The 121,896-nt window shown below is 42.2% G+C and overlaps 1 protein-coding gene across 1 annotated transcript; it reads right to left on the minus strand.

Annotated features, from left to right (window-relative positions):
* Positions 1–37,977: 37,977 nt before the first annotated feature.
* Positions 37,978–121,452, minus strand: AP1S3 (adaptor related protein complex 1 subunit sigma 3). Its single transcript, XM_055290785.2, has 5 exons — positions 121,193–121,452; positions 61,638–61,816; positions 59,846–59,954; positions 49,471–49,608; positions 37,978–42,605 (listed from the first exon to the last, which is right to left on the minus strand). The coding sequence occupies exons 1-5, from the start codon at positions 121,193–121,195 to the stop codon at positions 42,570–42,572; spliced, it is 465 nt and encodes a 154-aa protein (XP_055146760.1). The 5' UTR covers positions 121,196–121,452; the 3' UTR covers positions 37,978–42,569.
* Between the last annotated feature and the right edge of the window lie 444 nt (positions 121,453–121,896).

Here is a 121,896-nt window from a genome sequence, read left to right on the forward strand (position 1 = left end):
GAGATTTCTGAGTTGTTAATCAATGAAGCAATAAGAAATGAACATACCGCTTCGTAGTCAGAACACCCAGGTGCCAAGGAAATGTAAACTCTGCTATTTAAGTTAAAATAAAAATCAAAACATATTTAGAAAAGGGTAAAATTCTTAGGGGAACACAACAAAATGTATCCCCTGCCAAAATTATAATGTAAAGTTCCTCCAAAACCATAATTTAAAAGTTTAGTTTAAAATGCCTTCAAATGCTGGTGGACAAAATTAAAGAAATTATGTACTATTCCAAATCCAGAGAAAAGTATCTAAAAATAAAGTAACTAAAGTTATACTATATTAAGTTTCTTTTAGTAATTTCTAGAAGTAAACAAAAAAATGTATTTTCCCAATTTCTGCGTTTGCCTGCTTGTTATTTTGTGCTAGATGCTCCATCAATGCACCAATGTCAACATATCAGCAATTAAACTCCATATGTTTATCTCGAAACATTTTTCTCTCTGCACTATGCACTCTATAGTATGACCATCTTCTTTGTCTCTGAAGTTCCAAACCTAAAAATTATCTTTGATTCCACCCTCACCCCTCATCAAAGGATTTACCTTGCCCTATTTTTTTCTTCGCAAAGTCTCTGTGAGCTTGCTTTTTCTTTCCCTCACCCATTCGTCCTATCTAATTTAGGCTATAAAATATTTAACTTGGAGCCGCAAGAAGCTTAGATTTAAGGATAAGGAGTACAGAGGTAAAGATTTGTCTGTGCCTTAATAATAAGTGATGCGTATTGAACATTTAAATTACTTCATCTGCCTGTTGCGGTGGCTCACGCCTGTAATCCCAACACTTTGGGAGGCCAAGGCAGGTGGATCACTTTAGGTCGGGAGTTTGAGACCAGCCTGGCCAACTGATGCCATACCTGTCTCTGCTAAAAATACAAAAATTAGCCGGAGGTAGTGGTAGGCACCTGTAACCCCAGCTACTGGGGAGGCTGTGGCAGGAGAATCGCTTGAACCCAGGAAGCAGAGGTTGCAGTGAGCCGAGATTGCACCACTGCACTCCAGCCTGGGCTTCTGACTGAGGCCCTGTCTTAAAATAAATAAATAAATAATCCTTATCATAACTCTGTGAGGTAGATACTATTGGGGATGGGATTTATGGTGTTTTTTAAAATACAGATTTAAGGGGTACAAGTGCAGTTTGGTTACATGGATATATTGCGTGGTCATAAAGTGTGGACTTTTAGCATAAACATTACCTGCCTAGTGTACACTGTACCCATTAGAGAATTTCTTATCCCTCACCCCACCTCCCACTTTTCTGAGTCTCCAATATCTATTTTTCCATTCTCTGTGTTCATGTGTACACACTTTTTAGCTCCCACTTACAAGTGAGAACATACAGTGGGAAGACTAAGGTATACAGAAATTAAGTACCTGTCCTAGGTAACACATATATGTATAATAAACGGGGTCTCGATAAAAACAGTGTCTGAGTCTACAGCTTAAGTCTTAACCAGTTCAATATTGCCTTCCAGAGCCAGGTACTACCTACTTCCAGGCCAGTAGGTAGTTTGATGGCATCACCATGCCTCTATTCCTTGCCAAGGCCTTTTCAAATCGATTAAATTCAATGTTCAAAAACATGGTAGTTACAGAAACGCGTTCCGTGAATCAATACCTAGTCTATTCTGGTATGCTGTCCTTCACCCACAGCTTTAGAGAAAAGATAAAAATGGAATCTACCTAGCTAGTTGGAGATATTTTCTAGTGCAAGGGCAAAAGCTATTTGGAATCCCAGTGGGATCTGCTTCTACTGGGTTGACCCGAATTATTTGTAGTTTCCCTGTCCTCAGTCCTCAAGGCCATTCCTTGCTCGTAGGAAGAGCAGTAAAATGCAAAAACTTAAAAGCTCCTGGAGTTAAAAAAGGAATGGCCCTGCCTCTTAGGAGGGAAGATAAAAGAGCATTTGCTGCTGAGAACACCAGCACCACCAACAGAAAGCTGATCCCCTCTTGATCCTAAAGATGTAGGAAGGGAAGGGTCAGAGAGGAGAGGGGACATGATGGGGCTGCCAAGGCTGCATCTGTGATAGAAAGATTTTGCTTTGCCTTTTGGAATGAAACTATTTAGTATAAAATCTGTCTTCAGATCAGGCGCAGTGGCTCATGGGGAGGCCTAGGCAGGTGGATCACCTGAGGCCAGGAGTTCGAGACCAGCCTGGCCAACATGGCAAAACCCCATCTCTACTAAAAATACAAAAATTAGCCAGGTGTGGTGGCATATGCCTGTAGTCCCAGCTACTCAGGAGGCTGAGGCAGGAGAATCACTTGTATCTGGGAGGCAGAAGTTGTGGTGAGCCAAGATCACACCACCGCACTCCAGTCTGGGTGACAGAGTGAATCCTGTCTCAAAACAAAACAAAACTTGTTTTTACCTCTGCATAAGTTCCAAGGTAGAGCAACACTGATGCCCCCTAAATCTGTTTGCCCTTGCATTATAGATTGGGAAGAGGATCCCAGAGTCAGGGCTGGTACAGCCTGAAGAACAAGCAGGATTTGCTCAACATGGGAGCCCAGGAACCTCTCTTTGCACCGTGGATTCTTCATCTTAGCAACCAGCATCTGTGGGCAACTTCTCAGCCAGAGACATGACTTAAGGAGTTGTACTCTTGTGTGAAATTGGCAGGATCTGAGCTCTTCTGCCTATCAAGATCCATGCTGGCTGGCACAAGCACAGAAATTCCTTTCAAAATTGAACGTGTCAGCCAAATTAATCCCATTAAACTCTAAGTGACCTTCCACTGAGGAAAGCTCATTAAGAAGGATATTGCTGTGTTACTATTCCTACTCTACCATAGAAATTTTCTTAGGGAAATGAAGGTTTTTTTAATGTCATAGAATATCAGAGGTAGAGGTAATCTTAAAGATCATAGTCGGCTGTGGAGCTCAGCCCATCCAATCATTTTATTTCACAAATACTTGGCATTTGTGAAATAAAATTCACATCAGAATATGTGAACAGGCCGGGCGTGATGACTCATGCCTGTAATCCCAGCACTTCAGAAGACCAAGATGGGTGGATCACTTGAGGTCAGGAGTTCAAGACCAGCCTGGCCAACATGGTGAAACCTCGCCTCTACTAAAAATACAAAAATTAGCTGGGCATGGTGTCACGTGCCTGTAATCCCAGCTACTTGGGAGGCTGAGGTAAAAGAATTGCTTGAACCTGGGAGGTGGAGGTTGCAGTGAGCCAAGATCCTGCCACTGTTCTCCAGCCTGAGCAATAGAGCGAGACTCCATCTGAAAAAAAAAGTGAATAAAATGAAATAAAATTCACATCAGAATATGTGAATTACCTAAGGATTTTTCCTTAGTTGAAACATAAAATACATGTACTATACTACATCTGTAATTTGATTTATGAAATGAAATAAAGCAACCAATACATTTTGATGTTTTCTTTTAGCCCCTTAAAATAAATCTCAATATAATCCAGTTTAGTGCCTTGTTTAAGGATAACTTGAAATAGTTCTTCATGTAATTTTCTAATCTATACTAATCCTATGTTGATTCCAGTGTCTCTTCTGGCCTGATTGATCTCTGAAAACATAAAAATAAACCTTATTCTTATTCTTCAGTGTTTTTCTAAGCTGTAACCCATTTTTGACATTTTTCACAGGTTTGAGTCCACTGCCTTCTCCCCTATATCACTATATACATCTTGACTTTTTCTGTGTACAGTCCTTCCTCAGCATGGGAGGGGATTGGTTCCAGGACCCCCAAGGATACTAAAATCCATGGATGCTCAAATACCTTATATAAAAAATGTAGTATTTGCATATAACTTACACACAACCTCCCATACACTTTAAGTCATCTCTAGATTGCTTATAATATGTAATGCAATGTAAGTGCTATGCCTATTGTTGTCATACTATATTTTTCAATTTATATTATCACACTGTAATTTTAATTTATATTATTTTTATTGTTGTATTGTTCTTTTAGTCTTAATATTTTCAGTCCATGATCAGTTGAATCTGCAGATGCCGAATCCACAGATATCCTGAGCCGAATGTGCTAACCTCTAGGTTGAACTTTAACATGGTAGTAAGTTCTTGTACTTCAGATTTGGGGCTTCCAATGTCAATTAGAGTTTAGGAAAAAACAGGCAAAGTCCAACATGAGATTCACTATTACTATTACTAACAACAACAATGGCTAATCTGTAGAGTGTTTACTATGTGTAGGACAACTTCCTAATTGGATTACCTCATTTTATCATATGGCCTGATTTTATCAAGAGGTTGGTGATATTATAATCTCCTGTGGATCAGGAAATAGGCTGAGAGTTAGGTAGTTTGCCCACAGTCACACAACTAGGAATAGTAGAACCAAGCCTTTAGTCCCAGCAGTCTGATATCAGAGCCCTCTCTCAACTACTATGCCATTCTGCCTATAAACTTGTGATAGAGTATAGTAAGAGACTAGGCTGGAAAATAATTTGTGATCAGATTTATTGGGAAGCTTTGAATGTCATGCAAAGAGATGATATAAAGAAGGGCACTTTAAAAGATTATGCATGTAAAATGAAAATAAGAAAAAAGGCCAGGCCTGGTGGCTCATGCCTGTTATCCCAACACCTTGGGAGATCAAGGTGGGTGGATCACCTGAGGTCAGGAGTTCGAGACCAGCCTGGCCAACATGGTGAAACCCTGTCTCTACTAAAAATACAAAAAATTAGCTGGGTATTGTGGTGCACTCCTGTAATCCCAGCTGCTTGGGAAGCTGAGACAGGAGAATTGCTTAAACCCAGGAAGCAGAGTTTGCAGTGAGCCGAGATCGCACCATTACACTCCAGCTTGGGCAACAAGAAGTGAAACTCCATCTCAAAAAAATACAGAAATAATAAAGAAAAATCTTTTAAGTAAAAAAAGAAATGGGGAGACACCTAATCCAGCCTGGGAGGAGGGAAGTCAAGAAAAATTTCACAGATGAGTCGCCCTCTCAGCTGATTTTTGAACAAAAAGTAGCAGTTAGCCAGTGAGGCAGAGGGGTGCTCCAATCAGTGGGAAGTGCATATAGAAAAGAACAGAAATAACACAAAAGGGTGTGGTGTGTTTAGGTACTGCATAAGATTTAATAATCATAGTATGGGGAGATAAATGAATGGTAGAATTAATTGGTGTATGAATGGGTGAATTTCCATGGAAATTGATACTAGAAGAAGATGAAAGTACAGAAATATCTAAAAGTTGTTAGTAATACATTTCCAAACTCCAGCCACAATAATCTAAAACTGATGGCTCCAACTTAACACTGAATGTTAGCCAGGCACGGTGGCTCACACTTGTAATCCCAGCACTTTGGGAGGCTGAGGCAGGCGGATTGCTTGAGCTCAGGAGTTCAAGACCGGCCTGGCCAACATGGTGAAACTCCATCCGTACAAAAATACAAAAATTAGCCAGCCGTGTGGCAGGAGCCTGGAATCCCAGCTACTCAGGAGGCTGAGGCAGGAGAATCACTTGAACCCGGGAGGCAGAAGCTGCAGTGAGCCGAGATCACGCCATTGCACTCCAGCCTAAGCGGCAAGAGCGAAATTCTGTCTCACAAAAAAAAAAGCTAAAAAGCCCTTCTTTTGGGAGATTAAAAAACCATTTAACTGTCACAGACCAGAGGAGACTAAAGATACTTGACAATTAAATGCGATTTGGCACCCTGGATTAGATCCCAGAACGGAAAGACAACATTAATGGGAAAATTAAAGAAATCCAAATAAAGTCTTGAGTATAGTTCACAGTAATGTACCAATGTTGATTCTTAGTTTTGACAGATGTACCATAATAACATAAGATAGTATCCTATAAACAATAGGAGAAACTGGCTGAAGCATATATGAAAACTCTCTGTACTATCACTGCAACTTTTTATAAAAATAAAAATAATTTCAAAATAAATGGAGATATGTTGATCAAAAAGTACAACTTTTAGTTCTAAGATGAATAAAAGTTCTAGAGTACAGTATAACGTGGCAAACATAATTAATAATAAATAATAATAAAACAAACATAGTTCAAATAAATACTTGAAATTTATTAAGGGAGTAGATGTTAAGTGTTCTTACCACACACTCACAAATATTAATAACTACGTGAGGTGATAAATATATTAATTAGCTTGATTGTGGGAATCATTACATAATGTATAGTTATATGAAAATGCCATGTTGTATAACTTAAATATATACAATTTATAATTTGTAAGTCACATCTCAATAAAATTTTTTAAAAATAAAATAAAAACTTTAAACTGAAAAATACTTCTAAACAGCTATTAGTTAAAAAGGAAATTTGCAACTGAAATAATTATGTTTCATTATTATTGATAATGAAAATTGTCATATATTTTATGATAATTTATGACAATGAATTAATGGTAATGAAAATTAATGATAATGAAAATGCTGCATTTCAGAATCTATGGGCTACATTTAAAGCTGTTATCAGAGGAAAATTCATAGCCTCAAATGCTTTATCAATATAAAGGAAAGAATTTGTTTTAAAACTAAATTCCCAACTCATAAAAGCTAAACAATAACAGCAACAACAACAACAAAGTAAACCATAATATAGCACAAGTCAGAAATGTCAACCTTGTGGTTCCAGTGGTGCAGTTGGTTAGCACACAGTACTTATAAAAAACGTCATCCTAAATAACAGAGATTCTCCTGTGATACCCTACCTTGTTTTAACCTGATTGTCTCCCTTAGCTGAGAGAGCTGGACCAGACTCCATTTTAGTTTCTTCACTTGCAGCCCCCCTTACCCTCCTCCCTTAAGGGCATAACTAGTGCAAGCTAACTCCAAGCACATCCAGGAATGCACTTACTGATAAGATATTGAGGCAAGCTGTACCAGCACCTCCTGGGGATGTGCTCAGTAGATGGTACCCAAAGCACCTGCATTATCTCTTTGTGACAGTTTAAGCCCCTGCACCTGGAACTGTTTATTTTTCTGTAACTATCTCTGTAACCATTAATTTTTTTTTTAACTTTTTGCCTGTTCTGCTTCTGTAAAAATTGCTTCAGCTAGGCTTCCCCCTCCTCTTTTAGACCAAGGTATAAAAGAAAATCTAGCCCCTTCTTTGGGGCCGAGAGAATTTTGAGCTCTAGCCGTCTCTCGGTCGCTGGCAATAAAGGACTCCTGAATTAGTCTCAGAGTATGGCATTTCTCTATAACTTGCTCGGTTACAATACTCCAAAGATAAGTTTAGCTGGACACAGTGGCTCATGCCTATAATCCCAGCACTTTGGGAGGCCGAGGTGGGAGGATCAACTGAGCCTGGGAGGTCAAGGCTGCAGTGAGCCACTGCACTCCAGCTTGGGTGACAGATTGAGACCTTGTGTTTATTTTATTTTATTTTATATTTTTTTTAATTTTTAAAAAGGCGTAAGTTTATTTGGGAGTAGGCATTTTAATGTGGAACACTGAGCCTGGGAAGTCAAGGCTGCAGTGAGCCACTGCACTCCAGCTTGGGTGACAGATTGAGACCTTGTGTTTATTTTATTTTATTTTATATTTTTTTTAATTTTTAAAAAGGCGTAAGTTTATTTGGGAGTAGGCATTTTAATGTGGAACACTGTGCCATAGTAAACTATGAACGTATTCACAGAGGTAAAGGAAGAGAAGGTTTTTAAATCAAAAACACTTACATCTGTGTCTCGGAAACAATTATCCTTGGCTACAAGGATCAATAACAAGGGTAGTGTCGGCCCCAGGTTGGACAAGCAGTTGCTGGGAAGATGTTCCCAAAAAATATTTTTTGTGTAAGGTTTCAATGGCCTTTGTGCAAAGTGTGGTTTTTGCGGTCTTTTGTGATAGTCTTCGTATCAGTCATGAGATATGAAGGCCTCCCTTCATGGCCTTTCTTGGCTCCATTTTGTCAGGGTCTGATATAAGTGGCTTCATTTTAATTCTAACTTCTTTCATAAAAATAATAAATATGAAAACAGAAATTAATGAGCGAGACGACAGAAAACAGTGGAGCTAATTAGGAAAACAAAATATTGATTGTTTCAAGTATCAACAAAATAGACAAAGCACTGAAACCACCTTTGCAAAATTATGACTGAGACAGTGAAAGAGATCTAACCTCACCAACTCCATCTTGGTTCTAACTTTTAGGCTGTCCTTGTTCCTTCCTGGATATAGGCTGCACAAACTTTGGGAGGAACTTAGCTTATAGTTTAAAACAAAGACAATAACAGCCCTTTCCCAAAACAACCTCCTTCTTGCCTGGAGACTCGACTGCCTTTGTAGGACTAACAAATTAGCCACAAGATTAGAAATTATGGTTTAGGAGTCATGCAGCTGGAGGTTAGAAGATTCTGACCCCCCTAAACTGCTCCTAAGATCAGTGCTTGAGGTATTTTGCAGACCCTGCACTTGATGGATCAGCTGGCACCACCCAGATTGATTAATTGGCTCATCTGATCTTGAGGCCCTAACACAGGAACTCACTCAGCACAAGTGGACAGCTTCAACTTCCCATGATTTCATCTCTCACCTGACCAATCAGCATTCCCAGCTCACTGGCTTCCCCTGACCCACCAAATTGTCCTTAAAAGCTCTGATCCCCAAATGCTCAGGGAGACTGATTTGAGTAATAATAAAACTCCAGTCTCCCACACAGCCGGCTCTGCGTGAATTACTCTTTCTCTATTGCAATTCCCCTGTCTTGATAAATTGGCTACCTGCAGGCAAGGTGAATCCATTGGGTGGTTACAGCACTAGCTAACCTAACTGAGCGAAGAAAAACCAAGTACAAATACATAAAATTAATGACATAGCAGAAATAACAATTCAAATAGAAAAAAAATTTAATGAGACTACTTTTCAGACCTCTGTACAAATACCTTTGAAAAACTACATGAAATGGAGAATTTTCTAGGAAAATATAGTTACCAAAACTGACTGCTTTAGATACAGAATTCAAAAAGATGCTTTTCTGTAAAAGAAATAAAGTTGTTGAGTTACGTATGTAAATTAAAATGTTAAAGACATAAAAAGAACAAAAGAGGAAACTTTAAAAAAATTTAAAGGATGGAGGCCGGATGTGGTGTCTCACACATGTAATCCCAACACTTTGGGAGGCTGAGGCAAGCGGATCACTTGAGGTCAGGAGTTCAAGACCAGCCTGGCCAACACGGTGAAACCCCATCTCTACTAAAAATACAAAAATTAGCCGAGCACAGGGGAGGGGTCCTGTAATCCCAGCTACTTGGGAGGCTGAGGCACCAGAATTGCTTGAACCTGGGAGGTGGAGGTTGCAGTGAGCTGAGATCACGCCAGTGCACTCCAGCCTGGGTGGTAGAGTGAGACTCAGTCTCAAAATAAAAAAAAAATTGAATGGATGGAGATGTTAAAATATACTTCCCTTTTATTCTAGAGTTCTTTTTTTGTTTCATTTTTATTCTCATTTGTTACTCTCTTCTTCCATGTTCAGCCCTTCAGATAAGCTCATATTTTTCAAGCTGAACATTGGTTCACAATATTTTTCTTTTGCAAACTTTTCTGTATGACTCAATTCATATTAAAAGATCTTGCGGTAACTTTATCAATAATGTAATTTCAGTTTATTCTTCTTACATCTAATCTCAAATGGTAAATACACCTTTCATACACACTTATGAAAAATCTTATCCCTCCTTGAAATATTCATTTGTTAAGGGTAGGAAAAAATCAAATTCCAGACAAGAGATTTGGCTTTACATTCTATTTGAAATAGGTCTCTTCACAATCGGACTTAATAAGTGTCTTATAATTTGTCCTTGAATTCAAACTTCTCATTGATTATTCTAATCTCTCCCATCAGAAGTGTAACTGCCCAAGGGATTCACCTCGCCTGCTGCCTACACAGAGCCGATTTATCAAGACAGGAGAATTGCAAAAGAGAAAGAGTAATTGACGCAGAGCCAGCTGTGCGGGAGACTGGAGGGTTTTTTTTGTTGGTGGTAGTTTGTTTGTTTCGTTTTGTTTTTGTTTTTGTTTTTTTCTTTGGAGTTTTATTATTACTCAAATCAGTCTCCCCAACATTTGGGAAGCAGGGTATTTAAGGACAACTTGATGGGTGGGGGAGCCCAGTGAGCCAGGAGTGCTGATTGGTCAGGTCAGCAATGAAATCATAGAGAGTTAAAGCTGTCCACTTGTGCTGAGTGAGTTCCTGTGTTAGGGCCTCAAGATCAGATGAGCCAGTTAATCAATCTGGGTGGTGCCAGCTGATCCATCAAGCGCAGGCTCTGCAAAGTATCTCAAGCACTGATCTTAGGAGCAGTTTAGTGGGGGTCAGAATCTTGTAGCCTCAAGCTGCATGACTCCTGAATCTTAATTTCTAATCTTGTGGCTAATTTGTTAGTCCTACAAAAGCAGTCTAGTCCCCAGGCAAAAAGGAGGTCTGCTTTGGGAAAGGGCTGTTATCATCTTTGTTTTAAGCTATAAACTATAAACTGAGTCTCTCCCAAAGTTAGTTTAGCCTACATCCGGGAATGAACAAGAACAGCTTGGAGGTTAGAAGCAAGATGGAGTCGATTAAGTTAGATCTCTTTCACTATCTCAGTCATAATTTTGCAAAGGCGGTTTCAGAAGCAGTTCTGCTTTTCATAGACCATAAATTGAGTGGGTAAAACAACGGCTTCTTTTGGTCATTTCCCTACTTTTGCCAAGATATCATCAGTGTGATTTTTTTCTTTTCTATTTTTTACTCTCTGAATTTCATCAGATTTCCAGTTGATTTTCTACAAAGCCCTACTGGAAAACATTGGCATAAATAATCAAAAATTGTAAACCAGTAGTATAGCTCATGATGGATTAAAGTTATTCTTAGCCTGGGCAACATACCAAAACTCCATCTCTACAAAAAATTTAGAAATTAGCAGGGCATGATGGTGCTCATATAGTCCTAGCTAATCAGGAGGCTGAAGCTGAAGGATCCCTTGAGCCAGGAGTTTGAGGCTGCAGTAAGCTGTGATGGTGCCACTGCACTCCAGTTGGGTGATAGACCAAGATTCTGTCTCTAAAAAATTAAATAAAATGAAAAAGTCATTCTCATTTTAATGAGAATAACGCAGTGCTGAATGACTTTTTTCATCAAGTGGTCATTAAAATACTTCTGCTTAATGTTTCTTTTATCTTGAATTTCCTGGCTTTTGTTGTTGTTGAACCAGACTCTGAAGAAATAAAGCCAATGGGACGGGCACCCTGGCTCATGCCTGTAATCCCAGCACTTTGGGAGGCCGAGGCAGGCGGATCATTTGAGGTCAGGAGCTCGAGACCAGCCTGGCCAACATGGTGAAACCCCATCTCTACTAAAAATACAAGAAATTAGCCAGGCATGGTGGCATGCACTTTTAATCCCAGCTACTCGGGAGACTGAAGCAGGAGAATCACTTGAACCCAGGAGGCGGAGGTTGCAGTGAGCAGAGATCCCACCACTACACTCCAGCCTGGGCGACAGAGCAAGTGAGACTGTCCCAAAAAAAAAAAAAAAAAAAAAGAAAGAAAGAGACTAATTAGTCATTCGAATTAATGTAAGGTGTGATATATGCCAGAAAGGCAAGGTAGAAGGCATGAAAAACTAATATTCCAGGGAGATCTGGAACATCCTGCCAGGGTCAACTGAGGCTTCACTAAGGCAAGGCCGTTTCGGTTGGGAGCTGAAGATGGGCAGTTCCTAACCAGGCATGGAGTAGAAGCTAAGGCGTGTTCCAGCAGGGAATGGGTCGTGTGCCCTTTCTGTAGTATCAGGAAGGTTGCTGTAACCAGGAGCCCTAAGAAGTGTTAAGAAGTGTTTCATAATAAACTTCACACAAATGGATTAGTAATTTTTGAAAGGCAAAATAGAAAAATGGGTCACAGCACTTAGCACAGAATCAGTACAAAATACAAACTCTGGCTTCTATTATGATGATTTTCCATTTCCACACACTGGCTCGCATCTCTCTCTGCAGAGCTGCAGTTCTGCCCAGGCATCATTCAAAGAGGTTTCCAAGGACAGCTCGCCTGTTCTCTCAGCCCCTATGCATATTCCCAAAAATGTTCCGTGACATAGCAGAAGTGTTCCTTGAATAAATAAAACTAATTTATTGTTCACTCTACTTTATGTATTTATTTATTTATTTTATTTTTATTTTTTGAGATGGAGTTTTGCTCTTGTCGCCCAGGCTGGAGTGGAACGGTGCGATCTCGGCTCACTGCAACCTCCACCTCCCGGGTTCAAGCGATTCTCCTGCTTCAGCCTCCCGAGTAGCTAGGATTACCGGTACCGGCCACCACACCCACCTAATTTTTGCATTTTTAGTAGAGATGGGGTTTCACCACGTTGGCCAAGCTGGTCTCAAAATCCTGACCTCAGGTGATCCACCCACCTCAGCCTCCCAAAGTGCTGGGATTACAGGCATGAGCCACCACGCCCGGCCTGTTCGCACTATTAATATGTGTTAAGCAGGTACTGTACAGTCATCAACAGTGGCAGCCAACATTTGCTGAGTATGCGCCTTGCGCCAGGGATAACTTGCAGGGAGTGAGCTTTTTACAACAATTTCATGAGGCAGGTCTTTTTAGTGCTATCATTTTACTAATGAGAACAGAGAGGAACAGAGAGGTCAAACAATTATTTTAGGTCAAATACCTAGCAAGTGGCAAAATTGGGCTATGAATCCAAGAAATCTGTTTCCAGAGTGTGAGAGCTTAATCACTGCTCCATAATTGTCTCTTTTAAGAAGGACAAAGCCCTCATTCACATGGAGGTCACAACTTACTTGGAAAGAAGCAAGAGATAGTGGAGATATAATAAACAAGTAAATAAATAAGCTGGATAATTTCAGTATGTGGTTAATTTTACAAAGGAATTAAACAATGACATGATGCAGAAGGACTGAGGGAGGCACAGAGACCACCGCTTCAGAAAGGGTACCCAGAAATGACTTCTCAGGGAAGGGACCTTAGGGCTGAGATCTAAGAGAGAGAAAAGAGACAACTTCAAGAAGAGGTAGAGCCGGGTGCAGTGGCTCACACCTGTAATCCCAGCACTTTGCAAGGCCGAGGTGGGTGGATCACCTGAGGTCAGGAGTTTGAGACCAGCCTAGTCAACATGGTGAAACCTCAGCTTTACTAAAAATACAAAAATTAGCTCAGTGTGGTGGCACACGCCTTAATCACAGCTACTTGGGAGGCTGAGGCAGGAGAATTGCTTAACCCTGGAGGCGGAGGTTGCAGTGAGCTGAGATCGCGCCATTGCATGCCAGCCTGGGTGACAAGAGCAAGACTCCATCTCAAAATAAATAAACAAATAACTTATTTTAGCTTCTTATGGATTTCATAATACTTATCTCTGAAAACATTTTGACTGTAAATTTAGGAATTAGGATGCCAGATCCCACATGTCCTCTAATCTAAAGTTGCATGGTTGGTCTGAAAATAGAGTTAAGCTTAGTTTTGACTACTAGTATTGTTGCACGGACCAGTTGTTATGAAGACCAATAAATCATTGTTTTCTTATGTAAAATACAGATACATAATATTTTATAGGTAATATTTAATAAATTGCCTGAATAATTTTTTAAGAAGAATTTTATATGAACTTTCCTTTGCAGCATGCATACATCATAGGGAAGCAGTTTCATTGTCTGCGGTAAATACCCGGGGTTTGTCCTGCCATGCCAGGAAACTTTAGGACACAGACACACATGAGGAGTTTAGGAGCAGAGGCTTAATAGGCAGAAGAAAGAGAAAGGAGAACAGTTCTCGCTCTAGTGAGAGAGAAGTGCTGCCGAGAGGAAAGACTGGTCGGCAGCAGAGTTCACTGGATTTTATAGGCAGGCTTGAGAAGGCAGTGTCTGATTTACATAGGGCTCACAGATTGGTTCGATCAGGCGTGATGTTTGCATGGCATGCGGAGAAGGCTGGTCACACCCCCCCCATCCTGCCTATCTTATTATGCAAATTGGCTTTCAACTTGGCTGGTGTCATCTTGTCTGCTCCTTACCGTACACGTGGCTGGCAAAGGGAAGGGAAGATGAAGCTGCCATTTTGAACATGCCTAGTCCCAGATAGTTCTTTCCTACTGGGATTCATCCCTGCAAGCTTCCAGCTTGCTTGTCTGTGTCTGCAGCTTGATTTTACAGGCTGTTGTTTGTTAGAAAATGATTTGGGGCTGCTTTTCATTAAAAGGGAAAATCTTACCGAGGTTTCCAGTACCCTCACTATCTGCCTAAGTAATTTCTTCTTAACTCCTATATCAATAGGAGCTAAGAGTAAAATAAGAGAGACTAGAGTGACTGCTGTCCACCCAGTGAGAAAGGAGCATGGTTTATTCTAGGGTATTGGCAGTGGAAATAGAGTGAAGGAAACAGAGAAAGAATTTGCCTTAATACCAAATTGTATCTCACAGGGGATGAAAAGAACAGAGGTTTCAAGGATGACTCCTAGACTTTTCGGCTTAGATAACTGTAAACGGTAGTCCTTCCTAAGGGAGACAAGGGAGGAACATGTTTGAGGTGAAAGTCATGAGTTTGAGTTCAAATGTGAAGTTTGAAATACCTATCAGACCTTCACATAAAAGTGTAAAGCGCAAAGTTATATATGTGAAGAAGGACTAGAGACAGAAATCTAAGAGTCATGGACGTAGATGGCATATAAAGCTGTGGTGATCGCCTAAGAGAGCAAAAAGAGAAGAGGGCTCAGGCCGCAGTTGCTAGACTTTGGCTAATTTGCCATGCCTCTGTGCATCTCAGATTCCCTGTCGGTTCACTGCAGGCAAAGCAATAAGGATACATCCTGTCTCAGGCTGGAAGTATGTAGGACTCATACTCTTCCTTTTGCTTCATTCTTGTTTCCCTGCATTTCTGGCAGGTAAGGAGATATTTTTATTCTTTTCCCTAACAGATTCTCAAAAAAAGATCAAACGATTGCTGAGGGCTTCCTGGAGCAAAAGAGACAATCATTCTTAGCTCACAGTTCAACTTTCCTTCCATTGAATCCCACATGTACCCCTGCAGACAAAGCTTCAGAAAGGGCCTTATTCATTTTCCTTTCACAATGTTCATGATAGTAGGGCCAGCAATGTTACTAACCTCTTTATGTAAACCCAATAAATTTGGTTTGACATTTAAGCACGGAGAAGTAAATAGGCACAAAACCCTATCTACCAGCCACATAATCGTATCTGAAAATTCAGTTTCAACACCAAGATTTAAGAGAACCCAGCAGATCGTTTTGGTCAATGAATCCACAAGTATTTACCGAGTGCCCTTGGGGTGCCTGGTACTGGATGCAGCTGCTTTTGTGAGCAAGCCAGCAGGTTCTCTGCCATGAAAATAGAAATTTAATCACTTGTCCATCCAAGCATTTCCCTTCAGCTTTTCCAGGATGCTTTTTTGTGAATGACTAACAGAATAGCTGCTGCAAAGACAGCCTGCAAATTCCAGCCGGAGGCCCCGGGAGGAAAGATGACTCACCCACGCCTGACGTCAAAGCCTCCCTTTCTTTCAGAGGAGTAGGAAGAGAATGGCAATGGCCTGGGTAGAATGACCTAAATGCCCTCCTGAGTCCTGTGTGGGTCCTGCTTCCTCTTCCCCCACCCGGCAATGATGATTTCAAACCAAAGAAAGTTTAAACTGTCAAACTTGAACTTCACTGTCAAGTTAACTAAAAAACTAGAAACAGAAGCCTTCCTTCCTGTCAAACAATGTCAAATCCTTATTATGAGTTCTTTTTCACTGGAAAATATTGAAAGCGTTTCTTTTTTTTCACAGGGTATTTTATACTGATTTGCATCTTCGTCTGTTTGAGCTGCTATAACGAATACCATAGACTGGGTGGCTTCAACAACAAACATTTATTTCTCATCATTCTGCAGCCTGGCAAGTCCGAGATCAAGTTGCTGACAGATTTCATGTCTGGGGAAAGCCCTCTTTGTGGCTGGCAAGTGGCTGTCTTTTTGTTGTATCCTCACTTGACAGAGAAGGGGTTGGGAAGAAGGAGAACACACTAATCTCTTTTTATAAAAAACACTAATCCCATCCTGGGGGCTCCACCCTCATGATCTCATCTCAACTCAACTACCAGCCAGCGGTCTCACCTCCAAGTACCATCACAGTGGAGGTTAGGGTTTCAATAGATGAATTTGGGGTTGCATTCCATAACAATTTGCTTACAACATCTCAACAGTGGCTGAGCGTGGTGGCTCATGCCTGCAGTCCCAGCACTTTGGGAGGCCGAGGTGGGAGGATTATTTGAGCCCGGGAGTTTGAGACTGGCTTGGGCAACATAGTGACACTGTGCCTCAAAAAAAGAAAGAAAGAAAGACAGAGGAAGGGAGAGAGAGAGAAAGAGAGAGAGAGAGGGAGGGAGGGAAGAGGGGGAGTGGAGGGGAGGGGAGGGAAAATCTCAACAATGACTTTTTCCAGTCTGCCTTTCACATCAGGATTTCCAAGGACTTTCCCAGATTATGCATAAGGCCATTTCACTGTTCACTGTGTTTGTTATTCAAACAGAGCTTCAGGTATGTCAGGGCACCCACGGGGTACCATCCAACAAAGCTCTGACATCCCTGTACAAATAGTCAAATTTCAAATTTGTCCTTGGAAACTTTTTGGGTTATCACATAATTCAGCCCCCAGATATTTGTCCTGGGGTCTCCCACGTAAGCTATTCTCTAATTTAGTAAGCCCCTGAGCAGTGTCATCGAATTCATTCTAAATCTTTCTCTTTTCAAGGAGCCTGGATAGCTAAATCTTTCTCTTTTCAAGGAGCCAGTGAAACCTAAATTGTTTATGACCACCACGAATGGGCTGTTTACCTCTGACGTCCTGATGCAAGTCATATGTCTGGCTACTCCAGCACCTACTAATCACTCAGTTCTTTGAATTTTTATTGCGTAAGTGTCCTTATCCCTCCTTTGGGCATTTTTTGATATATTAACTTTTCATTGCATCGTACAATTTGTTTTGCAGCTGTTGAGGGTGATAGATAAACTTATCACCATCTTAATTTTTGCTTTTGGTTTTTAATTCCGAGTACCCATCGCAATGCCCTACCCTAAAGGTTCACCCAGTAAGAGTTTATTAGGTTGAAATGAACTTACATTTTGGTAACTCTTGGAACTATAGTCTAATGGGATAAATTTAATGGTAGCATTTCACCCAAACTCACACAGGACTGTTCAGTAACAGGAAACCAATTACAAGGTGCCAAATTCGAATGCGAGGACTTGGCCTATGAACTCTTACACCAGCAGAGGGCACTTCCTTCTAGCATGCAAGTTGGCTAAGGAAAGCAAATTAGAATGAGAAGATGCCTGATGACTGCTGGATACGAGTTACACAGAGATATTTTCCAATAAGCTATGGAAAGCAAATGAATGGCCCTTTCCTTCTCTAGAAGGATAAAACTTTGCTCACTTGGAATTGGAGTCCCAGTCCTTTGGGAAATGCCTAGAGTGAGCTGATAAATTCTTATTCTCTGACTCCCTTTCTAAAGTTTATGTAAACCTACATCTTCTGAATTCCACATTTTCATATTATTTCAAATCTCCTTGTCTTTCCCCCTTGTCTTTAGGGGGACATGCCTGTACTGTTATTATTATCACTCTTACTGAGACTCTGCCTGTTTTAATCCTGGGGAAAATTTCAATCAAACGTTTGTCTGATAGCCTTTTAATTCTCTCTAATATTCAACCTGGAGTCTCCCAAATTTGGGTGTACACCAAGAAAGTGAAGGATTTCTAGGAGTTCATGCTAAACAGATTCAAACTCCAGGCATCTACTGGGGGAAAAAAAGGCGGTGTTATAAATAAGTATTGTGGATCAGAAATAGACAGATTGTTCTTGGTTATTATAATACAGAGGATTATGATTTGGGTGCAGAGAATCCCCAGATGAAGCATGGGGTAAGTGTTGGAGACATGATGGCACTTCGATTTTAGTTCTGTGGAACTCCACATGTGATGGTAGTAATAATAATCCCAATTACAAAAAAACTGAGGTACAGAGAAGTTAAATAACTTGAGTAATATCACAGCTTGTGATAAAGCGGAGATTTGAACTAAGTTCAGTCTGGCTCAGAAGTTTCTCTGCATTTCCCGCTGTTATCCTGGGCCCAAGTGTTGCTGCCTCTCAACTCCAGGAACCAGCAAACAGCTATTTCCACGGAATAGCTGTTTGTTTTCAGTAGGTTTTTCATCTCTGTCAACAGTGGTTTTAAAGTAAAATAAGAAAAGTGAAGAGTTATCTGCATGAAATATATCTTCACTTTTCTTGAATGTCTTCTCCTCTTGTGTATTTACTTCCTTATCCCATTCCTGAAATAAATCAAGTCAACTAAACTTTGCATCATAGTGTGTATAAGCTGATCTTCCTACCGCCTTGAATGAACTTTCATTTTCTGGCCCCACCATCTGTCCAACGTACTTCCCACTGTGCTTTCTCTCCTTCTTCTCTTCTCAGAGGTCTGAATGGCAATTCTTTAGGGCCGTCCTCTTAGTCCTGAAACTCCTCAGAGGCAGAGGCCACCCCTGGAAGTTTCCTGCTCCAAGTTTCTAGTTTCCAATAATCCCAACATCTTGCCGTTGTGTCCTAAAAGTGACAACTGCTTTATGCTGTCAATGCCTCTGCGATACATCAGGATTCCCTTTTAGCTATTTAAGTTCTCTATCCTGGGCAGGCATGGTGGCTCATGCCTGTAGTTCCAGCAATTTGGGAGGTGAGACGAGAGGATTGCTTGAGGCTAGGAGTTCAAGACCAGCCTGGTCAACATAGCAAGACCTCATCTTTGCAAAAAAAATTTTTTTTTTCTTTTTGAGACAGCGTCTCCAGCTCAGGCTTGAGCGCAATGGCGTGATCTCTGCTCACTGCAACCTCTGCCTCCTGGGTTCAAGCAATTCTCCTGCCTCAGCCTCCCGAGTAGCTGGGATTACAGGCACCTACCACCACGCCCGGCTAATTTTTGTATTTTTAGTAAAGACAGGGTTTCACCATGTTGGCCAGGCTGGTCTCGAACTCCTCTGACCTCAGGTGATCCACCCACCTCAGCCAAAATTTTTTTTTAATCTTCTATTCTGTTTAGCCAATTCTTTATATTAAATTCTGTTAAAATAACTGATACCTGTTTTTATGACAGGATCCTAACTGATAAAGTAATGGTTATAAGGAATTGGAATTCTCTGCCCTCCTCTGGCTCACATATGTCATCCTAAGGCATCTGAAGTATGCAATATTCCCTGTTCATCTAAATCCAATCAGCACAATGTCATCAATTCTGTGGACTAGTATGCCATTCTTTGGAAGTCAAATAATCAAAATCTCTGCAGATACAATTTGGCAGACAGTAAGAGAGTTGACGTGGCCCTGGGCATACACTAAGAAAGTATGCTCTTTGCTCTGTCAGGAAAAAGCAAACCCCTTCTGGCAGTCTTTGCAAATTGGTGTGGAGGAAATAGCATTTGCTGGGTCAATCACTTCATACCCAGTTACAGGGGCTGCAAGGTTTGTATGAGTAAAGGTAGTGTGTCTAGAACAGATGCTACAACTGGATTCACCATCTGAGTAAGTTTATGAAAATCCACAGGCATTTTCTAACATCTGGCTTTCTTTTGCACAAGCCAAATAGGCAAAATGAATGTGAATATGACGAATGTCACCACCCCTGCATCTTACAAGTCTTCTAAAAGGACCTTGAGGTCCTTTTGGAAAAAGGCTTAGAGGAAGACTTAGAGTATATACTTGTAACTGTGTGATGTGTGTGTGTATTTAAATCAAACAATAATTCTATCTTATGAGCATCTACTATATATGGGGCATTGAGTAAAAAAAGAAAAGATCATGAGACAAGGAAGCTGCCCTCAAGGAGTGATTTTTTGCTGGGAGTGATTGACAAGTAGAAGTAAATGTATACAGATAAATTGCAACACAGTCATCAAGTGGCGTAATAGAGTACAAAATTAAGTGACAAGGAGTATTTTATATAGGAGTGGCACAGGCCGGGCACAGTGGCTTAGGCCTGTAATCCCAGCACTATGGGAGGCTGAGGAGGGCGGATCACTTGAGGTCAGGAGTTCGAGACTAGCCTGACCAACATGGAGAAACCCTGTCTCTACTAAAAATACCAAAAATTAGCTGAGCGTGGTGGCGCATGCCTGTAATCCCATGTAATCCCAGCTACTCGGGAGGCTGAGGCAGGAGAATCTCTTGAACATGGGAGGCAGAGGTTGTGGTGAGCCAAGATTGCACTATTGTACTCCTGCTTGGGCGACAAGAGCAAAACTCTGTCTCAAAAAAAAAAAAAAAAAAAAAAGAGTGGCACAGATTACATCTTAACACCATGAGTTTGGGCCTTTTCCCAAAATTGGACAAAAGCTTTAAACTCCTCAAAGGCAGCCCAGTCTTGCTTTTACTACTTTGTCGTTTGGAATAGGGACTGACTTCAGCACTGACCTCAGATGAGAAGCTCACTGTCTGGTCATCTCATTACTGTCACAGATGCTGTTTCCACTCTTCTAATGAGGCTTCAGTCTCCCATTTAAACAACAAGAAGGAGAAGGAAGAGAGGAAGAGGAAAGAAAAGAAGAAGAAAGAAAATAAAGAGAAGGCTGAAAACAACAACAAAAAAACTCTGCTTTAAATGTGCTCTGCACTGGAAGTCACAAGTGAGCGTGTTTTTTAATCTTAGGTAAAGATATCTTTAATAAAAGGTTCCTTGTTCCTGGTTCACCCAGATAAAAGCAGATCAAAAAAGCCAGTACAAGAGGGACAGGCTGAAATGAAAGCTTGATAGAAAATACGAGATAAATTTTTGGCCATGTCTTCTATAAATTGCCTGGGGCTCTCGACACTATATTTAGCCTCCTGAATTCAAGTCTATGCCCTAAATACAGTAACTAAGAGGAGGAGCCTGATGTAACTGACATACAGGCTGCTGAGTATCTTTCAAGGGTATAATTCACACATCAATACCAGTCATTCCCATTTTTCTGCGTCACTCACTCTCCAGGGACAATTTTAAATCATCTGTGGGTAGACAGTTCAGCCAACTAAAATTTAAAATGTTCATAAAATAGCTCCTGTACAAATAAAACCAGTGCCCATAAGGACATCTTATTCTCCTTTTTGGGCCTCTTTCTCTCTATTTGCTTCCTCCTTTAGCACATAGTAATAGTCATTCATCCCAGAATGGGCTCACCAGATCCTGATTATGTACTCATACCTTCAGAAAACGTTCAGTGGCCATTGCCATGCACCAGACCTTTATGCTAAGCTCTAGGGATACAATGATGATCAACACAGAGCTGCTGATCTCAAGAAAATCATAGTCTAGAGGAGAATACAGATAAATAAGCAGTCAATATTAAACAGCTGAGATAGGAAAGCACCAGAATAGTAGGGAAGCACTTAACCATTAAGTGCTGGTAAGCAGGTGTATTAGTCTGTTCTCACTCTGCTAATTAAGACATATCAAAGACTGGGTAATTTATAAAGGAAAGAGGTTTAATGGACTCACAGTTCCACATGGCTGGGGAGGCCTCACAATCATGGCAGAAGGCAAATGAGGAGCAAAATCACATCCTCAATCAAGTCATGGTGGCAGACAAGAGAGCCTGTGCAGGGGAACTGCCCTTTATAAAACCATCAGATCTCGTGAGACTTATTCACTATCATGAGAACAGCACAGGAAAGACCCGCCCCCATGATTCTATTACCTCCCACCGGGTCCCTCCCATGACATGTGGAGATCAGGGGAGCTACAATGCAAGATGAGACTTGGATGGGGACAGAGCAAAACCATATCAGCAGGAATCAGGGAAGGCCTCCTGAAGATAAAAAGAATTTAATGTCAGCCTTTTATTCAACAAATATTTCCTGAGCACCTACTCTGCATAAGCACTGTTACAGAACTTAAGGAGACAGTAATAAATAAGACAAGATCCCTGCCCTAGGAGAGCTTATTGAAAGAGATTGACAAAAAAGGAACAATAATTATATAATGTAGCTTTAGGTAGTGATAACTGCCAAAAGCAACTAAAGTAAAGCAAAGAAAGTAAAGAAAGATAAAGAACATAAAATAAAATACAGTGCATTTTATTTAAAAGTTTAAAACTAAAAAAATAGAAAATGACGAAACAGGAACAGTCACTTTCAGTGGGAGGCACTCAAGCATAAAATGGAGTCAAATAAGGAAGTCAACCATTGGCTCTTTTTCTTTTAATTTTTAGAAATGGGATCTTGCTATGTTGCCCAGCCTGGTCTCAAACTCCTGGACTCAAGCAATCTACCCACCTCAGCCTCCCAAAGTGCTAGGATTACAGGCATGAACCAGCGAGCCTGGCCAATCGTTAGCTCTTTATTGCCAAATGGTGTCTGTAACAAATCATCCAGAAGCCTCTGTGAGGTACAACAATGAGCTCGTACTGCCCACACGTTTAGGGAGCTTGGCTGGGTGGCTCTGCTGATCTTGGCTGATCTTGGCTGGGCTCACACACAAGTTATTGATGGAAACCATTGAAGCCAGAGTAAAACAGACACAGGGAAGAACAACTTGAGGCTAGAGAGGGTGGCAGGAGCCAGGTTAACATAGGGAATGGTAAAGAATTGGAATGTGAGTTAAGGTGTGATGGGAAGCTTTTGGAGATTTTTGAGAAAGGAAGAGGCATGATGTGATTATTGTTTGAAAAAGATCACCTTTTTAACAACAGGATAGGTCATAGCGAGTTAAGAGTGGAAGTGACGAGCTAAGGGACCTTTATTATTACAAAGGCAAAATTTGGCAATAAATGTTGGTGGCTTAGACTATAGCAGCGAAGGCAGAGGTGATGGAAATAGTATTTTTTGTTTGTTTGTTTGTTTTTGAGATGGAGTCTTGCTCTGTCACTCAGGCAGGAGTGCAATGGCACGATCTTGGCTCACTGCAACCTCTGCTTCCCGGGTTCAAGCAATTCTCCTGTCTCAGTGTCCCAAGTAGCTGGGACTACAGGTGCCCACCACTATGTCTGGATAATTTTTATATTTTTAGTAGAGACAGGGTTTCACCATATTGGTCAGGCTGGTCTTGAACTCCTGACCTCAGGTGATCCACCTGCCTCAGTTTCCCAAAGTGCTGGGATTACAGGCTTGAGCCACTGGGCCCAGCCAGAAATAGTCAGATTTTTTAAAAATATTTTGAAGATACATCCAGCATATCTTAAAGGTGGAGTGCAGGTGGGTCAGTAAGGGACAGGATAATCCAGTCCTAGAAGTGCATTCTGTAGGCTGGACTTGCCAGGCACCCCTACAACAACATATAGTAGATTTCCTTGGTTGCCCCCAGAGAGTTGCCCAGAGAAGTGACATTGCCCTGTTCTGCCACTCTGACAGCTGTCACCAGCAGATTCAATATAAGATGGCCTATTCTTCACCCCTGGCTGCCAGTGGGGCCCAAAAAGATGTGAGCAGGCTCAAGGGTTGGCAATCTCGGGCTTGAATCCAGTCCCTCCCAGCTACCAGCCGTGTGGGCTTTGCAAAGCTTCATCTCACTGAGTCCCTCCTCTTTAAAGTAGGGGTAATAGAATCTACAATACAATAAAGTAGGGGTAATACAATCTACTTCGCAGGTCCGTTGTGAGGACTAAGTTGGAAAACTCTATAGACAAGCACCTACCAGGATGCCTATACTCTCCCACATTGGATATCACCATTAAGTGAATGAACGCAGCCATCTCCAGGAATCAGTAGATCTGTGAGCTGTTTAATAAGTACTTGCTGGAAAAATATTTCTGGCACTCAAATACAATTATGAAATACCAAGTTCAAAGGTCTCTTTACAATAGGAGTTTCCAGAACCTGCAATGGGCTAAAGATGTGCTGTGATTTTCCATGAGAAAGAAGAGAGTATGCAAATTTTCTAAATGTTTCTCAAGTATTTTCATAGGACCTTTATTTTCTTAAATATCTCCTGAGATGACTTGGACATTTCACATCTTGGAAAATAGTGGTATAAAAGCTTTGTGGGTATTTTTTGTTTTTGTTTTGTTTTGTTTTTTTTAGACAGGGTCTCACTCTGTCACCCAGGCTAGTGTGCAGTAGCATGATCTTGGCTCACTGCAATCTCCACCTCCTGGGTTCAAGTGATTCTCCTGCCTCAGCCTCCCAAGTAGCTGGGATTACAGGCGCCCATCACCACACTCAGCTAATTTTTTGTATTTTTAGTAGAGACTGGGTTTCACCATGTTGGCCAGGCTAGTCTTGAACTCTTGACCTCAAGTGATCCGCCTGCCTCAGCCTCCCAAATTGCTGGGATTATAGGCATGAGCCACCGCTCCTAGCCAGTATAAAAGCTTTGTATTTCAAGCCCCAAGTGTTTAGCAGAAAAAGCCATTAGCCCACTTGCCCTCTCTGAAGGGAAGTGCATGTAACAGGATCCAGTCCCCACCTTCAGAGCTGCCAGGAGTGGCAGTTCAGAAAAGTGAAATCTGAAGCCAAATCTAAGAGCTCAAATTTCAGGCAAAAATGCTTGAGCAACATGGAACTGAGAAAAGAAGGCAAGCAGGGAGTCTGGCGTTGGAGACCGGAGAGCAGAGGTGGAAAACCAGAATCCCAAAGGTAGAAACAGGACAACAAAAGAGAAGAGGGAGAATGGAGAGGATGGTTGAATAGAGGCCAATAAAAAAGGAAGGAAGTTCAATCTTAGTTCAAAGCAAATATTGTGACTGTGGGAACGTGGCCCTCTTCCTCCTATCCTTGGTGTGTTCTATCTGGGCTAGGGGCAGGGCCTAAAGAGGCAAGTTCTGATTAGATAATTGAGATGTTCGCATGGACTTGCCAACTGGACAGAAATGGGTTGGTGCCAGGGGTATCTCTTTTGGAGCATCAAACATGTAGAGGCCCCAAGGAGAGGCTAGGGGAGGTAGGATCCAAGCAGAAATGCTCAGCGGAGGCCACTGAAGGACCCCGAAGATGAATAACTTGTTTCTCACTGTTGCCTGAGGTTAGCCCTGCTTGACCCGAAGCTCTAACCTCTTACTGTAGGTCACATGTTCATAGAGGAGCCCTGTGCGGAACCCTCAGTACCTCTAAGGACACCCAGGACTTTGAAGTTCCCGAAAGACACACCCACATCTCTGTCTTGCCCTCCTCCTCATGTTCAAACTTCCATTCCTCCATTTTGAGCATATTCTTGGCCAATCTAAGAACACACAAAAATCAATTTTTAAAAACATCATGAGGCAGGAATTTGGCCTTTATTCAGCTGTTTCTTTGGCAAAGTTCCTCAACACATTTGTCATCAACCAACTCACCACTTTCCTGAACCAGTTTTTTCTGTGACTGCAGAGTGTATGCTTCAGAAGAATGTCTGCTATCACTGCATCAGCTCAATTCCACTCAATCAAGTCCTCATCACTGGATCTGGCTGACATGTGTTGAGCATTCTCTAATTGTCAGGCATTGAACCAAGCTCTGACATGCTTTACTTAATTTATTTAATTCCCACATCCCCACAACAAACTTTAAAGGAAAGGAGGTAATTGTTTTTTCCAGTTTCACTGATGAGAAAACTGTGAAGTTGGGAAAAACCCAAGTTCTCACAGAGAGTAAGTGCCTGAGCTGGGATTCCAACCCAGATCCAAGTGCACAACCTTACACAGGATGTTAAATAAGAAATCTTAGTCCAATTCCAATGCTGAACTGGGAATCTGGAGGTGCGAGTTCCAGTTTCAACTCTACAATTTGCTTTCCAGTGGCAAAGTCACTCACTGGGCCCCTCCTCCCTTAAAACAGAGGCATGGGGTTATGAGATGCATACTGAAAGCCCTTTCAGTAACAGACTAGTCTATATCTGTAGATTATAACAGTCATTGGTCCCTGTGCTCATTTTTCTAAATTTAATGCACCCACCCCAATCTTATCTTGAATTGTAGCTCCCATAATTCCCATGTGTTGTGGGAGGGACCCGGTGGGAGGTGATTGAATCATGGAGGTGGTTTCTCCCATACTGTTCTTGTGGTAGTGAATAAGTCTCATGAGACCTGATGGTTTTATAAGAGGTTTCCCCTTTCACTTGGCTCTCATGCTCTCTTGTCTGCCACCATGTGAGACGTGGCCTTCACCTTCCACCATGATTGTGAGGCCTCCGCAGCCACATGGAACTGTGAGTCCATTAAACCTCTTTTTCTATGTAAATTACCCAGTCTCAGGTATGTCTTTATCAGCAGCATGAAAATGGACAATACACAAAGGTTTAGGATTTTTTTCCTTCTATTCAGTTTTTTGAGGCAGTCTAGGGAATTTCCCCGGATTCTTTTCATTCTGTTTTCATTCCCAGGATCCATCTCCCTTCCCCAAAGCACTCTCATTTTCTTGAGGGTGACTCCTACTCTGACCTGTGGGGTGTGGGGTGGGCACTTGGCAGTAGGGTACTTTTGGGCATCTGCCTCCCTCCACAGACATGGAGGGATGACTTCATCTACCCTGGACAGCCAGGGCTGGGCACGACACCATACCAGAGTCATTCCGATTTACGCTCACTGACCTCAGGACACTAGACACCATGAATGATCTCAGATCAAATCTTGTGGTGCTTTGGGAGCCACAGTTCAGGGGTAGCAGAAGCTACATTACGTGGTATGGCATCTGTGCCAGTTGCAGCTTCCTAGCTACACTGCTTCTGTAGAGTGACTTCAGCTGCCGTCCTGCAGCTGAGCTCTGTAGAGCTGTCCTGGGCGCTGCCCTTTTCCCACTCTGGTTTTCTAGACTCTTGATCAATATGATGTGCTTGCTAGTGTCGTTTCAGTTCTTCTTCCCTCTCCTTTCTCTTTCTCCCTTCCTCTCTCTCTCTCTTTCCTTTTTATATTAGAGCCATTGCTTGCTATCAAGAACCCTGGGTAATACTACTATTTAGGTTTGAGTTTACATGTCAAGTATATCCTGGTGTTTGAGATATTTTTTCCACCAATTCTTCCGAAACTAATCTTTTAAAATTACCTTCAAATTCACTTTATAAATCATACACACAAAGCTGGTCTCATTAAATTGACATGCCTTATTTTTACCTAAAATGTTCTCACCTAAGTCAATCATCCACCATATTCTCCAGGCATCACTTCAAGAAAGCTGCCGACCAGTGATTTGGCCGCCTCACCAGCTGGCAGGCAAGTGAGAAAACACTGCTCTGGTGGTCCTTTCCTAGGGCCAGTTTTGGCTTGAAATTGAGCCCACTAAGGACCTCTCCCATCCCAAAGTTGCTGCTGCTCTATTACAAACTCATTCATTTCTGCCATTAGCATAATTCACCCAAGTCCTTTCTGTACTTAAGGTATTACTAAATAAGGGGTGTATGAACGGACAAATGGATGAAGGAGTGAATAAAAGAACAAATTTTCCATCTTTCCTGGATCTTAAACTCAGACATTTGAACAATGTCAACCATGATCCAGCCCTGGTTTAATTAACTCCTAGTTCTTTGTGTGAGAGGTGTCTGGCCTAAATACAATCTCATCCACTGGAATTATGAAGGGGATCCTTGGAAGCTGTTTCAAGAACTCCATTTTGCTGTGGCACCGTAAATATCTCTAACATGAGGGAAAGAAGTGGGCACATTAATGTAATGGCCAGAAGTATAAGGCCCTCACATGATTTCTAGATTTTTTTATTTTTTTATTTTTTTCCGAGACAGAGTCTTGCTCTGTTGCCCAGGCTGGAGTGCAGTGGCATAATCTCAGCTCACTGCAACCTCTACCTGGGCAGTTAGAACCACCAAATCGGCAAAATTGCCGGTCATACATACTGACCCTTTGCTTACTGTCCCCTTCCCCTGGGAACATGGAGATATGTTTTGAGTCAGAAGAAACAAAGCCTGAAGTGTACTAATTGCAAATATTGGCTGAGAGCTTTTACTCAGCCGTGTCAATTCTGGCTCTCACCACATAATCCCAGGAAATTGAGAAGGCCTGACCTTCTCACAGACCCCACTGCACTCTGCCCCCAAAACACCTTCCCAGACTTGCCCTCCAACTGTCCCCTTCCTGGTACCCATAATAGTTTTTTTTGTTTTTGTTTTTGTTTTTGTTTTTGTTTTTATTGAGATGGAGTTTCACTCTTGTTATTCAGGCTGGAGTGCAATGGTGTGATCTCTGCTCACTGCAACTTCTGCCTCCCGGATTCAACCGATTCTCCTGCCTCAGCCTCCCGAGTAGCTGGGATTACAGGTGCGCACCACCACGCCTGGTTAATTTTTTGTATTTTTAGTAGAGACGGGGTCTCACCATGTTGGCCAGGCTGGCTCCAACTCCTGACCTCAGGTGATCTGCCCACCTTGGCCTCCCAAAGTGCTGGGATAACAGGCGTGAGCCACCGCGCCCAGCCTCCATAATTGTTTTCACATACCACATACCAAACTACTGAACAATAGCATCTGAATTGGGTTGTGTCGGGGGTCCCCAATACCACCCTCAGGCTCAATGATTCCCTAGAAGGACTTACAGGATTCTGAAGCCATTATAGTCACAGTTACAGTTTATTGCAGTGAAAGCATATAAATTAGAATGAGGAAAAGCGAAAAGGCACATGGGGGGAAGTCCAGGAGAAGCAAGGCATAAGCTTCTAGCTTCCCTTCAGTGGTGTCACAGGAGGATGCATTTAATTCTCCCAGCCACAACATGTGGCAACATATGCAAAGTTTTGCCAACCAGGGAAGCTCACCAAGCATCGGTGTCTTTGGTTTTACCTAGACACCAGTTACCTAGGCATGCAGCACCCATGTGACTGACCTCAGCTACCCAGACTCCAGCCCCTTCACCCAGAGCAAAAACAGTGTTTGGCATAAATTACAAAGCTAGGATCAACCTATCTGGTCACACTGGTGCAGCATGGCCCAAGGCTGGGGTATGCAGAACACTCTTATCAGGCAAAACATTCCAGGGGCTCAGACATTATGTCTCAAGAGCCAGCCAGTTCTGGAGGCAGATTTTTAAATGTGCAGAGCTTGAGCAACCTAGACACGCAGAATTAACCGTTTCCAGTACAGATTGTCAGCAAAGAAAAACAAATCTCCTCAAATGGTTCTATCAACAATATAAAAGAAGGCTGGGCATAGTTGCTCACACCTGTAATTCCTGCACTTTGGGAGGCCAAGGCGGGCAGATCACTTGAGGTCAGGAGTTCAAGACCAGCCTGGTCAACATGGTGAAACCCTGTCTCTACCAAAAATATAAAAAATTAGCTGAGTGTGGTGGTGCATACCTGTAGTCTCAGCTACTCGGGAGGCTGAGGCAGGAGAATCACTTGAACCCGGGAGGCAGAGGGTGCAGTGAGCCGAGATCGTGCCACTGTACTCCACGCTCCAGTCTGAGCAACAGAGCAAGACTCCATATCAAAAGGAAAAAAAAAAGAACAATTGAGAGAAGTCAATACTGTATAAGGGCCTTAACTTGGCTCTCAGCCATTTTTTACATTGTTCACTCTAAATTCTTGTTTCACATTTCCATATATAAACAAGAGCACAAAGTACATGAATCAAACATACGGGGAATCTTTACATTTATCAACATGAAATATCATTCTCTTTTACTATTATCTGTTCTTCCTCACTTGCTCATCTGTTCTAAATAGGAAGGGAAGGGAAGGGAAGGGAAGGGAAGGGAAGGGAAGGGAAGGGAAGGGAAGGGAAGGGAAGGGAAGGGAGGAAAGGAGGGAAACTACTTTTCCTGTCCCTTATGAATAATATATTACCTAGGCCTAGTATACAATGTGTTTGGTAGTCAATCATTCTCCTAGGAACTATCACTTTCAGCTACAGTTAAGCTTCTTTAAAGGTATTTTTCCGTTTTTCTTTACAGATATGCCTTCCTAGGCTTTATCTTCACATCACTTGCATTTACACAGATCTCACATGGCATCTAAAGAGAAAGTCAACACAGTTTTGTAGCAAAGGGCAAAAGGAAGACTGAAGAGACAGAGAGAAATCAGCATGCAACTGCTTTCTACTTCATGACTTGGAAATAATAATAAAAAAGTTTTATAATCTTAAAAAGTGATCCCCTATCATAATCTTGCACTAAAATCATAATCTACATGACACATTTAAAAATACAAAAAGTGCACATATTTGGGTAGACTTGAATCATATTTTTGAAAAGCCTATTCCTCCTTGCACAATCACATCAACAAGCCATCAGGTTCTTTTTCATTATGCTGGCAAGGCTTGGCAATGGGCTCCCCACCCAGATGAATAGCTTCAACAAAAATGCTTGGTGTGTCATGCACATAAATGGTATTGAATGAAGGCTGGCTTGGAAATGTGGCAGTTTAACCTCTGCTTCCAAAACTCTTATTTTTATTTCCCAAGAAAGAAAACATATCCTCATGGTGCCACTGCTAAGTGCTCAGTTTTAATTTTGATCATTTATCACAAGAACAGCAGCAACCAAGTAATCACCATGTTCATCAACTTTCAGCAGTTACTGATATCTCACCGTGTGCCAGGCACTGGTATGGGTGGTAGGAACCCAGTAGTAGAACAGAAAAATTCTTGGACAGTAGAGTGTCACCTGTCACCTGAAGTTTTGGAATCCTATCAAGCTTCAGAAGTACAATATTTTAATATTATTTCTGGATTCAAGACAACATAAGAGACAGTACAAACTCTCTTGATCGAAAATAAACTATTTGATGATATACTGTAGAAATGATCATACAACTTGCTGGATTCAAGAACTTCTTATGATTCTTCAAAAATCTTCTAGTTTGGCAGTATTAAAAGAAATATACCTTTTGGCCAGGCACGGTGGCTCATGCCTGTAATCCCAGCACTTTGGGAGGCTGAGGTGGGAGGATCGCTTGAGTTCAGGAGTTCGAGACCAGTCTTGGCGACATGGAAAAAAGCCTTCTTTTTTTTTTTTTTTGAGATGGAGTTTCGCTCTTGTTGCCCAGGCTGGAGTGCAATGGTGAGATCTCTGCTCACTCCAACCTCCATCTCCTGGATTCAAGAGATTCTCCTGCGTCAGCCTCCCAAGTAGCTAGGATTACAGGTGCCTGCCACCATGCCTGGCTAATTTTTTGTATTTTTAGTAAAGATCATGCACCATGTTGGCCAGGCTGCTCTCGAACTCCAGACCTCAGGTGATCCACCCACCTCAGCTTCCCAAATTGCTGGGATTACAGGCGTGAACCACTGTGCCCAGCCAGAAACAAACAAACAAACAAACAAACCCTTCTTTACAAAAAATACAAAAATTAGCTGGACGTGGTGGCATGCGCTTGTGGTCCCAGCTCCAGAGGCAAAGGTGGGAGGATCACTTGAGCCTGGGAGGCAGAGGTTGCAGTGAGCCAAGATCATGCCACTGCACCCCAGCGTTGATGACAAAATGAGACCCTGTCTCAAAAAAAGTTAAAAAGAAAAATACATCTTTTTAAAGGAGAGGTTTTAGATTCTAATCTAGTAGCGATGAGAAATTGTGTCAATGTATGTAAGATATCAATAGACCAATAGGAGACTCAGAAAAGTTATTTCTGTCTCTCCAGTGCACACATACACACACACACACAGCCCTCCCACTCATCCTGGACTTTTTATGTCCGGGAAATTTATATTTAAATATCTGCAATATAACATTAAAAGTGATCAATTAAGTACCTTGTGAGGCATAGATTTAATGCAAAGGGATTTCAGAGAAGGGAGAAAGAATGGAATGAGAGAGGATTCAGGAAGACAGTAGTACGTGAGTTGGGTGTTAAAGAATCTGGATATAGGGAGATGGAGCAAACAACATTTAGGTAAAAGGAATAAACAGAACAAGCAACAGCCAAAAAGAAGAGAATAATACATCAACCTGAAGGAACTGTGAAGGGGGGTGGGTATGTAATTTAAAAGTACAGAAGCACTCAGATCATGGAGGGTCTCAAAAGGCAAACTAAGGGGCTGCACCTGTAACCACAGAAGCAGGGTAAAAATCTAGCATAGGGGCAAATGAAAACGCCCAGGGGGCCAGGCACAGTGGCTCATGCCTGTAATCCCAGCACTTTGGGAGGCTGAGGCAGACTGATCACCTGAGGTCAGGAGTTCAAGACCAGCCTGGCCAACATGGTGAAACCCCATCTCTACTAAAAATACAAAAATTAGCCAGGAGTGGTGACACGTACCTGTAATCCCAGCTACTTGGGAGGCTGAGGGACAAGAAACATTTGAACCCGGGAGGCAGAGGTTGCAGTGAGCCAAGATGATGCCACTGCTCTCCAGCCTGGGCGACAGAGTGAGACTCATGTCTCAAAAAAAAAAGAAAAAAAGAAAAATGAAAATGCCCAGAACTAAGCTAGTACAGAAATCAGAGAAGTGGGCAGGTACAGACAGAGGTGGGGGCTGTGGGAAACAGCAGTGCAAGCCTCCAGCTCCAGCTGATTCTTGCCACACAGAAGTGCAGGGTCAATATTGCCAGCCCTTACAATTTTCCAAGAAAAACAAAAGACTGTTTGTATGTGAAATAACATGATCGATTCAATTTTTTTATACAGTGACAAACAAAATTTGTACGCAGGTGCAGGGTAACCTGTGGGACCCAATTTGTGCCTCTACAAAACTGACATGATACGTGAATGGCAACATCACAATCTTTCTACTTCTACATTTTGATGTCTATTTCTTAGAAGCCTGCTTTCCCAATCATGCTTATTATCCACTCTTTTCCAGAGAGTCGCTTGTGTTATCTCTAAAGGGTGCTTTTTTTGTGCACTTCCTGTAAATAAACTTGATTTCACATATCCTGATCCTCCTGATGGTAGCGCACAGTTTTTTTTTTGTGCACTGGGGCATGTTCAATGGTGTAACAAACCCAGTGCAGTGGCGTAACACAATAGAGGTTGACTTCTGTTGCATATATTAGTCCAGTTTGGCTGTCCTAGTTGGTTGGCTTTCCTGACAGCCTTTTTACAGATTCCTCCCGTCTCATGGCTCTGCCTTCTCTGGGTCCTGGAGTCTTTTTGTTTAGCTGTAAACAAAGAATGGAGGTCTCATATGGGAGAGCTTTATGAGCCAGACCTGCAGTGGGTATGGGTTACTTCAACCCACATTCCACTGGCCATAATTCCACCATGAATAAACCAACCTTCAAGAGAGGCTGCAAATTCAAGACCAGCAAAAAATGTATTCTTCCTCGCTGCTCTCCTTTCCTTCTGAAACATGTGAGAAATCCCTCCTCCAAAATTCAACAATGCAAACTTGTTTTTATTTATTTATTTATTTATTTTGAGACAGAGTCTCACTCTGTCACCCAGGCTGGAGTGCAGTGGCACCATCTTGGCTCACTGCAACCTCCACCTCCCCAGTTCAAGCAATTCTCCTGCCTCAGCCTCCCAAGTGGCTAGGATTACAGGTGTGAGCCACCATGCTCGGCTAATTTTTGTACTTTTTAGTAGAGACGGGGTTTTGCCCCGTTGGCCAGGCTGGTCTCAAACTCCTGACCTCAGGTGATTTCCACCCAACTCAGCCTCCTAAAGTGATGGGATTACAGGCATGAGCCACTGCTCCCAGCCAATACAAACTTGTAATTCCCCTTTTATTCCAGGAGTGGTTCTATCCACTCTTATAATGACATATTTCATTTAAAGAGCACTCAATATTCTGCACTTGTATCATTTAAAAGGGTGAAAAACATGCTTGAATGTCATTAGGATTGTATTTCATACCAGACTCATCAAATATTCTTATGGGGTAACACCTTTGATCAAGACAAAGTTTAATTAAACAAATGACTAGCACTGGCACTTGATCAAAACATAAATGTTACAGCAATGATTATTCTTCCCTCTTCTATATATTGAGTGAATTAGACCACTGTATGATCTCATCTGATTCTAACATTCCATCCATTCCAAAGAGCAAGTCCAAGAGCCTTGTCAGTGGCACAGCCAGGACCAGCATGAAGGTCCTCAACTCCTACTCCACTTTGACTCTCTAAACATAAATATGATACTCAGTAATATGGTTCAGAACATCGCAACCAGTGTATTATGGACCACTTGTTTGCTCTGAGAGACTGATAGTTGAAAATCATGTATAGAGATAAAAAAATCAAATCATTATTTTTATTGATCCAAAAGTTCACAAGAGTTGAAATAATATTTAAGTAGTATTTGGATGGCTGTCTCAGAAAGATTCCTAAATTCAGTAATTATGTATTTTGGCTCAAAATATTTTGAATATAAAAGGCACTGATAGCCAGGCAAGATGGCTCACGCCTGTAATCCCAGAACTTTTTGGGAGGCTGAAGCAAGAGGATCACTTAAGCCCAGAAGTTTGAGACCAGCCTGGGCAACATAGTGAGACCCTTTCTCTACAATAGTTTTTTTTTAAAAATTAGTCAAGTGTGGTGGCACACACCTGTAGCCCCAGCTACTCAGGAGGTTGAGGTGAGACGATTGCTTGAGCCCAGGAGATCCAGGTTGCAGTGCGCTGCTATTGTGCTACTGCACTCCAGCCTGAGTGACAGAGTGAGACCCCCATCCCATTTCAAGAAAAAAAAAAAAAAAAAAAATCACTGGCAGAAAGCAGAGAGGACTTGAATAAAAGTCTCTGCACATGAAGCACTTTCTAAAATTATCAGCTGGTTTAATTTTATTAATACTCCATGATTTATTATTCTTGAGGGTATCTGTATGTAAACGATTTAAATTTTCTTCCAAATTAATTTGCTCTATGCTCTTATATTTTTAATAAATGTTCAACTAATAAAGTATGTACAAACTGTTTTATTATTGCTATTATCATGAGATTAGGTGTTTCAAGTAGAACCAGTAATTGATTTTATTCATTTTTTTCTATTAACGTGCCTTGTTTTATTCATTTATTTATCCATCGTTTTGGTATTGGCTTTGAATATTATAATTAGTCATAGTCTAATGCTTGATAAAATCTCATTAAAAAGTTCATTCCAGAAATAAAAAGATGCTCATTTCTAAAAACAGAAAAACATAATTAAACCAATTCATTATAGAGGACAGATTATCAGAAATATATTTAATCCTACATAAGTAAAGATACTTATATTTTCATACTTTTTTGAAGTTTATTTTATTAAATGATAATTAATATTTCAATGTTTTCAATTTTACTGCATTCATTTTCAAAATTATATTTTTATTGCACTTTAATTTTTCCATTTATTTTGCATACTAAAAAATGCAAATGACCTAAATTATTTTCTGAACTTAATTTCTGACTACAAATGTGTGTAATTCCCTTAGTTCTTTATTCTTTGCATTTCTACAGTCCTAAGTTTTACAGATATTTTCCACCATAATAAAAAAATTTTATTAAAACTAGAGGCTTCCCAAATTCAACAGATCCCTCCACAAAAAAAAAATAGTTTTAAAAAAGTTTAAGTCACTACTGATGCAGTATGAGGACTATCTCACATGTGGAACCAAGTTCTTCATAATTCTTTTTTTTTTTTTTTTTTTTTGATACGGAGTTTTGCTCTTGTTGCCCAGGCTGGAGTGCAATGGCATGATCTCGGCTCACTGCAATCTCTGCCTACCAGGCTCAAGCAATTCTCCTGCCTCAGCCTCCCAAGTAGCTGGGATTACAGGTGCCCACCGCCACATCTGGCTAATTTTTGTATTTTTTTTTTTTTTTTTTAGTACAGACAGGGTTTTACCATGTTGGCCAGGCTGGTCTCGAACTGCTGACCTTGTGATCCACCTGCCTCGGCCTCCCAAAATGCTGGGATTACAGGTGTGAGCCACCGTGCCCGGCCCATAATTTTCCCTTTTCTTCAGCCTAAATGTCTTCTTTTCAAAATGTTATCAAGTAAAGCAATAGTATCAAGTAAATTATACTGGCATCTTTCTACTAAGCAATCATTTTACACACAAGATTAAATAAAAGTTTAAACAAGGGCAAGTATAATAAAAGAAACAAAGTTTCCTAGAAGTTACAGCAGACTGGGTGTAGTGGCTGACGCCTGTAATCCCAACAATTTGGGAGGCTCAAGTAGGGGGATTACTTAAGCCCAGGAGTTCAAGACCAGCCTGGGCAACATAATAAAAACTCATCTCTAATTTTTAATGTTTTAAAAAATGTTGTAACAATATCAAGTATATCTCATAAAGCTGGTTATGAAGTCAGCTAACAATAGCAAAAGCTCATGTAACTCACACAATTGCAGAACTGCTCATTTTACCAATCTGTGTGGAAATTCTCAACATTTTCCAAAGGAAAGAGAAAAAGTGCCACTTTTGAATAATATTATCACTGGATAGAGAACATGCAAAGACACGAAAATAATTCTAATCCAGAATGGTTATGTTGTAAATAGCTCATCTCAGGTTAATTGATCCTTGTTAGTTAGTAACTGTGAAACCCTGAAGAGAAATGCTTAAAACATTATTTATTCTGTAAAGCTGCAAAACAAACTAGTAAGCAAAATAGTAAACGAACACTTTAAATAAGTTAAATATAATGGAAATACTGCATAAGTTATGTGACAGCACAGATGCAAGGAAAAAATGCTGAGATCCAGTTAATGTGTGAGCTTATTCATGAAGAATTTATCGAAAGTTCTTGCATAGGGCTGAATTCCACATTAAATGGTTCTATCAGAAGGTAAGTCTAATAAAGCCTGAGAAGGTCAGGCACGGTGGCTCGTGCCTGTAATCCCAATACTTTGGGAGGCCAAGGTGGGAGGATTGCTTGAGCCCAGGAGTTGGAGATCAGCCTGGGAACTCAGGGAGAACGCCCCTCTCCCCCCGCTTCTCTAAAGAAAGTTTAAAAATTAGCCAGGCATGGCAGTGCATGCCTGTAGTCTCAGCTATTTGGGAGCCTGTGGTGAGAGGATCCCTTAAGCCCGGGAGTTCAAGGTTGAAGTGAGCCATGATCATGCCACTGCTCGCCAGCCTGGTCAACAGAGCCAGACCTTGACCCAAAAAAAAAAAAAAAAAAAAAGGGTGGCCCTAGATGTTACAGACCTTTCTGTTTTTAGCAATATGTGACAAAATAGATTATTTCTGCTTAATACCAAAGTACATGGTCTACTGGTAAACTTTTGTCAAGAGTTTGTCAAGAGTTAAAATAAGAATTGAAAAAAAAAATTAATGGTCTTCCTTTGCAGATTATTGGAGAATATTTATTGGCTTGCTTTAGTCATATTCCCCAGCATCTGAATGAACTTAATCAAAAATTTTCAGGGACCATTGTGAATAAGTACATTATCAGGTAAAATTTACCAATAAAATGTATTGATTTTAACTTAGAAATGTGAAATTAAACACAGTTCACCAATGATGTTTCATAGGTATTATAATATGAATTCTAAAGAAGATGCTGGCTGGGCGCAGTGGCTCATGCCTGTAATCCCAGCATTTTGGGAGGTTGAGGTGGGCAGATCATTTGAGGTCAGGAGTTCAAGACCAGTATGGCCAACATGGTGAAACCCCGGTTCTACTAAAAATACAAAAATTAGCCAGGCATGTGGTGCACACCTGTAATCCCAGCTACTCAGGAGACTGAGACACAAGAATCTCTTGAACCCAGGGGCGGAGGTTGCAGTGAGCTGAGATCGCGCCACTGTACTCCAGCGTGGGCAACAGAGTGAGACTCTGTCTCAAAAAAGATTAGAACAATACATTTGACCAAAGCTTTATCATTATTTTAGGAGGTTTGATATGGAAAAAAACAGTTTGAATCAAAAATCCATTTGCTTTATCACAAGAACTGTCAACTTTACATTTGTTAATGAAAGAAAAGGAGCTGTCACTAGGTTTAAAAAATGATCACATCATTAATTACATGTAAAGAGATCAGATTACCAAAATGTAGGTGAATGATGAGAAAAGTCAGTAGGAGCCAAAGCGATAAATACTCTTCTCCCATTTGCTACCACTTACTTTTGAAGTTGCTTCTTGAAGGGGTGGCCTGCCCCTCCACACCTGTGGGTATTTCTAGTCGCGTGGGACGAGGGACTGAGAAAAGAAATGACACAGAGACAAAGTATAGAGAAACAACAGTGGGCCCAGGGGACCAGCACTCAGCACACCAAGGACCTGCACCGGCACCGGTCTCTGAGTTCCCTCAGTTTTTATTGATTATTATTTTCATTATTTCAGCAAAAAGGAATGTAGTAGGAGAGCAGGGTGATAATAAGGAGAAGGTCAGCAAAAAACATGTGAGCAAAAGAATCTATGTCATAATTAAGTTCAAGGGAAAGTACTGTGACTGGACGTGCACATAGGCCAGATTTATGTTTCTCTCCACCCAAACATCTCAGCGGAGTAAAGAATAACAAGGCAGCATTGCTGCAAACATGTCTCGCCTCCCACCATAGGGCGGTTTTTCTCCTATCTCAGAATTGAACAAATGTACAATCGGGTTTCATACCGAGACATTCAGCTCCCAGGGGCAGGCAGGAGACAGTGGCCTTACTCTATCTCAACTGCAAGAGGCTTTCCTCTTTTGCTAATCCACCTCAGCACAGACCCTTTACGGGTGTCAGGCTGGGGGACGGTCAGGTCTTTCTCATCCCACGAGGCCATATTTCAGACTATCACATGGGGAGAAACCTTGGACAATACCCCACTTTCAAGGGCAGAGGTCCCTGCGGCTTTCCACAGTGCATTGTGCCCCTGGTTTATTGAGACTAGAGAATGGCGATGACTTTTACCAGGTATACTGCTTGTAAACATTTTGTTAACAAGGCACGTCCTGCACAGCCCTAGATCCCTTAAACCTTGATTTTATACAACACATGTTTTTATGAGCTCCAGGTTGGGTCAAAGTGGTTGGGTCAAAGTGGCTGGGGCAAAGCTATAAATTAACAACATCTCAGCAAAGCAATTGTTTAAAGTACAGGTCGTTTTCAAAATGGAGTCTCTTATGTCTTCCCTTTCTACATAGACATAGTAACAGTCTGATCTGTCTTTCTTTTCCCTACACTTCTTGTTGGTAGGTACCAAGAAATTAAAGAGGTCATATTAAAGAGACATCACCAGGAATTATGAGTAGCAATTTCAAACATAAAATCTGACTTAAAAAAAAGTATATTCATGAAAACACACCAAGTTCCTCATTAAAAAATGTTAAAACATTTTATTTTGAAAGTTTTATAGAAATTTAACATTTATTGTCTTTCCTTTCCCTTGGTAGTTTGATGGTAATTACATAATATAAAGAAAACACAGTGACTATTTTAGCCTAGGCCCATGTGAGATGTCCCTAAAATCCTTCAAATTTACCCTTCACCCCACTGCGCCATATAGATATGTTTACTTTCTTTTGTTCTTTTTTTTTTTTTTTTAGACAGAGTCTCACTCTGTTACCCAGGCTGGAGTGCAGTGGCGCGATCTCAGCTCACTGCAACCTCTGCCTCCCGGGTTCAAGCCATTCTCCTGCCTCAGCCTCCTGAGTAGCTGGCACTACAAGCATGCGCTACAACACTTAGCTAATTTTTGAATTTTTCGTAGAGACAGGGTTTCACCTTGTTGGCCAGGCTGGTCTCGAACTCCTGACCTCAGATGATCTGCTGCCTTGACCTCCCAAAGTGCTGAGATTACAGGCGTGAGCCACCTCACCCGGATGAGATATATTTACTTTCTATGTGTGACATTGATATGAAGTCTGAGAAGCCCTGTCCATAGCTAGAGTGTCTAATATGGAATTATCCAGAACATGTGTAGTATATTTGAATGAGGTTCAAGAGATATCTTTATCCAAATATGGTGACAAATTTCAAAAGAACTGGAAAAACTGTGATGGATTTACATGAGGTCCATCTTTACAAAATTGTATTGAAAAAATAAAGAATTCGGCCGGATGCAGTGGCTCATGCCTGTAATCCCAGCACTTCAGAAGGCCAAGGCAGGCAGATCACCTGAGGTTGGGAGTCCAAGACCAGCCTGACCAACATGGAGAAATCCCAACTCTACTAAAAATACAAAATTAGCCAGGTGTAGTGGCGCATGCCTATAATCCCAGCTACTCGGGAGGCTGAGGCAGGAGAATTGTTGGAACCCAGGAGACGGAGGCTGCAGTGACCTGAGATGACATCATTGCACTCTGGCCTGGGTGACAAGAAGCGAGGAAAGAAAGAAAGAAAAGAAGGAAAGAAAGAAAAAGAAGAAAGAAAGAAAGAAAGAAAAAGAAGAAAGAAAGAAAGAAAGAAAAAGAAGAAAGAAAGAAAGAAAGAAAGAAAGAAGAAAGAAAGAAAGAAAGAAAGAAAGAAAGAAAGAAAGAAAGAAAGAAAGAAGAAAGAAAGAAAGAAAGAAAGAAAGAAAGAAAGAAAGAGAAAGAGAGAGAGAAAAAGAGAGAAAGAGAGAGAGAGAAAGAAAGAGGGAAGGAAGGAAGGAGGGAAGGAGGGAAAAATTCTACCACATTAAAAAGTTAAACCACAAAACTGAAGATTAGCTAAAGTAAACACAGTGATCAATCATGCATGACAAACTTCAAGCTGATGCCATAATTGTAATTACATGGTAACTTGAAGAAATATTGGATAGTAAAATGCTAATGATTATTGTATATGCTAATCTGAGTTATTTCCTTTGAATAATGGTTATATTGAGGAATTGGTGAATTTTTCCCTTTGTTCTTCTGCTTGCTTTGCTGTTTTCCCTAAATATATCTTGAGGCAAACTAAAGAGAACATTTTTCCATCGGGTTTTCTAAAAGTCTACCAGATGGGATTTCCTAAAGAATCCAACAGGAAACGCACTCTTCTAGGAAATCACTGGAGGTCCCAAACCACTCTAATATGAATGATACCAGACCTCATAGCTGACATTGAAAATGCACAGGTAAAACATCAAATAGCAGGCAGCAAGACAGAATACTACAAGCTTTTACTTTTTCTTTCTTTTTTTTTTTTCTTGAGACGAAGTCTTGCTCTGTCACCTGCCTGGAGTGCACTGGTGTGATCTTGGCTCACTGCAACCTCTGTCTCCTGGGTTCAAGCCATTCTCCTGCCTCAGCCCCCTGAGTAGCTGGGATTACAGGCACCTGCCACCACGCCTGGCTAATTTTTTTGTTTGTTTGAGAAGTCTCACTCTGTCGCCCAGGCTGGAGGGCAGTGGCATAATCTCGGCTCACTCCAACTTCTGCCTCCCGGGTTCAAGCGATTCTCCTGCCTCAGCCTTCAAAGTAGCTGGGACTACAGGCATGCACCACCACACCCAGCTATTTTTTGTATTTTTAGTAGAGATGGGGTTTCACCCTGTTGGCCAGGATGCTCTCGATCTCTTGACCTTGTGATCCGCCCACCTCTGCCTCCCAAAGTGCTGAGATTACAGGCATGAGCCACCGCGCCAGCCTAATTTTTGTATTTTTAGTAGAGATGGGGCTACATCATATTGGCCAGGCTGCTCTCGAACTCCTGACCTCAAGTGATCCGCCTGCCTCGGCCTCCCAAAGTGCTGGGATTACAGGTATGAGCCACCGCACCCGGCCTACAGGCTATTTCCCTGTAATAATGTATGATCACTGTTAGGACCTGGTTATACAGAATTTTCATTCCAGGAAGCACAAATGTGATATATTTACAGTAATAATGGTCAGCAGCAAATCTTTTCTTTGGGGAGGAAAGGGCGAGAAAAGAAAAAAGGAGGAAAGGAATCTACCATATAGGCTGTGATAATCTTAAATGCTCTAAGTAAGCCATGTAATAAGTCTTCAAATGCATTAGAGATACATTAAAACATATTTGAAATGAAATTTCCAGCATCTAAGAGTGCTTGGAACATGAATTTTAAAAAATAGTAGCAATAATTATTATTGCTATTGTTATTAATTCTTATCATACTGTTTTAGAATAATAAAGGAAATCATAGATGCTGTATCTCTAGGTCTCTATAAACCTTAATAAATATATAGTTTGTAGAAAACCTTATTGGAATGTCCCTTATATTCAATTAAAAGATAAATTAAAATCTCAGTCAAGATAGCAGCTTCTAAGGCATCAAAAACACGTATTAAGTTCTATACTCTTTGGTTATTTTCTTAATCTCAATTCTGAAAAAAAATGAATTCAGCACATTAAAATCAGACACTTTGTATGTGAATTGCAGTTACAGTACTATTAAGTGTATGAAAAATGTCTAGCATTACATATAAACTCTGCACTATTAACATAATTTTGAATTATTATACAATTTAAAAAACTAAACATTTAGAAAAAGTATTAATGACATCATATATACTTTACATTCAAAATTATGGATTATTACAATATTGTGTCAAATGCAAAAAAAATTGCAGCTAATTTATCTAAACTAGCTTAAAAACATAACATGGAGTTAATACATTACAAATATTGTCTGTTGGGTTAGGTGGTAGTTACTTTAAACATTTAGAGCTACAAGCACCCTGTACAGTATAATACAGACACATAGTTTTTTTTCTTTGTTTTTTTTTAATAATACAGACACATAGTAATTATAAATATGTTAAACAACTTTAACTTTGTTAGTTAACAAAGAATCCCTTTAAATTATTTTTGGCATGGTGCCTGAGGCTCCATCAAAAAACTGGATGGGAGGCGTTGCTTATTTACAGCTTCATAACATGTAGTGCTGGAGTCTTCAAGTAGATTTCCAGTTAAAATGTAGGCTTGTTCATGTATTCTTCCATTGTCTGAAAGCGAACAATAAATTAGAACAATTTTCCCTTTAAGTCACATCCTTCCGCAGACTGTGAAATCTTCTGCATTCTTTTATTTATTTGCCATTGTTGAAAACAAGTTGTCAAAAGGATACATGGATATAAAATCTTTGCATTCTAATCAAAGTTTGAGTATAATTTGTATACACATCCATATGGGGCTGGAATTAAGTAACTTTCAACTGAGAAAAAGTTAAGCTTGATCATAAAGTGAATGTCTGATAAGAGAAATGCTTGGCCAGTGTGGTGCTCACGCCTGTAATACCAGCACTTTGGGAGGCTGAGGCAGGCAGATCACCTGAGGTCAGTCTGGCCAACGTGACAAAACCCTATCTCTATGAAAAATACAAAAATTAGCCGAGTGTGGTAGCATGCACCTGTATTCCCAGCTACTCGGGAAGCTGAGGCAGGAGAATTGCTTGAACCGGGAGGCGGAGGTTGAAGTGAGCCAAGATTGCACCACTGCACTCCAGCCTGGGTGACAGAGTGAAACTCCTCTCAAAAAAAAAAAAAGAGAGAGAGAGAGAAATGCTAAAGCAAAGTTGCCAAGATATCACTGTTGACTTAAGATAAACACATTTGCTAAAATGATCAGGAGGACCACATCTAGGTACATGTATTAGAGAATGCTGAATTATGTCTGTATAACATATGTATCCTTACCTATATTGTGCAGAGCATCTTTATTATACATGTTGTCAAGACAAAAAAAATAGACCAAAATTCTTAAGAATTTCTTTACTTCTCTACCAAGTTCACAGGAAAAAAGGTATCGTTTCTGCCATATGTTTTCAAAGGTTTCCTCCCAAAGTATACAAATTATGTTTTTTAACTTTTAAGTTCAGAGGTACATGTGCAGGTTTGTTATATAGGTAAATGTGTGTCATGGGGATTTGTGATACAAATGATTTAGTCATCCAAGTATTAAGCCTAGGACCCATTAGTTATTTTTCCTGATCCTCTCCCTCCACCCTCTGAAAGGCTCCAGTGTGTATTCCCTTCTATGTGTCCATGTGTTCTCATCATTTAGCTCTCACTTTTAAGTGAGAACATGCAGCACTTGGTTTTCTGTCCCTGCACTACTTTGCTCAGAATAATGGCCTCCAGCTCCATCCATGTCCCTGCAAAGGACATGATCTCATTCTTTTCATACTGCCCATCAGTTACTAAGTTTGCTAACGTGCCCCAAAGCCATATTTTTTTTCAGCATTTAAAAAGAAATGTTTGAACAGACTCACAATTACAGGCAGAGTTCAAAGTTAACAGTGATGTTGCAGGTTCTATACCACGCAAGACAGATGGGCTTTCTCTTGCACGCTCTCCTGCTTTAAACATATATATTTGTGTCACACCAGGGCCCCAAGTTGAATCAATAAGAAAGCTCGAGAAGGCAAAAAGTCAACCTGCCTCTTTCATTTGAGTCACTATCTGCTCATTTAGCAATCCAAATTCAACTTGTTCTTAAGTTTAAACCCCAGGGTATATGATTCACATGAACCTGCCGGGAAATACGCTGACACGGGCTGAAGAGACCACGGCTACTGGCCGAGCAAGATTGCTCAGGAGATACCAGGGCTAGAAATCTGCCCTTACCTTCAAAAGAGGTTTTCTAACTGGTTTTCACCAACTCTGTCTAGAATTCCATAGTTCCTCTGCCGAAAATCATTTGTGTTCAGTCATCCACATTTACTCAACAAAGCTCTCACCTCCTAAATGGGCACTGGCCGAGACAGCCGCGTACCCCTCTACCCCTCTACAGATGCTGCCCGTGGGGTCTTTTAACTTAGCAGAGGGATCATACAGGACATTGGGCCATGCTGGTTTTGTGGAATCTAGAGTTTACACCATTTAAATGGGAATACAAAGTTACAAATACAAAATCAGGTACAAAGTGTAGTTAGAATAAGAAAAGAAATGACCTCGCCGGGCGGGGTGGCTCACGCTTGTAATCCCAGCACTTTGGGAGGCCGAGGCGGGCGGATCACGAGGTCAGGAGATCGAGACCACGGTGAAACCCCGTCTCTACTAAAAATACAAAAAAAATTAGCCGGGCGTGGTGGCGGGTGCCTGTAGTCCCAGCTACTCGGAGAGGCTGAGGCAGGAGAATGGCGTGAACCCAGGAGGCGGAGCTTGCAGTGAGCCGAGATCGCGCCACTGCACTCCAGCCTGGGCAACAGAGCGAGACTCCGTCTCAAAAAAAAAAAAAAAAAAAATGACCTCAGATTATGAACTTTGAAGATGACAAATATCACAAAATAAAAAATGGTTGCATGTTATTTTCATTAATTAATTGCTTGACACTCCTCTATCATATATTATATTGTATGGCTATGTACTTTTTGCAGTTAAAATATCTTATTTTTGCAAAGTGGACAAAAACCCATGACCGGATGAGGGCATTGCTAGGCCCTGCCTGTAGCCTCGAGAGGGGCCTGGAGTTGACACTTTCCTGTCTTTGTGGTTCAGTGGCCGCTAGTCATTGGCACTGCTCACATCACCAGATGACTCAGTCTGCTAAACACCACACCGGCTGCCCTGTCTGAGGCGAGCCAGGCTGTTACTCAAGCTATGTAAACCAATAAGGTAAAAGTTGGTATTTTCTTGAGCTTGCCACTTTAAAGGTTTGGGGCAGACTTTTAGAGCTGGCAGAACCTTAGTTGCCCTTACCTTCGCAAGACAGGAGCTGGAGTGTATCTTGGGGTGTCTTCTGGATATATCTAGCTCTGTGGTGTTTCTTATGCATATAGCACAGTGTATGTTATGACTTCCTACTGCATTGTGGTTTGGCTTATCTGTTAACATGGTTTAGGCTTTTAAGGGTGACAGTGTTGGGGTGCACCTAGCAGTTTCGCCTGCATCCACACGAGGGCACATAGTATCCTATTGCTCATGAGATACAATCTGACCCTCCCCTTCTTTTTTTCGAGACAGGGTCTCACTCTGTCATCCAGGCTGGAGTGCAGTGGTGCGATTATCGCTCACTGCAGCGCGACCTCTCGGGCTCAAGTGATCTTTTCACCTTAGCCTTCCAAATAGCCGGAATGACAGGTGCACACCACCACACCTGGCTAATTTTATCATTTTTTTGTAGAGACAAGGTTCTCACTATTGCCTAGGCTGATCTCAAACTCTTGACTTAAGCAGTCTTCCTGCCTGGGACTCCCAGGGTGCTGGGAATACAGGCATGAGCCATCGCACCTGGCCTTGAGCCTCCTGTTAGTCGGTGTAAAATATCTACTGTTTGTCGCTCCCATGTATTGCAAGTCCTGTGGTTAATGACCAACTATCGCCTTTGAGAGTTTCATTTTCTTTTCTTTCTTTTTTTTTTTTTTTTAAAGACAGAGTCTCACTCTGTTGCCCAGGCTTGAGTGCAGTGGCATGATCTTGGCTCACTGCAACCTCTGCCCCCTGGGTTCAAGCGATTCTCCTGCCTCAGCCTCCTGAGTAGCTGGGATTACAGGCGCCCACCACCACGCCTGGCTAATTTTTGTATTTTTAGTAGAGATGGGGTTTCATCATCTTGGCCAGGCTGGTCTTGAACTCCTGACCTTGTGATCCACTCACCTCAGCCCAAAGTGCTGCGATTACAGGCATGAGCCACTATGCCCAGCATTTTTTTTTTTTTTTTTTTTTTTTTTTGAGATGGAGTCTTGCTCTGTCATCCAGACTGGAGTACAGGGGCAGAATCTCGGCTCACTGCAACCTCTGCCTTCTGGGTTGAAGCGATTCTCCTGCCTCAGCCTCCCAAGTAGCTGGGGTTACAAATGTGCACCACGACGCCTGGCTAATTTTTGTATTTTTAGTAGGGACAGGGTTTTGCCATGTTGGCTGGGCTGGTCTCGAACTCCTGACCTCAAGTGATCTGCCCGCCTCGGCCTCCCAAAGTGTTGGGCTTACAGACGTGAGCCACCACGCCCGGACAGAGGGTTTAATTTTCCTTCTAATAACTTTGTGCCATTGCCAACATTGTTGTTACCCCCAAATAAGTATCCCCAACCAAGTAAACAGTTCCTTTCTTTTCCTCTTATCAACATCTAGCCACCAGACACTCAGAATAAGCTTTGAGCATTTGGAGATTTGAGACGATGTGTCTTCTTACTAAATCTGCAGGCAGGTGTAGCTTTTTTTTTTTTTTTTTTGAGACGGAGTCTCGCTCTTTCACCCAGGCTGGAGTGCAGTGGCGCAATCTCGGCTCACTGCAGGCTCCGCCCCCCGGGGTTCACGCCATTCTCCTGCCTCAGCCTCTGGTGTAGCTGGGACTACAGGCACCTGCCACCACGCCCGGCTAGTTTTTTGCATTTTTAGTAGAGACAGGGTTTCACCGTGTTAGCCAGGATGGTCTCGATCTCCTGACCTCGTGATCCGCCCGCCTTGGCCTCCCAAAGTGCTGGGATTACAGGCGTGAGCCACCGCGCCCGGCCCAGGTGTAGCTTTTTAAAAGTTATTATTCTAAGTAGGAGTTAAAGAAAAGTCTTACGGCTACTCAAGATTGACAGCTGTTCTCACAGCTAAAGCAATGTCACAAAGGCCTCCCTTAATCTTCAGTAACTACAAATACATGACCGGGTCCAAAGAACAGGAAAAAAAAAAAAAGCAGTAATTGTTTTCCTTTATGCAAGTATATTACTGGCTCCTATCCAGTTTAAACTTCTTAAGAAGGCAAGATACACAAAGTCAATTTTTCAACAAGCTCCCCAAAATATTCACTGACTTCACTGAATACCAGGGCCCAAGAGAACGATAATAACACTCTCTGTACTTGGCAAGTGTTGTTAGTGCAACAGGAGAGACTGAGAGGGTGGCCATGACATTGCCTGCCCACAATAGGGACACCAGGGCTAAATGCAAGGTCCCCTGAGACCTACCCATCAAGCCCCTCCACTCAATCACCAGGAACGTGAACTACCAATTAGCATTTAATTGTGAAAGGGCTCACTCTTGAAATACCTACTTCCTAGATTTAAATGGAACTAGCAACACCAGATTTATGACAACCTTTTTAAAACTGTTTCCTAATTTGAGAGGATTTCAAATTAACCCAGTAGTGTGTCTTGGCCCCCAATTCAGCTTTAATTACTGAAGTGCCAAAGACTCCGTTAGAAAGTCTGTTTCTCCTGTAAGGAGATTCCACGGTCAGGACCCTGAGGTTCTAAAGTTAAAAAAAAACTCCACCCCCTCTGCCTGCCCCCAACTCCCAGCGTATTTTATGAAACACTGTTTTGTGAAATTTCCAAACCACTGATTTCTCAAATACCTTGTAAAGTTTTCCTCCCTGTGGCATTTGGAGACAGTCAAATCAACATCAGACAGTTTAGATGCACTTTTTGAGGTGAGACACCTCTGGTAATGAATGCATTGGCCTTCTAATAGGCACACGCAGCTGCTTACAGCACCCACTCAAATAGATGTTTTCCTCCACATCCATTCACCAGAGGACTGATTCTCTGGCTGGGCAGGAGCAAGTAATCAGCCTAAAGATGCACCAAAATAGTTGCTGGGAATTCACACCTAATGGTGTTTTGTTAATTTAATCACCCTCTTCAAAATAGCAGAAAAAAGTAGCTTTAATACCAGTTTTACTTATTTATTTATTTTGAGATGGAGTCTCGCTCTATCACCCAGGTGGTGCAGCGGTGCTATCTCAGCTCGCTGCAACCACCGCCTCCCGGGTTCCAGTGGTTCTACTGCCTCACCCTCCCAAGTAGCTGGGATTACAGGCACACATCACCATGCCCGGCTAATTTTTGTGTCGTTAGTAGAGATGGGGTTTCACCATGTTGGCCAGGCTGGTCTTGAACTCCTAGCCTCAAGTGATCTGCCTGCCTCGGCCTCCCAAAGTGCTGGGATTACAGGAGTGAGCCACCGCATCCAGCCAAATGCCAATTTTAAAAAGGTGCTTTACAATGCTCTGGATCCTCTTGACCTACTTATTTGAAAATAGGAAGATGGGAAGACCCACTGAGGCTGTGGGAAGAAGAATCTAGAGGTGGCAGGGATGGGATGGAATGCAGCCCCTCAGAGCATCTCATTTGGGAGGGCAGAGGTCAGTGGGGTGAAGTGCTCTTCCTCACTGCATCCTGGGAGGAATGGAGGGGCTGATGTAGGTAAGTTCCCTGAGGAGGTATGATGCAAATCTGTGCTGCCTCTAAAAGAACATTCCCACTTTATTTTATATAGAAATCCCAGAGTCCAGGGCAGTACCAAATGGATGCTTCCGGGCCCATTTATACCTTGGCAAGCAAACCACAGTGTTCCCAATTTCTTTATGCAAACAAGAGCACACATACAGCCTTCCCAAAAGGTGTAAGAAATTTTAATTAAAATGATAAATGCCATGCTCAATAATAAAGCTTTAATATCCCTGGCAAACAAAATAACAATATACTGCTATTCTCCTTTCCCAGGGCAGCATAGGTATTTTAATGAAAGTCTTTTTATACATCTCATAAAATTATTCTTGAAAAGAATATCACTAAGTATTTGATACCTTTTTGGCAGTGAAGGACTCTTGCACTCCAAAGCTCAGCCAAATGTGAAGAGCAAAGACTCTAAAGCCCAATTGCCTGGGTTCAAATCTCTATTCCACACTTCCTAGCTGTGTGAAATTGAGCAGGTCATTTAGCCTCTTGGTGTCTCAGTTTACTCATCTGTAAAGTGGGAGTAACAGTATCACCTACCTTTTTGAGTTGATGTGAGGATTAAATAAGCTAATACATATAAATAGTTTAGAAACTGTACCCAGCACAGAGTAAGTACTCAGTAAGTCTTGGCTAATATTATATTAACACTATCATCATCATCGTCATCTTTCTCCCCTGGTTTGGGAAACCGTACTGACCTCCTGTAACATATCAGAGTCTTCAATGGCTTTGACAGCAATTTTCTTGGATGTTTCCTGAATTTCTCCACCTATTATAAACTCGTCCAGGATGAAATAAGCCTTTTCAAAATTGAAGATAATATCCAGCTCGCAGACCTGGTGGGACAAAAACAAATATTTTGATCAACTTGCAGTTGTATCAGGGGAAATATCTGCCCGAATCTCGAGCTTTTTCAGTTTGCACTCATGTGGCGTACCAAAAATAAAAATATCAGATGGCATTTTAAGGACAGAAAAAAAGAACAGGGAATGCCAGGCCTTTAATAAATGGAATGCTACATTCTATTAAAGCGAAGCACGTCCTTAGATAATAATGTTTTGTGTTGCAACAGGAAATTGGAGGTTCGGTAAGGGAATGAGGCCACTCGGCTCCTCTTTCTAACTGCACCAAGAAAACTGAGCCCCAGCTGCACTGCAGGCAGGAGGGCAGAGCTTTATTTCTCCTGCTCTATGCTCTGTGAATCTTGGCTTCTAGCTTTAGAACTCTCTCAGAAACTAACTCTTCAGAGGAAAATCAGCTCAACTGTGTTAATTTTTCTCAAAATTATGTCACAGCCAGTGGTTCTCAAACTCATTCCACAGGCTCATTAAAACACACTGGTGCTACGGCCCACCCCCAGAGTTTATGACTCAGGAGGTCTAGATAAGAACTGAGAATCTGCACTTTTAACAGGTTCCCAGGTGACGCTGAGGCCGCTGGACTGGGGGATTTCACATCCAGAACCCCTGGCACAGACCAAAGCAGAGTCTGATAGATTTTGATGTTTATTTAAGTGTAGCAAGTATGGCAAGATCGCTCCCATCATCCAAATAAGACTCATTTCCCGTACTCACACACCATCCTTGCTGTCTTACTCCCCACTTATTCCTCTACTCACTGACACCTTCTCTTTCCGTACCATACCCCACCCACCCAACTGAAGCTGTTCTCTTGAAACTCTGCTCATTGAGTCTCCAGACTGCATACATGTCTTCTTTTGAGAAGTGTCTGTTCATATCCTTCACCCACTTTTTGATGGGGCTGTTTTTTCTCTTGTACATTTGTTTAAGTTCTTTGTAGATTCTGGACATTAGCCCTTTGTCAGATGGATAGATTGCAAAAGTTTTCTCCCATTCTGTAGGTTGCCTGTTCACTCTGATGATAGTTTCTTTTGCTGTATAGAAGCTCTTTAATTGGATCCCATTTGTCTATTTTAGCTTTTGTCACTAGTCATTAGCAAAATGCAAATCAAAACTACAATGAGATACTATCTCACGCCAGTTAGAATGGCGATAATTAAAAAGTCAGGAAACAACAGATGCTAGAGAGGATGTGGAAAATGGGAATGCTTTTACAATGTTGGCGGGAGTGTAAATTAGTTCAACCATTGTGGAAGACAGTGTGGAAATTCCTCAAGGATCTAGAACCAGAAATACCATTTGACCCAGCAATCTCATTACTGGGTATATACCCAAAGGATTATAAATCATTCTACTATAAAGACACATGCACACGTATGTTTATTGCAGCACTGTTCACAATAGCAAAGACTTGGAACCAACCCAAATGCCCATCAATGATAGACTGGATAAAGAAAATGTGGCACATATACACCATGGAATACTATGCAGCCATAAAAAAGGATGAGTTCATGTCCTTTGCAAGGACGTAGATGAAGCTGGAAACCATCATTCTCGCAAACTAACAGAAGAACAGAAAACCAAACACTGCATGTTCTCACTCATAAGTGGGAGTTGAACAATGAGAACACATGGACACAGGGAGGGGAACATCACACACCAGAGCCTGCCCCGGGGTTGGGGGCTAGGGGAGAGATAGCATTAGGAGAAATACCTAATGTAGATGACAGGTTGATGGGTGCAGCAAACCACCATGGCACATATATATCTATGTAACAAACCCGCACGTTCTGTGCATGTATCCCAGAACTTAAAGTATAATTTTTTAAAAAAAAGGGAGGAGGAAAAAAAAGAAAGGAAGTCTCCAGACCTCCCCAACATTTACCTCTCAGCTGCATGTGGTACTCTTCACCAATCTCTGTTCCTTGAAAATCTCTTCTCCCTTGCTCCCCTGATTTTGGCAATACCACTTAATGCCTGTTTTTCTTGTCTATCTCTGATAATTCCTTCTCAGACTCATTGGATAATTTATCTCCCTCCTACCCTGCACTTGTTTAAGAAGTATTTAAGGTGTGCCTAGCACATATCAGTCAACAGAACAGACAAACATCTCTGCTGCATGTTGCTTATATTCTAGCCATCCATCTTCTGCTTGAATATTCATGTTCCTCAAGGGAGCCTCTTCTCTTTGCAAAATGCATATTCTCCTGGACAATCTTGCTGACTCTCTACAGCTGTGTCTAGCATGCAGGTAGCTCAACAAACCTAGATGACTAGCCCTGATCTCCCTCTGGGCCACTAGTCCAATATTTTCACCCACTAACTAGACATCTTTACCTGCCTATTCCTCAATCCATGTCACCATGTCCCAAACTGATATCAAGATTATTCTTTTTCCTTTAGTCCCTATTTTGCTTAGTAGTTGCAACCTCTTTCTAATTGCTCCATCTAATTCATTCTAGAGTTCAACCAACATACTTCCCCTTCCCCATTCATTCCTCTCCCTCCCTTAATCTCATCTCTCTGGATTTGGTCATCAGTTTCTACTGATTCTATTGTCTAAATAAGTCCCTAACTTCCTCTCTTCTCTGCCTTCACAGCTGCTGCTCAGGCCTACAGCACTTCTCCATCAGGCCACTGTGATGACCTTCCAGGTGGCGGGTGTGCCTGCTCAAGGCCATTGACCACGAATGCTTTGCTAAATTGCTGATCTTGTGCCTCTGCTGTGTAAGGTCTTCAGGACAAAGGCATATAGGAATCTTTACCAGCCTGGGCCCTGCTGTCTGATTTCCTGTGCCAGTGCTCATCCACGCATCTGACATGCATGCCACAAACTCACAATGTCACGGTGCTTTTTTGTGCCTTTGCCTTCTGCACATTCCAACAATTCTTGGATTGTGTCCCCAAATGTCCTTTTCTTTATTCTCCTGCTGGCAAAACCAAGCTCATTTTTTCCAGGCCAAATTCAAAAGTCAGGCACATGGCGATTCCCCGCATCCCCTTTTCCCCATTCAGATTTCACATCACTTCCTGTGGGTTCTCACCTACATCTTCTGTGCACTAGTTTACGCTTATTGATTACTAATCACTCCCCCGTACTGCAAGTTCAGGGCAGAAACTTTGTCTTCATCATCTTTATATCCCTGGTTTCTGGCACATTGTAAGACACAAAAAATGCTTGTAAGATAAATGAATGAGCAAGTTTAAGTAGAGGCCTTGTCTGGGCATGGTGGCTCATGCCTGTAATCCCAGCACTTTGGGAGGCTGAGGCAGGCAGATCACTTGAGGTCAAGAGTTCAAGACCAGCCTGGCCAACATGGTGAAATCTTGTCTTTACTAAAAATATAAAAATTAGCCAGGCATGGTGGTGCACGACTGTAATCCCAGCTACTCAGGAGGCTGAGGCAGAAGAATCACTTGAACCCAGGAGGCAGAGGTTGCAGTGAGCCAAGATCATGCTACTGCACTCTAGCCTGGGTGACAGAGCAAGACTCCTTCTCAAAAAATAAAAATAAATAAATACAGGCCTTGTTTCTAATATGCTAGAGATTAATGGCATCCCAGATACAATTCTATGGTTGTACTGAATGCTATAACTTTGCATGAAATAGATGTCAATATTTTAGCAAATTCCTCCATACATTTACAAGTTAGGTCAATAAACTAGCAAACTCCACAAGGAACATGGTTTAAGTTGACAGATCCAAATGAATCCAACTTCTATACAGAATTACCATGGCATACTGGGAATATATCATAGTTTATTTAAGCAGTTCCTTTATGGATATGGGCAGACTTTGGGCTGTTTCCAGTTTTTATTCTAAATGACGCTGCCATAATTTTTGTTGTGTATTGTACACTAATTTGAGTATAGCGTAGGAATAAATTCCTTGGGAAATTGTTCGGTCAAAGGATTTGTTTACTTAAAATTGATAAATACTAAAATGTGCTCCTCCAAAGTAGTCTATAAAACTTAAAAGTTTCACTAACAGTAGGAGTGATTACCTATTTATGCCATCTCCAGCAATGGATAGTCTCTAAATTTTCAGATGAACATTAATTAAATTTGCATTTCTCTGCTTATTAGTGAGACTGTACATCTTATTAGATATGCACTGGCCCTTTCCATTTCTTGCTTTGTCTACAAATTACTTCTTAAAGACTTTTTTTCTATTGCAATATTTGTCTTAGAAATTTGAATGATTCTTTCGGTGTCACAGACACTGTCTCCTTTCCCTGCTGTAGTATATGTTGCAAGTGTTTTCTATATCGAAGCTGAAAAGAATCAGGTAGATTTACATGCACAAATACGGCAAGAGCTCTAAGATAGACTTGTAAGGGGGGAAAAAAGAAAGTTGTAGAATAATATGCAGAATGCAATCCCATCTTTAAAAACCGTACATGTTTAAAGGGATATGTAAAAATATGCATCATTTTTGCAGTTTTAAACAACAGAAAGAAACAAAAAGAAATCACAACAGATTAGACATCCATGTACATGAAAGAAGGTATGAGAAGGAAGCAGTTACCAGAGGTCAGAAAAGGCAGAAGTCAGGAGTTCTAGTAGCAAGCTGAGGAACCTCGGAGTTCAAGGCAGGCGTAGACCAGGAATCCAAGACAGACAGGAGCCTCATTAGGAGAAACCAGCAATTAATATCCTGCAAAGTGAACCTGACAGATACTAATGAAAATTCTCTAGGAACTTTTTATACCCCACTTTGATGCGTCCCCAGGTCTGGGTCCTCCAGCAGCCATGGGGCAATTAATTTACTGTACTAGTTTCAAGGGATAAGGGTAAGGTAAGGTGGTATGCAGAGTTAGAGAGACAATACACACACACACACACACATACACACACACACCTTGATATACAGTTACTATCTTTAGCTCTGAAGAGAAATGAATATGCAAGTTCCATAGGCATTATAGAGAATGTTACAACTGAGCAACTATTTCACATACAGCAACTCAAAAATGCTACCCTATAGTTATTATTTGAGTCTACTGCCATCTGAGAATGAAAGAAAATATCCAGGAAGACCCTTTGACCAGTTCATTTTTTTTTTTTGGAGACAGTCTTACTCCGTCACCCAGGCTGGAGTGCAGTGGAGTCATCTCAGCTTGCTGCAACCCCTGCCTCCTGGGTTCAAACTATACTTCCACCTCAGCCTCCCGAGTAGCTGTGATTACAGGCATATGCCACCATGCCTGGCTAATTTTCATGTTTTTATTTTTAGTAGAGACAGGGTTTCACCATGTTGGCCAGGCTGGTCTTGAACTCCTGACCTTAGGTGATCCCCCCCCACCTTGGCCTCCCAAAGTGCTGGGATTACAGGCATGAGCCACCATTCCCAGTCCCAATTCAGGTTTCTGAAGCTACTGCCTAATTACTCATGCCTGTAATCCCAGCACTTTGGGGGTGCTAAGGCAGGCTGATCATTTGAGGTCAAGAGTTCGAGACCAGACTGGGCAACATGGTGAGACCCTGTCTCTACTAAACATACAAAAAATTAGCCAGGCATGGTGGCACATGCCTGTAATCCCAGCCACTCGGGAGGCTGAGGCAGGAGAATCACTTGAACCTAGGAAGCAGAGGTTGCAGTGAGCCAAGATTGCGCCACTGCACCCCAACCTAGGCAACAGAGTAAGACTCTGTCTCAGGAAAAAGAAACAAAATCAAATAAAATAATAAATTCCACCTTGAGGTTGTCCCAATACAACAAAAATATATCCCTGATGCTCAAGTGACTACACTCCTTCTAATTATGCAAATACCCCTGGCTTCTTCCTCCCTCACCATGTTAATAAACACATGAGCCTCTTTATTTTCTTGTGTATCTAGATTCTGAATAAAGCTTTAAAAAGATAGAAACTATCATTTAACTTTATCTTCAATGTCCTAGCCTTGTGCTCTACTGTAATTTGGCTTGAGGTTCTTTTCTTACAGCAGAATTCATGGTGCAGTGAGATTATTTCTGGCATTTCACCAACCGAATCCTTTTGGACAGAATCTAAGAAGCACATGTACTTATTAAATTATGCTCTAAAGTAAATACAAAAAGTTTCAAGTTACATGCAGCAAATGCTTCAAATAATAGTAAACTATATTAAGTACCATAAAGCTAAATATAAAATAAGAACAGGCCGGGCGCAGTGGCCCACGCCTGTAATCCCAACACTTTGGGAGGCCGAGGTGGGTGGATCACCTGAGGCCAGGAGTTTGAGACCAGCCTGGCCAACTTGGGAAAACCCCATCTCTACTAAAAATACAAAAATTAGCCAGGTGTGGTGGCACGCGCCTGTAATCCCAGCTACTAGGGAGGCTGAGGCAGGAGAATCGCTTGAACCCAGGAGGCAGAAGTTGCAGTGAGCCGAGATAGCGCCACTGCACTCCAGCCTGGGCAACAAGAGCGAGACTCCATCTCAAAAATAAATAAATAAATAAAATAAAACAAGAATAATGCAATGTACAACTATATAGAAATGAATAGTTTATTAAGTATTGCTATCACACCATCTCTTTGCCCCTCCCAGCAGCCCTATAAGCTCAGCAAAGTAAACACTTCTCTTAACCTTTTTGAGGGTCATTTTTCTCATCTGCAAAACAGAGATACATGACAGGCCCCAAATCCTTGAATTGGTGAGTGAGTGAGCCTACACCAGCATCCGGGGACTCATAGTGCTCTTCCCCTGACAGCAAAAAACAAACAAAAAACTCCCTACATCAAGTTCAAAAGCTCTCTGGGACATCAACATCCTCACACACTGAGGCACCAGTAAAAATTCACACTATAGTCTGTAATGCAGAAATATGGCAGGTATCTAAATCCTCAGACTCTTATCTGGCATGAGACTTTGAGGCATTTCCTCTGAGCCTCTATAAATTGGGGTTAATGCTACTTACTGAAGATTGGAAGATTAACTAGCTAATCCTTGTAAATCTCCTTGGAATTGAAAAGTGCTAAAAAAATACATAACTTAAATTAGTAGCCAGAGATTTTGATCCATCTGTCTTCAGCAGATAATATTTTCCAGTGTTATAAGAGAAGCTCAATACCAAGTTTTCCCCTAGATAACATTATATAAGGGCAGAATTCAAGGAAAGCTTTAGTATTAATATGGGAGGAAAAGAAAACCAAAGAGAAATATGTTATTGCTGAAATTATGTCAATGAGAATCAGTACTGGAAGTCTTTGCTCATCACTGTTAATTAACAAGAACTGAACTTCTACTGGGCATATGGCCTTGAATTGCTCTTAGCTGCTCTTAGGTTAATGAAAGATTCATTGAATTTTTTAATAAATTAAATTTTGGTATATGACAAAGACAGAGCTTCCAAAAGTATACCAAAATAGAATGGAAAATTAATGTTAGAGAAATGGGAATTCACTCTGACTCTCTTTGTACTTTAACTGGGTTTAGCATTGGTGAAGGTCACTCAAGTTCTCCTGAGAAGCAGAATGCCCTGAGATATCTGGCTGAAATTTGGTCAGATAGATTGAGATCAAAATTCAGCCCCAATTCACATTATCACAGTTGGTTTAATCTAGGAAAATGCAACAGGTCAAGCCAGAGTTCGGAAATGAGAAACAGAAGGCAGGTTATGAGAATGCCCAGACCTCAGGGAAACTTCTTCAGGCTCTTGCAAAAGGCTAAGTCTGTAGTTTATTTCAAAGGAAAGTACAAAAATGTGAGAATTCATTTGAATAATAGTATTAAATTAAATAATATGTTTGAAAACATGTTATTATACATTTGCAAATTTCTCCTTTAAAAAATGAAAATAAACTTGGTATACCAAGACGACAAAGAAAAGATGGTCTAGTTGTCTTATTACCGTTATATACTGACCAACAACCTGAAATCCTTGAAGCAACATTTTAGTTCTTACAATATCATTTACAAGGGGGAAAAAAGGGAGGGAGGAAAAATTCTTTTAGAAATCTTTCCAGTGTTCATCCTTATGAAAAGTGTTGCAACAAATCTGATAAAATTTGTTCAATATTACAAATACTGCTCATTCATTAAAGAGAATAACAAAAAAACTCTTCTGGAAGTAAATTATCCTAACACTTGACAAAAATCTTCAGTGAGTAAGGGAATAGGGAAGAGGGTATTATGAGAAGAAAACAGTTTCCAAATCCAGTGATTTATTTCTTGAGACTGTTAACTGGATTAAATGTTTTGGAACATTTGCTATCAAATCTGGCCCACAGCTGTTACAAGTTAAGCGGTGGGGGGATAAAATGAGTCACAAAGCATGGTCTCAAGAGAATTGCAATTTGGTGGTCAAGCAAATCGGGTGCCAGTTAGGGACACTCCAAGTTCATTCCTCATTGCTGGAGAACTGTCAGGTATATAAAAAGGGAAATGTAGGCTAGAGGTGCTGGCTCACGCCTGTAATCCCAGCCCATCGGGAAGCCAAGGCAGGCAGATCACCCGAGGTCAGGAGTTCAAGACTAGCCTGGCCAACATGGTGAAACCCCATCTCTAATAAAAATATAAAAATGAGCTGGGCATGGTGGCGGGGGCCTGTAATCCTAGCTACTCAGGAGGCTGAGGCAGGAGGATTGCTTGAACTTGGGAGGCAGAGGTTGCAGTGAGCAGAGATCATGCCATTGAACTCCAGCCTGGGCAACAAGAGCAAAACTCCGTCTCAATAAATAAATAAATAAATAAATAAATAAATAAATAAATAAATAAGGGAAGTGTAACAAGGATGGAGGAGTGGTCAGGGATCCATGCTTTGAAAGGTTAAACAACAGGCTAGGGGGTTTGATTTTATTTATTGTACATGATGGAAAGTGGCTGTGAAGGAATGCCACACCTATATCTGGGTTTTTTAAGGAAGATGGTAACTAATAGGGCAAGAGGGCGAACAGAGAAAAGCTCAGAGGCATAAAAAGCCAGGTAGGATGTTTAAGAGAAAAGCAAAATTGAAATCCCAAGTGAACCTATATTAGTGAGAGTGGAAAGAAGGAAATGAATGTCAGCCCAATTTGAATAGACAGAGGCAGATTCTGGTAAAGCATTGAAAAAGACAAAAGAAGCAGCGTCCTTTTGCACTGAAGGATCCTGGAACATGACAAATTCCAATCACAAGACGGAACAGATTTTCAGTAGATGAGTTTGGTTCTGGACCATGAGAAGCCCAGCGAAGACTGTCACCAACAAGGGGAAGGAAAGTCGCTTAGTAAGGGATTTCCAGGACAGAGAGTCAGTACACACAGAGTTAGGAAGAGATGAGGGCATTTAGGGATGGGCGGAGGAAGGGAGCTGAGTGGAAGAAACCAAGGAGGCGCCTTCAGAAATAACAGGACAAGAGTCAGCAGAAATCAATGTCATGGCAAAATCAAAAAGGGCGAATTTAAAGAAAGCGTCATGGTGAGCAAGGGTCCAGCACTGCAGCGAGAAGCAGGTGAAAGCAGGTGAAGACTCAAGAGGAATCGCTGGTGTCAACCCGCAGGAGGGTTCAATGGTAACTTGCTGATTTCCTTGCAGAGTAAAGATGGATCCATGCTGTAAGCACTGCCGAATGAATGAGTTCTGAGGACTGGAGCACCTAGTATAGTATATCACTTGGCAGAAAATGCGAAAAGATTATTGAACAGCAATGTGAAGGAAAGGGATTTGGGTTTTTTGCTTGTTGCTATTTTTCTTATGCATAAATAATTAAGAATACTTACAGCTTAGAAAAAAAGCCAGAGAAAGGATAAAAAGTCAAAACAGAAGAGATGACAAAGCCAATGAAGAATAAAGAACAGAATATCAAGAAATGCTTCACAGTTAAATTCTGGTTCACTGAAATAAGGTCTCTGGTGTATTTGTGGTATGAAGATAAAGACACATCCACTTCTTGAAAGGTTTGGGTGGCCGGGCGTGGTAGCTCATGCCTATAATCCAAGCTCTTCGGGAAGCTGAGGTGGGAAAATTGCTTGAGGCCAAGAGTTCAAGACCAACCTGGGCAACATAGCGGGACCCTGTCTCTATTGAAAAAGAAAAAAGGAAAGCTTGGGGTCTTTCATTTACTAAGAATTACAGGTTGGGAGAAAAGTCTTGTATTCTAATCTTAGGGGGACTAAGGTGATCATCGGTTCAAGTTCAATTCATATTTTAGATGTGACAGAGAGAAGGGATGTGACTAGAGATAGAACTGAAGTAAGAGCTGAGATGGGGACTGTAGCTAATCCTAACCGACAAGGACAACACTTACATTTCCAAAATATTTGTCCAGCAGCTCCACGTAACGATGCACAATCTCTAGCGTCAAGAGCTCATTGTCCTGATTTTCTATTGCACAGCAAAAATATAAACTAGCATACCTTGAAATGAAAAATAACAAAAGCAAAATATGACAATACATTAAGCAACCTGGAAACAGTTTTTCCCGTGAATATGCAAAGTCACCTCCTCCCTCGCCGAGCCTCTCCTCACCCAAGAATGAAATCATTATTCATCACCCCCAATAGCCTCCTGAAATATAAATCAGAATATATGAAAATTCTGTGGGGGTTGGATTACTTCCATTAATTACGCATGAAAGGCTCTCAACAAAATTTTACCTTGAAGAGCTATTATCAGGAGAACAGTATCCTTTTGCCCCTGGTGATCAGGGTGTGTTCACACCCCTCTCCAGCTTGTCAATTGTTTTTTGTAAAATAGAAAGCCCTGACCACTGCTGTCAGGAGCCCACGCTCCCCACTCTCCCACTTCATAATGGGCTTCAGTCATTCTGTGTGAGCCTCCCTCCTCAATTTGTCAAACTCCAACCTTGGGCCCAGCAGAAGGAGCTTTGCAGGCACTTGCTGGTAATTTACTCCATTGAATATCAATCTGTGAACGTTACCTCCGTTTTTCCCAATGAGCTTTATAAACACCCTTTGCAAGAGCATATCTAAGGAGCATAACTCCTTCCGGAAGTTGCAGTAGGGTGTTGGATGCAGGGTCAAGTCAGCTGTGTTCTGTTCCTGGCTTAGGCATCGATTACCTGGGTCTCCAAGGGCAAAATTATGTTACCTCTCAGGCTTAGTTATCTCATCTATAAATTGAGGGCCCTTTCTAGTATGGTCTTGCCATGGCAAGCAGGTATGGTAAAAACAATATACAGGCTTTAAAGCCAAAAAGGTCTAGATTTGAATCCTGGCTCTACCAATTAACACTCAATTACTGTGACTGAGAACTGACTACTTAAACTCTTCGTGTCCTCAATGTACTCACTACAAATTCAAGTAACAGGCATAATAAGAGCTGCCCCACTGAACACATCCCCATCTCTCTGTCATACTAACCTCCATTTTTTCCAAAGCACTTGTTACTAAGTGGAAATATTGTATTTGGTTACTTAATAAATATGTATACTACATGAGAGCAGGAATGTCATCTGTCTTGTTCAATGATGTATCACAGCCATTAGAACAATGCCAGGAATGGCCAGACGTGATGGCTCACCCCTGTAATCCCAGCACTTTGGGAGCCGAGGCAGGTGGATCACCTGAGCACAGGAGTTTGAGACCAGCCTGGCCAACATGGTGAAACCCCATCTCTCTTAAAATATAAAAATTAGTCAGGCATAGTGGTAGATGCCTGCAATCCCAGCTACTCAGGAGGCTGAGGGCAAGAGAATCTCTTGAACCCAGGAGGTGGAAGTTGCAGTGAGCCAAGATCACGCCATTGCGCTCCAGCCTGGGTGACAGAGCAAGATTCTGCCTCCAACAAATTAGAAAAGAACAATGCCAGGAATGCAACAGGTGTTCATACCACTTTTCTTGAATGCATGCGTGCACTATCAAGGTGTAGTTTATTTACCTAGAATCCATCCTGGCACCTAGAATTTCTTTCAATAAAATGAGAGTTCTTTTCTAGTTAGTCTATTGGTACAAATATCTGAGCCCCAGCCTTCAAAGATTTCAGTAAATGATGGAATTGGTACAGCAATCTAAAATGTTCAGGATTAGAACAAACCAAAGCAAGACTGAGAAATTGAGCTCTCAAAAAGTTACTCACACCTTTTATAAACAAGTTTTAGCTCCTTCCAGTCAACAAAACTGCTTGTCCTGTGACCACGGGAGAGAATAATCTGAACAACTTCCCGGGTGATCTTTTTCCTCTCTTTGTCAGGGAGAGTGATGTACCATTTCTGTAGCCGTAATTTCCCTTGTCGACTGAAGAGCAATATGAAATGTATCTAGAACAAACAAAGGACACAAAAAATAGAACCCGATCAACCAAGTCATTCTGCCGTTCTGCAAAGACACTGAAATTCAATGATGGATTTACATAGAAGGATAATTCTGAACAGATGAAAAAATACTTACCAGCATGAAAACTATCTCATCTGACAAATTATATTTAACCCATCAGAGAAAAAAGAAATGTGTATATCACAAACATAGCTTAGTTTTATTATAGGAGAAAAGTAAGTTTTTTATTTTAATTGTTTCTTTTTTTTTTTTTTTTTTTTTTGAGGAGTCTCGCTCTGCTGCCCAGGCTGGAGTACAGTGGTGCGGTCTCAGCTCACTGCAACCTCCACCTCCTGGGTTCAAGCGATTCTCCTGCAACAGCCTCCCAAGTAGCTGGAATTACAGGTGCCCACTTCCATGCCCGGCTAATTCTTATATTTTTAGTAGAGATGGGGTTTCACCATGTTGGCCAGGCTGGTCTCGAACTCCTGACCTCAGGTAATCGCCCCACCTCAGCCTCCTAAAGTGCTGGGATTACAGGCATGAGCCACCACACCTGGCTTTATTTTAATTCTTTTTAAGTGTTATAAACACACATAGGGAAAAATACATCAAGAAAGTAGTAGTACTTCTGTTTTTAAAACATTAATTTCTTCCTTTACAAGACAAAAAAAAAAGTGTTAAGAACAACAGAAGGCTTTACTTTAAAAGTTTTATTCCGGCACCATATTTAACTATAGAAACATAATGATAATATAGAAATAAAGGGGAGAAGGAAAGGAAGTGAGGCTGAAGCAAGGGGAAAGAGAAAGTAAGAAGCTGTCTTAAACGTAAGCTTGTTTTTGTTTTTGTTTTTGGAGACAGAGTCTTGCTTTCTCACCGAGGCTGGAGTGCAGTGGCATGATCTCGGCTCACTGCAACCTCCCCCTCCCAGGTCTAAACGATTTTCATGCCTCAGCCTTCCAAGTAGCTGAGATTACACATGCACGCCACCATGCTCAGCTAATTTTTTTGTGTTTTTAGTAAAGACAGGGTTTCACCATGTTGGACAGGCTGGTCTAGAACTCCTGGTCTCAGGTGATCCGCCTACCTCAAAGCCTCCCAAAATGCTGGGATTGCCGGCATAAGCCATGACATCCAGTCTTAAATGTAAGCTCTTTTCTCCATTTTGCATGTTACCTGGCTGAGAGCTTTAGAATCAACCATCTCAAGTTACAAGTGTCTTTGGCATCACCATAGACTCTTAACAATTTAGACAGTATATTGGCTACACTAGGAAACAACCTGATTTTATTTTCAAATAAGTTCTGAAATGTGTATTTGAAATGATGGTAATGAATTTTAAAAGGTTTAAATAAGCAGAAGACATTAGAACATCTGGAAATTTACTTCAAAACCTTGGAAGGTACAGTACTTGGTGGCTCACACCTGTAATCCCAGCACTTTGGGAGGCCAAGGCGGGATAATCACTTGAGCCCAAGGGTTTGAGACAAGCCTGGGCAACATAGTGAGACCCCATCTCTAAATTTTTAAGGCTCTGTCAGAATTTTTTTTAAAAAGAAATTTTTAAAAACCTTGAAGGTATGGTATATTTAATTTTTGGGAATTGTCAGATGGCCTAATATTTATTTTATGAGAATTAAGTTTTCTCAGTCCACAGTATCAGAAGATCAGGTTTAGAATCATAATTTATTTTGTTAACAGTTTTGTTTTGTTCTTAAAAAATAAAGTGCATTGTTTCAGTTGTGTCATAAAGGAAATTATATATACTGGGAACAAAAAATTATTAGATTCTAAGAAAACGTTTTACAGATAAAAGATTCAACTTTAGGCCAGGTGCAGTGGCTCATGCCTGTAATCCCAGCACTTTGGGAGGCCGAGGGGGGTAGATCACCTGAGGTCAGAAGTTCAAGACCAGCCTGACCAATATGGAGAAACCCCGTCTCTACTAAAAATACAAAATTAGCCAGGTGTGGTGGCACATGCTTGTAGTCCCAGCTACTCGGGAGGCTGAGGCAGGAGAATCGCTTGAATCCAGGAGGCAGAGGTTGCAGTGAGCCAAGATCACACCATTGCACTCCAGCCTGGGCAACAAGAGTGAAACTCCGTCTCAAAAAAAAAAACCAAAAGATTCAACTCTATTGAAAAGGCTGAGGCCTAAATGCCACGACATAAATCATTACAACCCACTAGGTGGCGATATCTGGGGGTCAAATGAAACCATGCTTTTCACTCAGATCTTCCCCTAACCACCTCCCCCGGCTGCCCCACCACCACCCCCTGGCCCCAGCCTACAGAATCTGAGGTCTTCAAATTGGAGGGCAGTGGCTCACTGCAGCTTCAACCTCCCAGACTCAGGCGATCTTCCCACCTCAGCCTCCCCAGTAGCTGGAACCACAGGTGTGCACCTCCATGCCTGGCTTATATATATATATATATATATATATATACATAGTGCGTGTGTGTGTGTGTGTGTGTGTGTGTGTGTCTGTTTTCGTAGAGACGAGGTCTCCCTATGTTACCCAGACTGGTCTCAAACTCAAGCCTACAGAATATGAGGTCTTCTTTTGGAGGGCAGTGGCATGATCATAGCTCACTGCAGCCTCAACCTCCCAGGCTCAAGTGATTCCCACCGCCTTGGCCTCCCAAAGTTCTGGGACTACAGGTGTGTGCCACCATGCCCAGCTAACACTTTTTAAATTTTGTTGTAGAAACAAGGTCTCCCTATGTTGCCCAGACTGGTCTCGAACTCCTAGGCTCAAGCGATCCTCCCACCTCCATCTCACAGAGTGTTGTGATTACAGGCATGAACCACCATGCCCAGCTTGAGGTTCTTAATAGTTCATCTTTTTTGTTTTTCTGGTAACTACAAATTACTTTTTTAATAATTTCAATTTCTGTGTTAGATGCAGGGAGTATATGTGTGCTTTTGTTACATGGGTATATTGCATGATGCTGAGGTTTCGGGTACAACTGAACCTGTCAATCAGGCACTGAGTATAGTACTTAAGTTAGTTCCTCAGCCCTTGCCCCACTCCCTTTCTTCCCCTTCTAGTAGTCCCCAGTGTGTATTGCTGCCATCTGTATGTTCATAAGTATCTAGTGTTTAGCCCCCTCTTGTGAGAACATGCAATATTTTATTTTCTGTTCCTGTGTTAATTTCCTTAGGATAACGGCCTCCAGCTGCATCCATGTTGCTGCAGAGGACATATTTTGTTCTTTTTTATGCTGTGTAGTATTCCATGGTATATATGTATATTACCATGTTTTCTTTATCCATTCCACCATTGATGGGCGTGGAGGTTGATTCCATGTCTTTCTATTCACTTTCTATTGTGAATAGTGAATAGGTAATCTTCTTATAAAAGAAACATCCGTTATAATAATGATACGAGGCCGAAGACATCACAGGTGATGAGAAACCAATTTAAGAACCCTCCTCATCAGCAGCTTTAAAAAAAATCACCTTCAGTCTGGAATTTTAACATAACTTTTTTTTTTTTTTAGTATCTGTTTCACTATAACACAGGTATAAACAATTCAATAATCCTGGCCAGGTGTGGTGGCTCACGCCTGTAATCCTGGCACTTTGGAAGGCTGAGGAAGGAGGATTGCTTGAGCCCAGGAGTTTGAGAGTAGCCTGGGAAACACAGCAAGACCCTATATCTATTTAAAATAATACTAAATAACAATAATAATCAAATTCAATAATCAAACACTACCTTCTGAGAACTGTATTGAGAAGGGTATTTTTGCTTCCAAGAAGAGATCATAAAAGTGACTGACACTCTACGAGCATAAAATAGAATGGTTATAGGATCACAAAGAATAAGGCTCAGCATTGCATCATCACGGTGCGTAAGATTATTCAATCCAATGCTGAGTGAACGGTTCCATTTTTACTGGGAAAATGAAGTCCACACATTTGCCTGGTGTTCTCTCGCATTTCCTGCTAGAAATTTTTCTTCCTCCATCTAACCTAAATCTCTTGTTATAATTTAAACCAGTTTTCCCTGATTTTATCCATAGATTATATAAAAAGAGAATGTATCAAGTATCTTTGGAAGAATAACTAACTTCACTGATTTGGAGACAGCTTTTAAGTCTTTTTTTTTTTTTTTTTTGAGACAGAGTCTCACTCTGCCACCCAGGCTGAAGGGTAGTGGCATGATCTTGGCTCACTGCAACCTCCGCTTCCTAGGCTCAAGTGATTCTCCTGCCTCAGCCCCCCAGAGTAGCTGGGATTACCGGTGTCCATCACCACACCCGGCTAATTTTTGTATTTTTAGTAGAGACGGGGTTTCACTATGTTGGCCAGGCTGGTCTTGAACTCCTGACCTCACGTGATTGGCCCACCTCAGCCTCCCAAAAGTGCTAGGATTACAGGTGTGAGCCACTGTGACTGGCCGCCTTTAAGTCTTCTTTTAGCCTTTTCCTTCCAGACAAAATAAACCCGGTTTTACGTCTTCTCTTTATTGGTTCCATTTTCAGATCTCATAATCATCATTGTTGAGCATCCTCTGGGAATTCTCCATAGACTAAACGTTACTTTTAATCGAGGGCACCTAGATCAACGTTGGAAGTTCTATTGAGAGGCGTAACTATTGCTGGGATTAATAGTGGATGCTTTTCTAGTTGGTCTGTAGGGCAAACTTATCTCAGGATCAGGTGCGTGCCTTCTTAAACAAGAATCAACAATGCAGAACAACAAACAAAGAGCAATGTTTCATTCTAACAACAAATTCAACGAGAAAAGATGATCAGGAAAAGAATACATCCATTAAGCCCATATGAAATGCAAATATGCATTCCAAACTCAAAAACAGCAACAAATAGATTCAAGCTTATCCAATAATTGCATTGCATGAGGCAGTGTTGGAAGATTTAGCCCCCTCACGTTCTGCTCTGCTTGAGAACTGGGCTTGTATTGTCATGTCTGTCACCTCTCCAGATTTAATGAGGTAGCTGGAACAAACTGGCAGAATGAATTGTAATGATTCACAAGAGTTCATCACCTCCAGCAATTAATTTTATCCAATTTATCAGTTTAGTCATTCAGGGCACATTTGAATAATACTCTTCAACAGGTTAATTAAAAAAATACCATTTTTGATTAGTATTCGCTTGAGAGTAGAAAAAAAAGGCATGGGAAGACTTTTTCAATATTTGCCAAGAGCCAACTTAAATGCAAGTTGATGTCATAAACAAGTTCATCTGACTTCAGAAAACAACACTCTAGCATTCCCTTTCAATAATATTGTTGGGACAAAAGGAACAATGGAGGGACTCTCCCAAGAGACACCAACTTCGGCAACAGCTGTAACATCCAGTGAGGCGTGGTGACTTCGTACACTTGGCCCAAATGCTTGGCACCAGGTGGGCACCTGGTTCCACCAAGACCTCCTTCCCCACCTCCAAAGGGGCAACTTCTGTCAGCCGCCATTTTGAGAGGTCTCACTTGTTAACAGATTATCCTTCAAACCCAAAGACATCAGGTGATTCCAGCTTTCTTTGTCCTCAGAGTGCCTACTAGAGCAATCCTTGATCTAATTGGGCACAGTCCCAAATTCTTATTTAGACTCAGAACACAAACTTCTCTGGGCGTTTTCTAATCTCTTTCTGAAGCATGTTCTGGGGACACTGTTAGTCCTCTGAGGGCAGCACAAAGCCGAGCAGCACCAGTCTGCTGAGTCTGCGCCCTGGCCAGTGTCAGCATCTTCCTTCTAGGTGAAGAGGAACCCTGAAGGCTTCCAGTAGCAGCTTTGGTTCACATCTTCCTGCTCTTGACCTGGATCCATGAAAAGGACCCACAGCCAGCTTCCAAGAAGAGAGACATCCAGGACCCTTACCTGTCCCCAGCATTGTCACATTCCAAACACCAGCCTTTCGGGACTAGCTCGTATCTCAGGAACTAAGCTGCTCAGACAAATACTCAGGCTGTGATTGGCCCACGGTTGTGAAGCCTGTTACAGTATGTTTAGGGGCTATTACCACCTTATTTACAGCAATCTATGCTCTAACACAGGTTCAATCAACCTGACAGGCCCTCCTCCGGTGGCCCAGATGATGACACATCACTTAACGCCACTGCTGTGATCCTTACTTCCTCAGCCCTTTTTCCCACCTCTACAGCCACTCTGCAAATTCCCAAACCCGATCAGCCCATCCACTCTCATCTTTGCTTTTAGATGAAGGTCTCCAGGCACCCCTGAGAAAAATCAAAGAGGGCTTTGCAAATTGGTGCCACCGTTAAGGTCTGATGACCAAGCTCAGCTGAATCTCCAGTAGCACTTGGAGACCCTCCACGTACCTCTCAATGCAAAGGATTTCCAAGCATCTTTCCCTTTGATCCCCCGCGTGGGTCATTTCATATCACCACCATGCCCCCATACTCCCAGTCTCCATCCTCACTCCCTGACTCTGAGGAGAGGATAAAAGCCGTGCTGAGGACTCCCTTGGCTCCTCCCACACCTGCATACCTGTGTGCACAGACTTGTCACACCTATTCCCCAACACGATGTATTTTCTTCCTGCATCAGAGAGCAACAACGCTTCTCACGTCCTGGCTTTCAACCCTGGCCTACCTCTTTGAGAGCACAGCATCGTCACTCCCACACTGCCAGGCTGTGCCCCCTCTTCTGGGGCTCCTCGCCTGCAAATGCTGAATAACCCAAGTCTCTCTCATCTTTAAAAAACAACCACCCCCCAGACCTCCAACTCTCCTGAAAAGTGACTCAGTAGTAAGTGTCAAGAGTCCTACAAGTGCCCATATCTTTGGTTTCAGTAATTCTGCTTTTAAAATCTGTCTTTGACCAGGTGCGGTGGCTCAGGCTTGTAATCGCAACACTTTGTGAGGCTGAGGTGGGAAGATCACTTGAGCCCAGGAGTTCAAGACCAGCTTGGGCAACATAGGGAGACTGTATCTCTACCAAAAAATAATAATAATAATTTAAAAATAGATAAAATATTTCTTAAGAATGTGCCCTAAAATGCAGACAAATATTGAGGCATTAGATGTTTACTACAGTTCTTTATATTAGCATACAAAAACAATAAAACTAACAATGCCTAAATATCCAATAATAGAGTTTAAATGATATTCATTAAATAATTTCAACGAAGTAAGAATGCTTATGATACAATGTTGTTTAAAAAAGATGGCCAGGTGCAGTGGCTCACGCCTGTAATGCCAGCACTTTGGGAGGCCGAGGTGGGCAGATCACCTGAGGTCAGGAGTTCAAGACCAGCCTGGCCAACATGGCGAAACTCCATCTCTACTAAAAATACAAAAAATTAGCTGGGCGTGGTGGCAGACGTCTGTAATCCCAGCCACTCGGGAGGCTGAGACAGGAGAATTGCTTGAACCCGGGAGGTGGAGGCTGCAGTGAGCCAAGATCACACCATTGCACTCCAGCCTGGGCAATAAGACCGAAACTCCATCTCAAAAAAAAAAATAAAAATAAAAAGATTATATTGTGTGTGTAGTATAGCAAAAATGTAAAACTATTCTTGCAAAAAAAGATTACATGAAAGAAATACACTAAATTGTTGTAGTGGTTATCTTACAACAGTGGAATTATAAATGTTATTTTCTCCTTTGTACTTGTCTGGATTTTCCAAAATTCGTATGTATGATTCTATAATTAGAAAAAAATGCTTAATAAAAAGAATATCAGTGAGTTCAATAAAAATCAGTCAACATTCTATCTGAAGTTCTAATACTAAGTAAATGCCAAAGTCCTTTCAATAAATAACACTTTAGCTCAAAGAGATGGCACACTACTCAGGTGACCCTGAAGTAATGGCAAAAAGAACTGCAGGCTGTGTGGCTGCCAGTGGCTGTGGCAGTGTGTTGGGGAGGGATGAATAGGTGGAGGACAGAGGATTTTAGGGGAGTGCAAATAGTATAATACTATAATGGTGGATCCGCGTCATTATAAATTTGTCCAAACTGATAGAATGTCCAACACTAACAATGAACTGTACATGTAACAAACTCACACTTGTACTCCCTGAATCTAAAATATAGTTGAAATTACAAAACAAAAAATAAATTAATTACAGAGAGGAGTCAGTGTAGGCTCATCAGTTGCAGCAGGTGTACCACTCTGTTAGGTGACGTTGATAATGGGAGAGACTCCACATGTGTTGGGGCAAGAGATATATGAGATATCTCATACCTTCCACTCAATTTTGTTGTGAACTTAACACTGCTCTAAAAAAATTAAGTCTTAAGAAATGTACGAACTGTGTAACCAAAGTATCTCCTAGCTACACAACTAAGATGACAATTACATATGCATAGCGAAAACAATCATAGGTAAGGATCATTAAAAAATGAACATTGTTGCCTTGTTAAGATGGAGGAGCCCTAATAACTATTTTTCTCTAATTTCAAAGCAATGTCATTTCATTCTGGCAATAAACTGAAGAAAGTGAAAGGGCAAGAAAGTGCAAACCTACAGTTTAGGTTTCATTCACATTAACTAGAGCATTGTTTTTACAACAGGTGTGATCCAGTGGGTTATAAAACAAACTTAGCAGATGGTAATCAACATAATAAAACAATCCAGGGATGGTGACTCCTGCATGTAACCCCCGCACTTTGGGAAGCTGAGACAGGAAGATTGCTTGAGGCCAGGAATTCAAGACTAGACTGGGCAACATAGTGAGACCGTGTGTCTCTACAAAAAAGGTTATTAAATTAAAAAAAAAAAAAAAAGAAGAAGAAGGCCAGCCGTGGTGGCTCACACCTGTAATCCTAGCACTTTGGGAGGCCAAGGTGAGCAGATTGCTTGAGCTCAAGAGTTCAAAACCAGCCTGGGCAACATGGTGAAACCCCATAATCTCTACAAAAGATACAAAAATTAGCCAGGCATGGTGGTGCACACTTGTAGTCCCAACTACTTGGGGGACTAAGGCAGGAGGATCACTTGAACCCAGGAGGTGGAGGCTGCAGTGAGCTGAGATCATGCCACTGCCCTCCAGCCTGGGTGGCAAAGTGAGACCCTGTCAAAAAAAAAAAAAAAAAAAAAAAAAAGAAGTGATATGGTTTGGATCTGTGTCCCCACTAAACTCATGTCGAATTGTAATCCCCAGTTTTGGAGATGGGGCCTAGTGGGAGGTGACTGGATCATGAGGGTCTGGAGTTCTCATGAATGGGTTAGCACTATCTCCTTGATGTTGTTCTCATGAGAGTCACTGAGTGAGTTATTGTGAGATCTGGTTGTTTAAAAGTGTGTGGCAAATCCCCCCTCTCTTTTCTTGCTGCTCCAGCCATGTGAGGTGCTGCTTCCCCTTCACCTTCAACCATGATTGTAAGTTTCCTGAGGCCTCCCCAGAAGCAGAAGCCACTATGCTTTCTGTACAGCCTTCAGAACCGTGGGCCAATTAAACCTGTTTTCTTTATAAATTACCCAGTCTCGGGTATTTCTTTACAGCAATGCAAGAACGGATGAATACAAGAAGAAATATTTGTAGACATCTGCAACGCTCCTAGGTCTTAACCCTTCAGAGTGTGCAAAGCCATATGTCTTCATTTAAGAGAGAAAGGTGTTTCTGAGCTAAGAAGGTTGACAGAAAGCTTCAACCAAACTTTGGAAGACAGAGACAGAAATGAGAAGAAAGATTTAGCAAAATAGGGGAAGTTGTCACTGAAAGGGTGAATTCCAAAGAGAATGGCTCCCCAGAGAACACCTGAGAGCAACACTTGGGGGCACCACGTCCCTAGAAGACAAGGGATAAGGCAGAGTTCTAAAAGCAGGGAGAACGGCTGAAAGTCTCCCTATTGAGTAAACTGACCTGTGCCACATGCAGATTTCTAGAGACTACAGCTAAGTGAAAACGCACATGCATATGCAACACACACAAACACAAACTACACCATACAATAAGGTTCCAATTGCTTTATCCAAGGGTACAGAAATTTAGGAACTCCATGCAGTTGGAGAACCTCTTAGAACAGCTTGCTCCAGCCCCCAGAGTCAGTAACCTCCCAAGCAGGGGCTGCTGACACTGTTCACACAAAGCAGGGTATTACCTAATCTGAGAAGCTCCAATGTAAATGCTATAGTTCTTTTTTTCGGGATGGAGTCTCACTCTGTCGCCCAGGCTGGAGCACAGTGGTATGATCTTGGCTCGCCCAGGTTCAAGTGACCCTCATGCTGTGCCTCAGCCTCCTGAGTAGCTGGGATTATAGACATGCCTGGCTCATTTTTGTATTTTTAATAGAGACAGGGTTTCACCATGTTGGCCAGGCTGGTCTCGAACTCCTGACCTCAAGTAATACACCCACCTGGGCCTCCCAAAGTGCTGGGATTACAGGCATGAGCCACTGCGCCAGGCTGGACTGCCACAGTTCTTATATACTTAAGGCTTACACCACCACTCAGAGGACTTACATCATCTTCACCCTTAAGAACAGATATTTGGCCGGGTGCAGTGGCTCACACCTGTAATCCCAGCACTTTGGGAGATCGAGGCGGGCAGATCACCTGAGGTCAGGAATTCAAGACCAGTCTGGCCAACATGGTGACACCCTGACTCTACTAAAAATACAAAAATTAGCTGGGCGTGGTGGTGCATGCCTGTAATCCCAGCTACTTGGGAAGCTGAGGCAGGAGAATTGCTTGAACCTGGGAGGCAGAGGTTGCAGTGAGCCAAGATTGCGCCACTGCACTGCAGCCTGGGCGACAGAGCAAGACTCTATCTCAAAAAAAAAAAAAAAGAGAGAGATAGTTACAGAAGCCTGCAACCCTCCTGGATCCTAAACCTAATTCAGAGCCTGAAAAGCCATCTCTAGCTTTGTTGTACAGAAAAACCCATCTCTTAATTCAGGAGACTGAATGATTCTTCCCTGAAGACACTAAATGACAGGGAAAAGACCTTTAGGTACTAACAGTGAAGCCTCCAGTCAACCTGTCTATGCCCTCAGAACTGCCTGTCAGCATTTAAGCACCCTGCTTCTAAATATGAGTAGAGGAAAAGAGTCCCAGGCATTTGAAAATAGCCTGTGACAAGAAAGAGACAGAAAAGAACAAATAGAAAAAAAACCAACCACCGGATACAGTAACAAATCACAGAGCTGAACAAATTGCTATACACACACACACTATACTCAGAGATGGTTGAAAGATGAAGTTCTTATGTCAATGAAACAAATACAGAGTTTCCTTTTTAAAAAAGAGATAAGAAAAAGTTCTTAAAAGTTAAAAACTATGATAACCAAAATAAAGTCAAAGGAATCTCCAATAAACTGGACCCCCCCAAAAAAAACAGATGTAAGCTGAGCACAGTGAAATGCTTGTAGTCCCAGCTACTCCAGAGGCTGAAGCAGGAGGATCACTTGAGCCCAGGAGTTCAAGGCCAGCCTGGAAAATACAGTGAGATTCCATCCTTGAAAAATAATTTTTAATAGATGGGAAATTAATGGAAAATATAAAACTATAGGGGGATGCTGGCTGTGGTGACTCATGCCTACAATCCTGGCACTTTGGGAGGCCAAGGTGGATGGATCACTTGAGACCAGGAGTTCAAGGCCAGCCTGGGTCAACATGACAAAAACCTGTCCCAAAAAAAAAAAAAAAAAGCCAGGCATGGTGGCACATGCCTATGGTCCCAGCTACTCAGGAGGCTGAGGTAGGAGGATCGCTTAAGCCCAGGAGGCAGAGGTTGCAGTGAGCCAAGATCATGCCACTCCACTCCAGCCTGGGTGATAGTACAAGACTCTATCTTAAAAAAAAAAAAGCAATCAAATGCAATCAAACAAGAAGATGTAATGATATCAAGAAAGATGAAGCAGAGATAATGGAGAGGAAGAAAATATCAAAGAAAGAATTCAAAACTTTTTCAAGAACTAAGGAGATGAGACTTCAGATTTTAAAAAGCTCATCAAGTGTGCAGCACAATGAATTTTAGAAGTACATCAATACGAAACTTCAGAACAACCATGACAAAGAGAGTAGCCTGAGATTCCAGGAAGACAGTTTACATGCAATGGATCAGAAACCAGAACCTGCAATACTAGATGATGAAAGACAAGATGTCTACATCCAGCCAAATTATCAAGGGACATGACATTTTGACACATGCAAAGACTAAAAATACAAAAAAAAGAAATTGCCTCCAGTCTTTTTTTTTTTTTTTTTTTTTTTTTTGAGACAGAGTCTTGCTCTGTCGCCCAGGCTGGAGTGCAGTGGCATGATCTCAGCTCACTTTAACCTCTGCTTCCCAGGTTCAAGCAATTCTCCTACCTCAGCCTCCTGAGTAGCTGGGATTACAGGCACCTGCCACCATGCCTGGCTAATTTTTTTGTATTTTTAGCAGAGATGGGGTTTTGCCATGTTAGCCAGGCTGGTCTCAAACTTCTGACCTCAAGTGATTCACCTGCCTCAGCCTCCCAAAGTGCTGAGATTACAGGCGTGAGCCACTGCACCCAGCAATCATTTGATTTTACCTAATGTAGTTTTTTTTCAACCTGTGCAGGTTCATAGAATAAGGATGTCATTAGTCTACTGGCCTGTAGGTGGAGTAATACACTTTAATATATGTCCTGAAAGATAGTATATATTTATGGTATAAAATGTGATTTTTATACATATACGTTATAAAGTGATTACCACAATCAAGCTAATTAGCATATCCATCACCTCACATAGTTAAAAATCTGTGTGTGTGTGTTCTGACATTTAAGATCTACTTTCAAGATTCAAATAATCACAATCAGAAATGATAAGAGGGATATCATCACCGACCCCACAGAAATACAACTAACCATCAGAGAATACAAAAGCACCTCTATACACATAAACTAGAAAATCTAGAAAATATGGATCTAGAAAAGATATTTATCCATCTTTTCTAGATTTTCTAGTATACACATAAACTAGAAAAGCTAGAAAAGATGGATAAATTCCTGGACACATACACCCTCCCAAGATTGAACAAGAAAGAAATTGGATCCCTGAATAGAACAATAAATGAATAACTTGTTGTGAAGTTGAGACAGTAACAAACAGCCTACCAAGAAAAGCCCAGGATCAGATGGAGTCACAGCTGAATTCTACCAGAGGTACAAAGAAGAGCTAGGACCATTCCTACTGAAAATATTCCAAAATATTGAAAAGGAGGGACTTCTCCCTAACTCATTCATGAGGCCAGCATCATCCTGATATCAAAACCTGGCAGAGATACAACAACAACAACAACAACAAAAACAAAAACATCAGGACAATATCCTTGATGAACATCAATGCAAAAATCCTTAACAAAATACTGGCAAACCAAATCCAGCAGCACATCAAAAAGCTTATCCACCATGATCAAGTTGGCTTCATCCCCAGGATGCAAGGTTGGTTCAACATACACAGATCAATAAATGTGATTCATCACATAAACAGAGATGAAGGCAAAAACCACATGATCATCTCATTAGATGCAGAAAAGCCCTTCGATAAAATTCAACATCCCTTCATGTTAAAAACTCTCAATAAACTAGATATTGAAGGAACATACCTCAAAATAATAAGAGCCATTTGTGACAAAACCACAGCCAATATCATACTGAATGGGCAAAAGCTGGAAGCATTCCTCTTGAAAACCAGCACAAGATAAGGATGCCCTCTCCCACTACTCTTATTCCACATAGTATTGGAAGTTCTGGCCAGGGCAATCAAGCAAGAGAAAGAAATAAAGGTATTTAGATAGGAAGAGAGGAGGTCAAACTATCTTTGTTTGCAGATAACATGATCCTATATCTAGAAAATCTTATCATCTCAGTCCAAAAGCATCTTAAGCTAATAAGCAACTTCAGCAAAGTCTCAGGATACAAAATGAATGTGCAAAAATCACTAGCATTCTTATATACCAACAACAGGCAAGCCAAGGGCCAAATCATGAACCAATTCCCATTCACAATTGCCACAAAAGGAATAAAATACCTAGGAATAAGCTAACAAAAACCACTGCTCAAACAAATCAGAGATGACACAAACAAATGGTAAAACATTCCATTCTCATGGACAGAAAGAATCAATATCTGAAAACGACCATATTGCACAAAGCAATATACAGATTCAATGCTATTCCACTAAACTACCACTGACATTATTCACAGAATTAGAAAAAACTATTTTAAAATTCATATGGAACCAGAAAAGAGCCTGAATAGCCAAGACAATCCTAAGCAAAAAGAACAAAGCTGGAGGCATACGCTACCCAAACTATACTACAAGGCTACTACTTTGAGACTACTATACTACTTCAAACTATGCTACAAGGCTATAGTAACCAAAACAGCATGGTACTGGTACAAGAACAGACACGTTGACCATGGAACAGAATAGAAAACTCAGAAATAAGACCGCACACCTACAACCATCTGATCTTCAACAAACCTGACAAAAATAAGCAATTTTTTTGCTTATTTTATTAAATAAATAAAAATAACCATTTATTAAAAGGATTCCCTATTTGATAAATGGTGCTGGGAGAACTGACTAGCCATATGCAGAAGATTGAAACTGGGCTCCTTCCTTATACCATATAAAAAATCAACTCAAGATGGATTAAATACTTAAATGTAAAACCAAAACTATAGAAACCACAGAAGAAAAGCTAGGCAATACCATTCAGGACATAGTCATGAGCAGATTTCATGACAAAAATGCCAAAAGCAATTGCAACAAAAGCAAAAATTGACAAAAGGGATCTACTTAAACTAAAGTTTCTGCACAGCAAAAGAAACTGTCATCAGAGTAGACAGACATCCTACAGAATGAGAGAAAATTTCTGCAATCTAGTCATCTGACAAAGGTCTAATATCCAGCATCTACAAGGAACTTGAACAAATTTAGAAAAAAAAAAACCATTAAAAAGTGGGCAAAGGACATGAACAGACACTTGTCAAAAGAAGACATACATGTAGCCAACAAACATGGAAAAAAAAGCTCAGCATAACTAATCATTAGAGAAAAGCAAATCAAAACCACAATGAGATACCATCTCACACTAGTCAGAATGGCCATTACTAAAAAGTCAAAAACCAACAGATGCTGATGAGGTTGTGAAGAAAAAGGAATGCTTTTACACTGTTGGTGGGAGTGTAAATTAGTTCAAACATTGTGGAAGACAGTGTTGCAATCCCTCAAAGACCTACAGGCAGAAATACCATTTGACCGAGCAACTCCATTACTGGGTATATACCCAAAGGAATATAAATCATTCTATAATAAGGATATATGTCTGTGTACATTCATTGCAGCACCATTCACAATAGCAAAGACATGGAATCAACCTAAATGCCCATCAATGATAGACTGGACTAAGAAAATGTGGTACATACACAACACGGAATACTATGCAGCCATAAAAAGGAATAAGATTATGTCATTTGCAGGGACACAGATGGAGCTGGAAGCCATTATGCTCAGCAAATGAATGCAGAAACAAAAAACCAAGTACTGCATGTTCTCACTTAGAAGTGGGAGCTGAATGATGAGAATACATGGACACATGGAGGGGGAACAATGGGGAGTGGAGGGTGGGAGGAGGAAGAGCATCAGGAAGAATAGCTAAGGAGGGAGAGCATCCAGAAGAATAGTAATGGATGTTGGGCTTAATACCTAGGTGATGGGATGGTCTGTGCAGCATGCTCAAGTATATAATACATTATTATTAATATAGTCACCAAGATGTATATTAAATCCCCAGAACCTATTCAATCTAACTAAAACTTCGTACCCTTTGACCAACATCTCCCCTTTTCCCACCACCACCTAATACATTTTTTTTTTTTTTTTGAGACGGTGTTTCACCATGTTGGCCAGGCTCATCTCGAACTCCTGACCTCAGGTGATCCTCCCGCCTTGGCCTCCCAAAGTGCTGGTATTACAGGCGTGAGCCACTGTGCCCAGCCTACAATTTTTAAAGAGAAAGGATTGATAGTTTTTGCTGGTTCTGTGTTTATCCTTTGTGTTTTAGTAAGTTACTACATACGATCCTCAGGTATCACCTTTGGATTAAAGAGGTTTCACCTCTTCAGTTTTTTTTTCCTACCATAGGTTTCTTAATGCCCTTACCACTTTGCATTTTTCTTCCTGAATCATGTCTAACTCCATTTCTTGCTCAGAATGGGGACTCACATATTGGTGGAACTGTTAAATTTTGAGAAATAGCAACTAGCCCTCTATTAATATTCTGGGTGGAGAATTGCTTTGGCTTTTCTATAGGGGTTAGAGAACACTAACGCCTATAACTAACCCCTATGACACTAACACTCTTGCACCACTGCACTCCAGTCTGGGTGATGCAGAGAGACTCTGTGTCAAAAAAACAAAAATAAATAAAATATAAAATAAAATACATTATCCAGTAGTCAGCCCCTCCTTTGGTTTTCTTGAGAAAGCCTTCCTTTAAAAAGCCCAGGGTTTTACTGGGTATCAGCTACTTACAACTTGAGTTACTTTTCTCCAGATACAATAAACTCAACTAGCACTTGTATTTGCCACATCTTCTGGCAGCTTATCTTGACAGGTTTAACAGTTCTCTGGTCAGAAGCATCTAATAGCATCTGCAAACCGAGAGACCCAGCTGCCCTCTTCTTTCTGCTAGATCAATTATAAAAATGTTACACACCACTCCTCTGAGCACCCATTCCTCCAGGGCTTCATGGTTTACCTTTGAATGTTGGGATGAGCCCTTAAAACAGTTCTCCTAATGTCCTTCCTCTAAGCACACTCTGAAAGCCACAAGACTATCTTTCCAAGGCTACTGCCTCTCAACCCCTCTCCCTTGCGTCTGAACCCCCATCAGAGGGGCTTTCTGAAAGTGGAAAGGAGGGACCTTCACTGTTTCTTCAGCAGCATGGCATATTCACCTTCTCAAAGGACTCCAGCCAAATCCAGTTCCCTCTTCCAAAAGCCAAGTTGCCTGCTCCCTAAAAAGGCCATCTGCAGGCCGGGCGCAGTGGCTCAGGCCCATAATCCCAACACTTCCAAGGTGGGCGGATCACCTGAGGTCAGGAGTTCAAGACCAGGCTGACCAATATGGAGAAACCCCATCTCTACTAAAAATAAAAATTAGCCAGGCATGGTGGCACATGCCTGTAATCCCAGCTACTCAGGAGGCTGAGGCAGGAGAATTGTTTGAACCCAGGAGGTGGAGGTTGTGATGAACCGAGATTGCAGCAATGCACTCCAGCCTGGGCAACAAGAGAGAAACTCCGTCTCAAAAATTAAAAAAAAAAATTTAAAAAATTTAAAAAGGCCATCTGCTGAAGCCTTTTGTGATGCATCCTTAGTATAGATCTTACCAGCATGCTCTGGGTAGAAATAAGATTTGCCAGACGGAAGTTTCCCACACACTTTTTACACATGTTCTTAGGATGAAGATTCACTGACATCTGCCAGTCTTCTAATTTAGCGACCCTTTGAAACAAATTTGTTACATTCCACAAATCTAAATGTTAGCTTTTTCAAGCTTGTTGCATGCCATCCGTCCAAAACGGTGTAACTCAATCACTGTTCCGGATTTCGTCCAGGGCCCGCTGGGCATTTATCACTAGGCCAGGCAGAGGGTGCCGGGAGGCAATGGAATACCTTGGTTGTTAAGTGGGAAAACTTTGGTAATTAGTAGCTTGAGAGCTTGTATTTAAATCCTGGCTCTGTCATTTATGAGCTAAGTCGATGTGAAAAAGTTACCTGATCTTTCTAGTCTCCTTATCAACAAAATAGGAAAAACAATGGTAAGGACCTCAGTGATGCTGGGAGAACAAAATGGTGTTACATATGTCAACCTCTATAGTGTAGAGTCCAGCAAAGAATGAGCATTCAGTAAATGTCTGTAATCATTAATAAATTACCCAGGCCGGTCACGGTGGCTCACGCCTGTAATCCCAGCACTTTGGGTGGCCAAGGTGGGCAGATCACCTGAGGTCAGGAGATCGAGACCAGCCTGGCCAACATGGCGAAAGCCCTTCTCTACTAAAAATACAAAAATTAGCCAGACATAGTGGCAGGCATCTGTAATCCCAGCTACTTGGGAGGCTGAGGCAGGAGAATCGCTTGAACCCGGGAGGTGGAGGATGCAGTGAGCCAAGATCGCATCATTGCACTCCAGCCTGGGCAACACAGAGAGACTCCATCTCAAAAAAAAAATTAATTTATATAAAATAAATTATCCAGGGGTCAGCCCCTCACATTTATACTCCCATTTACCTTCATCAAGGCAGGCAAAAACAATTTCTGCTTCCCCATTCAGAATCATCCCATTACTACCCCTTTATTTATTTCACTAACGGTTTCCATGTTCTAATGGAAAGAGCCTCTGACAGCCATTTCACAGGTACCCAGAAGGACATTCTTGGGAAACAACAAACTATTTGCTGTCTAGCTGACTTACTTACCTTGTCTCCTTAATCGCCTGGTCTCATCAAACACCTTTCCATTATTATTATTTAAATAATAAGTTTATCCCAGAAACAGCAGGGATATACTTAGAGATGAGTAATCTGGAGTTCCTTTCTTTCTCTTGACCACTGACCAATGGTCTTCTGATCATGTATTTATTCAAGTTCCCTGTAAGGTGTTTACTTCAGGGTTCCCCATTTTTTCACTTATGGGTGTGTATTCTTCTAGCATCCTTTTTTTTTTCTCGAGATGGAATTTCATTCTTGTCACCTAGGCTAGAGTGCAGTGGCGCAATCTCAGCTCATTGCATCCTCCACGTCCTAGGTTCAAGCGATTCTCCCGCCTCAGCCTCCCAGGCAGCTGGGATTACAGGTGCCCACCACTGCGCCTGGCTAATTTTTGTAGTTTTAGTAGAGACTGGGCTTCACCACGTTGACCAGACTGATCTTGAACTCCTGACCTCAGGTGATCCACCCACCTCGGCCTCCCAAAGTGCTGGGATTACAGGTATGAGCCACGGCACCTGGCCTTCTCTAACGTCTTTTTCTATAATTGAGTGGCAGCAGCAGAATTTTGAATTTTGAGTTTTCAACTTCCCTGCTGATTCCTTAATTGTACTGCATCACTCCTCTAAGGTGAATCACTTTCACTCTTTTCCCACCAGTTTCTACTCACAGACATAGCACCAGTTAGTGGGGATCAGAAGGCAGGTGTGGCCTGAACCAACTTCCCTCATCTCTCTCCAGATCTCATGTCTTCATCCAAGAAATAGGAGAGCCAAGTCACATATCCAAATGCCTTTCACAGGCTGGGCAGAGGCAGGTAACATATTGAACAAGGGTAAAGATCAGCATCATACAATAGGGGGTGGAGGAGAGAGCAGCCACTATGAATCACATGCTCCAACGAAAGCCGCAGCCACAACTCTGCCATAGTCAAGTGTGGCCAAGAAAAACGTCAATCACTATTGCTAAGTCTTCAGAATTTTTTCCCAAAAGCCTGAAATCTGGATGATTAGGTGAAATATTGGGGTTGTCTTAACGTTGTCAATTAGTCATAATAAAACCTTGTTCAGGCTGGACACAGCTCACGCCTGTAATCCCAGCACTTTGGGAGGCTGAGGCAGGTGGATCACCTGAGGTCAGGAGTTTGAGACCAGCCTGGGCAACATGGCAAAATCCCATTTCTACTAAAAATACAAAAATTAGCCAGCCATGGTTATAAGCAGGTGCCTACAATCTCAACTACCCGGGAGGCTGAGGCAGAAGAATCACTTGAACCCAGGGGGCAGGGGTTGCAGTGAGCCGAGATCGCACCTCTTCACTCCAGCCTGGGCCAAAGAGTGAAACTCCGTCTCAAAAAAAATAAATAAAATAAAATAATAAAACCTTGTTCAAGCTAAACAAAGCACACTGTGTGTGGATGTGGTCTGCAAGCTCTGTTTGGCTGCAGGCCTCATTTGAGGCTGCTGAATCAGATGATGCCTGGAGTCCCTCATCGCACTAACACTCTACAGCTTTGCTTGGCTCAAGAGATTTCTCCTTTCTGTGGCTTCTGAGACTAACCTATTTGAGGAAGTGGTCCTCTGACCCAAGAACCTTGCTTCCATATCTCAGCCTAATATTACTGTCAAATCTATTCTGAGGTCAAAGCCTCTCATTTACATATATACATCAAATGTCATAGGTATTTTTCCCCTCAAGATTGCCAGCTCAGGTTTCTATGATAAATGAGAGGAAAATTTATATAAAACATTTAAATCTACACAATCTCAGAATGTCATTTTTGGCCTGCTGCCAATCTCAGAATCTCAGGTAGGCCTGTCATGTCAGCCTTTTTCCTGAAGTAAAATGTTGAAAAGACATTGACCAACATATTTCAATTATTTTCCTAATCCTTGTACACCATCTGGTGGCAGAACTAGCTACTGTGAAATGTTCAAGCAAAGGCAAATTAAGTGGATCTGAGAGAGCAGAACAGAGCTAGGAAGAACAGGATAAGAGGAACAACAATAAGAGGAAAAAATGGAATGACACAGAAACAAACTGTTGGCATGTATTAAGTCCATGCCAGCTACAAGTAACCTGCAGAATAAAAGGTTAACTGCTACGAATTATTAAGTAGCCACTTACATGAAATGTGAACATTCTCTCTATAAAGTCAATTCCTCATAAAATTGTCTGTCTGTTATCCATCCACCTGTATGGCACAGTAAAATTTAATGGAAGAAAAGAAGGAAGGAAGGATAGACAGGTAGTTACACTGAAAGGATGGAATAATTCACTTGCTATGAATTGAATTGTGTCCCCTAAATTCATATGTTACAGTCCTAACCCCCCAGTATTTCAGAATTCAACCTTATTTGGACATAGATGTTGCAGCTGGGTGCAGTGGCTCATGCCTATAATCCTAGCACTTTGGGAGGCCAAGGTGGGCAGATCACCTGAGGTCAGGAGTTTGAGACCAGCCTGGCCAACATGGTACAGCCCCATCTCTACTAAAAATACAAAAATTAGCTGGGTGTGGTGGCGGATACCTGTTATCTCACGTACTCAGGAGGCTGAGACAGGAGAATCACTTGAACCCAGGAGGCGGAGGTTGCATGGAGCAAGGTTGCGCCACTGCACTCCAGCCTGGGCAACAAGAGTGAAACTCCATTTCAAAAAAAAAAAAGATAGAGAAAGAAGAAATAGACATTGCAGATGTAACTAGTTAAGATGAGGTCATGGTAGAGTAGGGTGGGCCCCTAGTTCATTATCTCTGGTGGACTCATAAAAAAGGGAAATTTGGGCCTAGACACACACACACACACACACACCACCATGTGAAGGTGAAGGCAGAGATTGGGGTAGTGCAACTGAAGCAAAGGTGCACCAAAGACTGCCTTTAAACCACTGGAAGCCAGGAGAAAGGCAAGCAACCCATTCTCTCTGAGAGTTCCTAGAAGAAACCATTCTTGCCGGGCTTCTAGCCTCCAGAACTACGAGATGATCAATGTCAGTTGTTTAGGCCACCCAGCTCATGGTACTTCCTTATGGCAGCTTAGCAAAGTAATCCACCATGTATCTCTGGCTTTGAATTTTATGCCTTTTATTTTTAATCTCAAAAATCATCACTGTTGTTTTCTATCTCGTTACAATTCAATATTATAAAACAAGATCATCTACATTCCAAAGATAAAGTCAGCAGATTCCATTCAACTTAGCAAATATTTATTTAGTATCTACCACAGTGAGGTATTTAAAATGAAATAATAACTCATTCCTAGACTCACAAAATTCTAGCATTAGAAAGGACAATAAAGCCGATTTGGTACAACACTTCTCATCCTAAAACTGAAGAAATCTCATGAACATAAGTGAAAAAAATCTTCAACAAAATATTAACAATTCGAATCCAACAATATATAAATAAAATTACACACTACAACCAAGTGGGATTTATCCCAGGATGCAAAGCTGGATCAGCATTCAAAAATCAATTAATGTATGGCCAGGTGTGGTGGCTCACACCTGTAATCCCAGCACTTCCCGAAGTGGGGCAAGGAGGGCAGATCACTTGAGGTCAGGAGTTCGAGACCAGCCTGACCAATATGGTGAAACCCCATCTCTACTATAAATATGAAAATTAGCCAGGCATGGTGGCACACACCTCTAATCACAGCTACTCGGGATGCTCAGACAGATGAATTGCTTGAACCCAGGAGGCGGAGGCTGCAGTGAGCTGAGATCATACCACTGCACTCCAGCCTGGGAAACAGAGTGAGATTCTGTCTAAAAAAAGAAAAAAATCAATTAATGTAGTCCAAGTATGATGGCTCATATCTGTAATCCCAGAGCTTCAGGAGGCTGAGGCAAGAGGATCACTTGAGGTCAGGAGTTTGAGACCAGCCTGAGCAACATATCGAGAACCTATCCCTACAGAAAATAAATAAATAGCCAGGCATGGTGACGCACACTTGTAGTACTAGATACTCAGGAGGCTGAGGTGGGAGGATCACTTAAGCCTGAATTCAAGGCTGCAGTGAGCTATGATCAGGCCACTGCACTTCAGTCTGGTGACATAGCAAGACCCTGTCTTTAAAAAAAAAAATCAATTAATATATCACACCAACAGGCTAAAAAAGAAAAATCACATGATTATATCAATAGATACAGAAAAAGCATTTGAGAAAATTGAACATCAATTCATTATAAAACTTCTTAGCAAACTAGGAATAGAGAGGAATGCCCCCAACTTGATAAAGAATATTTACAAAAAGCTACAATTAACATTATACTTAATGGTGATATACTAGAAGCTTTCCCTTTCAGATCAGGAACAAAGCAGGGATGAACTCTCTCATTACTGCTTTTCAATATCATACTAGTCCTAGTTAATGCAATAAGACAAGAAAGGGAAATAAAAGTATACGAATAGGGAAGAAAGAAAACTGAAGAAATCAAGGCCCAGAGACCTGGTGATTGTACCTTCAGTGGTACAGTTTGAGGCAGAATCAAGATGATCTCCACATTCCCAGCCCAAGGTTATTTGCACTTAGCATCTGACACTTTTTCTCATCCACCAAAGCTAAAACCCCTACCGTTCATTTTTTCCAGTTATGCAAATAATTATAACCAGAGAAGTCTTTTGCTAATACCAGAGACCTATGTATAATAGTCAATGGTTGACATGTGTAGGGCCTGCATCAGACACCATGGAAGAAGCACATTACACGCAGTACTTCATTTAATCTTCCTCATAACCATGAGAAGTAGATACTATTATTATTCCCACTTGATAAGGACTCTAGGGCTTAAAAAAGTTAAGTACCTTGTTCCAGATCAACGAGCTAGAAGGTTTCAGAGCTGGGCTTTGATTCCAGAGCCCATTCTCTAAACAGCAATGCAACATTGCCTCCTTGAGTAGAAAGCAAAGAGATATACACTGGCACCAATTAGACTGGCCTTGCCCACTTTTAAAGTCACTATGATATTGAACCATCCATATAATGAGAAGGTAACTCTCTTTTTTCTTTTTTTAAGACAGAGCCTTACTCTGTCGTCCAGGCTGGAGTGCAGTGGCACTGCAATCTCCACCTCCTGGGATCAAGCAATTCTCGTGCCTCAGCCTCCCATGTAGCTGGGATTACAGGCACCCACCACCAAGCCTGGCTAATTTTTGTATTTTTAGTAGAGATGGGTTTTACCATGTTGGCCAGGCTGGTCTCGAACTCCTGACCCCAAGTGATCTGCCAGCCTCGGCCTCCCAAAGTGCTGGGATTACAGGCGTGAGCCGCCGCACCCGGCCCATGAGAGAATAACACTTAAAGCTTCCTCTGCCCCATCTAATACTAACGGTTTCTGTGACCATCATAAAAACAAGCAGAGAAGCCAAAAGGCCTAGGCTTACAGAGATTAAGATAGAAGAAATGAAAATTCAACTGAAGACAATAATGACGCTGGTACTGAGTCATTCTGCATCACTAGTATTACATTTATCACAGACGTGACAATAAAATAGGTAGAAAAAGCTCTAAGCAAAGTTTTTGAACTGCCAACATTTTGCAAAAGATATCTGAGGCCATCTAACTAGTTTAGCTCGATCAAACATGGGCCCTTATCTCTTCCTAGAGAGCGATGAGGAACTTAACTTAGAAAAGATTGTTTGGATATCTCTACTGAGGGTCTGAAACATTATTGAGAGGAGGAGCCATTACTTCCTTTGAGATTTTAAGATAACTAAACAGACTTTGTATTAGCAGGGAAATCCCTGTTTCTAAGAGAAATGAGATGGGAGGATGGTAAGGAAGGAGGGGAGAAGGTACAGTCACTGTCTGCTGGGCTTTCTTCCTTATTAAGAAAGCATCTAGTTTTACTTTTTTTTTTTTGGAGACAGAGTCTCACTGTATTGCCCAGGCTGGAGTGCAGTGGTGCGATCTTGGCTCACTGCAACATCTGCCTCCCCGGTTCTAGCAATTCTCCTGGTTCAAGCAATTCTCCTGCCTCAGCCTCCCGAGTAGCTGGGATTATAGGCACCTGCCAGCATACCCAGCTAATTTTTTTGTATTTTTAGTAGAGGCAGGGTTTCACCATGTTGGCCAGGCTGGTCTCGAACTCCTGACCTCAGGTGATCCGCCCACCTCAGCCTCCCAAAGTGCTGTGATTACAGGTGTGAGCCACCACGCCTGGCCAAGAGCTCTTAAACAACTTTAACGAATCACCACACAAATCCCAAATGCACAAAAGCCAAACTGTTTTAATAGTGTACTTCGCTTTCATTTACTCTGAAACATGTTGGATCACAGTGTGAAATAAATTGTTACCAGTTTCATCAGTGGTTTCAGGAAGGGGCATTTTCTCTGGAGTTTTGATTCTACCCCATGATTCACGGTTCTCAAAAAAAATGTAACTTTCTGGAAACCAAACAATCTGGGAATATTTTTTGAACAACCAACCACTTTTTGTAGTGAAACTGCAGTAAATCTATATCCTGGGCTACATAAATCAATATATGCTAGAACCAAAGTAAGATGGTTTTTCCATTACTACAATTAGACTTAATTGTGTTAAAATCTGAACATTTCTAGCAATGAGAATTTCAATATGGTTGACAGTACAGACCAACATTTTCCCATGACTGCTTGAACCCTGTTGAAAGCAATTTTAAATTTTTATGATGTTATCAAATGTAAACAAACATAAATATATCTACCAATTTTCTTCTTATAAATTACTTCTACTTAATGAAGGCAATCCACCCCAGCTCCAAGATCTTCCACATTCAAGCAGGTCATAAATTTACTTATAAATTCACTCTTTCAGAAAGTTAAAGCTTTATTCAAACTCAAATACGGCCAATTAATTTTTTAACTTACATGCAAGATGAGTCAAGAAGAGCTAAAATGGTATGCAAAATGCTATCAGTAAGGATTTTAATGTCCCAATTTCATGGCGCAATTTTAGTGTTACTAAATGTTACTGGTCAAAATTCCATATGTAATTGCTTTTTACTTCATGCAACAAATCATTGGTTTTTTCCTAACAGCATGGCACTTAGGATGGTGGTAAAGGTGATGTATTCAGCGAAAATTGTTCTTAAAAGTGCCAGGATGGCTGGTCACGTAATGCCTTTGTGATGAAAATTGTATACCTGAGTTTAGAAAATAATGTAGGAAATTTGAAGTCACTACAACAAGGCAGAGGAACTATAAAGATGGAAGTATCTTGGGAGGCCGAGGAGGGCAGATCATGAAGTCAGGAGATCTGGACCATCCTGGCTAACACTGTGAAACCCTGTCTCTACTAAAAAATAAAAAAAGTTAGCTGGGCATGGTGGCAGGAGCCTGTAGTCCCAGCTACTCGGGAGGCTAAGGCAGGAGAATGGCGTGAACCCGGGAGGCAGAGCTTGCAGTGATCCGAGATCGCGCCACTGCACTCCAGCCTGGGCGACAGAGCGAGACTCCATCTCAAAAAAAAAAAAAAGAAGAAGAAAAAGGTACTTAATAATGAGTGCAATTTTCCTGACCTTTGAAAGGTAAAGTGGACAGCACAAATGTAAAGTGCAAGGATGTACTTATTCAAACTTAAGTAGAATGGTGAATTATACAATCCACCCTACCCTGCATCTCTGATTTCACAGGCTGAACAATGCGCCTTTTTCAAAGAAAAAAATGAGTGTGAATGAGAGCCAGGTAAAGCTAGACATGTGAACCTCCCAATTGATAGCTAGTTTTGTGCTCTTAAATTTAGGTCCTACCCCTGGCTCCAGCAAGACAGAAGCCATCAGCCAAGCAGTGGCTGAGTACAGATCCCACACCCTCCAAATTAGCAGCTACAGATCTTTGCTGCCAACCTGGGGGTGTACCCACTAATAGACTTCACAAGGCACCCTCAAGTAAGCACACTTGCTTTGCCAATGCCAGAATTTCGTTTCTTCTAGTTTTCAAGGTCATTGGTTCTAATGACAGGAGGATAGAAAAGATGAGGATCAGCCCAGTATGGTGGCTCATGCCTGTAATCCCAGCACCCTGGGAGGTTGAGGTGGGAGGATCATTTGAACCCAGTTCAAGACCAACCTGGGCAATATAGTGAGACTCTATATCTACAAAAAAAACTTTTTAAAATAAATTAGGCCAGGCATGGTGGCACATGCCTGTAGTCTCAGCTACCCAGGAGTCTAAGGTGGGAGGATGGCTTGATTTTAGGAGGCGGAGGTTATGGTGGCATGGAGGTTGCAGTGAGCCATGTTCATGCCACTGCACTCCAGCCTGAGTGACAGAGACTGTTTCAGAAAAAAAAAAAAGGTTTCTAGAAATTACTAGAATCTTCTAGATCAAATGAAAGGAAGAAGAGGCCGGGCGCGGTGGCTCACGCTTGTAATCCCAGCACTTTGGGAGGCCGAGGCGGGCGGATCACGAGGTCAGGAGATCGAGACCACGGTGAAACCCCGTCTCTACTAAAAATACAAAAAAAAATTAGCCGGGCGTGGTGGCGGGCGCCTGAAGTCCCAGCTACTCGGAGAGGCTGAGGCAGAAGAATGGCGTGAACCCAGGAGGCGGAGCTTGCAGTGAGCCAAGATTGAGCCACTGCACTCCAGCCTGGGTGAAAAAGCGAGACTCCGTCTCAAAAAAAAAAAAAAAAAAAAGAAAGGAAGAAGAGTGTTTTTAGTAAGGATATTAATGGTAAAATCTGCAAATTATGTTATGTTTGGGCGTCCAGCTCAAATATCTACATTTAGGAAAAGACTGAATTTTGCAGCAGTGTTACAGGGAATTGGCAGATCTGGTTCTATTTAGTTGAAAAACACCCTAAACTAAGAATAGAAATGATTTAGGCTTAAAACTTACACAGATACAACCGTAAGTCAAATGAAAATAACCTGTAAGAAAATATTTATAGAGAAACAACAGCAGAAATGAAGTTGCCTCAGAATAGCACAGCAAAGAAAAAGACAGCATTAGGCAGAAGCCTTAAAAACTCATCAGCAGGCTTAGGAAGAATGAAATAGTGACCACTGCAGCTTTAACATGTTATGGGCCAGGCGCCGAGGCGCACGCCTCTAATCCCAGCACTTTGAGGGGCTGAAGTAGGTGGATCACCTGAGGTCAGTAATTTGAGAGCAGCCTGGCCAACCTGATGAAACACTGTCTCTACTAAAAAAAGAGACAAAAATTAGCTGGGCATGGTGGCGCGTGCCTGTAATCGTGGCTACTTGGGAGGCAGAGGCAGGAGAATCGCTTGAGCCCGGGAGGCAGGGGTTGCAGTGAGCCAAGATCACACCATTACACTCCAGCCTGGTGACAGGAGCGAAACTCCATCTCAAAAAAAAAAAATTGTTATGTACAATTTCCCAAAATACTTCTGAAGATTATGTTTCCTGCCTTTCAATTATAACATACAATGCTACACTTCTGATGTCAAGACAAAATTTAGTCTCAAAATTTATTCTGCTAGATCATCCACCAGGTACTTTATATATTTATCCAACGCCATTCTAATTTACTTTAACAAATACGTGCTAAAGCCTTATTATAGTTCAGAACTATGTCTAACTTCTTATACGTCTTAAACAATGTGTTTTGAAACAGCTGGCATTTCTTGAAGGCTGATCCTCAAACTGCTTTGCATTGAAGTTTCAGTGAGTTCGGTTATTTTTTCATTTTGCTTTATTCTTTTTTACCCATGTATTATGTATAATTATAATTTTCTCAGGACTTTTACAAATAATTATTATTCTGAGGTTAAATTTGAATATGTTCTGTGCCTTCACTAGGCTGAGTATACAAGAAACCTCCATTCCTAACACTAATTGGCCAAGTGCAGAAGCAAAAATGTCACCAGAGTTGGCACTCTACTAAGAAAACGTTTTACCAAATTACAAAGAGAAAGAGAACTAAAAAGAAAATCAGACTCTCAACTTCTAGAAAAATAAATATAATGCCAAACTTGGGTCAAACACCAGAAAAACAGCATACCTCTCAGGCAGGCAGCCTTGTCAAGTCAAAAAGAAACTAGACAAGTTCCAGTGCAGTAGATGACCACATTTTCACTGTTGAAAGCACCAAGCCCAAATAACACCTCCTGGTAATCACATTAGGAAATGCAAATGCATGCCATGTGAAAGGAATGGTCGCATTTCACTTTTTTATATAAACAAAGGATTTTTTTTTTTTTTTTTTTTTTTTTGAGACGGAGTCGCGCTCTGTTGCCCAGGCTGGAGTGCAGTGACAGGATCTCAGCTCACTGCAAGCTCCGCCTCCCGGGTTCACGCTGTTCTCCTGCCTCAGCCTCCCCAGTAGCTGGGACTACAGGCGCTCGCCACCACGCCCGGCTAATTTTTTCATATTTTTAGTAGAGACAGGGTTTCACCATGTTAGCCAGGATGGTCTCGATCTCCTGGCCTTGTGATCTGCCCACCTCAGCCTCCCAAAGTGCTGGGATTACAGGCGTGAGCCACCGCGCCTGGCCAACAAAGGATTATTTTTGCGTCATTTTAGCTGTATATGACATAAATTAGATTGTCCTTTTATTTTCTTACAGTCAGAAGTTACCTTTATACTTTCAATATTTAGAATATGTATACATTCTTATAGATATAAACATATACGTGTGTGTGTGTGTGTGCGCGCGTGTGTGTGTGTATGTGAAATTGAGATCATAAACTTTCTTTTTGGGGTCCTAATTATTTCAGCTTTGTTCATATTTATCTTTATAACATCTTAAGAAGAAAATTAGTAGATAAACAACATTGCAATGGCTCTCCCAGAGCATAATTTCAGGTGGTTTTTTTCTACATTTCTGTTTTTTTCTAAATTTTCTACAATAATTATGCATTACCGTCATAATTTTTAAAAATTTAATTAAAGATTGCTAGAGAAATACAAAATAGGCTGGGCACAATGGCTCACCTCTGTAATTCCACCCTTTGGGAGGCCAAGGCGGGAGGATTGCTTGAGCCCAGGAGTTTGAGATCAGCCTGGGTAACATGGGGAAACCCCATCTCTACTAAAAATACAAAAATTTAGACAGGTGTGGTGGTGCACACCTGTAGTCCCAGCTACTCAGGAGGCTGAGGCAGGAAGATTGCTTGAGCCTGGGAGATAGAGGTTGCAGTCAGCCATGATCATGGCACTGCACTCCAGCCTAGGTGACAGAGCAAGACCCTGTCTCAAAAAAGAGAGACAGAGAAAAATACAAAATACAATAGCTACTCCAATACAGGAAGAGAAGAACTGGGCTTTCTGGAATTCTGGACAGCTAGAAATAGATATTATTCAGGGACTCTGCCTCAACACACCCCACTCAATAAAACAGGGCTTTATTGATACTGGGTTTGGGTCAAGAAACAGCCCAGTATTTGTAAGCATTCTTTTAATCAGTGATAAGGTTTGGATCTGTGTCCCCACCCAAATCTCATGTTCAACTGAAATCCCCAGTGTTAGAGGTGGCCTGGTAGGAGGTGACTGAATCATGGGGACTGAATTCTCATAAATGAGTTAGCATCATCCTCCTGGTGCTGTTCTTGTGATAGTGAGTGAGGAAGTTATCACGAGATCTGGTTGTTTTAAAAGTGTGTGGAACCTCCCCCCGCTCTCTCTCTTGTTCCTCCTCCCCCACATAAGATGTCTGGCTCTCCATTCACCTTATCATGATTTTAAGTTTCCTGAGACCTCCCTAGAAGTCAAGCATGCTTTCTGTACAGCCTGCGGAACTATGAGCCAATAAAACCTCTTTTATTTTAATGAATTACCTAGTCTTAGGCTTTTTTTTTTTTTTTTTTCCGAGACAAGGTCTCACTCTGTCACCCAGGCAGTGACAGAGGTGTGATCATGCAGTGGTGCAATCTTGGCTCACTGCAACCTCCACCTCCCAGATTCAAGTGATCCTCCCACCTCAGCCTCCTCAGTAGCTGGGACTCCAGGCACAGACCACCACGCCCAGCTAATTTTTGTATTTTTTGAAGAGACAAGGTTTCACCATGTTGGTCAGGCTGTCAGGTATTTCTTTATAGCAGTACAAAAATGGATTTATATAAACAGTGAACAGAGCTGATATAAGTTCTTCCTAAATGGTGAAGTAAGGCCCCAGTGCAGGAGGAGGTGACATGGTCAGCACTGAGCTTTAAGGTTCAAGGAGAACCCCATCTTGCTCAACAACATCACTGGCAGACACAAGGCAACATTAACCCGGCAGGCCCAGGGAAGCTGGGCTGCAGAGAGCTGCCCCGCTCCTCTGGGAGGGTCCCTTCCTTCTGACAAGCTTAGAACTCTAGGCTAAGTAATGGGGATTGAATCCAATGCTACATACTAGGGTGGGGATGGTATTTTTTGGTCAATCCATAAATTACCTGAAACACTGCAGAAGAAAGGACTCTTTCCAATCACTTTTATATTAGAAAGTTGCAGAATGTATCATTCCTAATTTTAAATGACCCATCTTTTCATTAGGCAGACCTAAACAGACCCCTAATTTTTGATACTCTGTAGCATATTGACTAGAACACACTAGACTAATGCACTAGAAAACAATCTGGCAACTAAATTTCCTTATAAATACTCAGTTTCCTTCAGAGTACTAAACACTTTGTTTTTCAATAAAATTTAACAGGCTTGGCTGGGCACAGTAGCTCACGCCTGTAATTCCAGCAATTTGAGAAGCTGAGGCAGGTGGATTGCTTGAGCCCAGGAGTTCAAGACCAGCCTGGGCAACATGGCGAAACCCCATCTCTACAGAATTAGCTGGGCATGGAGAAACATGCCTGTGGTCCCAGCTACTGGGAGGCTGAGGCAGGAGGATCACTTGAACCCAGGAGGTTGAGGCTGCAGTGAGCTGTGTTTGTGCCACTCCACTACAGCCTGGATGACACAGGAAAACCCCGTCTAAAAAAAATAAATATGGACTGGCTGGGGAAGTTTGAGGAGACCGCATTAAGAACATTATAACAATTTCTTCAACAATTGCTCCTTTACAATCTGTTGTTAATATAATAGCTAGATTTGTCTTTGGTCAGGGCAGGTCACTCCCCTGCTCAAAACCTCTCTCCAGGAAAGAGCCAAATCCTCACCAGGGCCTGCAAGGCCATACTCAACATGCCCCCTCACGACTTCTGAAATCATCTACTCTTCCCTTCACTCACCAGACCACAGGGCCCTTGCACCAGCTATGCCTTCTGCTCAGAACACTTCCCCCAGATATCTCATGGGCCCCTCCCTTACCCCCACTGAATCTGTTCAAAACCCCGCTTCTGGCTGGGCATGGTGGCTCACACCTGTAATCCCAGCACTTTGGGAGGCCAAGGCGGGCAGATCACTTGAGGTCAGGAGTTCGTGACCAGCCTGACCAATATGGTGAAACACCGTCTCTACTAAAAATACAAAAATTAGCCAGGCGTTTTGGCGGGTGCCCTGTAATCCCAGCTACTCGGGAGGCTGAGGCAGAGAATTGCTTGAACCCGGGAAGTGGAGGTTGCAGTGAGTCGAGATCGCGCCACTGCACTCCAGCCTGGGGGACAGAGTGAGACTCCATTTCAAAAAAAAAAAAAAAAAAAAGCAAAAACCCCTTCTTACTTAGCAAGGCCTACCCTGACCACCCAATATAAAATGCACCGTTTCACATTTATTTATTTATTTATTTATTTATTTATTTATTTATTTTGAGACAGAGTCTTGCTCTGTCACCCAGGCTGGAATGCAGTCATGCGATCTCAGCTCACTGCAACCTCCACCTCCCAGGTTCAAGCGATTCTCCTGCCTCAGACACACGCCACCACACCCAGCTAATTTTTGTATTTTTAGCAGAGACAGGGTTTCACCATATTGGTCAGGCTGGTCTCAAACTCCTGACCTCGTGATCCATCCGCCTCGGCCTCCCAAAGTGCTGGGATTACAGGTGTGAGCCACCGTGCCCGGCCTATTTTACTTTTTATGTATGGCCATTATTCTACACTCTATAATATGAGCTCCGTGGGGCGATGATGTTTGTCCCTCACAGTTCTGGAGAGAAGCCTCTACTCAAAGTTACGTGGCTTATTAAACTGTTCAGGACAAGAATCTAGGGATCCTGACCACAAACACAGTTGCCTTTTGACAAAAGCAAAACACGGCTGAGCCAGTGAAAATTTAGACTAAGTGGCTTAATGTACGATGGGGGAAAATAAAAAGACATCTGACCCCATGGCCACCCCTCTCTCTTTTGTAATTTTTTCTTTTTTTGAGACAGGGTCTCCATCTATCACCTGGGCTGGAGTGCAGTGGCACAGTCACCACTCACTATAGCCTCAACCTCCTGGGCTTGAGCAATCCTCCCACCTCAGCCTCCCAAGTAGCAGTAGCTGGGACTATAGTCATGCACCACCAGGCCAGGCTAATGTTTGTATTTTTTGTAGAGACAGGGTTTTGCCATGTTGCTCAGGCTGGTCTCACACTCCTGAACTCAAGCAATCCACCCACCTTGTCCTCCCAAGTGCTGGGATTACAGGCGTGAGCTTCAGTGCTCAGCCTTGTAATCTAATTTTCTAAATATATTACTCTTCAGTTTGCACCTGGCCCAGGGAAGCAGTACTATTTCCTTTCTAGAAACAACACACAAAAGTCTACATACCTAAATGCAAAGATGTGCTGTCCCACTTAAAAAAAAAAAAAAACTATGCAGAAACTGTTCAACAAATACTTTGTGATGAATGGAAAACTCCTAATAAAGTAGGTAGTTATTATTTATATTATAATAAATCATTATGGTATTAAAAGATTCCTTTCTTACAGACTCATTTACTGTCTTAAGAAGTGCATTATCTTTTTATTATGGTTTAAATTTTGGCTCCATTTTTTTAATTTTCAAATTTTTAAAATTTTTTTGTGATAAAATATATATAACATGAAATTTCTCATCTTTTTTTATTTCAATAGTTTTTGAATTACAAGTGGTTTTGGTTATATGAATGAACTGTAGAGTGGTGAAGTCTGAGAAATTTACCATCTTAACCTTTTTTTTTTTTTTTTTTTGAGACAGAGTCTTGCTCTGTTGCCCAGGCTGGAGTGCAGTGGCATTATCTCGGCTCACTGCAACCTCTGCCCCGAGGGTTCAAGCAATTCTCCTGCCTCAGCCTCCCAAGTAGCTGGGATTACAGGCACCCACCACCATGCCCAGCTAATTTTTTTATTTTTAGTGAAATATCTGGCCAGGCGCGGTAGCTCATGCCTGTAATCCCAACAGTTTTGGAGGCCGAGGTGAGGTCGGGAGTTCAAGACCAGCCTGGCCAACATGGCAAAACCCCTTCTCTACTAAAAATACAAAAATTCGTTGGGCGTGGTGGTGAGCACCTGTCATCCCAGCTACTCAGGAGGCTGAGGCAGGAGAATCGCTTGAACCCAGTGGGTGGAGGTTGAAGTGAGCAGAGATCGTGCCACTGCACTCCAGCCTGGGTGACAGAGTGAGACTCTATTTCAAAAAAAAAAGAAAAAAAAAAAAGAAATATCTATTAAGCCCTTTGCCCATTTTTTCATCAGGTTGTTTTGGGCCCCATTTTTAACATTGCCATCTAATACAACTGTCGATGCTGGGGGCATTCTGATTCAACAGCTATTTGAGAATTGGAGTTGTATTTATGTCTTGGGGACTCTTGGACACACACTGTAGAAAACAGAATATGTGATTTGGTAGGTTTTAGGTGTCCTATAATTGTCTTAAGGCCTGCTTATTCTCTGCCTGTTTACTACTGAGCTGATAAAATAATGGCCACACGAAACAATCTGGCACAGTGGCATAAACTGGGGTCAGAAGCCCAGATTTTGCCAAGAACCAGTTGTACATGTTTACGTTAAGTTGACCAGTATCTCCAGGAAGATGAACGTGAGATGATTCCCAAGGTTTAACTTTAACTATCTGACGGTAGACCTTTATCCACAAGGCAATGATAACCATATATTCTTCAAAATACTGGAATTTAGAGAGGGATTCTCAGGTCAGTAGTCAGAAAGCATTAGTTTTACATACATCTCAGAAGCCAAATATTATAGAATAACACAAATATCACATTTATTGACCCAGATCTTCTTCCATTTATGCATGCAGGCATGTAAGCCTTTTTTTTTTTTTTTTTTTTTTTTTTTTTGAGATGGAGTCTTACTCCATGGTCCAGGCTGGAGTGCAGTGGCGCAATCTCAGCTCACTGCAACCTCCACCTCCTGGGTTCAAGTGATTTTCCTGTCTCAGCCTCCCGAGTAGCTGGGATTACAGGCACGCGCCACCACACCTGGCTAATTTTTGTATTTTTAGTAGAGATGGGGTTTCGCCATGTTGGCCAGGCTGGTCTCGAACTCCTGACTTCAGGTGATCAGTCTGCCTCGACCTCCCAAAGTGCTAGGATTACAGGTGTGAGCCACCGCACCCAGCCAGCGTGTGAGCCTTTATAAAACGTCAGAGCAGTAAATTTTGGTTCCCTTTCCAATTCCTTGCTCTTAGAGAAGTGGCTTTTATGTTTTGGGGATTTTTTTCTAAACATGGAAACTCTAGTTCTGAAAAATAAAACTTAATTATGAAGAATAAAATGTAAAATTTGAGCTACTCTGGTTTAAGAGAGTTTGGAAGGTATTCGGGGATTCCATAAAGCCTGGCCTGAAAAACCACTGCCTTTGAGTGCCACATCTTCCTGTTCAGTAGTAGAGGGAGAGAGAAGGAGTAAATCAGCAATGTGCAGTGAAGTTACAAAAATGAGTAAGGAACTCAAAATTGCCAATAAAAACAATCAAAAATCACTTTTCTTCTATTATTGTTTCATGTATGCCATTTTGTGTGGGTTTTTTTGTTTGTTTTTTTTTAATTTGAGATAGAGTCCTGTTCTGTTGCCCAGGCTGGAGTGAGGTGGCATGATCTCAGCTCACTGCAGCCTCCACCTCCCAGACTCAAGTGATTCTCCTGCCTCAGCCTCCCAAGTAGTTAGGATTACAGGAGTGTGCCACCACGCCTAGCTTTTGTATTTTACAATAAAAATTTTTGTATTTTCAGTAAAGAAGAGTTTTTGCCATGTTGGCCAGGCTGGTCTCGAACTCCTGACCTCAAGTGATCTACCCCACTCAGCCTCCCAAAGTGCTGGGATTACAGGAGTGAGCCACCATGCCCAGCCCACATATGCCATTTTGAAACCTTAGTGAGCAATTTTCCTATGATTTTCAAAGTGTGCTTTTTGAAATTTATGCCTGGAGATGGTGTTCAGCTTCTCTGTGCCAAATAATATTAATTTACTGCTGGTGTACATTACTTGGAATATCATTTACTACATGTCACGTCTTGTGCTAAGTATTTTACCTCACTTAATCCCCACAGCAAACACATGAGGAGGATAACAATTATTTTCCATCTTTTAAAATGTGGTAACTGAGGATCAGAGAGGTTAAGTAATTTGCCCAAGGTCACACAGCTATAAGTGGTAGAACTGGGCTTAGAAGCCAGGCAGGCTGGCAGCAGATCCCCAACTCTGAATATTTTTACAAACTATAGCCCTGTTTGGAGAACATAGCTGAGCTAAATACACTCTGACACAGACCCTCTATCCCTTCATAAGACATTTTCTAAAAGTTGAACACCAATGTATAGGATAGCAAAGACAAACAAATCATCCTCAGAATAGAAGGTAGTTCCTTGAATGAAAGGGGTAAGAAGGGAGGGGCAGCCCTCACATTTGCAAAGGGTCCTATGCTTAGAATCATGGCCTTATTTAGGCTGTCACAGAGAAACCCCAATGAGGCCAAAAGACAGAGACGTCCTTTATACATCAATAAGCACATGTCCTATTCCCAGCCCAAGCTCCTGGCATGCACAGTGAGTGGACCCATGCATCTTTACAAATCCTTAAAACATTCTGCAGAAGGCAAAATGAAAGTACCCAGTATTTTATAAATGACACATTCATTAACTTGTTAAACACAAGCCTTTAAAATGTGCCACCAGCTAGCGTCAGATGTGCCCCAATATTTATAACCTTGTTTCCACACTACCTTCATTTTTTCACATACCAGTGGCTTCAGAAAATGGAAGTGGCAGGAGCTTTCCAATCCTGAGTGGCCCTAATTTTCTGTGACTCTGGGACAAAGACTTCAAGAAGCAAGTAAGAGAAAAAACAGTGGGAAGAGGCCTCAGTGGATATGGCTGGCATCACTAGGTATCTCACACTCTGTTCTTTGTTTTCTGTGTTAACAATGGGATGTGGCTGTTCTCTGCCTTTCACGTTCTGTTCTGCCCCACCTAGTTCATAGCCGGCAGTCTCAGCAAAGACCATGTCCACTATAAGAAGTTTAATAAAGCGGCAAAAATGACAAGCAGTTGGCCTTTCTGCTTCTCAGGCATCACCTAATTCTGAAATCAAATGTACTTGAAAGGTAACATTTAGACCATTCCTGGACCTCCAGGACAAAGTAATCAGGGACTTGAACATGGGGCTAGTTTTCCAAAGACCCTAACAAACTTCACAAATGAAATTCTCACTGGTCACATGAACATCCACTATTAGCAAAACATTCTCATTTCAAATATAGAAACTACTTAGTTACACTTCAATCAAAATGAGGTTTGCACATTAAACTAAAAAATATGACAGGAGTTCTAAGACTATACAGGAGATTTCAGGCTGACAATAAGAACTAAGACTCAATTTTTTTTTTTTTTTTTTAAATTTGAAACAGGGTCTTACTCTGTCACCCAGGCTGGTGTACAATGGCACGATCACAGCTCACTGCAGCCTCAACCTCCTGGGCTCAGGAGAGCCTCCTGCCTTAGCCTCCCAAGTAGCTGGGACCACAGGTACATACTACTACTCCGGGCTAATTCTTTTATCTGTAGAAAGGGGTGTCTCACTATGTTGCCAGGCTGGTCTTGAACTCCTGGGCTCAAGCGATTTTCCTGCCTTGGCCTCCCAAAGTACTGGGATTACAGGCATGAGCCAGTGCACCTGGCCCCAATCTTTATTTTAAATAAATGTGATTTAGTATTTGACTTAGACTTTCAATTCATTTTACCAATAGGGTGACAGAGTTAGCAAAACAATACCACTGATTCTGAAAATAAATGTCAATGTGCCATAAACCATATTGGAAAAATCTTGGAGTACTTTTTGGTATCAAACTAAGAACATAGTCATCAGTTCTCCTTGCTTGGTAAATTTTAGTCTGGGCTGTAGTCTATGACACATCTTTGAGAGGCAGACTTTGAAGGAGCTAATGCTGGCAGAAACCAACCAGGGTTGATTTTGGATGCAATCCAAGGAAAGCAGAAAGATCAGGTTAATTAATTCCAGTCAGCCCTAAGTAATGATTCTTTAGGGTCTGACCCAACTCTCAAAACAAAAATCACTTTCCCTCCCAAGTTTATGAGCCACCTTCAAATTCCTGAGGACTGTGGTACTAACCAATCTAAAATGAATGCATGCATAGATTTTTAAAGCCAACCAAACTTGTGAATCCTGAAAAACTAAGGTAATCGGTCTTAGTTTCCTAATAAATATAAAAGTGTTTTAATTCCAGAACAAATAATCGAAGCATATAAACTGTCCTTATGCATACAGTACTCTGTATTCCACAGAATATAATACAGTTTTTAAGTCCTCACTTAACTTCAGCAATAGATTCTTGAAAACTGCAACTTTAAGCAAAACAACATACTATGTAACAAAACTAATTTTGCCACAGGCTAATTGATAGAAACAAGAGTCAGGGACAGGCAGTGGCTCAGGTCTCTAATACTAGCACTATGGGAGGCCAAGGCAGGAAGACAGCTTGAGCCCAGGAGTTCGAGACCAGCCTGGGCAACACAGTGAAACCACATCTGTACAAAAAATACAAAAATTAGCTGGGTATGGTGGCATATGCCTGTGGTCCCAGCTACTCAGGAGGCTGAAGTGGGAGGATCATTTCAGCCTGGGAGGCCGAGGCTGCAGTGAGCCGTGATCATGCCACTGCGCTCCAGCCTGGGCACTAAAGGAAGACCTCTTAAAAATAGAAAGTCAAGTTCCTTTTTTCAAGTTAAATGGCATACAACGTGTCATTTTGCATAAAGACACAGTTTCTAAGAACCTATCAACAGCGTTAAGTGAGGACTTACTGTACTACTTTATCACCAGTTGGGTTAATTGGTTAAATAAGGAATGCAATATAATTTATTTGATGATAAACCTCTGTGACAGATAGTGGGCAATTATTCCTTCCTTCCTTCCCCATGCTTCTGAAAAAAAACTACTTCAACTGGTCACTTGTCAAAAACAAACGAAGAGATCAAATGGTCTTTTTAAGCAAAGCCAGGTTTCCAGGCCATGAACACGTAGCTTTGCTAAGAGAAGCATGAAATGTGAGTAGCCGCAAACCATAACAATCACGAGAACCAACAGCAAGGAACAGATAGCAAGTATTCACAGGAGTCCATGGATAGGGTCCCATAATACATCTGTCAATGACTGAGCCCAAAGGCTAGTAAGTGGCAGGAGAGATTCTGATAAGATCAGTCTGACACTAAAGCCTGAGGTCGTCCCAGCATCCATGCCTCAATCCTCCCTACAATCAAATGCTGTTTTCGCATATGTGCAGTGTCAGTGGGCCTGCTGTTTACCAATATGAGGCTTTGGACTCTATGTTAAATAGATCCATAACACCAGAGTCAACATACTACAGACTGCTCATAAAGATGACCAACAATCCCCCATAACTTGCCAATTAAAATAAAATAGCCCAATCTAGGTGCAGTGGCTCATTCCTGTAATCCCAGCACTTTGGGAGGCCAAGGCAAGTGGATCACTTGAGGTCAGGAGTTCGAGACCAGCCTAGCCATATTGAAACCCTGTCTTTACTAAAAATACAAACATTAGCTGGGCGTGGTGATGCATGCCTGTAATCCCAGCTACGTGGGAGGCTAAGGCAGGAGAATCGCTTGAACCTGGGAGACGGAGATTGCAGTGAGCCGAGCTAGTGCCACTGTACTCCAGCCTCAACGACAGAGACAACTCTGTCTCAATAAAATAAAATAGCCTGTAGGCAATAAAAGTAGGCCTCTGTATGAGAGGTGGTCCAGTCAACACGACCACAGCGTAATGTTAGTAAGACATGGCTGGATGACAACCAAAAGTCAACCTGGCTCCAGGGTCTGCCTGAAGATGTGTTAACAGCAATGGTCTGCTTAGAGTCCTGGGAAAAGAAAACAATTTGGGGGCCGGGTGTGGTGGCTCACGCCTGTAATCCCAGCACTTTGGGAGGCTGAAGCAGGCAGATCACCTGAGGTCGGGAGTTCGAGACAAGCCTGACCAACATGGAGAAACCCTGTCTCTACTAAAATTACAAAATTAGCCAGGCATGGTGGCGCATGCCTGTAATCCAAACTACTCGGGAGGGTGAGGCAGGAGACTTGCTTGAACCCGGGAGGTGGAGGTTGCAGTGAGCCGAGATCGCACCATTGCACTCCAGCCTAGGTGACAGAGCGAGACTCCGTCTCAAAAAAGAAAAAAAAAAAGAAAAGAAAAGAATTTGGAAGAGTTTGGGACCACATCTCTGGGGAAAGCTGCCCTGTCTGGCTTCTCTGAGTATCTGCTGTTAATTTATTTAACTGGAACGGAGATAGACAAAACAGCTATGAGCTGAAGAACGTCAGAGACTATTGGGCCCACTAACTCTTACTACTCTGATTCTAAGCTCTCCCAAGAAATTTTCTGATCATCATCTAACTTCCCAGGAGACTTTTTTCCAAAAAAAGACAAACATGCTGACCAAATAATAAGAACATGGTATTCTACACGACAATTACATTCATCAATAAAAATGACCCACTGCATAGCAGGCATGATGCTGGGCACTTTTATATACATTATATTGTTTAACCCACAAATCTAGGCAATGCGTGATATTGAAGACAAAAAAGATTAAGTTGTTGATAGTTGGAAGATTTTCCCAGAATTATCAAAATATAGGTGGCAGGGTAGGTATCAAATGCAGCTTGGATTCTATACCTCTATAAAAAATGTCTAGCTGGGCACATTCATTCACTCCTGTAATCCCAGCACTTTTGGAGGCCAAAGTAGGTAGATCTCTTGAGCTTAAGAGTTTGAGACCAGCCTGGGCAATATGGCAAAACCCAGTCTCTACTAAAGATATAAAAATAAGCTGGGCATCATGGTGTGCACCTGTAGTCCCAGCTACTTGGGAGGCTGAGGCAGGAGAATCACTTGAGTCCAGGAGGCAGAGGTTGCAGTGAGCCGAGATTGAGCCACTGCACTCCAGCCTGGGCAACAGAGGGAGAGTGAGCCTCCATCTCAAAAAAAAAAAAAAAAAAATGTCCAAGTTTCCAAGATAATCTGGAAGGAAAAGGAGTGTCTGTATGCATCCTGGAAGCATATGAAACATTTTGCAATTATAAGCAATGCTCTTGGGAAAAGACCCAGAAATGTTAGCAAATTTTCTTTTCTTTCTTTTTTTTTTTTGAGATGGCATCTTGTTCTGTCACCCAGGCAGGAGTGCAGTGGTGCAATCTCAACTCATTGCAACCTCCGCCTCCTGGGTTCAAGCTATTCTTCTGCCTCAGCCTCCTGACTAGCTGGGATTATAGGCACGCACCACCACACCCAGATAATTTTTGTATTCTTAGTAAAGACGGGGTCTCACCATGTTGGCCAGGCTGGTCTCAAACTCCTGACCTCAAGTGATCAGCCCACCCTGGCCTCCCAAAGCGCTGGGATTACAGGCATGAGCCACTGCACCAGGCCAAATTTTCAAAGTTGTTCTTATACCAGAAATCCTTAAGGACCACTGGCTGCTTTAAAGATGACATCACTTAATGATTATAGATTTAAGCTTCAGGCATGGGGAAATAATTTGATACTATTTTAATTGCCAATAAAGCAACTGTAGGGCTAATTACCTGATAGTGAGCCAGCCTTCATCCTCAAATCCCACTACATATTTTTTCAGGGCCTTTTTCTACACTTATAATGTGATGTGACTGAGGGTGCGTGTGAAATAAATATGGCATTTGTTCTCTACTTGGTGGCTTCCATCTCCTTACATGAAAGTAGTACAGTGAGTGCCAAAACCACGCCCAGCCCTGGACTGTTTTGGTGTCATAGCAATCAGCTATGTGCAGAGAGATTTAACATCTTCGATTTCAAACACTTGCTTTTTGTTTATTTTTAATCATACCTGCCAAGTAGCTGAACTGCATAAAGCTTTTTTGAAGGAGAACGCAACAGATACTTTCAGGTCCTTTTGCTGGAAATAACCTTTCTTTACATCACTCATTGGAGAAAAAGCACACTCTGTTTGCTCACTTCTTCCCCTTGCCAAATATTTTAATTCGTTCTTTTAAAATGCAGAAACCTAACCCAATTTTAGCAATGTGTAGCTACAGAAATAAACCATAAAGTCATTGGCATCCATAAATAACTGGCAGTTGGCAATAAAATTGACATTTAATTATATATCTTTCAAGGGTGTTACAAAAATACTGCTTCAAGATGCCTTGTGTAAAAAAACAAAAATTAAAGTCCTACTATCTTTGTGATTATCTAATTTCACAGTTAACCAAAAAAAGAATTTTGCATCCTTTTTGGCCATTTTTGCTCAAGGTCCTAAATTCTTAGTTTCCATAGTCAAGACTCTAGTACAGAATATAATTCTAAATTAGTAGTATATTATAGAAGCACTCATGTTACAAACATTTGCTAGAAACACAGTGATTATTGCAAAGTTTGTTACCTTATATGTTCTGCTTTTTGAACTTCTACTGATAAAATACTATTATATTCACTGGTTATAAAAAATGAGTTCAGGAAAAATGGGATTTAAAAGCTAGTTATATCTAAAAAAAAAAAAAAACCTTAATGTAACACTTGCTAGAAAGACTTAGTGTGGCCTTTAAAATATCAGTGTTTTGACCCTGAAAATGATTTATGTGTAAAAGAGATTGCAACAATGCAAATTTTATTGGCATAATGTTTGCTAAACTAATTACTCCAGAATTCCTTTCTATTGTGATTTAAAGGCACTTTGAAATCAATTTTACTAATAAATCAGACAAGTCTATTATTTCAAGGAAGCTCACTTTTAAAAGGTTTTTTTCTCAGACTGAAAGACATTTATCTTGCAATTGATGTAAGATAAAGGTCTTTTTCCCAGTGATTTACACAAGGGACCAGAGTTGAAGTTTTCGCATTTAGGTCCATTACGTTTTAAAATGTTTTATTCTTAAATATACTTAATGGTTTGAAACTTAATATGCATCGACTGACATATAGCTGTTCAATAAATATTTATTGCCTGAATTTTTTTTTCAAAATGTCCAAGGCAAACATGAGTTCAACTTTTTCTGAGGCACGGGGTGTGCTTGTTTAACTCATCTTATATATAAGAAAATGAACATAAACTTTAAACTTCACCTTAATACTTTAAGTCAGTAACATCTATATGGGTACATACTATCCCTATCATCCAAAAAAAAATCACAGAAAGGCAAGAATTTAAGTTTAAGTGTTTGTCCCAAGCAGCACCTATTACTTTACTCGTATTCTATATACCTAGGAAATGATGATTCGGTGATTCCAAACTAGAAGAAAAAAAAAAAAAAAAAAAGCCAGACCTTCCTGGACTGCCCTCCAGACAAATATAAGGAGAAAATTTCCTTTGCAAATCAACATTCTCCGCCAAATGACTCCACTTTTTCTCGGGGACTAGATTGCTGACGTTTTGAGGGTATGTGTGTGTTTCCCAAACTCATTGCCATGGGCAGCCAAACCAATCTGCTTTGCAAACGCTGAAACACACCTTTCTGGAACCAGTCTCATTGCCCCAGCTCCTCCTTCCCCATCATGCCTGAAATACACTTCTCACTAACCTAAGTCTCTAACATACTTTCAGGGTGCTCTCAAAACACATACTTCCCTATACACAGTGAGCCTCCTGACCAAATACCTTCATCTTCCATGCTCTTGAGAGAAACTCTCTATTTAGAATGACATCCAAGCTGCTCTAGGTATGGATGCCTTCCCTCCCTGGGGCAGAAGCATAATCAGTTTTGCTAACTTTATTTATCTATCTATTTATACATCTATCTATCTATGGCAGAGTCTCACACTGTCGCCCAGGCTGCAGTGTGCAGTGGCACCATCTCAGCTCACTGCAACCTTCACCTCCCGGATTCAAGTGATTTTCCTGCCTTAGCCTCCTGAATAGCTGGGATTACAGGCACCCGCCACCACACCCAGCTAATTTTTTGTATTTTTAGTAGAGATGGACTTTCACTATGTTGGCCAGGCTGGTCTTGAACTCCTGACCTCATGATCCACCTGCCTCGGCCTCCCAAAGTGCTGGGATCACAGGCATGAGCCACCACACCCAGCCAGTTTTGTTAACTTTTTATCTCTTAATAATGTCCCAATTCTGGTAGGTATTCAATAAACATATGCCTAAAGCAAAATAGTAGTGCTGTGCTGCTTCTCCACTTGATCTCATTGAAGCCAAAACTGCACTTACTATAGCAGCTAGACACACAGAGATTCGTGAGCAATGCAAGATTCATGAGCAATGCAGCCACGTGCCCCCTATGTGCATGGCTGTTGGCCCCTCCAGCCAGCTGTGGACACGAAAACCCCCATCTTCCAGCCACACCTGAATGAGCCTGGCTCCTGGGCAACAGCAACACAAGGATATATGCTTAACAACTGAGCATCAGGTCAGCCTTGCTTTTGATTCTGACACACTTGGAAAATAACGTACATTATGTTCATAGAAGCATATTATTATTTTCTTGTAGCTGATAACAGACTGAGAGCCAGAAAAGGTTTTTAAGATTGTATCTCAGGCCCAAGTTCTCATTTGACAACCAAAGACAGGCCCCAGAGAAGCTAGATATTGTAGGGAGGTCACAGTTATCGGCACAGCTGAGTATAGAAATGAAGTCCCCTCATTGTCCAGTCCAGCAATCCTTCCAAGCAATATGCTCTTCTGCCTTACTAATGGTGATTGTCTTAAGCTGCTATTAAAATCAACTCCTGGCCAGGCACAGTGGCTCACGCCTATAATCCCAGCACTTTGGGAGGCTGAGATTAGAGGATTGCTTGAGCCTTGGAGTTTGAGACCAGCCTGGGCAATACAGTGAGACCTTGTCTCTACAAAAAAATAGAAAAAATGAGCTGGGCATGGTGTCACAACCTGTAGTCCTAGCTACTCGGGAGGCTGAGGCAAGAGGATTGCTTGAGCGCAGGTTGTGGTGAGCCATGATCATTCCACTGCACTCCAGCCTGAGTGACACAGTAAGATCCTGTCTTAAAAAAAATAAAAATAGGCCAGGCACAATGGCTAATGCCTGTAATCCCAGCACTTTGGGAGGCTGAGGCAGGTGGATCACCTGAGGTCAGGAGTTTGAGACCAACCTTACCAACATGGAGAAACTACATCTCTACTAAAAATACAAAATTAGCCAGGCATGGTGGTGCATTCCTGTAATCCCAGCTACTCAGGAGGCTGAGGCAGAGAATCGCTTTAACCTGGGAGGCGGAGGTTGCAGTGAGCCGAGATCGCGCCATTGCACTCCAACCTGGGCAATAAGAGCAAAACTCCGTCTCAAAAAAATAAATAAATAAAATAAAAATAAAAGTAAAATAAAATAAACTCCTCTATTACATCAAACTAAAAAGCTTCTGCACAGCAGAGAAAACAACCAACAGAGTGAAGACACAACCTACGAAATGGGAGAAAATATTTGCAATTCATAAATCTAGTAAGAGGTAATGTACAAAATACATAAGGAACTCAAACAACTCAACAGCACAAAAAAAAAAAAAAAAAAACCCAACTGAAAAAAATGGGCAAAGAACCTACATAGACATTTCTTGAAAAAAAGATATACAGATGGCCAACCAGTATATGGGGAAAAAAATGCTCAGCATCACTAATCATCTGGAAATGCAAATTAAGAGCCACAGTGAAATACCACCTCACACCTGTTAGAAAGGCTACTAACAAAAAGATGAAAGATAATAAGTGTTAGCAAGGTTGGAGAAAAGAGACCTTGGTACACTGTTGGTGGGAATGTAAATTAGTACAGCTATTATAGAAAAGTATCAAGGCCCTCCAAAAATATTAAAAATAGAACTCACATATGATCCAGCAATCCCACTACTGAGTATATACCCAAGGGATATGAAATCAGCATTTGGAGGAGATATCTGCAATCCTAGGTTCATTGCCGCACTCTTCACAATGGCCCAAGATATAGAATCAACCTAAATGTCCATCAGCGGATGGATACAGAAATTGTGGTATATATACACAATGGAATACTATTTGGCCTTTAGAAAGAAGAAAACCCTGTCATTTGTGAGAATATGGATGAACCTGAAAGACATTCTATTAAGTGAGACAAGCCAAACACAGAAAAAGTACCATATGATCACACTTCAATGTGAAATCAAAGAAAGGCAAAGTCATAGAAGCAGAGAGTAGAATGGTGGTTACCAGGAGCTGGGGGGACAGGGAGGAAATTGAGGAGATATTGGTTGAAGGATACAAACTTTCAGTTAGACAACAGGAGTAAATTCAAGAGGTCTATGGTACAACACGGTGACTATAGTTAATAACAATGTATTATATATTTGAAAATTACTAAGAGTATATTTTATGTGTTCTCATCACACACACACAATTATGAGGCAATACATATGCTAATTAGCTTGATTTAACCATTTTGCAATGTGTATACATATCAAAACAGCCTGTTGGACAGTGTAAATTTATACAATTTTTATGTGTCAATTTTTAAAAATAGATTTAAAAAATAAGCTTCCCTTCTCAAAGCACACATTAAAATGGCAGAGGAAGAGAGCCTGGGGGCAGACATATAGGGGCATAGAGGGAGATAGTAGATGGTTTGCCGTTGTTTTTGTTTGTTTGTTTTTTGAAATGAGATCTTGCACTAGAGTGCAGTGGTGTGATCATGGCTCACCGCAGCCTCAATTTCCAGGGCTCAATTGATCTTCCCACCTGAGCCTCCTGAGGTGGGACTACAGGCATGCACCACCACACCCAGACACCCAGCTAATTTTTGTATTTTTTTAGTAGAGACGGGGTTTTGCCATATTGCCCAGGTTGGTCTCGAACTTTTGGGCTCATGTAATCAGCCTGCTTCAGGCTCCCAAAGTGCAGGGATTACAGATGTGAGCCACCGGGCCCAGCTATAGATGGTTTTTTGAAGATATACAAAAATATCCAAAAAAGATACATGAGATAATCCACTCAGAGACAAAAGACATACACAGAGACTCCTAAATACACCTGCAATTTCAACAGCATTATACCTTATGTGGAAGGTAAGGTAAGGTCATCACCTAAGCCATTCGGTTGAGTGGCTGAGGCACCTCCTGACTTTGGATAACCCACAAGCTACTTTTGACTCATTTCTCCAAATGCAAAAGGCAGGTGGGGTTTTTTTTGAGAATCTTGCTCTGTCGCCCAGGCTGAAGTGCAGTAGCGCGATCTCGGCTCACTGCAACCTCCCCCTCCCAGGTCCAAGTGATTCTCCTGCCTCAGCCTCCTGAGTGGCTGGGATTACAGGCGCCTGCCACATGCACAGCTAATTTCTATATTTTCAGTAGAGATAGGGTTTCACCATTTGGCCAGGCTGGTCTCAACTCCTGACCTCAAATGATCCACCCGTCTCGGCCTCCCAAAGTGCTGGGATTGCAGGCGTAAGCCACCGCAACTGGCCTAAAAGGAAGGTATTAATATTTTTTAACTCTAACTTTTTTTTAGGTTTTTTAGTTATGTGAAAAATTCACACGTGAGAAATGTCACTCCAATAATACTGGATAAATAATTCGTTAGTGGGGTTAACCAGAGGGGCAGATCTGGGGAGAAAGGGTGGAGATGGGAGTGTCAATAAGAAAACAGTTCCTCATGGTTGACCTTCACCCAGTTCTCCTCCAGCATTTCTATTTCCTTAACAATTATTCCCTTTCTTTATTCTACTCACTGATCCCTTCCCTCTCACACGCATATCCAGACACTCATACACACACTGTTTTCTGAAGAGCTGAAGGTGGGGTCATCCCACCCTTCCAGGCTCAGCCCCAGGCCTGTCTCTCTCATCTGCTCCCCACTGAATTCCTGCAGTAATTATATAATTTAACAACATACTTCAGAGCTTAATTTTCCACTCTAGATTTGCTATGCATGTAAAAAATTTTGCCCAAAAACATGACAAGTATCTTGTAATCAAGAAACAGATCTTATATTTGTGGGGTTTTTTTCCTATTAATAATAACCACTGCAGTTAAGAACACAAAGATTGCTGGCCACGGTGGCTCAGGCCTGTCATCCCAGCACTTTGGGAGGCCAAGGTGGGTGGATCACCTGAGGTCAGGAGTTTGAGACCAGCCTGGCCAACATGGGGAAACCCCATCTCTACTCAAAAGACAAAAATTAGCTGGGCGTGGTGACGGGCACCTGTAATCCCAGCTACTTGGGAGGCTAAGGTGGGAGGATCACTTGAACCTGGGACCAGAGGTTGCAGTGAGCTGAGATTGTGCCACTGCACTCCAGCCTGGATGGCAGAGCAAGACTCTGTCTCAAAAAGAACACACAGATGAACAGGTGGGAAATACCCTGAAATAGTATTATTTTTCCATTCATCATTTTTCCCTGACAGAGTAATCAACTTTGAATATATCCACAACACCTGTCAGCTGTTTAATTTTTTCCTATAGTAAATATGCTGATTGAATTTCTCCTGGAGTCCTTTGAGAATCAGACTAGTCCTGTGTTGTGTTTCAAGTCACCCAAGGAGAAAAAAAGAACTGGAAATAGGGGGCAGAAATTCCAGAAAATTTTCAGTACGACTCTGAAGTTGAATAAAACATTAATAACTTGCGGCTAGGTATGGTGGCTTATGCCGGTAATCTCAACACTTAGGGAGGCCAAGGCGGGCAGATCACTTGAGGTCAGGAGTTCGAGACCAGCCTGGTCAACATGGTGAAACCCTATCTCTACTAAAAATACAAAAATTAGCCGACCATAGTGGTGTGTGCCCGTAATCCCAGCTAATTGAGAGGCTGAGGCATGAGAATTGCTTGAACCCGGGAGGCAGGGGTTACAGTGAGCAGAGATTGCACCACTGCACTTCATCGTGGGTGACAGAGAGAGACTCCGTCTCAAAAACATAACAACAAAAAAAAAAAACAAAATTAATAACTTAGGACTCTATTCATATTTCATAGAGATGCTTTCTTGTTTTTGTTTTTTTAAGACAGGGTCTCACTCTGTCGCCCAGGCTGGAGTTCAGGGGCACAATCTCGGCTCACTGCAACCTCTGTGTTCTAGATTCGAGCAATCTTTCCACCTCAGTCTCCCAAGTAGCTGGGAATACAGGCGAGCACCACCACGCCCAGCTAATTTTGAGATGCTTTTTTTGAACTTTGCTCAAGAGGCTGTGCTTAACTATGCTAAACTCAACACCCTGCATGGTAATCACCACTTAATGCTTATTAAGAACTTTCATTTTCTTCCTACTCAACACTCATTAAAAATCTATCCCCAGGGCCTTTTATACCTTGACAAAGATGACTTCAGTTACAAGCAAAATTTTGTAAGAGGCAGGCAATGGTATATCCATCATACCCTTTCAAAGTTTACCACTAACAAACTTCAGGCACCCATCTGAGAGACAAATCTGCTTTATTGTATATTCAAGTCTTGCCCTCCCCCCATAGTTTTTGCAAAGATGGTTGATGTAGACTAGATTATCGTGAGACGGAGTGGACTTTGAAAGGCAGGACTCTCTTATGTAGTGGACTTAGAACTGAAGACATGACTTCTTAGTAATGAAACTGAAGGTAAGTACTTGTTTACACAACAAAATTAAAAAGTTCTATACAGATTTCTGAATCACACTTTAAAAAAAAAAATGTGAGATTACTGTAATCCTTACCTTCCCCCATCCCCCAATATCTGCAGTCCATAATTTTGTCTTGTTTTGAGATAGTCTCACTTTGTCGCCCAGGTTGGAGTTCAGTGGCATGATCTCAGCTCACTGCAACCTCCACCTCCTAGGTTCAAGCTATTCTCCTGCCTCAACCTCCGAAGTAACTGGGATTACAGGGGTTTGCCACCACACCCAGCTACATTTTTTTTTTTATTTTTAGTAGAAATGGGGCTTTACCATGTTGGCCTGGCTGGTCTCGAACTCCTGATCTCCACTATGCCCGGCTGATTTTATTTCATCAGTTTAAATAAATTTCTCAGAGGAAAAAAAAAATTCTAAAGTATTTTCATTAGCTTTTCCCATTTCTCTTAGAAATAGCCCTAGCTAGGCTGGGTGCTGTAATCCCATCACTTTGGGAGGCCAAGGCGGGCTGATCACCTGAGGTCAGGAGTTCAAGACCAGCCTGGCCAACATGGTGAAACCACGTCCTACTTAAAATACAAAAATTAGCCGGGCATGGTAGCAGGTGCCTGTAATCCCAGCTACTCAGGAGGCTGAGGCAGGAGAAGTGCTTGAACCCAGGAGGTGGAGGTTGCAGTGAGCCGAGATCGTGCCATTGCACTCCAGCCTGGGGTACAAGAGTGAGACTTCATCTAAAAAAAAAAAAAAAAAGAAGAAGAAAAGAAAAAGAAATAGCCCTGGCTAGCAGTTATGAAATGTGTTCCAGGTGCCAGGCCCTGTGCTGATTGAACCAAGCAGTCTTATTCCATGCTCAGGTGATCTCATGAAACGGGAGGAACCAAGTATCTAAGATCACAGCGCTCACACAGGGCCCTGGGGTCATCCCCCTCACCACATTCTCCTCTCTTTTTTTTTTTTTTTTTTTGAGACAGACTCTCACTCTGTTGCCCAGGCTGGAGTGCAGTGGCACAATCTCGGCTCACTGCAACCTCCGCCTCCCAGGTTCAAGCGATTCTTTTGCCTCAGCCTCCCGAGTAGCTGGGATTACAGGCGTGCACCACTATGCCCAGCTAATTTTTTGTCAAGGCCAACACTGCCGCTACCCCAAGTGCCACGTCTGGGTCCCCACATGGCCCACCTGCAACTTCCCAGGAAATAAAACTGAGATGACTCAAGAATGATTAATATTAAATTCTTCTCCTGTGTGATTGATCCAAAATGTTTACAGAGCTGAGAGAACTCCTCACCAAGAATGTGAGCTCCGTGCAAGCAGGTGGCTTCTGGCTTGTTCAACACAATCTCTGAGGCCCAGACCCAGGGCTGGTTTCTGTGGACACAAGGTCATTACATGGAGAAGCCCTGCATTCAAAAGGACCCAAAACTTGGTTTAATGCTCTGCTGTCATTGTCTTGAAATTCCCAGTAAACTTTGAAAAAGGGATCCTGCATTTTATTTTTATTTTATTTTTTTGAGACTGAGCCTCACTCTGTCACCCAGGCTGGAGTGCAGTGGCGCGATCTCCGATCTCGGCTCACTGAAACCTCCACCCCCCAGGTTCAAGCGATTCTCAGCCTCCTGACTAGCTGGAATTACAGGAGCCTGCCACTGCACCCAGATAGTTTTTGTATTTTTAGTAGAGACGGGGCTTCACCACCTTGGCCAAGCTGGTCTTGAACTCCTGACCTGGTGATCCACCCGCCTTGGCCTCCCAAAGTGCTGGGATTACAGGCATAAGCCACTGCACCCAGCCAGAACCCAGCATTTTCATTTTGCACTGGACACCGCAAATTACGTAGCCACTCCTGCCTGTCATGGGGCAGGCATCCAAATTATTTGTCCAATATACCTATGAATGAGTTAGTGGAAGCTGCCTTAGAAAATGGGTCAATAAGCCATGACTTACAGGCCAAATCTGGCCTTCTGCCTGCTGTTGTAAATAAAGTTTTATTAAAACACAGCTCCAGCCAGACACAGTGGCTCATGTCTATACTCCCAACACTTTGGGAGGCCAAGATGGGAGGATCACCTGAGGTGAGGAGTTCAAGACCAGCCTGGCCAACATGGCAAAACCCTGTCTCTACTAAAAATACAAAAATTAGCTTGGGAGGCCAAGGTGGGGGGGATCACTTGAGGTTAGGAGTTCGAGACCAGCCTGACCAACATGGAGAAACCTCGTCTCTACCAAAAATACAAAATTAGCCGGGCGTGGTGGCGCATTCCTGTAATCCCAGCTACTCGGGAGGCTGAGGCAGGAGAATCACTTGAACCTGGGAGGCGGAGGTTGTGATGAGCCAAGATCACACCATTGCACTCCAGCCTGGGCAACAAGAGCGAAACTCCATCTCAAAAAAAAGTTTAAAATTAGCTGGGTAAGGTGGCGGACACCTGTAATCCCAGCTACTTGGGAGACTGAGGCAGGAGTATCACTTGAACCCAGGAGGCAGAGGTTGCAGTGAGCTGAGATCACACCACTGTGCTCCAGCCTGGGCGACAGAGTGAGACTCCGTCTCAAAAAATAAAAAATAAAAAAACCACAGCTCCATCCATTTGTGTCTTGTCCGCGGCATTTTCACTCTACAACAGAAGAGTTGAGGAATACTGAAAGACTGTAGGGTCCACAAAGCCTAAAATATTTACTATCCGGCCTTTTATGTAGAAAGTTCACTGTCCTCTGCTTTAGTAAATTGTCTCTCCAAATTTTCTATCCAAATAACTGTAACAGCAGGAAAGGCAGGTGGCCTCATGAGACCAGGAGGGTAGCCTAAGCTGCAAGCCATAAACTATATATGTCTTAGGGTTTGTGTCTGTGAATTTTGCATCCGGGAGCCAAATATATTAGTGTGTTAATATAAAAATATTTTCTCGGCTGGGCACTGTGGATCACACCTATAATCCTAGCACTTTGGGAGGCCGAGGCAGGCAGATCAGTTGAGGTCAGGAGTTCGAGACCAACCTGGCCAACATGGTGAAGCCCCATCTCTACCAAAAATACAAAAATTAGCCGGGCGTGTTGGCATGCACTTGTAGTCCCAGCTACTCAGGAGACTGAGGCAAGAGAACCGCTTGAACCTGGGAGGCAGAGGTTGCAGTGAGCCGAGATTACGCCACTGCACTCCAGCCTGGGTGACAGAGTGAGATTCCCTCTCCAAAAAAAAATTATCATTCTGAACAATGCTCCAGGGATGAGTCGTATTTATCCCTTGACAACTCCCGTCTACAAGGATGAGTACACAGAAGGTATGGGCACCCCAGTTTGCAAACCATGCCTTCGTTCCTCATCTTTGATATACCCAGTGTGGAAGGAAGTCTCCTGTAGCATTTCAGTGTCCACTGAGCTTCAACCCACACCAATCATTTCTTACCAGCCCAGAAAATCCTGTTAGAGAAGATCCAACAAGGACATTAAATACAGAATCTCTTGTGCACTTATTCTTAACTGAATGTACTAGGTCCATGCCCCATCGCACTGAAAGACTAATGAGGGATCATATTTTGCCCCAGGCAGTTTCAGAAGCTACTGAGACGCAGGAATTTCAGAGCCCAGAGATGCCTGTAAGAAAGTTTTTAGAAGAGGGATGTTGGCAGAGGCCAGTTTCCTCATGATGGTCAATAGCATTCTATTTCTAACTTGAATGATTTTCAGTATCCCTTTTTCACTGTTAAAATTTTTAATTTACGTTATTACTAGCAGTGATACAAGAAATACATTTTTTTTTCTTTTTAACAGAGACTGAGTCTCACTGGTCTCAAACTCCTGGGCTCAAGCAATCCTCCCTCCTCAGCCTCCCAAAGTGCTGGCATGAGCCTCCAACCCTGGCCCGTTTCTCTTTGGAGATAGGATCTCACTCTGTCACCCAGGCTGGAGTGCAGTGGCACAATCACGGCTCACTGCAGCCTTGACTTCCTGGGCTCAGGTGATCCTCTCATCTCAGCCTCTCAAACAGCTGAGACTACATGGGTGCACTACCACGCCCGGCTAATACTTTTTGTATTTTTTGTAAAGATGGGGTTTCGCCAGGTTGCCTGGGCTGGTCTCGAACTTCCAGACTCAAGCAATCCACATACCTTGGCCTCCCAAAGTGTTAAGATTACAGGCGTGAGCCACCGTGCCTGGTCAAGAAATGCATTTCCTTAGTCAGGGTGCTGGCTGGACAGTTTCATATGCCACTGAGAGAATTTAGGAGCATTTGCCTCTGACATTTGTGTACATTCTTTCATGTCATAGGTTATGGGGGAGCTTCACATGGTTTAACGAGAGTTTTCCTGGATACTTCAGGTTAAACAGAGAAAGTATCGGGGAAAACAAGGTATACCACAAAGGGAGACTCTTAGAGAGAAAAAGACAGGCCCCAGGGAAGAAATGAACCACAGAACCACAGTGAAGTTTCAGGTGTCTGGGAGAAACACTGGCTATGGTAACAACGAAACAATATCAAAAGAACAATTCAGGAAGACATCGAGAAGTACTTGTTTTGTTGGCCAGGCACAGTGGCTCATGCCTGTAATCCCAGCACTTTGGGAGGCTGAGGCGGGCAGATCACCAGGTCAGGAGATCGAGACCATCCTGGCTAACACGGTGAAACCCCGTCTCCAATAAAAATACAAAAAAATTAGCCGGGCGTGGTGGCAGGTGCCTGTAGTCCCAGCTACTCGGGAGGCTGAGGCAGGAGAATGGTGTGAACCCAGGATGCAGAGCTTGCAGTGAGCAGAGATCATGCCACTGCACTCCAGCCTGGGTGACAGAGTGAGACTCTGTCTCAAAAAAAAAAAAAAAAAGTATTTATTCTGGGGATTATTAAAGGAGTTTTCTGTGTGTGTGTGTGTGTGTGTGTTGGAAAGGGAAGTAGTTTTATCATTATGTCTTAAAATGAAATAATTCATGGGACCCAAAAGGGCAGACATTGACAACACAGTTCAGCAAATACACAGTGTGCTGCTTCCTTACAGCTGTTGTTGGCAAAATGCCACACAAAAGTTATCAGCAGTTGACAGTACTCACCACAAAAAAATAAACAAACAAACAAACAAAAAAAAACGAGTGATAGAAACTCAGAAGTAACAATCCTGGTGAGGAGTAAATACAAGTCTCACTGGTGTTTTTGGGAGACCTGTGGGAAGCACCAGTGGAGGTGAGCTCTCTTGGGACAACTGAACACCACAAAGGGTCATTTCTCCCCGGATCCCAAAGCCCTCGATCTTATACTAACTGCTGGCCAGCAGCCTAGACCAAGTCTCCGAGGAGGAAAGCACTCATTAGTGTAATAGACCGCTTCACCCTCAAACTGGAACTTAAATTGCCAAAATCATTACATGCTTATTACAATAATTCAAACTTCAGACCATAAAATTGATACAGAAGGGGAAGGGGGTGTGGCAGGACCTACAGGTTCATAGTTCGGTTTTTCCACCCTCACCCTCCACAACTCCACGAGATTACAATGAACAAGGGAATTTTTTTTTCTTTTTTCTTTTTTTTTTTTTTTTTTTTTTTAGGAGAAGGGTGTACTCCTACTATTTCAAACTTAAATATATTCTGAATAAGAAATGGCTTTCCAGTTCTGTTTGGTAAGGTCTTTCAAGTCAGATTTTAAATCACACACCCCAAAAAAACCCTGGATTTTTTTTTTTAGCATAAGTCTATCCTACTTTACATAAATAACATACATTATGAGAACGGAATTTGCAACACAAAAAGATGGTTATTCATGTTTCCAAAGGGATCACCATTTGAGTTTCTTTCAATGGGTGGCTCTACTGTTTTGTTCACAATGTGGTTTTGAGTCACCTCAACTTTTCAGAAGCACATGGACTACATACATCAAAGTCCACTTGTGCTTTTATTAAAAGTACCCCAAAGCATTTCAAATGTCACCATATACATCCCCACAGCTATCTTGTTAAGGGCAAAATAAATACATACATATATATACATAAACAACATAATCCTCCTCCATCTGTCAACATTGCCAACCATTCAACAGTACATTCTGCCCCATAAGCCTTTTTAAGCACACTGGGCTCAGCCCGTGGGATTCCTGAAGCGCAATAGCCCTAACACTGTTTTCCAAGGTAGAGATTTCTAAAAGGTGAGATGGAGAAGTACACAGTTGCTTCAAACAGTGTGATCCAGATACAAACACAGTCCCAACACGCACCAGATATGGAATCTCTGTGCCAGAAACCAGGGTCACTGGCACCATGGAATCAAGAACCACTTCCTGTGTGTAAAGTACTAGGTGCCTAGATCTGCCAGTAAGTATCTATCAGTTTCCTAGCATAAGAGTCAGCAAAAGTCAGGAATGAAGCAGCAGGAAAGACAGGGAGTTACACAGTGAGCCTCAACAAAGATCTCAGAGCTGCTGGGCACTAGCGAGGGCTGCCGATTCTTTCTTACGACTTGAAGGTAATAACAGAGGAGAGGTGGTGGTTACTGAGCACTTACGACGGCAAAGCTGCTTGAAGCACCTTCACACGCATTCACTCGTGGTACCTGTTAAACTCCAGGATGGTGATTATGAAACTTTTCGGATGCCTTTACCCTCTTTATTTATTTATTTATTTACTTATTTATTTATTTGAGATGGAGTTTTGTTCTTGTTGCCCAGGCTGGAGTGCAATGGCACAATCTTGGCTCACCACAACCTCCACCTCCCGGGTTCAAGCGAGATTCTCTTGCCTCAGCCTCCCAAGTAGCTGGGATTACAGGCATGCGCCACCACACCCAGCTAATTTTGTATTTTTAGTAGAGACACGGTTTCTCCATGTTGGTCAGTGTGGTCTCAAACTCCCGACTTGAGGTGATCCGCCTGCCAATCCCAAAGACCTTTTTGTTGATGTGGATTATATCTACTGATATTTATTGTATTTGAAATTAAAATAAAAAATAGATATTAATATATTTTAAAACAATACAGCTTGGGCAACATAGGTAGGCTCCATTTCTACAAAAAGTAAAAAATTCCACTGGGCCCAGTTTTTCATGCCTATAATCTCAGCACTTCGGGAGGACAAGGTGGGAAGATTACATAAGTTCAGGAGTTCAAGACCAGCCTAGGCAACAAAGTAAGACCTCATTTATACGAAAATCAAAAAATTAGCTGGGCATGATGGCACACACCTGTGGTCCCAGCTACATGGAAGGCTGAGGTAGGAGGATGCCTTGAGTCCAGTAGGTTGAGGCTGGAGTAAGCCATGTTCATGCTACTGCACTCTACTCTGGGTGATAGAACAAGCCTTGTCTCAAAATAAATAAATAATTAGCTGGGCATGGTGGCACGTATCTACAGTCCCAGCTACTCAGGAAGCTGAGATAGGAGGGTTGCTGGAGCCCAGGAGGTTAAGGCTGATGTGAGCCATGATCACACCACTGCACTCAGCTTGGGCAACACAGAGACCCTGTTTCAAAAATAAATAAATACAAAGAAAAAACAATAGTAAACCTATTACACATTAAACATAAATAACATTTTTATGACCAATAACAATATTTTTCCAAAGCAAAAAAAAAAAATTAGTAAAAAGCATGGCATTGTTTTACAATTTTGCAATCTCCTTAATGCCTGGGCTTATCAAAGACAGTTGGACTTTCCTATCTGCATCTGTGTTCAATCTGTTGTACTATCTCAGCTTATATAGACATAAGAAAACTTCACTGTAGTCTTGTGAGAATGAGAATGAAATGGGAAAATTAAAATCTTAGTATTATTATGAAAATAGTTTTGACCTTGCAGACCTCCAGTAAAAGTCTTGGGGACTCCTGGGGGTACCCAGGCCACACTTTCAGAACCTCTGCCTTATAAGTTAGGAGATATTGTCTCCATTTTTCAAATGGGCAAACTGAGACAGAGAGGTCAAGGAATTGTCCAAGGCCATACTGCTAGAATAGCTCAGAGTAGCTAAAATGCAATGAGCATAACAGATTTAACCTCATTTGTTTGTTGCAAGGATTGAATGAGATCGTGAATATAAAGAGCGGGACATCCTGCTTGTCTTATCACAAATGCCCAATAACATTAATGTTTCCCCGCCAGGTGCGGTGGCTCATGCCTGTAATGCCAGCACTTTGGGAGGCCGACGCAGGTGGATCACGAGGTCAGGAGTTTGAGACCAGCCTGGCCAACATGGCAAAACCCCGTCTCTACTAAAAATACAAAAATTAGCTGGGCATGGTGGTGGGCGCCTGTAATCCCAGCTACTTAGGAGGCTGAGGCAGGAGAATTGCTTGAACTCGGGAGACGGAGGTTGCAGTGAGCCAAGATCACGCCACTGCACTCCAGCCTGGGTGACAGAGCAAGACTCCGTCTCGAAGAAAAAAAAAAAAAATTAATGTTTCCCATTTGGCAAAAGCTGGTAGAAAAGCTGGAGAAACTTCCCACATTTCTGATCAACCCATCACACGTATGACACCAGCAAGAAAAAATAAAACTCCACCACAGGTATTGTCCAGATGAGCAGCTTTTCCTCATAGACCAAACCTTGGTCCATTCCTCAGCACAAAAGCAGCCTTTGATGACTCAGAAACGCAGGGCCTTATTCCAGCCTCCGTTAGGCAAATTACATTGGTGGACTGGGCATCTGTCACATAGTTCCTTGGGAAACTTGAGCAAGCCGAGAAACCTGCTCCATTATTTACAGCATTGTTTTTGCATCACGCTGTATTTACAAGGAACCCTAAACAGACAAAAATGACGCCGCTAGTGTGTGCAGCCAAACCTTTAACAGGAACCAGCCTCTGCGGTCTTGCTGGCCAGGTGCTCAGCACTCCCGGGCTCTCTTTGTTGATCAACTTTCTTAGCCCACGTGGCCCACCCACTCCTGCCTCCGGTGGGCCCACAGGGTGCAGGTCACTTCCCTTCTGTGGATTTGGGAAGTGGTCACACACTTGGGGAAGTGGGACTAGTGACATTCAGACCACCACACTCTTAAAAGGCTGCCCCTAAACAGCAGGCAAGAGCAAGAGGAGCCTGAGCTATCGTTTCCACCCAAGTGCAGGTCACCAGATCTCTCACCAGCAGGGCTGCAGCCGGCCTCAGCTTCCAACCTGACCTCCTATCCCCTGCCCTTATACACCCTAGTCCATTCTCCAACCACAGCCAAAGGGATCTCTTAAAAGTGCACACCAGGCCAGGTGCAATGGCTCACCCCTGTAATCCCTACACTTTGGGAGGCCGAGGCAGGCGGATCACCTGAGGTCAGGAGTTCGAGACCAGCCTGGCCAATATGGTGAAACCCCGTCTCTACTAAAAATACAAAAATTAGCTGGGTGTGGTGGCACAGGCCTCTAATCCCCGTTACTCGGGAGGCTGAGGCAGAAGAATCGCTTGAACCCGGGAGGCAAAGCCAAGACCACACCACTGCACTTCAGCCTGGGCAACAGAGTGAGATCCGTCTCAAAAAAACAAAAGTGCACAAAGGGTAAGGTCAGTTTTCTTGCTAAAACGTCCCCAAGGTTTCCCCTACTCAGTTGGAACCAAAACCAAACTCCTTATTTTGGCCTATAAAAACCCGCCTCAACTGGCAGATGCCCACCTCTCCTGCCACAGACAAGGCCTTCTCCCCTCCGCTTTGCTCTCTCTAATCCACCTGTAGCGCCCCTCCAGGACCTCCAGCAGCTAGAATGTCATGTCCTTGAAGAGGCTTTGCCAAATGAAAAGTTGCCACTCCACCCGGTTGTATTTGAGACTTCAGAGCGCTTCTTACTCTAGAAGTTCTCTTCATTTTACTAGTATATTGCATGTTTCCCTCCCTCCGCTCCCCCTCCTAGAAGGTAAGCTTCCTGGAGAACAGGGGCTCCTCCTGGTCCCCCGCGACATCCCCAGCGCCCAGCACCGAGCCCGGCACAGGCTAAGCACTCGGCTAACGCGGATCGAATGAATGAATGGAGCCGCAGCGCCGAGTTGCCGCAGGAATCCCGGGCAAGCGATCCTGGCGCGTCCGCACCGTCCGGGGCGGTGGGGCCACAGGGACGCACGGTTCGGGTGGCCAGGCGGGACTCGGCCCGCACCCCCACCCGGCCGCGCGTCCGGCCCGGACGCCCCAGGTGCCTCCCCGGAGCGCGAGCGCCCCCACCGCCTAGCCGGGTCGGCGGTTCTCCCGCACTCACCATCGTGGCTGGGCCGCCGCCGCCCTCGCCTTGCGAGCAAGGAGCGCTGGAGAAGCGAGGGCGAGAGGCGAGCGCAGGAGCCGGTGCGGCTGACAGGTGAGGCGCCCGGCTTAGACCATGGCTGCTTCCCACAATGCCCTCGCGCTGAAAGTTTGCAGACTCCTCCCAGCGCGGCTGCCTCCTCACTGCAGGCTCCTCCCCGCTGCCTTCTCCCCGCGTGCTCCTCCCCGCTCCCCCCCTCCTCGCCCTCCTGCTCTCCTTCTTTCTTCCTTTCTCCTTCCTCCTCCCTTCTCCTCCCCTCCTCCTCCCTCCTTTCTGCCTCTCCTCTGTACCCCCTTCCCGCCCCCGCCTCGGCCGCAGCTGTTCCCGCCCCGCGCCGGCCGCACCTGGAGCAAATGCACCTGCGCGCGCGCGAGTGCGTCTGTACCCCGACATCCCGCAGCTCGGCGCGGGTGGGCAGGCGAGAGCGCGTGGCCCGCCAGGAACTCCCTGCGCGGGGACCTCCCTGCACGGAGAACACCAGGGACCTTTTGCGATTCTGCCGCGCGAGTGTGTCCTGTATTCCTTCCACAAGCGTTTATCAGACCTGGCAAAGATACTTCCACTCGCAGAAAGTGCCGGGGGCTGCCTTATCCTAAGCCTCCTAGTGAGGGAGCAGTTGGAAGAGAAAGAACTAGAAGCTATTTCTTATCCCCTTCTGCCCC

Source organism: Symphalangus syndactylus, chromosome 8, assembly GCF_028878055.3.
Source record: "Symphalangus syndactylus isolate Jambi chromosome 8, NHGRI_mSymSyn1-v2.1_pri, whole genome shotgun sequence".
NCBI classification, from domain to species: Eukaryota; Metazoa; Chordata; class Mammalia; order Primates; family Hylobatidae; genus Symphalangus; species Symphalangus syndactylus.

Excerpts from the sequence above, each read along its gene's own strand:
- AP1S3 (XM_055290785.2), bottom strand. Across the intron at positions 59,955-61,637 it reads CTAAAACTTGTTTATAAAAG|GTATGCTAGTTTATATTTTT; the intron begins GTGTGAGTAACT and ends TTTCATTTCAAG. Across the intron at positions 42,606-49,470 it reads ACTCTGATATGTTACAGGAG|ACAATGGAAGAATACATGAA; the intron begins GTCAGTACGGTT and ends GTTCGCTTTCAG.